This window comes from Cottoperca gobio, chromosome 2 (assembly GCF_900634415.1).
Source record: "Cottoperca gobio chromosome 2, fCotGob3.1, whole genome shotgun sequence".
In the NCBI taxonomy this organism is placed as follows: domain Eukaryota; kingdom Metazoa; phylum Chordata; class Actinopteri; order Perciformes; family Bovichtidae; genus Cottoperca; species Cottoperca gobio.
Genome location: NC_041356.1, coordinates 3,391,425 through 3,511,849, shown reverse-complemented (window position 1 = coordinate 3,511,849; position 120,425 = coordinate 3,391,425). Strand labels below are relative to the sequence as shown.

At 41.7% G+C, this 120,425-nt stretch overlaps 2 protein-coding genes across 2 annotated transcripts; one reads left to right on the top strand and one right to left on the bottom strand.

The window, feature by feature from the left end:
* The first annotated feature begins 55,644 nt into the window (after nucleotides 1-55,644).
* On the top strand, nucleotides 55,645-110,336 carry LOC115016587 (potassium voltage-gated channel subfamily H member 7-like). The gene is given in 18 exon segments (XM_029444437.1): nucleotides 55,645-56,448; nucleotides 57,051-57,281; nucleotides 76,584-76,739; nucleotides 81,105-81,584; nucleotides 82,381-82,401; nucleotides 83,872-84,086; nucleotides 88,000-88,425; nucleotides 93,315-93,546; nucleotides 93,941-94,108; nucleotides 94,508-94,707; nucleotides 96,479-96,691; nucleotides 96,693-96,732; nucleotides 98,904-99,103; nucleotides 99,817-99,901; nucleotides 102,402-102,665; nucleotides 104,447-104,606; nucleotides 106,543-106,732; nucleotides 107,319-110,336. Coding segments are annotated over 18 exon segments (3,630 nt in total). The 5' UTR covers nucleotides 55,645-56,372; the 3' UTR covers nucleotides 107,592-110,336.
* On the bottom strand, nucleotides 110,334-116,084 carry LOC115016591 (grancalcin-like). Its single transcript, XM_029444450.1, is given in 9 exon segments — nucleotides 110,334-111,267; nucleotides 111,648-111,706; nucleotides 111,838-111,951; nucleotides 112,513-112,561; nucleotides 112,563-112,661; nucleotides 112,845-112,888; nucleotides 113,268-113,337; nucleotides 114,461-114,706; nucleotides 115,919-116,084. Coding segments are annotated over 9 exon segments (732 nt in total). The 5' UTR covers nucleotides 115,943-116,084; the 3' UTR covers nucleotides 110,334-111,240.
* Nucleotides 116,085-120,425: the final 4,341 nt, after the last annotated feature.

Sequence of the window (120,425 nt, the reverse complement as noted above, 5' to 3'; positions counted from 1 at the left end):
CCGGTTTGTGGTCCACGCATGTGTACCCCGAGGTTATCCAGCACAACACCACTGTGTCCTCTTCACTTTAAAGGGTCCTCATTCCACAAGCTTTGCCTCACACCTCTGCTCACTCTTTGCACGACAATTAAAATATGCTAAGTGATCATTTTCCTTAAGTAGTCTTAAATGTGCAATCCATTCAAATATGAGAGGAAATTGCCCACAGCTCGCAGAAAAAACCAGAGGTGGTTGAACATGGGGGTAAAGCTGGAATAAATTATGCAAATAACACAAAGGACTTTACCACTTAAAAGCCTAATTTTCCTATAATCAGCACACTGTCGCCTAATATTTTTTTCCCACCTCTTATTAAAAGTGACTGTTCTTTTGCCGATCATCAGATGGCTCTATCTGTCACCGGTCTGTGAAATGACTGCAGCCTGCCAGACTAAATGCTAAAGCATTTTGCTGGAGCTTTTAGATGATGGTTACATTCCCACACAAGTAATTATGCGCCACAGAGTCCAGAAATAAGGTTTAATTATACAGTAATCGTCTGTGATGGACACTAGGAAGTGGTGAGTACCGCCAGACTGCAATCCATCAATGACAAACCTCTGGCCAGTTTTAATTCCTCCTCATTTGCATCCTAACCTCCACACCAAGTTGCGCAAACGCTGTTAAATGTTAATAGGACCTGTCTCGCCACTCAAAATGAATGTTTAAGCCATTTTTAAGTCACTTTTCTCTCCCTCCTCCTCCCTGTACCACCACTCACTCCCCATTCATCTCTTGTCCTCTCTTTATCTTTAACCCACTCCCTTTCTTTTATTCCTTTCCAAAGCCATCGTCTTCATGCCATTCTCTCCTTTCTTGTCATCCCTCCTCCAATCTTTCACTCTGTGCAGCCCCTCCTCCCTCCCTTCCTCCTCGCAGGCTTCGCCGTGGAGGAGGCACAGAGCGGTCACTGATGCACTAATTGGGAGCAACACTTACAGTTTTATCTCCCCCCACCACTAATAGCGGTCTGCGCTGAAGCAACTCACCTTAGGAAGAGGAATGGATGGATGAGTTGGAGGTAGGAGGTGGTGGTGGCGGTGGGGGGGCTGGTGGAGGCCTTGAATGAGAAATTCCTCCGTGCAGACCGCAGCGCAGACTCAGTTTGAGATTGGGCCCTCAAGCCATCACGGTTAATCCATATCCCGCAGGACCTCGGACTCAATTCCCTGCTTCATTAATTGAAAACGATGGCCTTTTCTTTTCTTTTTTGGTGTGAGTGAATAAAACAAGGAGCCATTTATGAAAAAAAAGCATTTTGTCTGGTTTTGTTCCTGAAGTAGCTGCAATCTCATTATGCCTCTGTGCTGCATTTCAAAATGTCCTATCATCTTTGTCTTGATTGTCTCCCAGCGTCGGGAGAGATAAATACACACGCCACTTTGCTGTGCTGACGCCAGGACTGTTTTTCAGTGAATCATTTGAAGTCTTATCAGCCTTTATGGAAATAAAGCCTTTGCCTAATAAACTGTTCCACAGGCTTTGGGAGAGTAGCACATAAACACCTTTTTTCTCCCGACAACGCCATCATTAGCGCATCTTGTTCAATGCTTTACACATAATTGGAATCAACATCTATTGTTCGTGTTCTTGACCTTCCACTTGTTTTCCAGCAGACACTCAGAAACATTGTATTACTGCTGAGAGGGAATCTTAACTAGGAGAACACATGCTAAGTGCCTTTGCTTTGTTTTATCAGGGGCACATTGCTTCACTTTGAATATAACTTGAAAACCCATACCTTTCTGATTTAATGATAAAAAATCCTATTGTGTATTCTAACATACAATTGAAATGAATCACATTGTCTATCACATGCTGCTGACATCTGTATGTGCAGGGCACTAGTATGGGAAACATAATGCCACACAATAACAGCCATAGTATAAATACTCTATTACAAGTAGAAATCCTGCGTGAAATGTACTTAAATCTGCAATATTTGTACACATCAACAATGAATAACATAACGACTTGTAGGTGAAAAGTGAAGAACCCACGGAGAACTAGAAGGACACTCGGAGAGCGTCGACCTTCACGAGGCCGTTTTCCTTCAGTGAAAAATAATGTGTGTATCTGCGCGTGATTCAGATCCAAACATTTAATGTGGGTTCTTCTTGGCCCACAGGTCTCCACGTGAATATAATGTCTGTAATCCTGCAGACAATCAGAGAAAACACATCAAACCGAACCGAAAACATCACCAACTCTGCAGTTCACTATAAGTCTATGAGCGTTTTTGAGTCTTTCAGCTCATTGTTTTGGTTTTCAGGCCTGCACCTTTAATGTTTCGGTTCACTCACTGCTCTCATCAGAAATCCATTATTCCATTCCAGAATGTTAATGATGTGGCTGTTTGAGGGGGTGCTAGTTTAACTACTTTATACACTGTTGGAGAGTTTAATCAATAATAAGCCATTGTTGATACTTTACATATGTTTTCATGTGAAATCTGAATCTGAAAACATTTACAAAAATGTTGTCAGATAAATTAATTGTGAAATGAAGTGAAGTAGAAGTCTAAACTGCTAAAGTCAATTATAGTCCCACTGGATCCATTGAATTAGAATAATGTGAGCTGAGATTTCACAAAGCTCGGCACAGGCTGAGGATGAAGATGTCGTAGAAACTAAATTGGCTTCACCTTTTTTTCTGATGCATGGAGATCCTGCGTGCTTCACGAGAACATCTCCCATGCAAATGGTGGTCTTGATTATGTTAATATATTATTATGTTAATGGTATTCATCTTTAATAATGCATGATGTTGGCATATTGATAATGCCTTGCATTTATTGTCATGCAAATTATATGTTAGACGGCTTATTAATTGACACTTATCAGAGATTCTTAATCACAGCCCGGAATAAGCTTTGATTTGGTAGAAAATAATAATTAATAACGTGATTCCTTCATTCTTATCTAAAAGGTGTCACTCACTTTTCAAGATTAGAGATGTTCTTTAGGTTTAAGAGCTGGCTGTTATAAATCCAGCTCTTCTCTTAAGAGGCTCCTGTGCAGCCATCATCAAGATTCAAAGGCGGCAAAAGTCTGATCCATTTGATGGTGCAGCCCCCTCGCTAACAGGGAGTCAGACGTGAGTCATCCTCTCTCCGATACCCACCTCCCTCGGCAGAAAAAAACTTAAAACGAGCCTTTCCGTCGTCACAGGAGGGTACCTTCAGAAACACTCTCTTTTTTTGTGTTGTCAGATCGGCGGCGCTTGTGGAGTGTTCACAGGCACTCGGGGATGGGCTGTCGTGTTAGCAGTGAGTGGCAGACCGACCGACTGACAGCCAGCGAGGTTGTCTCTGGAGGATTCCTACTGAGGAGGTGTCGCTGAGTGAACTATCAGGGACTGTGATGTGCATTAGGCTGTGCAAGAGACCTCTACAAAGACAAGTTTTTTTTAGAGTGGGTGGGTTTTTTATTATTATGAGAGATTCATTAGCTGTCTACCTTTTTGCAGATCATCACTCATCAAAGCCTTTCATCTTCCTAGACAATGATGGGCAGGTTGGAATAACTCGATTCCTGCCTCTGATTGATTTTATAACAGCACATACTGTACCAACACCATCATCTCATCATCATTCAATTGTTTTCATCTACTGCAAGGAAAGTCCCTCACTATTGAACTCCTTTTCATTTCTCCACACTGTATCGTGCTGGAGGTGCAATTTCCTAACTGATTTTCTCTGGGCTATAATTCCACATTATGTATAACTACCTATGGAGACATCCAGTTAGTAGCCAGTCAGGCTGTGTTAGCTTAGTTAAGAACACACACCTACACACGCGCATATCACACGTGTCGCACATGTACAAGCACGCACACCCACACACAGGCGAGGGATTGGATGCACACAGAAAATGCACACAACCACTTGCTGTTTCCACATGAGTACACTCAGTGGTGATGGGGGATGGGAGACCTGAGATGTGAGGGGAGAGCGGGGATTGTGGCGGCAGCGGTGGTGGTGGTGGTGGTGCGGTGGCAATCTCACCCAATCATGTGTGCTGGGAATGACTTCATTAGGAGGCCCTGTAGAAGTCCGGTGCCTGGGAATTGCGTTTGCGCCGGGGATTGGAGGCAGCAATGGAGCGCAGGGGGAAACAGGAATGAGTCCTGAATCCCTCTTTTATCTGGCGTGTGATGGAGAGATCCAAATCAACAGCTGTCAGTCAGGTGGGCCCCAGGGCGAAGGCCTCTGGTGGTGGGGGAGGATAGGGCTGAGGGTGGGATGGAAAGGGAAGATCTTGTGGAAGTCTGATGGGGGGGTGGGGTTGCCGAGGACAAGGCCTGACTGATGGGGTGAGTGTCAACTCTGCAGGTTCATAACATCCTCTCCTGGTTCACACAGGGTGTTTTAGGCATCAGAACTATTTGCAAAAATATGGTCCATATCAAACTGCTTAACGAAAGATAAAAGTTAAAATCATACACTTTTACTCCTATTTGCAAATTTAAGAATATTTTGAATGCATCATTTTGTTTTGGCATATATTTGTTTTGTAAATGATCATGTTTCAGGTTAGTTTTTTTACATAACTTAAGTCACGTAAGTAAGTTAAGTAGATTACATAAGTTAACTATAGTACCTAAGTTAAGTAAGTTAGGTATGTGATATAAGTAATGTAAACTATATAATAAAGCTGACACTAGAGGGGGACTTGGAGCGTCAGAGTTTAACGCGTAGGGCCGCTGACCAAGTGTTCGACGAGTTGGGAGTGAGAACGCGTTGATTAATCATGTGATCACTTTAAGAGCAGCTCTTAAAAGCAACCTTTACACTTTGCAGTAACAGTAAGCCTTTTGTTTCTAATGACTTATTCTTCACTTTTAGCCAACTTTTTTTATTTCTAAATTGTCTCTTTAAAACATTAAATAGTTGTGTAATTCGTTTCATAAATACAGACCCACTCAGCGGGAAACTGTGGAAAAACAAGCTGCATTCATGCAAATCACGAGTTTGTTTATGTATTAATTTAAAACGACAGATATATGCAAGAGATATGTTACTGTGTATTTCTAAGAGAGCCTTCTTTCTTAGGTTTGTTTTTTATTTTAGAGGATATCTAACAGCCTATATTCCTCATTACTGTATAAAAGCAGGCTATTATGTAAATTGTATATTTCTCATAGTCAAATCCCTGTAATAAACCAAACACCCCCTGCTATTGGCGACTAGTGCTCAGAGATGAGGGGGAGTAGAGTAGATGCAGAGAGAGAGGTGAATGTGTTTGAGCAGCGCGAAGGTCACTCCAGATTGAGAAGTTTGTCAAAATGTGATGACATCAGCAGTCTGTAAACTGTTATTGGCCCTTGCTGAGCGTCGGCCACGTCCAAACTGTCTGAAATTACAAAAAAAGAGAGAAAACACACACACACGCAAACTGACTGCCACCGCTCTGCCAGAAATGATTGCCTCCGAGGTGTCTTTTTTTCTTCTCCCATCTCCCCTTGTTCACCCATGACTTCCCTCCTCCTCCTCCCCTCCTCACCACCACCAACAACAACACAACTCATATCCCCATCCCCCTCTGTCTTTCTACCTCATATGCTTGTACTGTAGAAGGCAGGCTGCCAGATATGTGTAAGCTTCTAGGAAAGAAGGAATAGGCCGAGGAGGGGGAGAAGCCAGATCTGGATTTAATAACATTAAACATGCTTTTTATGCTCAATAAGAGGCCTATATTATGATTGATCCAAGACACTCAACACTTAATCTAGACACAAATGGAATCGTCTGTCACTGAGTCTATTGAGTCATCAATATCCGCTGTAGTTATTTCTCTTTTTTTCCCCTCCTGGATCGTTTACAGTGAGTAATCATCTGTCTGGTCGCATGCGTCTCGGGGGTTTGATCAGATAGCGCTTTTGAACACTGGCGGAAACCTGCCTGACAATCCAACAAGCCACTCACTGAAGATTGAGAGGGCCCCATTATGTCGGCTGCCTGTGGCCATATCAGAAGGCTTTTCTTCTCCCTCCTCTCGCCTCTACATAACACACAGCGGTAAATAAATCACAGCTCCGACTCTGTTTATCGATCGGCCCCGCTGCGAGCTCTTTTTCTTTTCCCCCCATGTCTGCTCGTTCTTCTCCGCAGGATGAATTGTTGCTTTGTGTATTGAGGAGGGCGAGATTGTCAAAACACAGAGAGGCTGTGTCAAAACAAAAAGGAGACAGAGAGAATGGGAATATGCTCCGACTGCATGACCCACTGTGTGATGCCGCATACTTAGCCTCGATTAGGCTCCATATTAATCGAAATCATTTCAATTAGTGGCAGCGTTTGCGTTTGCCTTCCTGGAGGGGAGGCCTGCGTCCTGCTGGGACTGCTCTATTGGTGCCATTGTTTCAGGCAAGATCAATTAGTTACAGAGAAGTAATTGAAGCCATTCGGAATACTTATTTAACCAAGACATGCATACAGCTCAATTAAGTAAAGCCAGGAAATTCAGGGTGATTTGCTGGTAAACTGGACATTCATTCCCAAAAGTGGCGACATCATTGATTGGGTGAAATGAGCTAATTGTGCTTTTAAAACTAAGTCAGTTAGATTTAATTAGACTGATAACCCTGAAGTAGATTGGATCCTTCTGCTGGAGCGACAACTGTGTGGAACAAGTGAATCGAAAAGTTTGATCCATACATTAAGATCGTCTCCATACAATGTTCTGCTCTCTCACTGCTGCTTCCATCACTATTCCATTCTCCACCTGCCCCAGTTACCTGACTCCATCCTCCACTTGCTCACCTGTTTACACTTTCGCTCTTTCCTGCCAGATCATCAACCATGTGCTTTTGGATCCTGTCCCCTCGTGCGATTACATTTTATTTTTATAGCCTGATGTCACAAATCAATCTGTAAAACATGTGTTAGAGCTGTTTTATGTTACTTGCTTTAAGGCAAAGTGTATTTTTGATGAGTCGTCGCTAGTGAAACAATTTCGCTAATACTTACCTTACTTAACTGAATTGTTCTGACTTGGTTCCCCCAGTATCTGGAGCAGCCTAGTGAAGTTAGAGTGTGAAAAAGTTTGCAAAAGTGTGAAGGCTACATCTGGTATACATATGTAATCAAACTTTCATTAGCACATTACAGATTTCAACTGAGTCTTATTTTTACCGTGTGCGGGCCCGCCGAAAAAAATAATTAGATTTTTGGAAAGCTTAGAATCTCGTCTATTTTAATATGGAGATGAAAATCACAACAGCGGTACAATCAGCTCCTCAAACTAACAAGTACACTCAAAATCAAAATCATAACTTTGAGCCCACTTACCTATAAAGCCTCATAAATATCCTCTTTTCAGCAATATTTTGAAAAAGACGATGATAAGCCATTGCCAGAGGTCCACACGTGATATCCACTGTGAACATCGTCACATCGATAAAAGTCCATGAACAGGTGTTGCAATCTGTGAAATCAGCTGATCGATTTTTACATTGTGTGATCATAAACAGTCATAACTTAATATCTCGTGCGCTCATCACGGTTCAGATACGTCCTGGTTTTAGCGCGGGCTCTCAGCATTAGATTGACACTTCATTTGAGCTTTGAGATTTCATCGGAGCTTCGATGGGTTTTTTACAGCCTTCATGAGCCAATGAGTGTCAACTTGATAAGAAAGTGCCCACCCACTTCTTTTGTTACAGACTGACCCTGGATCAGCTCAGCGTCCTGGTGGCGCGCGCATCGTATAGAAAACGAGTGCCTCGTTCGTTAGATGCGTCACTTCCCATGGTTTGTTTTTTCAAAATAATTTTTTTTTCCAAAATAATATTTATTATTTATTGTACAGAACAAAATACAAAAAAAAACATAAAAATATTAGGAAAAAATGTCTTTATACTTCACTTACTCTGTGTGATTACTACTAACAGGGAATATGGGTATATAATAGTTATTTATTAATAAATAAAAATAATATTTATTAATAAATATTATAATATGTACAGTACATATTGCACAGTTGGTGTACGCCTGGTGTTACTCTTAGAAGAACCTGTCTAATATATTAAGTTTTTATCCTTTTTATCTGAAATTTGGTGGTGAACTTGATAACACTTGGTTCTATGTTTCTATTGTGTATTTCAGCTCGGGACTACCAGCTATACCCATCTTCAGACATCTTTTTCAACAAAGAAATTCTGGACGGAGTGTATTTTCTTCAAATGCAGTATATTCAGACCACTATTACTCAGTGCCACTTGGAGTGATTCTTCACTGTTTTACAAGAACAATAAGAGAGGTATCTTTTGAATGAGACCAACATCATGCAGCTGGTGCAAATGGTTGAAGAGCAGCTTTCAATTTACTTTGGGTATGTTGTTTGTAGGTATTTTCGGGTAAATTCGCCCACCTTCTAAGAGGTTAAGTTACTTACAAATGCTGCAAGCTGAGCTATCATCCCCGTGTGCAGTTAGTAGTGTTCCCTTTATGAAGCGAAACGGAAACAAAGGTCGGATTAACATTTGACTTTGACCTTAACTAAGTGTTATAGTTGCCCTGATGCTAACCACATATATTATATTCTACAAGACGGTAACTGCAAAGTCATTGACACGGGACGTAAAAAAACAATGAGCACGTCCTCAACCGTAGATGACCGAACAGCTCGTCCTCAACCGTAGATAACCGAACAGCTCGTCCTCAACCGTAGATACCGAACAGCTCGTCCTCAACCGTAGATGACCGAACAGCTCGTCCTCAACCGTAGATGACCGAACAGCTCGTCCTCAACCGTAGATGACCGAACAGCTCGTCCTCAACCGTAGATGACCGAACAGCTCGTCCTCAACCGTAGATGACCGAACAGCTCGTTTCCCAGAAAGACAAGACCGTTCTATTTAATGTTGTTAAACTGTGGCACGGTCGCAGTTTTAGACACGTGGCTAACGTTGTGAAACCGAACTACTTGGTTATGTTCATGCAACAAAAAAATACTTGGTGAGGTTTAGGAAAAGATTGTAGGTTGGCGTTATAATTTAAAGTTAGGGTTAGGGTTAGTACGTGCCATGGTTAAGTATACTAACGCTGCGATTGTAGTTACATACGTAACTTGAAATTAATCGACATGTAGACTTTTAGTTTCACATGGGACACGAACCGCTCTCCTGAGCTTGTTTGAAGTAGATGTATATGCATTTAAAATGACTTCAATTTGGTAAGTGGACTCGATACCAGATTCATATTAAATACATTTGATCATATATTAGATAAAATCCTGCAAAAGCCCAACTGTATTACTGCCACAGTCCCTGTGCACCTGCGAAAGGGTTAAGTTAGGTGGGTTCCCGAGGCAGAAAACGTCCTATGACTAGCAATCAGCACTAATAAGATCCATCTTCTCTTAAGACTCAGTGAAAAGCCCTGAATCTATTCCGAACACAGTCAAAGGGGAGATAGGAGAAGGAGTCATGTGCTGTCATGTCCCTCTATCTCTCTTTTTCTCTCTCTCTGCCCGCTTCTATCTCTTTACTTCTCCCTCCACTTCATTATCATTACCAGGTTATCCTAGCAGCCAAGTGAATCTGGAGCACAAATGAATTCAGGAAGAATTAAGGAGCCTGTGCAAAGTGAAGCCTTTCCAAATCTCAGCACAGATGAAAGGTGGACTGCTCATACATACTCACACTCAAACACGTGCTCACCTGCGTCCACAACACTTATCCCCACTACCCATGTGTACTGTGTAGCAGGTACGCGTCTGTAGATTTGTGGATGTCAGCGGGTGTTTGTTGGGAGTGTTTGTCCTCACCTTGCTTCTGGGCCTCATGCCAAGCATAACTTCCTGCAGTCCTCGGCCAAGGCAGCACAATGGCGCTTAACGCAGCCCACCACCCTCCCAGCATATTATATCGGCTGGGGAAAAAAGTTTTTCAAAAAGAAGGAAAAAAAAGTACATAAAACATATTCAGGTACAGTGTGTACGTACACGTACACTATCAACCGATGGTGAATGTGTGAATTGAGCATAATATGTTAAAACAATCGCAACTGCTATAATCTATAAATGGAAAGTTCCGCTCCATGAGAAGTTTGACATTGAAATGGTTCAGTGGAACGTGAAAATGTGACTTTGCCTCCAATGACCTCAGTTTCATTCCCAGCTGATGCAAGTTTTCTACCACGAACAAAGGTTTTCTAACCTGAACCCAACATGGGGAAATTGTGCTGGTATGATTGTCTATTTCCAATCCGGTCCACCACATGCACAGGTAAGTGTCCAGGAAAACCAGGATTACAAGAATCCACATATTTACTTCTTCAGACCTGCATTTCTCCTGACAATTAAATAACTGTCTGTCACGTAACTTTTTTTTCACGATGGACGAATTCAATCCTCTTCACTCTCCAGATCTTCGGCTCAGTTTGTCTGTCGCGCCCCTCCCTTGCTATTTAATAGTTTCAACAGTAGAATACATGTGACGCCCAGTTGTCAAGAGACCCAGCCTGAGCAGCCACCTCTCTCACATCTCCCCCCTGAACAGTAGGAATCAAAGGCAGGGAGAACAAAAACAGGGATGAGGGAGGAAAGGGCTCTGCTGCGGCTTTTAAAGCTCCACTATTTGGAATCTAGAGAGCTGAGAAGTGTTTTTTTTTCCTCCTGCTTTTCCTCTTGCCTCTGCCTTGACATGCTGTAGTTTCTCTATGTTCCCGCACACAACACTGGTTACATTCAAAACCTGCAGCTCACCTTTGTTTTGATTTAATATAATCTGTGTTATTTCTCCGGTCGTTATCGTCTCGTTTCCTAATCATACAGTTGTCTCTGGAAGGTGTGGAAAAGCTGTTTCATTGATTCTGCAGGAATGCGGATTGATCCGGCTGAATTTGCATTTGGAATCCATTCCGCTTGAGTGGAGAGATCATAATCGATCAGATGGGATAAAGCCTGTATCTGCCTTCCAAAGGTTAAGGTGAAAATTAATTTGCTTGTTCGTTAGTTACATTTCAATCCTGTAATTAAGTCTTGCAAATGATTAAAATGTAAAACAATGGAGCAATGAATGTGACTTTGATTGTGTTCGATAACATGATCTGTCGGCTTGATGAGCGCGCTCACAGAATCCTAATGAAGGTGAGAGAGCTGCCGGCTCACACAAATACAACCTTTTGGTTATTTTGGTGTTACTTTTCTCAAAGTCAATATTGTTTTAATTTCTTAATGGCAGCAAATGTTGCAACAAAAGACGTTTTGGATGCAGGAGATGCTTTTGAATCAGAAAGTTCAGATCAATTAAATCCCCAAAAATGACACATTAATTGCCTGCAAACAATGAAAACTAATTTTAGTGCCTTAACTAAGTATTTTAGATTAAAAGACAGTGATAATGTTTAAAAAGCCCGCACACTGCAGCTTTACTGCAAATTAATTATATTTTCTAACGTAAACTACAGTTTGACATTAGCGTTACTTAGCATAAAGGCTGGAAGCAGCTAGCAAGAGTTAAAAAAGTTAAATCAAATATTATTAAAATTAATAAACTTGACCTATTAACCTGCTGTCTCATTTGTTCACTCCGTCAAACTGTGGAATATCTAGTGTACAGAAAGAGAGTAGTCTCAGAGACTCACGACTCTCCTTCAGACGTATATCTCCCCTGCGTCTCTTTGTCTTTTGAGATTATCACAGGGCTGCCAACTTTTCAATTTGGACAGAGATATTAAAATAACGTCACATTTTACATGGTCATCGGGGGGCATTTCTGAAAAGAATTCAATTGAATTTCTTTTCTAAAGGAAAATAAAAGAAATTGTCAACGTGTTCATAATGTTTAGAAAGAAAATCTCTGCACACCTGACCGTGTGACGGAGTAAGCAGCCGTCTTGATGAGCACTCGTGCCCACTGTCGTGCACACTGTCTGTCGTGCACACTGTCGTGCACACTGTCGTGCACACTGTCGTGCCCACTGTCGTGCACACTGTCGTGCTTACCGTTGAAATACTTGATTACGTTTCCGGTCCGTCCGACCTTCATCAGGTATATGGTAGAATGCGTTGTAATTAAACGTGACATTGTCATCCTGAACAAGATAGCATTGAGCAAACAAAAACCTCTGAAAGAAGGTTTATTTATTTAATTTATGAGGACATTTTTAATGTGTTGCAATATTATTTGAGCTGACTTTCCCTGTACGGTAAAGTGCAGTGAAACTACTAATGCTCATCGTCAGGGACAACCTATAGAAACTGTTTGATCAACTTAGGACGTCTTTACTGACGGTGCCATAAAATGTGAGAACTTTTTTGCTGAACTCTTTCCTTGTCCTGTTCCGCTCAGAGTATCGGTAACAATAGATGTGCGGCGTGTGAGCCTAACGGTCAATGCGCGAGAGTTGGCAACCCCGTAATCAGCTGTAGTTAATTAACATAAACTCAATAAATAACTTCACTGGAACATTTTTTCCAAGCAGGCGGGAATATTTCATCAGCTCGTTCTCAAATGCAGGGGGTGAAAGAGAGAGGCCGGGGAGCCGTTTGTGGTATCGACTGCTGGACAAACGCCACACGTATGCCAGGAAGTTCTCTACTTTTGTGGTGCATCTGTGCATGTCCGTGTATGTGTGTGTGCGCCGAGCTCGGAGCCTTCTGGACAGGGCCGAGGGTGAAGGGGAGTGCTAACACACTCTCCTTGTCAGCGGCAAGGGTAATTACTCCTGGCTGAAATTACTCAACATTTGTTTATAAGCTCCCCTGAGCACACTGTAAATAGATTGTCTGCTCAAGTCCAATGCCATTGAAGCCCTGCTGTCCCCAGCAAACGTATACACACACACACACACACACACACACACACACACACACACACACACACACACACACACACAAGCTTTACGTTCACTTCAATGCCAGCTTTACCGCATCGCAGTGAGCAGGAATCTTGTTACTGTATGCCTTTTACTTTTCTTCAGTGAACTACTTGTATAAGAGACCTTGGCTAAATGTTGCACTCGTGTCGTGTCGAGTGACTCTGTTCATCCTCTCACTGGAACGTTTCAGTCGCTCGAGCCCTTTTCTCTCCTAATATAACTTTTCATGTGGTCAAGTTGAATCTATTAATCCAGTATTGATCTCTGCTTCGCCGGCTTTTTAATGGCTACACTCTCCACTTCTCTCTCATCTCTCAATCCCTCTCTCTTTCTGCGCCAACAATACCCAATATCTTTTTAGCATGCATATGAAGAGGAGGGGGGGGGGGACGAAAGCACTTGAAGTCAAGGTCCATCCATGTAGTTATTGTATGAGATGGTTCCTGTCAAAGATGACAGTTTGAAACACTTGACCCACAAAAATGAATTCTTGGCCAGGGCCAAGTGACAGCCTAAAGTAATTCATTCCTTTGAAATGTTTAGGGAGATGGAGAGAGAAGTGAGGAGAAGGGCAGTGACATGGAGCGCGATAGAGCAAGACAGAGAGAAGGGAAGGAAATAAGACTAAAGAAACAAGAAGAGAAAGAATTAAATAAACGTTGCAGTTGCAGGAAAACATGGCAGGAGGGGTGAATGAGATAAAGAAGTTAAAATAAATCAAGTTTCACTGGTAGCATTAGCTAATGCTTGCTAGCTACAGCTGACAAGATCCACAACTGTCGAAGAATTCTGATGATTAATCTGCCACTACATTGTGACTGCATATTTGCTGTGTGACAAAGGAAAGCTTGACATTGAGAGTGAAAAAAGAAAGGCGAGGAAACGGAAAGCAACAGAAAGAAGAGAAACAGCAAGAGTTAAAGAAAGTGTGGGGGGAGGGAGGAAGTCACTAAATCACGTATGTAGACATCCTGTACATAGAACATGTTAGCTGGAACGCTAACTAGTGAGCTGAAGAGTTTTCAACAACTGAAAGAATTTTACCGTTAGCATTAGCTATTAGCTTACACTTGCTAGCTACAGCTAATAGATGCAGAAGGCCAGAAGCACCCAGCTTCAATATAATGATGTCAGGGAGACATTTTCATACCTGTCAACCCTCCCACATTTCCCGGGATTATCCCGTATTTTTCCTTCTGTCCCGATGTCCTCCCGTTTAAATATATTCACGTAATTATCCCGTATTTTAACCTTTCAAAAATAATAATAGGCCTAATTTAAAAAAGTGTACAGTGGTAAAGTGTCCTCTGGTAAAGCAGGTGGCAGTATTATGTTTAACTTTAGTTGAAAAACGTTATCTGCCAGTAAACACACAGAAGAAGAAAACAAGAACAATAACACAGAAGAAGAAGACGAAAGCATATGATGAGAGTCACAGTGAACGGGAGATAGATGGAGACGCAGTTGTACGTACGTTATATGTTAAAAGGTCAATAAAGAGGTTGATGCTGTAAACGTAAATACAAGGATCAATATAGAGTTTGACTAAGACGACCAGGAATGGGTAGCAAAGGATGTAAACCAGTTGAAGGGCCACAGGGCCCATTGTTGATCTCATGCTTTCAAAATATGGCCCTGATAGTTTAAAACATTTCCAAGAATGGTGTGATGAATGTGGTTTTCCGACAGGAGGGTCGTTAAGTACTGCACAAATAGGGAAACTATGCACAATACTCCAATGTTATTTTATACGATTTTAATTCTGATTTTAATTCTGCTATTTTATACTATTTTAATTCTGCTATTTTTCTAATGGTACTTCAGACTCATTTACATCTACACCTTGATTATTGTACTGTAAATGCTCTTATTCTGTCCTTGTACTAATTGTTATGTTTTTGCTGTGAAGCACTTTGGGCTGCAATTCTTGTATGAAATTATTATTATTATTATTATTATTATTATTATTATTATTATTATTATTATTATTACCTGCCAAAAAGTTACAATTTTATGCAAGTACATAGCCAAACGGGAGGAGACCTCAGACAAACCTCGGACAAACTCATGCTTTTTGTAAAGTGTGCCATTCAGATGTTAGCATCGCACACGACGGAATAAGCGATGTTCACCAGCATGAAAAATCGTCCAAGCACAAGCACGCCAAGAGGCACAACATATACACTGTCAATGACTTAATTTGTGACAAGAACTGTTTCGGAGGCAAACCAAGTGACCAAAGCTGAGGGAAAGATGTCAAAAATAATGTAGCCTTCAGCTTCTGCGATGATTTCAGTCGCAGTGTCGCGGACAAGTTTACCGAATCTGCCATCGCAAGGAAGTCCTCGTCGGGGAAACGAAATGATGATAATAACTAATAAATAAAATACATAATTCTTATAAACATGTCTGTACAAGTAATACATACTTTAAATAAACATGTATTCTCTAATGTATGTACCCGTCCCTTATGTGTTTACATTTACATTATATGGGCTGGGGGGCTGAGAGCTGTTAAGGTATGGACGGAGTCCGCCAGAAAATGTCCCTTATTTTGAAATTCCAATGTTGACAGGTATGGGCATTTTAGTTAGTATAACGAAGAAGGTTTGCGCGTGGCTAGCGTTGTAACACGTTGCTTAGTGATGTAGCGCTTCGGTTTACGTTGGAGTATCTTGAAAGCCTCTGTGCGTCTCATACAGACGCTAAAGGGTCCCACTGCCCAAGCGTCTGTGTTTGATGAACAGTGAGACCTTTTTTTAACTAAATCCAGAACTCTTACCAAAAATGACAAGTTGCATTTCTCTACCTCTGTCTTAAATCAAGGACCCATTGTTCAAAAATGACTAAGAAATTTGACGGTGAGGCTAATCAGCCACTAATATCATTGTAAACTGCACTTGGCTGTGTGAGGAAGAGCTTGACATTGAGAGTGATAGAGCGAGGCAGAGAGACGGGAACAAATAAAGAAGACACAAAGAGAGAAGAGAAACAAAGGGAGCAAAGAATAAAGGGAAAAAATTGATGAGGGAAAGTATGAGATAAAGAATTCAAAAGAAATCAAAGCATCTTATTAATGTAGTTCCAAGGTGGAAAACAGCTTCAGCCTTCGTCTCTAAACATTGCATCATGTATTCAGCATACTTAAGATTTAAAGTTCTGGTCAGCTAGAAACATTAAAAAGTCATCCAGAGAGTTTCTAAGTTTTTAAAACTTGGAGTTTTACTGTTAGCATTTCAAAGAATCAGCATTTGTCATTTTAGTAGACAAACTCGACAGCCGCAGACTAAACATTAGGAGCTGCCATTGTCTACTTATGTCTGGAATCAAGTACTCAGCGTTATAAAATGACTGAGAATTTTTATTTTGCGAGACGAATAAAGCTTGAGAGAGAGCAAAGCAGAGAGATGGAAAGAGATGGAAAGAGACTGAAAGAAGACGAGACAAGCACACAGAGTCAAGGTTAAAGACAGTGGAACAGTAAGGAAGTGATGAAAGGAGGACGGAATAAGAGAAATAAATTAAGAGAAATCAAAGCGTTTTATTAATCTACAAGAGCTCTAAAGGTGGAAAATGTGATTTCTGTTTACGATAAGTGATTTGCTAATGGTGATTCTGATCGTATTCTTCTGTACACAAACCTCCCAACATATGCTGTTGTTATTGCAAGCTGCCATCCGGGCTAATTTGTCTTAATTACACTGAGTGTGTTTGCTGCCTACTACCGGCGTCCACTGAGAGAGACAGACACGTTAGACAGAGTGGAGGGCGGGGAGCGCAACATCTGTCTGCTGAAGAGCCGAAGACACACGCACATTACATACTTTGCAAACACACCATTTGAGAAACACACGCTCGCATACACTACGAAAGGAACACACTCATATATTCACACGGGCATGTACAGTGAAATACAAACACGCACACTGTAATAAAACCTCAGTCCAGCCAGCCACCTCACCGCCATCCCTTAGCCCTTACCTCCCATGTCCTGCTAATGGCGGCCACCACAGAGGTGACTGTGTGCAAATAGGGCCGTAGCGCCGATGGCCATCCATCACAGGGCCCCAGAGCAACATTACACCACTCTAATGGCCCACTCTGGCCTTCCTTATGATATTAATCCACCGCCTCACAGCACTGATTTCATTTGTAAAGTGGTGGGGGGAGACAAACTGTTCGTTTTTATACACAGGGTGCTAACGAAACGTAGAAAACATGCAAGCTCGCGCACATGCTGTATACGTGTCCCGGCGCTTACCTTGCTCTCCAGCATGCACAAGAACACACATGTATGGAAAGCCATACACAGACACATAAAAAATAGATCAGCAGATGCACACTCTCGCTGACTTTGTCCACAGTCTTTTTTCTTCTTTCTGTAGACCTGTAGACCTAATTATATAAAGTAACTCCAACATGCTGCACACATATCAAACTATTTCAGCGAGGCAGCAAAAGAAATGTATCGGTATACGAGAGTTTCCTTTGCGGACTGAAAGAATCAAGAAAACAACAATTAAATTGCTCAGCGTACCGTAGAGACTGCAGGATGCATTAAACCTCAAACACATTTTTACTTTGAACATCTTAGAGATGTTTGCTGGTAGACTCATGCACGCAGTTGCTCGGAGGACACCGTAACCTGCACTTAACACTTTACAGTTGGGCTGCTTCTGTTCCTCTGCAGGGTAGACCATTGCAGCAAAAATATGAGAGCGTTTGACACAAGCTATCCTTTTCTGTCTGCCCATTTATCACCTGAGCAACAGAGTAGCAGACGCATTCTGAAACCCAGCAGCAAGAAGGTTTTTATGTTTGTCTGCAGGAGTCCTTTGATGACCCGAGTGCTGTTGTTTACTCACTTTACTATGAATTTTGATGGTAAATCCACCACAAATCTGGAATTTAGTGAATGTCCTATTAAGTCAGCCTGGTTTCCTACAAGTGACATTCCCAAAAAATAAACTGTTTTATCAATTACGTTTTGAGGCAAAAGTATTTTGTCTCCGATCAACGTTGACTTTTTTCTCATGTACTTAAGTGACATAACAAACACACTTATTTTAAACCAAACCAAGTAGTTTGGTTGTGTTTTTCTTTTGTTTTTCTTCCAATTGAAGACGTTAAAGCTGCGACTGTAATCCGAGAGAAAATATGTTTCCCTCGAATCGTAATTGAGAATGCAGTTTAGGGTCGATAATGTAACCTGGCTCCATGGAGATGCTTTGTGTGTCTTTTTATGTGTTTTGGTATCAAATGTCAAATGCCCGCTTCGAAGGTTAGTGTGAGGTGTTTACACATGTAGGAAATAGCCGGACAGCAGAATGTTCTGCACTGAGAGATGTGTGTTGAAATGGCTGTTGGGGGGAGTTGTAGCAGACAGAAAATCAGAGCTCAGTCTCTTAGCGCGTCACACATCAGTGCATATTGAAACCAGTTACTAAGCTCGCAGACAGCAGTGGAGGGGGGGGGGGCTGGAGACCTGGGGAGCAGATGGTGGGCTGAGAGGAAGGTCTGCTGGCTGGACGTCAGAGCTCAAGACGTTCTTTGTTGCTTCTTTTATTTTTTTTAACAGACCAGGGGACACAGGGAGTACACAGATACTAGTGTACAGTGCCACGCACACACACACACACACACACACACACACACACACACACACACACACACACATAGACCAAATGAATGTCAAAAGCTAAAAAGTGTCAACCTCAAAGGACATAGAGAAGCACGTTTTCCTCAAATACGATCGTACATCTTGCAAAGGGAACATTTTATGATTCGACCCGGACTCATGAACCCAGATATTGTCCCCCTCTCGTGTCTGCAAACACACACACACACACACACACACACACACACACACACACACACACACACACATTCAAGCTAAACCCTCCCGAAACCTGAAGGCTTTTAAAATCACCACGACAACCAATGCAGCACGTTTTTTTTTTTTTTTTTTTTATCAAACATTAAATACATCACTTCACTGTACCACCAGCGGATCCTGCTCTCCTCCATACGCTGTTAAATTATAGAAGAGGCAGTCTGTCCTATGTAAAAATTTCATCGCTCGCTGCGGATGAACAGAGCAGTTGCAGACAAGCGGAGGAGTGGAAATGAGGAGAGCAGAGGAGCGGTGATGTCTGGCACTGAACGTGTTGAGCCAGAGGTCAACCCAACTCCGGCGAAACCCAGAAACAATAACACACAAAGATGCACACACACACGCACACACACGCACACGCACACACACACACACACACACACACACACACACACACACACACACACACACGTGTTCACGTTGTGTGCTTGTAAATTCTTCTATTCACTTACTGAAAAACACAGGAATTTGAATAACCCCCGGTCATGAAAACAAACCTTGTGAATACTGAGAGATTTTGATGCCTTTATTAAGGATTGACTATGCTTTGAGTTCATCTCAATCGTCTTGTATGATGTCCATGAAACTTCTAATATGTTGTGAATACTAATGGCTCAGTGGGCAGTGTGTGATAAGTGATGAAACGTCTTTGAATGCTGCGCTGTCCTTGGCTGACTAGTGGGTGCTGTTTCATTATGGATATTCACTGTACTTTGAAAATTAGCAAAACCTGGCAGGTATCAACAGCGTCGAAAGCTGCGTCTTTAAGCACTCCTCTGTGTTCTTTACAGCCCTTGAACTTAAAACGGAGCGGCTTGAAGACGCATAAGAGACTGAAGTGATATTGGTGAGCAAAGAAAATTAATATAAAAGTAAAACACTTAAAATACAAAACTCTGTTGCCAGAAGTAAAATTGCTGTCAGGGATGGCCTTCTAGCCTAATGACAGGCTGGGCTCGTCATGAGAGAGACAAAGACAAACACAGGTGGGGACGCAATATTTCTATAGATATACTCTAATGAAGACATGAAAGAGGTCAAATAAATATGGGAACAAGGGAAGGAGTTGGCAAAGAAAGACATACAGCCATACGAAACACAGCATGCAGTGACAGGGGGATGAGAAAAAAAGAGATTAGGTGGAAATAGTGAAGGAAATTAAAAGTTAAGACTGAACTTTTGAAATCACAGAAACCCTCTGCAGAGAGGCCACGAGGGCAAACCAAATATTCCTTGACTTAACGTCTAATTCTGAATCTGAATATGAGCCAGCGAGGTTTTAAATGTAAATATGCCATTATGCTGTCATTACAGTGTTCACATCCGCAGGCCCAAGGGTCAGTCCAGCCACTGTTAATTTTGCAGGCAAAAGCTTTTTTTCTCGCTCCTCCCTGCGCTCTTGAAATGTTAATAACTTTCTATTAGTTAATGTAGCGTGACTAAAATTCCGATTAGATATAATTCATTTTAATATCTGTGACTGGCCGGCCTGATCATTTTCCGCCGCGTTCTCCCGGCCGCATTACACGATTCTAAATTGGACTCATTTACATTGGCTGGTTAAATCAAGGCCTTCTCTTGCAATTTAGCTGTCATCGAATCAATTTTGTAATTTTCTTTGCTCTTTGAGGTACGACTGTTTCCGAATTGAATAATACCAGCCATCACATTTAATTAGCCGTTATCGCATGTGTCAGAACAGGAGGGGATGCAGCAACATCTCAAATGCAACGAGACAGCGTCGGCAGCCACAACTCGGACACATTAGATACCAAATTGTGTGAGACAAGTGTTATTTTGCCTTCATTTAGGTTTAACCAGCAGACTCACGATTGGTGTTTTTTAAAAGCAAAGTCATTAGAATGAAGTGAAACGTCATGGACATTTGCAACCGTCTTTCTTTTTTCCATCTCGAAGTTAAAACTTGGGACGTCTCATCCTCTCCGGTTCCACGAAAGAACAACAGTGCAGAGTGGGCGTGCTGGGAGTCCACTGTGGGTTAGGCGGGCTCTGGAGTGGAGCTCCCAGGTGGCTTTGCTCAATGGTGACTGAACCATAAGAACAGAGGGACAGAGGGCTCTACACCACGGGGACTCTGGGATAGCTCAACCTTCTCTGGGAGGACCGCTGCCTTGGGTAAGTGGCGGTGTCGCTCCAGATCAGAGGACAGCAAGGCTCTTGAGGGAAGACGGAGCAGGGTGGGGTGGCAGGAGTTGGAGGGGAGGCAAGGGGGGAGATGAGGGTCGGCCGAGGCAGGGAGGACTGGGGATACGAGGGCAGATCACAGTGGGAATAGCAGTGAATAGGCTGGTTTTTCTTTGACTGGAGCCAGTATTGGAAGTGTGGGCTCAGGCTGGCTGATGATAGTTCAGTTAAGGATTGTTTTTGAGACTTTCACCATCATGAAGTATGAACTCAGGCTCCAATGAAAGACTCTAGCGAGTTGCATCATGGAACATGTAGGATTGGGTTTTTAGAGCTTCGAGACCAAAAGTCTGGATGTTTTGGCCTCTTCTGCTTCAATTTTGTCGAATGCAATCGAAGAACCCATCGGCTAACGGTCAACAATTTATCCTCAGGGGTGAATGGTCAATATATTTAATGTTCCGGTGCAGCCACCGGATATCTGGATAACAAACATCCAGGCTCAGACTTCTGATATAGTCCGATTAACTTGAGACACAAGAATAAAGTTGGAGTATAGAGACCGGATCCTTTCACAAGTAACAAGTTTACAAGCTAATAATAAGCTAAATCCTCGTCAGACTATAGCTGATGGCTTCAGATGGCCAATGCATTCAGCCTCTTTGCTCTCCACACGGACTTGTTCACCTACAGAACACCAGAACACTTTCACTTTCACTTTCACTTTCAGACCAGCAAACGAACAAATATGTTGCGTCCCAGCTGAATGAAGAAGAGCATTGACTGATAAATGCGATGTTTTTGTTATTAAACTCAGTATTCATTACTTGTAATGCAGCATGTTATCAATCACTGGCAACAATGTTGAAACACTGTGACACAGGTGTTAAACTCTGTCACCCATAACCCATAACATGAAACCATATACTGAGAATCCAGTCTTTGCATTACCTTCACCTATGTTTGGAATTATTAGCTCTGCGTATGCCTCAAATGTAAATGGTCACATCCATATGGGCCTTTAACTTGAGGAGTAAACATATCTTTGTAATTATGAATAATTAGTTGTCTTCAAAGCTCATCTATTTCAAGCAGTGTTCCCGTTGTTTCGACCGTCTCTGTCAGCTTTGTGAATGCTGTGCACCTTGGCTCAATGAAGCACTTGAGGGATTTGCTATCTAAATCTCCCTTCACTGAGATACATATCAAAGCCACAAATGTCAAAGGAGATAGCAACATTGCAGCTGTGGTAATCCACTGGCTATTGTATTCTTACGCAAGTGGGTCTGTGGGTTTGCGCTCTGTGAATATTTCCACGTCTCGCAAGTTTGAATGTGAACATAGAAAAATGAAGCAGATTCCAATTCCCTAATGTGTGTACAGTGTGTGTGTGGGGAATATTACGTACAATGAGGAATAAATGAAGCTCAACCCCCCTTTTGATAACTTCTTCCAGCTCATAAAATGATGTACAAACCCTTCTTTTAATCAGGAACATAGACAGCTGATAGAACTAAACTCTCAATCCCTTCATCTTTTTTTGTGATCTTTTTTTCCCCCTTCTCTCTCCTCCCGTCAGCGTTGCATAGCGAGCGGCTGATGTTTTAATCATGGCCGCAGGGCTCATTGTGATGTGCAGCCACCTCTGGGGTCTCTAATTGTCTCAGGCCAGGCTGGCTCTGCTGATCACCCTGCGTCTGGAATGGCTAATGACTCACAGCGAGGTGGAGAGACAGAGATGCTTCACATATAGAGCTCTGTCTGCTCAGTGTGTGTGCGCTGAGGTGTGTGTGTGTGTGACCACAATGATTCACCGTGTGCCTATGCATGTAAGCACATAATGGAACATAGAATTAACTGCACACAGAGCTTGATTACAGACGCTCTCAAATCAAGGCCAGCTCATCATCAGCCCTGATTTTCACCACCAAACTCTGTGCTGCCGCCGCCTCTAAAACACTAACTTATCTGACCCCGGTTGATTTTTATGATGACATGTGCTGTACAGTATGTACAAACCTATTACTGCACGATGTGAGAAAATACATATCCTCTTTGTCTGCTTTATTTAACCTGTTAAGATTACGTTAAAATGTATTAAAGGAAAGGAAAGAGCAAGAAGAACGTGAATCACTACATGAAACTCTAGAAATGTTTCATGGAGTCGCTTTTTTAATTAGATCATTTACAGATTTCTTTCCTGTAAAGTATTCTATGTTGACGTTACTGTAGATCCCAACCTGGGGCTCAACACCCTCATAAGGGCCACAAGATGAATCTAAGGGGTCGCAAGGAAATAAGAAAACACAGAAAATCCCACTTTTAAAGGGATAGTTCAAGAGTTACAAGAGATATTATCTATGAAGACAGAGGCTTGGCAACATAATCTCATAACAACACTTGAACTGTGATTCTAACTTTGGAAGAGAAGTTTGTGTTCAGGTTGGACTCCATTGCTGTTTGAGAAAATAGGTTTTCTGAGGCCTTTAAATTCAACAAATGCCATAATAATGACAACACAACATATCCCAGTCTGTGGCCCGTTGGTCATTTTTATCAATAAACAGAAAGAGTGCATTTGTTGGGGACTACTTTCATCTGTGTGTTGAGGAAGAAACAATCTTTGGCATTAACTTGTAAACTAGCACAATTCAAACTAATCAGCTGGAGTTAAACGGACTCTTTGAAGCAGTGTGAAAGTAAGAATCTATTTAGCTATTTGTTTGACTCTTTATTGAAAATCCTGTGAATTGTTTTGAAGCAAAACTTGAAATGGAATTAGTTTAAGCCGGAGGTTAAACGGTTAAGACGTGCTGTGGACATCAGACACCATTAGGAAATGTTGCTTTATGAATGATACATTTCCTGCTCCACGAGATCCACACCTTAATCTCCTTCTAAGCTTCGAGCGGCACCCTGGGTCTGCATGGCTGGCCCACGGATGATGTGGTCTTAGGGTAAAGGGCCTCTTGCTTATGTTGCTGATTGTACACCTGTGGATAAGGCTTTCAGGTGCTGTGGACACAGAGCCCTAAGCCCTTGGCGGCACACTCTCACAGAATACAGATCGGCCTCCTCTCCAGCTTCCTTTCAAATGCACACACTTTCCTGTTCATGTCTCCTCCATTCATCTGTAATTCTTCTTCTCCATCACATCTCCTGAAGCTCTTTTTTCTGACTCACAGTTCGGAGAGCACTCGTGACACACACAGCTAACCCTGAGGCATCTTGTATGCAACAATGAATCGCAATTGTCCTTCTAACCGAGTGAAATGAATTTGGCGACAAAAGTCTTTAAAGCAAAAAAAGTATATTTTCAGATTTCCATGGAGACTACCTTTAATCTCTTTGATCTTTTTTTTTTTTACAATCATCCTTTATGGACAATACTTACATACTGTATAACCAACATAATTTATAGCACCGCTCAAGTGTTGGGACCCTGAACATTAATAAGCAGCAGCAACTCAAGTGTTGCGTACACTTAATAACAAAGCATGTCTCTGACTCCCTTTCCCTCCATCCGCTGCCCTTATTAGCATACAATCTGAATGCTGAGAGCGCCAACAATGGTGAGGTCAGAGCCGCTGGATGGGGTCAATTCTGAGGACGGCTTGGCAACACGCTCTGTATGTGTCTTTGCATACTGTAGGAAATCTATTGCGGTGGGAAGTTAAGTGGCGCTGAATGCCAATAGTAGACCTTCCAGACTGCCTTCTTGAAAATACAAAGCATGGCCCTGCCAATGGCGTTCTGCTCCATTTTACCTTTTGAAGAGGCAATCCAAGAGTTTAACCCCCGGAATATTATCTCTCTCCCTTCTCCTGAGCAGAATAGCCAGCACTCATCACTCAAAAAAAAAATACAATTTTGTTCCGTCGGTCTGTTCCAGCCTGCGATAATCCGAATCCACTTTTAGAGTACTGATAAGACAACCTATTAAATGTAATTAGAAAATGGGTGGTACAAATTGTTAGTGCCGTAGCTATCTTCAAAATGTCTTAATGTCTTGAAATAGCCCTGGTGATTTAAATCATTTTAGCATTTCCTTTGCAATTAGCTTCCACATAATAATACTGAAGCTAATTTCTGCACCACGTTTGACATTATAAATGTAATTGGCTCCCGTTCACATCCCCACTGTGACACATCCATCAAGCCTCATGGCTGACATTTATGTGTGTTGTGTGCGTGTGTGCTAGCCAACACATGTGCTAACTCTTGCATATGAGCCGCTTTGCATCTCAGTCACCTTTTGTTTTACCCAAATCTATCACCCTACATGGGCATAACGACTTGGCATTGATTGCGCTCCCTCCTTTGAATTTAATGCTCTCAATAAAAATAAGAATCTACAATGCATTCTAATTACACTTCTTAGGTGACCTATGTAACAACTGTTTCCCAATGAAGGCTCATTAATTGGCCTGTCACAGTTCAGTTGGAGGCTCTTGTGGCACTGTCCTTTTCATAGGCGTGCCGGCATGACCAGCGTCACTGAATGCTCATATATAAGAGCTCCAATAACAGTTAAAATGCTATTAAAGTGGCTGAGGCATAGCTATGCTGCTGCTCCCTCTAATTTGAGACACTGACTGGAGGGGTGTGTGGAATACTCTCTGGGGAAAAGCATTCCTCACTGACTCTAGCATATGTTGGGAGTGCACACACACACACACACACACACACACACACACACACTTGTACACACAAGCAGACTTTCTAATTGCCACTGGAGTGTAAACTGCAGCTGATAATGTTATGGTAATAACAATCTCTCTCTTAAACAAATATTCCCATGTGCGCACTCATGCAAACACACATGTGGGAACACAGAGTGACTGTGGGATAAAACGTTTTCTTTTTTAAAACTCAGTCAACAGCAGATTCATATATTGTATGAATAAAGGACATATAGGAAGAGTTGATTAGACTAAGAGTGTATTCATATGCGGTGGCTCTTGATATGTCGTTCTTAATGGTTCAGGGACAGCACAAATTAAAGGCCTCTCATGAGTAAATAAATGGTTTTGCTCCACTGAAATGCATCTTTCAGAGATTTTATATGTTCTCGAGGTTTATTATCAAAAAATGAATGGTCAAATAATGCAAGAAAATTTGAATGGCAATTTGAACAAGGCAAGGTAGGCCTTTCATACACGGTAGAGCTCTCTAAAAAGCTCTTGATGGATTATTTGGTAATTTCAGACCATTTTGTTATGGAGGCTAGCCTTGCAAAGGATAACAAAGCACCGCTTTTGGCATATGAAAATTATTCAGTTTAAGGGCAATCTGTGACCAAGTTCTCAAATGAAATTTATAAGAGAATAGAAGGTTGTTTCTTTTGGAGAGATGCCAATTTTCAAGTAGCACTCCTTGCTTAGCAAAGCTCAATTCTAAAATACGGTCTTTTATTTCTAACATGAATGGAGCTCAAATGAGAGGACGGCGACCAATCGATTTTAACCATTAAAATAATAAATATTAAAGTCCAACCTTAGTTACACTCTGCTCTTTCTCTTAAGAAAAAACACACAGAACAAACTAATTATTTTTAATGTGTATATGCTTGGTCTCATTTCAGCATCATCTTTAATAACACAGATTTAATGGACTGCTATTTAGAAAAAGGCTACTCCATACATACTTAATACCATTACTGACCAAATTAACCTTGAGTAGATCTTAATTACATTTAGTTCCATTTGGTTGGTCATGCACTTCACACAGCTCGGGATATTACAAATGGACAGGGGGGTGATCTTTTGTTAACACAAAGTTTGCTTTCCAGTTATTGTGTAAGTTTTCCACTCCAAACGGACATTACAAAAACATGTCCTTTAAGGACAAGTCCGGTGATATTCTGTAGTTATCTACTTCAACAAATCCAATGAAAAGACTCAAACCAACAAGTAGTGTGTGTGTGTGTGTGTGTGTGTGTTTGTGTGTGTGTGTGTGTGTGTGTGTGTGTGTGTGTGTCTTCTTCTTCTGTGCCACAGAGCTCCATTCTTTTCCACAAACATCAATGAGCCACACTGTTGCACTGGGTGACATATTCCTTTATTACCATGAACACACACACACACACACACACACACACACACACACACACACACACACACACACACACACGCACACACGCACACACACACACACACACTTTAGTTTTTCTTTCACTCAATCCCACACAATACACCTTCCTGCTGCCCCAAATACTAGGGCACGAGCAATGTGTATTCATCCACTGTTGAAAATAGTCCCCAACAAACGCATTTGCAATATTTGTTAAAAGCCTCCAATCTCCAGCTGCTTTAGGAAATTACTGATCTTTTTAATCATTTTAAAAATGTATATATTTGGCTATATTTGTATATATTTCTTGCTGGGGCTAGTTGGGGAATTCATTATTTAGTAGTGGGGCTATGGAAAATGTAATAATTACAAAATAAGGAAGACTAGGCACAGATATGTGGTATTTGAAAGTCAATTTCAAGTACCGTATGCCTACGGCAAACACTTTGGATGGTTCAAAAAGTGGCTTATCCTTTAAATGTACGGAAGAGTAGAACATGTTAGTAATCCTCATTACAGTTTGGCAAACTCCTTCTAAAGATTATTACACAAAACAGGAACATGCAGTATCGGTGGTTTGAGACAGACACATCAATTTCTGCCTGACACTATTCCCACTTTGATTAAAATTCACTCCATGACAAGCTCTCAACTGCCACTCAGCCAGTCATCTGTCAGTGTGATTCAGTACTATACAATATTATTCAAACGCATACTTGAATCCTAATGAGAATCCCATTGACAACTTATTGCTCGACCCGCTGATGAGCATTGATTGAAAAGGGGGTCTGGTTTGGAGTGGAGCCCCCTCGATGTAATCTGGGCTGGAACACCAGTGGTGGTGGGGGGGATGGAGGGGGGGGGGGGGCCGCAGGGCAAAAAGAACAGCCATCGGTATGAAGAGTGCATCAAACTGGGCTCGATGGGATCAATGGTCGTCCACCTCGCAACATTCACAGCTCCAATACAGAGACTGTCCCATTCATTACCTTCCACTCTGGCTTGTTTTGCATGAAGGGGACACGTTCCTAATGCAAAACTAAAGTACCCTGATGCCAGTTTTACCCTTGATTTAGCCCTGATTTTCTATTCGCCGCCAGTTTTTGGAGAGAGAGAGAGAAAGAGAGCGAGAGGGGAAGAGAAAGTGGACACTAAATGTTTCTGAAAGTAATTAATCATTCAGATCCAGATTTCTCCAGTAAAAACATATTTTTGTTCTTCCGTGCCCGCACCCATGAATTTATATAAATGTGTTTTTTACCCGTAACGCAGGACTGCTGCTGACCGTGTCTCTCAAACCCTTCTCTCCTCCATATTTTTTTCCTTTTTTTCCTTGGGTTTTCGCTGCAAATCGGCACACAAACATCTCGTATCGCTGGTGTTTTGATGTAGTTTGGAGAGCAGACAGACTTCTCGGGGATTCTTCCCAGTGAAATGTCTTGTAAAGCGTGACCCCCAATCCCTCTGGCGTAATGTGCAAACAACTTGAAGATATTATGCGTAATGTGATCAGTACAGCAATCTTACGTCGCAGAGAGTCCTATATGAAGTGTGTAGGTGCCTTTTAATGGCAATGCATTCTTGTTTTGGTGTCTTTATACACACGTTTGTGCGTCTGTCTCAGTTCATATGTGTGTATTTGCTTACAGCTTGTTAATCTGCCCACCAGAACAGGGTGTGTTCTCATATTATGGCCCCTCCAAGTCCAAGGCTGGCATGCAATAACGAAGACAGCACTTTCAATAACCTTGACAGACAGATTAAAAAGAGGATTCAATAGCTACTCTTCCCCATGAGCACTCCATCACAGAGGCCGCTATCCTTCAGCGCCGCTCCTCTCTCCCTTTATCGTCAGCTCCTGTCAATCACACGGTGGCTTGGCAAAATGGCCTCTGCTGCTCCTGAGGAGCTACTACTGTGTTCTCGCTTATCCTTTGGTTGTGGGTTAGAGAGGAACAGCAACAGCAGGAAGAGCCTTATCGTTGAACTGAAGGGTTGGCGGTGGTGTTTTTCTGTCACGATATCACCCCACTTACGGCACACAGGGGGGTTTGGTGACGTTTCTATGAAGAGGTCTGCCGGCACAATCACACAGTGCACATCATGTCCTTCTCGTGTAACCGCTCTAGTCTGTCTCAGCAGACTGTCCTTCCCTCACATGGGTGGCCTTGTCAATCCCCAGTCCTACACCCGCATTTCCATGGTTTCTAAACAACTACAGCCTCCGCCCATCCACCATCCCTTTCAGACGCATTGCTCCCAAGCTCACAGGCTTAGATCCCCCTCTTCGAGTTTTCAACGCGGCTTTACTCGCAGCCTTTGAAAGTTCACAGCCTGTCTTGGAGGCACAGAGAGGGAAAATCAAACTGCTCAAGGCGGGCTCGGATCACAGGTGAAACCCTCTGAAAAAAAAAAGAGAAAAAAATAAATCTTGATGTGAATTCGAGAGACACGTTGCCTGAAGACGGAGCACAGAGTTGAAAGAGTTTCTCTCAATGCCAGGCATCGTCTCCGAGGCTCACTTACTTATTTGTTATTTTCTGCCATTATCATTTCTAAGTGTTACATCATCGTTGTCCAGCTTTTGGGTTATTTAAGGTGGAGGACTAAAACTGTGGGTGGTGATTATTAGCATGACTTCAGCCTAATAGGAATATGATGAGCAGGAAAAGTTGTCCAGAGGTTATTTCCAGTTTATAGTACACACTCTTTATCAACAATAGTGTAAGTGATGTATTGGCTAATTAATGGTGCCAACTGCTCCCTAATTGCTGTACCCCCTGACCTACTGTTACCTCGTAGAAGCTGGTGTCCGCCCCAAGGGTATCGGAGAAGCTTGTGCTCCCGCGGACACACACACACACGCACACACACACATACACACAGCGAGCTACCCCTGTGATCCCTGAATGTCAGGCTAAGGGCATCCAGAGGCCAGCAGTCCTCTCAGCCTAGCATTCCAGGAGTTGATAAAGAGCATGAAAACACACAGTGGGCAGTTTAGCCACTATAATCTTGGGGATTACAGGTCAAAACGATTTCAGACACAAGAAAAAACAGAGTTGAGACAGCCTTTGCTACAGAGAATGAATATAATGTGTGCTGCCAAATATTCCATCCCCATCAGCGGACACTTTTCACCAAAGCTCTTCATAATTAATTCGGACCTGAAAATAAATTAAAACAAAATGTGTGCCTTTGGTAATGCACTTAGCTTCTTCTTTTTTCTTCTTTAGCCGCACCAATCAATATTTCTATTTTAACAATGGATCAAATGATTATGTGTTGGCTTAGTGTGAAGAGTGTCACTCGTAGAGACGAATCCATAGAAGCGTCCTGCCTCTGGTCCCCCTCAGCTCTCCACAGGGCTTTAACGTCTTTAGCTACGCAGCTTTACTGTCTTGGTTTAGTCTCGCTGCCCTCATCGACATCGTTCCCATCCACAGCGGATCATTTCTTTCAGCAAAAAAATCCCACTGCACACTACCCAGCAAACAGGCTAGCTAGTGAAAATAATAACCATTTAGCCGCTAAAGATCCACATATATCTCTGAGGAGTTAAAGCAGAGCTAAAATGAGAATGTAGAGCCCTTTGGACTTATATTTGTTATATGACTCCTGACTGTGTAGTGTGGGCGGCTCAGTAAGAGTCCTGTGTTTAGTTTAGCCACCTATCCCTTTAGGAATCCCTACTAATTATAAATTATAAAGTATATTTCTTGCATAGAGGCCTACCAGTGCCATGCCACAGCTGAAATACAGAAAGACGTCTAATGTAATGTTTAGGACCAATTTAAAAAAGGCTCTTAGTTTGAAAATATAGACGTCTGTGTCTATTTTCAACCTCATTAGATATCACTGACTGATTATATTCTGCTGTTTATTAGAGCAATCATGGGATTGAATGCATTAAACCATCCCTTCAAAACTTAATCTATCGCTTAATTAAAGTTGTCCAATGTGAAAACAGAACCAGCCTACTAAGAATTAACTTCAACCCTCCATTGTCCCGCCATCTAAGCTGCAGACACTTGTGAACCAGTTAATGAAGACGTGTTAAGATACAGATTCAGGTCCATTTGCATGCAATTACAGCACATTGCTTAAACGCCAAAGCTGTCAGCATCCATGCGTCCACATATCCTGCATCTGCAGTTCTCCGGAGAATTACGAACAACCCCCCCCCTCTCCCTCCCTCCTCCCGTTTCACCAAAGTCATTGCTCTGCCTCTGCAGTTTTGTGGCAAATGGCTGTAGTCCATTCAAACGTGTGAAATTGTAATCATAGCTGTCTCTGGATGGGTGTAATTAATGTGCTCTATCACAGAGATTTTGATGGCCAGTGTGGAGTATGTGGGGAGCCAACCCAGCGAAGGACATCGGCTAAATGATGTGCTATTATATGGAGTGTTTGGTCATTTGTAATAGCATGCGGTGCGGAATGCATGATGAGCGAAGAGGAATGTCCTCCTGGTGCTATCATCATTGTGTTCATTAATTGCATTGTTGATGGTCGTTGGTAACACAGCAGGTTGGATGTGATGAGTGTTTATGCGACGGATATAGCTCGCAAATTTGGCTTCGCTAAAAATGGAGAGATTTGTAAAGAATGTCTGGTGGGAAATGTACCTGGCTGTGATGTTTGTGAGCAACTTTCCAGTTTAGTTGGAACACTTTTAATCCCCAACATCTCCCTGGGTGTCCGCGCTGCCTGCAGATTGATGGAGTTTTACAACACAGTCATTAGCTGAATAGATATTAGAGGATGTTGTGTTTAACTGATGGTGTCAGTAAACAAGAGGCCAACTCAAGAGATAAGAAACAGCGAGCGAGAGAGCCGGAGGAAGAGTGATAGGACGACATGCGTACAGCAGCGTATCCCATCAGTCTGTGTGTCGGACCCGTCTCCGCTCAGACAAATTAGGATTTAGGATGTGGGGTGTGCATCCTCAGACAGAATAAATACATCTTCTCTTTGTAATGGATTCATCACCCATGAGCCTACACATGACAAACAAGCATTAGTGTCATCATGAGAGCGAAAGGATGGAAGAGAGTAGCAGAGGGAGTGATGGAGGATGGTGTTCAGCTGCACTGTGCATGTTGGGAATTCCTGATATGCTACAATATGCTTCATATTTCGGTGGAGTAAGTGTGCCAACAAAGCACGGGGTTACAAAGTGGTTTCTGATGGGAGAGGGTTGACTGTTAGTTATTTCAGTATTCAATTAGATAGCTTTGTTAGTCCTTGCGTAAGCACCAAAGTGTGTTGATATTGCGCTATTTGTCTTGCAAACTATGTTTTTCACCCATTTCGAAAGCTGTCTGCCCAGTAAATGGCCATTATCAGTTATCACTACCATTCTAATCTTTGTGACAGGCCAAACTGCACCTACCTGCACGTTGTGCAAGTTTTAACCACGTGTTTAACGCTTTGAATTGAAACAAAACAACTTGTTGAGGTTCAGGCAATAAAACTACTTGGTTATGTTTAGGAAAGGGTTTAAATTTGAACAAAATATAATGTCAATATGTTGAGTTTTGGTTTCACATGGTGACACCAACAGCGGTGAAAGTCCCATTCCTCCACCTCCTTACGTTGACTTTCCCGCTCTTAATACCACACCACCTGACTTCCTCCTTTGATCATTGCTACGGCCACTTGGTGTCTTCTTCTATATAAATGACTCACCTTGTGTCACATTGTATTCTTGAAGAAAACTTGGTTTTAATACACTTTCGGAGACACTGTCTCACGCTTTCACAAGTACGCTACTTGTGTGAGAAGTTCATAAAATGATAAACTTTTAGCGAAAAGTGTTTGGGAAGAATTGACCACATGACTGGATAAATGAGACTTGGATATACTGTATATATATATGTATGGATATGTTTATATATATATTATACTGAGAGCTGTGTGAGTTTGGATGTTTTGATATAGTTTTGCTTTCTTCGTTCAACTTGGAGGCAGGCGGGAAAAACAAGTTTTCTTCAAAAATTCAAGGTAACACAGGTGGAGTAATTAATATGCAAATGATCATTTTATGGGTGAACTCTTCCTTTAACTGTACTTTAACATCAGTGGCGTTCGTAATTATTAAGAGCCGCAATGCATTTTGGGGCAGTTGAGTAGTATATCCAGTCTCCGGTCTCAGACTCTGATCTGTATAAATCTGAGCATTTCTCACATAGATCAAATCCACACACTACGCAGTTAGAACACATCACATACTCTGTTTGACATTGTACTTATTTATAAACAGTATGTTAGTATGTGGTTTCGCACAGACCTATGTTATTACCGCATTCAGCCGTGAGCTACACGCGGGTGCAGGGGGCAATAGTGTTAGTTATTAAGATTGCAGCAGAAGGGCAGGAGGTCCTCTAGTCCTGTAAAAGTGAGAGTCAAGCCCTCGACTCACAACATGTCTCAGGGCTTTGTTGCATGCTGCATCACTGGGGCTGCACTCTGTGGAAACATTTTATCTCTCAGATGTTTTTCTCGCTGTGTAATTGTTGAATGTTGATGCAAAAAATGATGATGATAGAGGCCATTAGTCTTTCATGCTGAAGGACTTACAACCAAACCTGACATTTACCGTTGATGTGAAGATGGAAGATGTTTTTTGTCCAAAGGCGTAGTGTTTTATTGCTTCTCAGAGAACACTGATACGTGCAGAACGTTTTGGACAGACATCTATCTGAAACACATGCGAGCTCTTAAAGTCCAGGGGTTTATAAATGAATTAAAATGAATGAATATCTCAGTGAGGTGAATAGGTGCCACATGCACATTTAAAGAGGTTACTTTCCCAAAGACACAAAAGAGGCGGGAAAAGTAAATCATGCATGTCGTCTCTGCAGGGATTACATTCAATGAGAAAAGTTGATCTAACGGAGAATAAATATTTGAAAGTAATACAGAATGCCTCAGAGCCTTACTGCATTATATTCCATTATATTTTTATATCTTGAATTGTGTTGAATTTTGTGTTTTTCTTCACATAAATGAAGATATTTACAACATAAATTGATGCATAAAAAATCACCAGAATGCAGGAAATTAAGTGTTTGACACACAATGTTGAAACCAAACTTTGTGACTGCTATATTATTATTGTTATTATTATTATTATTATTATTATTATTATTATTATTATTATTATTATTATTATTATTATTATTATTATTATTATTATCTGTGGCATTAGATTGTTCAAACTGATAAACTGAGGATTTTACTGATGATTACTTATTTACTCATTTAATCTACTATCTATACATTTAGCTAGTTTAGTCCTGTGTTTCTCAACCTAAGGGTCGGGCCCCTCCAAAGGGTCACCAGATTAATCTCAGGGGTCATGAGATATTTAATGTGAGAGGAAAGAAGAAAAAACAAAGTTCTGTAACACAAATATAAATGCAGTTTCTACACTTGCTGGAGCTTTTTAGATGGGAAACATCACAAAGGGAAAAAAGTTATTGTCTCATTTAAAGTAAATGACCAAACTACAAGTCATCGGCTTGTTGTTTCCCCTCAAACATGGGCCCAGTGTGCTGCCTGTGACCCCTCTGTAGAGCCGCCTGTGCAACACAACAGCAGTAGAAACCTTGTAGACAATGAATAATGTAAAATACAGATATTCATGTACACATTTAGTGCGATGCCGAACATCCAGCTTTCTTCACTTTTCCAGCTTTATATACTATTCCATACTTTACCTTCACAGCAGGCTGAAGAGCAGAGTTTGACCTCTGACCTCACCTGCGTGATTCGTTACACCTGTAACAACAGCCAGCAGTGATGTCACAGGGTCCTGGAGTACACACACAAACTATTTTACCAAGTACTTCCTTACACAATGATGCATCACAATCTAGCAATGTCATATGTCAATGTCAGAACCAATTCCTTTTCTTTTGATACCACGTGTACATTTAACTGTACATTTGAACATAATGGAGTATTTTGACATGGTTGTATTGGTACTTTCTCCTAAAGGTAATAAGGATGTGCTGGAGTTGTCAACACAGGATTTGGACCGCAGCAGAGAAATGTTACATTTCTGAGCGTAAAGAGAGGAAACAGAAGCAGAGATCTTCCCTTAACCGTGTTATCTCCGTCAGTAACAAGTGACACGTACTGCAGAGGCAATTAGGATACCTGATCTCAATTGTGCTAATAAAGACGGTCTGCAGAGGGTATTTAGACGTCAGTGGGATTAGGGAGATCTTTGTCATGTAGATCTCTGGAATGCCCCTTGGCGTCTGAGATAAAATGAAGACGAATCCTTAGTAGAGGAAGAAGAATAAAACAGAGGGAAGGGAGTGGAGGACACAGAGCTCTCAGCTAATGACAGGGCTACTCTGCATCACTGCACTGACTAATGAGCACTCCAACAAGGGTGAGCTTAAAGACCAGTGCACGTGTGCGTGTGGCCGGCGCGCACGCACACGTGTGGAAATGTATGTGCATAGAGGGAAAACTTGCAAAAGGGGAATGAAGGAAGAGAGGAAGAAAACAAAAGAAGGGAGGAGGGAGTGCATCTCCGAGCTTGAGATCCATGGTGCGTGACAACGGAGGAAGCTCTTAATAATTCACATGATATTGATTTAGTTACCTGACTTCCCACTTCACTCCCACGCCCCGGGAGAGAAAGCCCACCTGTAGGTTCCTGCTCCCCCCCCCCCCCCCCAACACTCAAATAATGAAGCGCAATCAGCTTGATGACCTCGGATCCTTCAAACGGCACCTGTCATTAAGGTGATGATAATTATGTACCATGGTAGTAATCCTTTAACATGTTGTACTCGTGGGATTTTAAAAAGCTTTTATGGTATCTTTTTTTGAAGATGAGATTTTAAATAAGTTGCAGTGTAATGACAAAGAAAAGCAGAATATTTACACGAATCTCAAACTCTCTCGCTTAAAAGATTCATCTGTTTTCGTCCTGTTTTATAATTCAAACGCAACCACGGTTGAATTAGTTGGCCTTTTCCTCCTCGTGGAAATATCTCCCTCGCACCCGGCTACAGTTTAAGGAGGAATTAAAAAGGTATCATTTGTATTAACAGCTCCTTATTTCATCCACTCATTACCCGCACAGGAAGGATTCTTTTTTCTTTTTTACTTCTGTTTCTCACATGTAGCAGAAAGGAAGCAGCTATATTCGTGCCGTGGTGTTGACTTTGTTTCCTGATCTTTACCGCCACCTTGAGGGCATTCTGGGTAAGACTCAGTAGAAAAGGCCTTTTATTTATTTTTCACACACACACACTAAAAGATCATTCCACATAGATACATGCAGCGTTACAGGGACCGTTTCTCAGAAGGTAACTCACATGCAAGGTTGGAACTGAACTCTAAAGGTGTTGTAAATGCAGACATGTTGGCGTGGCGTAGCTCTCTCGTGGTTTACTGGTAGACTTGAATAGAACGCAGCCGACGTTAATGGAAAGTGTTTTACTTGAGCTTCACCTGCTGTGACAAGTCAAGATGTCTGCTGTGAAAAAGGTCTGTTAGCTAGTGGAAATGATTGGTTATTAAAAAAGAATTTGGGAACTTTAGAGCTTTAATTTGCACTGAAGCTCTAAAAAAAAGCCAAATGTATAAAGAGGTGAACTCTGTTGATGCATGAAGGGCTTTCAATTTATTCCATAATCTCTTATTATTTTATTTTATGTTATTGTTGTTTTGTGTTGTGTTGTGTAATCTGGTGTCTTTAAATGTGTATGTATTTATAGCTGTAACATTTTTTAGGGGGCTTTAGTACGAGGTTAGCTCATTAATTTGGTTGTTTGCAATAAAAACATCTTCAGTTAAAATAATAACATTTATATTTCTTGGATAACTAGCAGAATATGTATTCAATTTGTTAGTGAAGCTAAAGATCATTTAAATTCAGTGTGTTTTTTAAATTAAATTCATCCTCATAAAGACGCTGCTCTTCAGAAATATATCCGCTTACCTCAGTTGCCAGCGGCAACGATATTTATGTCTCTGTAAATTATATTTAACATGTTCTTCTGCGCAGTGATCTTCTTTAGTTTTAATCTAATTCCAAAGCTTTGCCTTATCCCACATGTGTGTTCCTCGTGGATTATTAGTTGTTTTTGTTGCACCATATTTATATTTTACTGCAAATGATTCCATAAAAATATAATTTATTTAAAGCAAATGTTGTTTCTGAGCTGTTAAACATTTAAAATGAACATATGCATATTTGCAGGTTCCAGATTTTAAATGAAGAAGGAAGAAGTCATGTAAATTATTTGTTTAGTAGTGATTTATTAAACTTTAATTTGTGGGAAAAGAATCAGACAAATTATTATTCAAAGAATTTTGTATTTTTATATGTCTGAAAACATGTATTTAGGGAATCTTTAAATATGTATGTATGTATTGCTTTAAAATGTGTAGGAAACTGACACTTGATATAAAATGGTGTTGCATTGTATACGATGCTAAAATAAATAAAAAGCATAAAATATATATTTTTTAATTTGGTACAAATATTCAGCTTAAGAACAAATAAGATAAAAAGTGACTTGATGTTACAAGATGGCATCGTTTGTGTTACCATTTATTCAAAAGGAGTGCCATCTGCTGGTACTGAACGCAATGGACAGTTATGTTTCAAACATCATTTCATACATTATTACACTGCACTGCAAGGATTCATCTCAGACTCCATTTAGCTTATTTATTTATTTTATTTTAATAAATGTAATCCTATGCATGTTCTCTTCCACTGTATGCTGCACACTGTACTTGTAAATGGAAACTGTGTGACGCTGTAAGAGACATCGATCATCGTGTTGTGCTAATATTACACTGTGTTTTTAGCTTTTATCATCATAATGAATCATTTTTTGACGTATGACTCAACTGCACTAAAACCAGAGCTGTGGAAATGTCTGTTCTCTTCCGTGACATTCAGGCTGTAACAGTTTCCCTGGTTGACGTGACAGTCAGACGGCTGGTTAATGGAACTTTATAGTGATGAATCGTGTACAGTACTCGATGAATACGAGTGTTTTATTGATACAGTCAGACGGGCTGAAAGGAAACTCGGACCTTCTCTCAGTTTCCACTGTAGTGTACACATATGAATATTTAAAAAGAGTAGAAAGTGTCTCCGTGTTGCTAAAGAGCTTTTCCATTTAGTTCTTTACCTGCTTCATGCTACACACATTTACAACTATCATCCATAAAGCAGGTGTTAGATACCTTTACGACGAGGAACTGAAGCCATTATCTATCCTCTTTTCAAAGCCACCGCACAGATCGCCTGCATATTTTATTTAGTTTTGTTATTGTGTGACTCTGGTGAATCTGAACCCTGTAAAACACCAAAGTCACAAAGCGATCCAGGCAACTCCCAAAAATGACTTTTTTGTCAATGGAGTCTGGTCCTCAACAGCACACTGCTGGTACTCCTGTCCAACCTGGGGCCGCGCTGACACCTATCTACTGTATGCACTACACTGACGATGGATAAGCACCTCATGCAACCTCACTTAAAACAATCCAAACTGCCCTTTTAAGATGATGAAATATTAAACTGTCTACCCTGCAGTTTGAGCTCTTTGAGCTCTTTCTCATTAGGCCGAGTCTCATGCGGAAAATCCCAACGAAACCCAACAGCACAGCGTGACCAGTGGATCCGGTTGCTTTTCTTCTATGTCTCCAAACCTGCCACCTCAGATCAATGGAAAGAGATCGTCCATGTGAGGGTTTGATTGACAGGCGTGCTCTGGGTCTCTTTAAATCAAGCTCGGACTGAAAACAGAGATGTTACAAAGGGCAGTGCGGTAAGCATTCTTCTTGAAATCTTTAAGCCATGGCCACTTAGATATTATCCAGGCGTATAAGTGTCAGTAAACCTATAGCCCATATAAGGTTTTCCTACATGACAAGATAAGAGTTAAGTTCTGCAGCATGGAGCAGAGACTTTGTTCTTTTTCTAACAGAAACTGTAATGTTAGTAGAAGCCGCTTAAGTCAGTAAGTGTGTGTACTTCCCATATTTTACATACAGTAAAATGACTTGTGATAAAGTCACATAACATCTACACATATACTTTGCATGCTTTGCTTTGCTTATTAGCATGTAATCAAATGAGTAAGGGGAGCAGAATGGGAACTACAGCTCAGTTCTGCAGTTGTAACTTGCCTCAGTTTATTCACTTTGCTGCGTTTCTGTCATGTTTCACCAATAAATAAAATAAGAAATACTCACCGATCACTAAATGTGTATTAATCCGCAGCCGAAAATAGTCCCCCCAAACATTTGCTAAAATCTACAGTACCCAGATGTTTAATAACTTTATAATCATGTTGTAACCTGTTTTTAAAATGGGCCAACAGGCAATAGGTTACCACATTGTAACAATGACACTGTAAGATATTGCCGGCCTTGATATGGGAAGACAGCATGCTCATAAACGGTCCACTGAGTGACAGCGAAAAATAAAAAGCAAATACTTGCCATTAATAGCTTAACAAATGCCGCCTGTGTCTATAAACCTGGCGGTCACTGTAAGAGGAGGTTGATGGGCTGTAACAGGCGTTGATACCTGTAATGCTCCCCAGTGTGACAAATGCGTTTTTCTGAGCTCAGCTGCTTTTTGAGAGGAGAAAAAAAAGCTGCACAGCATCTCTTAAGAGGCTCTTGGGAGTCGAGCTTGAAGGGTTGGAGATAGAGTGAACTAACAGGGCACTTAGCCGCTATCTGTGGCTAAACAGGGCTACTCCAGGATCTTATTCTCAGCAGAATGCTGCGCTAGGATGTCTGGAAGGAGCTCAGACCACCGCTCATCCTCTAAACGCTTTAGATCTCTCTAGACATGACAAGGCCTCTCATCTCAACTGAGTCCTGGTCGCACACACTCACACACACACACATGTGATTCAGGCTGAGTAATGGAGAAAAGGAGGCAGACAGATGGAGATAAACTGGCAGGTGTATTACTCTCAGTTGGCAAACTTCACTCCTCCAATTTCATTGTGCGCCTGCTCTGTTTAGTTGTTATATAGTTAATGACGAGCGATACTCGGCTACACCGGCCGACACCAGGTTTAATTTGAAAAGGTGCCGTAAATGATTGATCGAGACACAAGTCATATCATGAAATCAAGCGCTCCCTGAGCTGTGACCTCACAGCCAAGGTCAACCGACCACTGTGATTGTGTATTTGTGCATGGCCTTTCAGACCCGGCGAAAGTCGTGGCTCCTCTTTCAGATTGTGTTCCCCGTTGAGAACAATACCTGTAAATGATCGCAATTAATCCAATTAGGCCGGAGGAGACGGCTCTTTAGAGCTTCTCACGGTGCGATCTGGCGTCTGCTGAGCTTTCCAGGTAAAGTTGAAAGACATCCAGCTGAGAAAAGTACAGTTTTAGAAGTCGGTCATCTCGTCTAACTAAGCGAAAAATTATTTCTTTGAGTACAATTTTGAGGTAATGATACTTTACCGTTTTATGCTACTTCTACGTTAATCTGACACTCATTGTTCATAGCTACTTTCAGGCTGTTTCCATTCACCATTTCTTACTTATACCTATGAAAAGTAATGCACTATAATTCGTATATAACTCACGTAATCAATTTATCTGCAACGTGATCGTGAGCCAGCACGTGCAGGGCTGCCTCTCAGGAAGTCAGGGAATGTAGTATAAAGAACAACAAAACCAAAGTCTTCGTTGACCTATTTTAACGTGTTTTTGTTACGTAACTTATGTGCTTAACTAACGGTACGTACGTAATTTCCCTAACAAACGTAGGCTTCTTATTTTACCCCAGACCACAATCTTTTTCTGAACCTAACCAAGTTCAACAGTTCAACTTTTGAAGGATGTTTTTTCACAGTCATCTGCTGAAGGGGAAGTTACTCTGAGCTCACCTTCAATCTGAGTTTAAGAAATGTGCGTAGCAGCCGGATTCATGACAACACAACTAGTTTAGAAGCCAATCACAGTCCAGTGTGAAACAACACAAGTGTGATGTGGAAACTTGAAACCTCCTGTGTGCAGCAGTTAAACTTTTGAAATTAAGAATATTTAGGTATTCATTACATTAGTTATTAAGCTGACACTCTTATATAAAGCGACTTTAAAATTCATGCTTTAAGTCTTTTTTTTTTTTTTATATTCTGGATTAAGTATTATTTATGAGTATTTGTATATTTTTCTAATTTCAAATAATGATTGCATGATCTGTTACACCAGACATATGATAGGTGTGTTTAAATAATATCGCCAACAGAGGGCGATATAAACTTATTGTTATGGGATCTGGGAAATAATATGAGCAACACACTTCTCTTATTACGCTGAAGAAAAGCTGTTCAATTCCTTGTTACAACTGAGAGGTGACACTTACATCCAGCTGTAACAATGACCTGCTTCTCCTAGCCCTCCTTCACAGTAACACACCTTTTCCTTTATACAACACACTACATTGCAGCTCACATCACTGCAAAACCATCATTCTTCTGAGAAAGCAAAGCCATAATAAAGTTGTGTAAAATGAACCAGGTGTCCCTCCTTACCGACATAACTCTGAAGCATCTAATGAGGTGCCCTGTAAGAGAAACTGAATCCTGCAGTCATTGTCTGAGTTTATAAGACGCTTCTATAGTTTCCCTGCCCTCCACAGTCCGGCGCAGGCTCCTGTTACACTGAGGCCGTGTGAGGTGCACTCATGGCGTCGCACCATGGGCCACCGACACCTCTAATTAATTGTGTTTAATTACATCATTATAGCTTGAGTAAACTAAGGGTCGGAGTGAATGTCTCTGGTTGTTTTTCACCCTTGTTTAACTGACACTAGTGTTTACACCAAAAACCAGGCAGTCAATTGTTGCAGAGGAAGTACAATGTAATAAAAAGCAGCCGATCAGCCTGCTGCAGTTACCAAACAGAAGAGTCTTTTGTGAAGACAGAGTGATGAGGTGTAAAATAGAAATCCTTCAGCAGCGTAGAATAGCATCGGCCTACTGTAGCATCTGCAACATATGACCGGCTCTACGCAACACAGCAGTTTGTCTAATGTAAAGGAAGAAGTTCCACATTTGACCTTCATACCTGCACTCAGTATTCATTACTTTGCCACTATCGGCCTCGCCATCGGATCTCAGTTGGATCTCAAGGTGGAAACCGGAGACACATATGAATACCAAGTGTAAATGTAATCGGGTGCAAACGATATATCTGGGTGCAAGATGCATTTTAATGCTAAGCGTAAAGGGTATTAGATGAGAAGATCGACACCACTCAGTCCACTAAATATGAAGTCAGAGCCAGGAGACAGTTAGCTTAGCTTAGCTAGAGGTAAACAACTCGCCTGACACGTCTAAAGTCAAAACAAAACCGCCTACCAGCACTTCTAAAGCAACCACATGTTGTATCTCAGTTGTTTAGTCCGTAAATGTAAAAACAAATTCTAGAGAGAGTTACGTGCTGTAGCCTAACTATTGTCGACACGGTGAATCACTTGTGCTACGCTAAGCTAATCTACCCCCGGCTCTAACTTCATAGTTAGACTATCAATCTTCTCATTAAACTCTCAGCAAAAAAAGAAAATAAGCCCAAAATGTCAAACTATTCGTTAATTAGTGTTAATTTTCTGTGATGACTTCTTGGGGTGTGTGAGCCGATTAACTCTGACGGATGTGGATTTATACCGGCTGAGTTGATATTTGCTCTCTCAGAATTGAACACTGACAAATAATAATTCCAGTCTTAGATCTGAAACAGAAACAGAGGCAGCCAGGAGCTTTTGAACTTAGCCACTGATTACATTTTAAAGAGACATTCAGGAGCAGTACCATAAATATCTCCGTAGATTAAAGCTACATTCTTTATATAGCCCTTTATACTGTCAATTAGCTGGCGCTAGCTCCACTTTCCTATTATATGATTCTCAGTAAGCGATCTGTCACTCGATACAACGTATCAATAAGCTAAATTTAGGAGCTTTTTGAGTCATCTCTCAATGTCATTAGCCACAAATCAATGGAGGAGATTGATCAGTGGGTAACTTCACCTTGTATGACATCTTTTAAATGGATCTTCCTGTCAAGATATTAGGCAGGGTCGATATGGTGTGTGTGTGTGTGTGTTTGTGTGTGTGTGTGTGTGTGTGTGTTGTGTGTGTGTGTTAGATTAGAATTTGGGATATTTAAACATTTTTCAGAGCCATGGATGTAACTAGATTCAGCACCGAGGCCCACCAGGTGACTTATTTTTCAGGAGCAACTACACACACATTTAGCTGTTTCACTTGGACTGTGGGGAGCAAAGTGTCGACTCCCGTGGCTTTGGATGGTGAATTGGTGTGACCGATGCCAGCGCACGTACACTTACGTACACTTGCAGTACTGTCGTGTCTAATCTAAAGTGATGTTGTGATCACAGTGGTTTTAATATACAGTGGAGGCCTGTCCCTCCTCTGGGAGTAGGGCGCTGCAGGAAATATATTCATCTGAAAAACAATAACATCACCTGGCAACTTCTCGCAACTCTTTAATCAGCCACGAGCTACTTTCTTGGAAACTTGGCAACAGTGGCCTGGAGGCAGTGAGAAGCCCAGCTTGTGGAGCAGCAGGTATCAAACTTAAACAGCAATTAAAGGACAGAGGTTAATGTGAAACTCTGTGTACACTGTTTTAGCAACGCTAGAGAGGCTCTATAGGGATGCAATGTTCAGATTTAAATGTGCAGGTCCAGACTGGAATCAACAACAATACAGACATTCATGGTCTTCATCATAAGGTCAAAGTTGTCCAAAACAGATCCAATACAGTTCAATACAGAGCTGCTACCATGACTGACAATCTAATTTGTGCTGGGTTGTAAATAATCTTCACTCAGCTGTATAAACCAATTAGATTAGATACAGTTACTATTCAGCAGTATGGTAGCTTGTACTTGGAAGAACAGCAAGGGGAAGTTGCTAATTATAAAAATTGCAGGTAGGAGCTTCATAAAATCTGCCCACTACTTGTTTTACCCTTCAGCAGGCCTCAAGTGCAGCTCTCCCTCCAAGAGATGTCTATAATTCGAGGGGGGGGGGGTATCTGCATGTAAAGCAGCATCGTTGTGAGTGTGTGCTTGTTCATGCATGCATCCCTGTGCTGTCCACACGCTGTATTTACCTGTCAGAGAGCAGCACAGGACAGGTATCAATCCTGGAACCTTCCCCTCTCTCTTTACAGCTCAGACAGCTGCATATCCAATTCCTTCTGTGGAGAATCAGATCCTTGCCTGCCATCGAACTTCAGACTAATGCCTAGCCAGTGGAAGAGGCATGATGGGAAATCCCACTGAGCCAGTGGTCTTCACTATTTGTTACGTGAGAGCCACATTGATAGGACAAAGTCAATAGGAGAGCCACTTTTACCGCAAAGTATGAAAAGCTACATCCAGTCATAAAAAGCACTCTGCTTATTAATCTGTCATTCCACCCAGAACATACAATATGCAATGCAGCCAACCAATGCATTCAATAAAAGCAGGATTAGTTTAATACTGGGATGATGTTGTTAAACTCTGCAAACAATATTTCTGCAACTTATTTTTAATAAGAAATCGATCCATTTTACGTCTGTAGAAAGACGCGCTAACTAGCATGACATGCTGAAACGAGTCGACCGGAGCCAAACTAACGCGAGTATGAAGTGCCAGGTTGGTCGTAGTATCCTCCAATTTAAATGCTTCAATTTAGCGATATAAATTATATTTTAGCAAATGTCCATATTCGTAAGCATGCTTATGTTAACATATTATTAATGAGCTTAAGTTTATTTATTTCTATACTAGACCACCATGTATCTACACGTCCAAGAGCACCTTCACCATTGTAGTGCTGATAGACCGCCAAAACTGACAACTCCGCAGTGAGTCAGTGTCGGCCGAGCAAGTTTAAATATCTTGTTTTTAGTCTATATTTGCATCTTTTATCAATTATTATCAAATATTTTTATTATTTGTAGGCTAATAGAGCAGACACAGTGTTTTAATGGGTTATATGTAATAGCCCTGCTTGTTTTTAGTGTTTATGAAATATCTGTATTGACTCCATAATCATATCCATCACCCCTTTATTTAGCCCACTGCCATGCGAGCCACCAATTAAAGCTTGGCGATCCGCAGGAGGCTCGCTAGCCGCGCAATGAGTAACACTGCACTGAGCCATGGCTGACCCTATTGTTCCACTTAAGCAAGCCATTGATAGAGGCCTAATTCATCTGACTTGCTGCCGCCTAAAACGTATGCCTTGGCTGACTCAGGGAAACATGTAGTGACATACGAAGAATAAAGATTGTTTTTTAGGAGGAAAATAGGAGGCAGAGTTGAAGAGGTTGGTGTGTGTGTGTGTGTGTGTGTGTGTGTGTGTGTGGGGAGGTGGAGGTGGCAGGGAACACAATCCAGGCATAGGGATAGGACAAGTTGCCACGGCAACCTTGGCTCCTGATCCCCCAGACCGGCTGGAGCTGGCACAGAATGAGAGCAAGCGAGTAAGAGAGAGACAGAGCGGAAGAGAAGGAGGGTGGGAGGCGAAATGGCTGGAGTGCTGCCAGAGATTTTGACAACAGTACAGTAGTGAACAGGAGGGATGGAGCCATCGCAGAGGAAGCAGAGTCTCCAAAGGGATGACCTCTTAATAGTTAGGCCATCTGAAATCATCAACACTTCATGATCTGACAAGACTCAACACACACACACACACACACACACACACACAGGTACGCACACACATTTACAGAGTATTCAGATTCCCAGTAGGCACATAACATACTGCTGCAAACATACAAACACAGATTGTTAAAACACAGAACGTGGATGCACACGCATGCATCCACACATGTGTACACATACATTTTGAAAATGGCTATTTTATGCTAAGCTAATGCTGGTTGTAGCTTCATATTTACTGTGCAGACATAGACATTGAAGTGGTATAAATCTTCACATCTATCTCTCAGCAGGAAAGCAGAAGTGTAATCCCTCAATACCATAATATTCCTTTAGGATTTTTTCTCTGTCTGGTTTATTTGGGTTTATTTTACGAGCCAAATTACTTGAATTTTCGCCTTCTCTCTCTTTATGTTTTCTGATTTTTTTCTTCTGGAATACTTGATACTTTAAATTCTTCTGGGCCTCAAAAGGTTCTTATGTGTGGTCGTAAGTAGACATTGCTTCATTGTAAGGGGTTACAAGACAAAAGGTCTTGAAACCACTCGTGGTCTAAGTGTCTCTAATCTAATAAGATTTGTAAGGAATGTCAAATGAAATCAACTAAGAATTAAGAATAAATGAGAGTATTTCATCAGTAAAGGATGAAACTGCAATACTAGGGTTTAGCCTATTTGTGAATATTCACTGTAACCACAAGAGCTATAAATATCAGACGGCTACATTTGGAAGTCATCAGAGATATCAAAGGTATTACTAGAAAGGAGAATAATTCAATAGGTAAACAGAATCTAAAAATACCCCAGTCCCTGTGTGCTCTGTCAACATTAATCGCAATCCATCATAACGTTGGCTTAATTGTGTATAGTTTGTACAGAGAGTATGAAGCAAAGTTATGTTCATTTGATTAAATGTTGTATACCTTAAATCTTGAATTCTGTGACTTATAATGCTTTGAAACAAGATCATTTATGGGGGAAATGCAATGACTACAAAGTGAAACCAGGTGTGGACACTGCATATATTCACATTCATGACTATATTCTTGTTTGATTTTGTAGACTGTAGGCTATATTTGAAATGTAATGTTGCCCAAAGTAGTTATTCTGCCAAGTGAGTGATATTTTTAAAAATACTTTATTCCAATAACATTCCTTAGATGCAAAACGCCGACTCACTATTATTGCCAGAAGATAATTCATGTGTCTTGTTTGTGATTCTGTAGCTGGGGAACATCCAGCTGCTCTCATAAATAGATGCAATTGTCACCATCTGTAATGGAAATCACTGCTTCATTAAATTACACAGGTTATTACAGGTGTATGATGACAAGTGCAAAATCTCAGGTGTTAACATGTGTTCACGGAACGAGCTGCGCGTGAGGAGACGACAGAGTGAGGAGCTCTGCAACGCTGGAGCTTGGCACCACAGCTGCAATTTCAAAAGTGACAAAAGAATTTCAGCAAGGTCTCTCGGCAGGAGTCATTGTAGGGCAAAGAAATGCTAAATGCAGACACAGGCCTAAGTGCTATACTCATGGGTTTGGTGGTTAGGAACTGGCACAAGAAGCTGATCTGAGAACTGGCTTGGGATTTGTGCTAATGATGGTCTGTAAAGCAACCCTCCACTTATAATCTCTCTGAAATGTTTGTTTACCTAAGCATACATCCTTTGGGAACTATGAATATACAACATTTTCTTCTGCCAATCTATCAATCTTTATTATATTTATTTTGTCCTCATGGTGAATTTTCAAATGACTATCAAACAATAAAAGTGGTAGTAGTTCACTATAAGAGGACTGGCGTACTTTTTATAGTGTGCTGCGTGCACGATTGGAACTTGGGCCCCTTGAACAGGCTACTTTTGCCCCCCCCCCCAATGTTCTCACAAGTACATACACAAACAGACACACACACACTACACTGAGTGACAGTCACTCCACTTTTGCACCTCGAGTGGACTAGCAAAGAGACGGGGACATGTGCAGGGTTATACATCTCTGGGATGACACATCTCCGTGGCGATGAGCTGTGCAGTCACGGGCGTTTAGCTGTGATGGCGACATTGACAGAAGACAAAGCCACGGGTTTACAGAGAGCTGCCGGCGGTATCTTAGAGTGACACGTGGGTTATCGTTGACACGCCAACACTGCGTCCCCGGCGCACATTTCCCATGAACTGCTGAGCTGAGCTGCTCCCAAAAGATAGCAAGACAGCAAGATGAGCAAAGGTGAGACATTTATCTGTGGAAGGGGCCAGCTGTGGAAAAAGTCTGGGACAAAGTTGGATGGGGGTCTGCAAGCAAAAGTCCAACCAGCAACATTGGATAACTTACTTGTCAATCTTTAGCATCTGTACCTACCTTTCTCATACTTCTCTGTATCAGACTTTTCTTTTCTTTTCTGCTTTACTTTATCTCTAATCATTCACCTGTTATCTTTCTGACGGTCTTGTCCTATTGTCTTTTCCTGGCTCACAGCCAGAGTTCAAAGGCCAACAAAAACAAGAATAGGCAGAAATAAACAGAGAGAATAGAGAGACAGACGGGGTCATTCCTGTGTGTAGGTAGCCATTTGTCCTGGAGTGATCCGTGGATTAGGGGCCAAGGCCTGGCTGCCCGATCTAAATTGCTCCACATACTGAACAGATTAAGTTAAAAATGAATGGACCACCGGGCTGATAGAGTCGGGCTTATGGGGAGATATTCTCCTTTTCAAAAACACTCCCAGCAGCAGTGGCAGCAGCAAAGGATTCAGAAGGGAAATGCCAGTTGGGAGATTAACAGAGGGGAATTGATTGTCTCAATGAGGAACGCACTGATAGGACTGGCATGGTGTACCCTCAGTGATGCTACTCATTTAGCATCATCATTATCACAACCATTATCACCATCAGCATGAATCATCATTGACAAGCTTGATGCCACTATCATCCTGACTATGCTTATCATAATTACTACTTTAGTCATCATGATAGCCAGTTTCACTTAATAACCACTACTACAGTATCGGCAGCACCATCATCTCCATCTTTTTAGCCATGGTAGCATTGTGGCTCTCAGAATGGCAATGCCAGTTGGTCCTTCGGTCCAGACTGAAATATCTCTAAAAGTATGGATTGATTGCCATTTTGTACAGACATTCATAGTCTCCAGAAGATGAGTGCTTTTGACTTTGGGGATCCACAGATTTGACTGTTGTGCCATCATGAGGTTCATATTTTTGGTTCTCATTGAAATGTCTCAACAACTATTCGATAAATGGCCATGAAGTTTTGGACAGATTTTCACAGTGCCCAGAGGATAGATTTGACTAACTTTGGTGATTTTTTTCAGTCAGTCAAGGTCCCAGAGGATGAATCCAAATGACTTTTCTGATCTCCTGACCTTTCCTTTTGTGCCACCATGAGGTTGACATTTTTGGTTTTGAGCAAATGTCTCAATAACTATTGGATAGATTGCCATCTGACGTTCATGTTCCCATCAGGATTAACTGTAATAACTCTGGTGATTCATTAAGCTTTCATTGAGTGAAACCAACGGATCAAAATCTGAGTTTGTCCGATGCTTTGGTTTATTGCCATGCTTAAACATTTAACTAAGATGGCACTACCAGGTAAACATTTACCATGTCAATATCAGCATGACATTGACACTCTGAACATGTTTGCATGCTGATGATAACATTTAGCTCAAAGTATCACTCGGCCTGAAACAGATTAGTCTCCGGCAAGTTTTCACACTGCCTCACTCTTCATATCCCAATCCCCAAAAATATTTCACCCAGCTATTAGGAAAATTGGGGTCTTCTTATAGTCTCCCAATCAAAATTAATCCCAGACACACATTTTTGTCATACACATCGACTGTTGGTTCCTCTCTGCAGTCATGAATGAGCTGCTGTTGACTGGATTAGGCCGCATGGAGTTTATTTAATGACTGCTGCACAGGCTACAGTACACTGAGCCTCTCTCATGGGCTGAGGTAAGAGAAAATGTTTCATAGTAATAGAGATCCTTTACAACCACCGGGGGAAATCACTGCTGCTTTTGTTGGCAGCCCATGTAATTAACCATGTTCGCTTTCTTACACTCTCCAAAATGTGGAGAATAAACCCCTTGTAGGTGCTAATCTTTAAATCTTGTGTGACATTAAGAGGACAGGGGCTATTTGACAGAGAGCAGCATCCCCAAATTCTGCACAACAAAGCCAATTCTTTATGATTTGGCGCTGACAGTGGATGGGAAAGTGCTGTGATTGAAAGAGGGAAGTTTTCATTTGGCTGAACATCTTAGAAGCAGGTGGGAAATCAGTCTCTGCTCTTGATCTAGGTCTAGGACAATTCTGCAGGATGGATGTTTGCTGTCAAGGGGTCTTGAACACAGGCTGGTTAAGAGCCTGCATACTCACCACTCACACCTTCTCTGTCACTGTATCACTCTACTGTATCAATATCAAAAACTGTATCAATACCGAATCTGGACGTTTCTTTGCCACAAGAGTGACGGCCTGTCAAGAGCTTGCAGTGTTGGACATGAGTCTATCTAATTAGAAAGGCCTGGGGCAAGGTTACAAACTACAGTAATAACCATTGTTTTCCTTCTCGGATACATCACAACGATGGTGATGATCCCATAAGGCGAAGTTGGAATCACTCACCTGCTGACTCAGCTCCAATTATAAAGTGGCTGTTTCAGCTCGATATTTCAACGTAGACATGTCCTACCAAAACCCAAAGAATGACATCCATCATTGCGCAAACAAAAGCATTGCTTCAGACAAACTCTATAGTTTTTGCTCGGTCACAAGACGCATTCAAAACTGCATTCTAACATAATTACTGCGATAAGTAATAATAATAATAATAATAATAATAATAATAATAATAATAATAATAATAATAATAATAATAATAATAATAATAATAATAATAATAATAAGCTTTATTTGTATAGCACCTTTCATACAAGAATTGCAGCCCAAAGTGCTTCACAGCAAAAACATAACAATTAGTACAAGGACAGAATAAGAGCATTTACAGTACAATAATCACAGTGTTGATGTAAATGAGTCTGAAGTACCATTATAAAAAATAGCAGAATTAAAATAGTATAAAATAACATTGGAATTCATGCCTAGTTTCCCTATCTGTGCCGTACTTAACGACCCTACTGCCAGGAAATCACATTCATTACACCATTCTTGTAAATGTTTTAAACTATCAGAGCCATATTTTGAAAGCATGAGATCAACAATGCGCCCTGTGGCCTTTCAACTGGTTTTCTCCCTTCGGTTAAAGCCAGTTTTTCTCCAATACACATTTATCAGAGAAACTTCCTCTTTTTCCCGTGGTAACAGTCTATTTGATCTCAGGTTTTTCAAAAATACACACTCTGAAATTTATCTTCAGAGTCTGATTTATCACTTATCACTCATTTATCTTAATGTTAAACCAGGTATAGCTAATATTAATGAAATCATTTAAATTAGTTTAAAGTGGCATAGAGTAGCAGCATTAAATAAATAATAATAATAATTCACCATTAAAAGGCTAGGATAAAAAGATATGAAATATCACCATTAAAAGGCTAAAGTAAAGAGATATAAAATATCACCATTAAAAGGCTAAAGTAAAGAGATATAAAATATCACCATTAAAAGGCTAAAGTAAATAGATATAAAATATCACCATTAAAAGGCTAAAGTAATGAGATATGTTTTTAGCTTACTTTTGAAGATATTGAGCTTGCCTCCCTAATCCCTGCAGACTGCATCCCCGATTTTCTTTTGGATGTTTCTGGGAACATTTAATAAACCAGTAGTGGATGATCGTAATGTTCTTGGGGGCACATAGTTGATTAGAGAGTTGGCAGTGTAACTTGGTGCGGTTCAGTTTAGGGCTTTGTATACAAGAAGGAGGACCTTAAAATCAATTCTAAAAGTTACTAGAAGCCAGTGTAGAGCGGCTAACACTGGACTGATGTGGTCTCTCCTCTTGGTTCTAGTCAGCAGCCTTGCTGCAGCGTTGTCGGATTTTAGCTATATTTCTAAGGTGGAAGAATGATGCTTTTGTCACCTTGTTTATGTGGGATTTAAAGTTTAGATCTGAGTCTATGATAACACCAAGACTTGTGACTTCAGGTTTAATCAAAGGAGTAAGTTTCCCCATGTTATTCAGCTTCATCTCTCTTTTTGTTACAGGACCTACTAGTAGGATTTCAGTTTTGTTCTCATTTAATTTTAAGAAATTATTGCTCATCCATTTATTTATTGCTGACAGACAGGTGGTGATGGAGTTAACAGCTGTAGTATCATTTGGTTCAGCAAAGATGTACAGTAAAGTAGACTAATATGATTATTCCCTACATACCTAAGCTTCTACTACAACATCTTTGAAGGCTTTATCCCTCTACTTACATTCAAGTGAGGCATTATTATTATAGTAGTATAATTAAATCACTACATACCATACAATTGTTGGAGAAAGTGACTCTCCTGACAGACGATATTTCCCACAAGACAAAAGGTCTTAATATTTCAGTCTGACAGAGATGATCTTCTTCTTAATGGAATACAGCGGGACTCTTAACCACTGCCCCAATGTCTTTTCTAAAACATCTTCAAACCCTCTAGCTTTACTTCAGAATTTCCTCGTGTATTAAGACCCACATCTCTCTTGTATTGTTTAATTTCCACTTAATTATTCATTACACCCTTAACTGAATCATAGGGATAAAACTTAATTTCCTTCTCTTACCGTGACTCATTAACCTGGTGGGGAGGATGCAGTCTCATAAAGGGCATAAACAGATAAGTGATGTTCCAGATAAATGGAAAGTAAATAAAGTTTTATCTATTTATAGCTATCAGTTCCCATAAAGCACTGAGCCTCTGTGCCAATAGCATCTGGTAAGAGATGTTCATGGATCACATGGAAACAAGAAGATGTGGACATCCTGGTATTTTTGTCACTTCTCCCAAAATATCTACACATTTTGAGTTCTTAACTCAAACCGATCGAGTCATCAGAACCTTTTCCTGACACTGACTCATAGCCTGTTAATATTGGGGCTTTCCAAGGTAATCACATATTATAATCTCCCAAACAACTATTGTTCTGTTGAACAAAAACAGAGATCCAGCAGGCTGCGGGATACACTGTTTAAAGTAGCTATATTGCCTAAACAGTTTCTGCACAGATGGCAAAAATAACAAAATAAGTTTTCGTAAGAAATCATACAAACCATTGTTTGAGGCTACGCTTTCTCCTAGATCTACAAAGATTTAACTTCATAATACATGACTTGTAGTTCTTTGATTTGGCCATTAGCTATTTTCTATTTTAATTATTCATCTTTAAAAATATTTTGTTATATTTTATAGTAGCACTAGAGGACAGGTTAGGGGATCACCAAAGTAATCATCTGGGAACCATGAACATCTTTAATCCATTTGGTAGATGTTGAGATATTTCACTGGATGAGTGAGTGAGTACCTGCGGGTGGAAAAGCCAAAGGAACACCAAAGTCATTATGATTCATCTTCTAGGGAGCATGAATGTCTGTACTAAATTTCATTTCAATGCCATTCAATCCAATGGTTGTTGATATATTCTCATCTGGACCTAAGTGGTGGACTGACAGCTTGGCTATGCCTATCCGTATGGGACATTTCAAGGGATAAGCCCTGGGAGCTTTCCACAGTGCTGAAATGGACCTTTAGATTTGTAGTTTTCTATAGCTTCAGTGTGGCTTTTGTCCTGGACCCGAGGCAATAATGTCTCTGTTTCCCCATTTCCAACAGCCTTAGTGTTGTAACTAATGAAATAATAAAAATTGTGGCCTGGGTAGAATGAGCTTTTAGTGCTAACATATGTCATCGAGACAGCTTTTAAAATTGTCTGAGTGAAGATTTTGTTTGTCTTGTGGAAGAGGAGATTTCAACACACCGGTCTTGCATTAAAGACATTTGTATCAGGCTTTTTCCTAACCTGGTAGATGCTCTTTGATACCGTGTCCTTATAAGTCTGCAATATCCCAAATAGGAATTCTGTGTGCTGAAACTACAGCAATAAAGGAACTGATATATGTGTGCAGGAGCTAATTATCCCTCAAGGATTATGTTGTTCTCTCTATTAAAATGGTGTTTGTCACCACCAGCTGTCCTTTCAGTGAGAATATCATGAGCTAAAATACAATTCATTAATGTTGTCACTCCCTTTAATGCGAATATGACTCAAGGGCAGGCCTACCCTTTACTGTTTCACCGCTGTGAGTCAGTAAGTCGTGCTCGCTGTGTGACAGAGACAGAGAGGGGGAAATGAAAGAGAAAGAAAGATTTGTGTGGATTGATTTGATGGATTCATTACAGTATTAAATGTGATGTGGGTAACACAAATGCAGATTAGTACTGCTAAACGCTACAACGGCCAATAGAATCTGTATAATAGGCAGGCTACACATGGCAGGGTAAAAATAACACATGCAGTATCCAAAGAAAGCTGTCTGTGTACGACAAGGAGGAAGGTGTTGAACAAAGGCTGCCTTCACATGGAATCTAGTCAGTGTTAAAACAAAAGGTTGTAAAAGCAGCATATGCCACCTACTCTCCAAACCCCCCGTGTCTGTGGGTATTGAGTCGTTTTCTCAATGGACCAGATGGAGGGAGAGCCAGTGTAAGACTAGGACAGATGTTTCACTAGACTCTGGGTGTTTGTTTGCATGTGCAAGTCTTTGTGGGAGACAAAAGACACAGGGAGGCCCATAAATTATTTCTGAAAGGAAAGTGGAAAGGGAAGAATAAATTAAGAGGAAGGGAGAGATTTTAAAACCTTGTTCAGATCACCTGTTATTATTTCAACACGGTAACAGGACCTCTCCTTATACAAAATTACAAGAACATTTTTGAGGTATGTGTACCTACTGTTTCCCTTTGATGCAACTTTATACTTCTACTCTATTTAAAAATAGATTGCACTACATTTATCACACAGCTATAGTTACATATATGTAATATATATATATATATATATATATATATATATATATATATATATATATATATATATATATGTAATATATATATATATATATATATATATATGTAATATATATATATGTAATATATATATATATATATATATAATATAATTATGAATAACGCCTGAAAGGGTAGAATCTGGAGAATGAGTACTTTTACTTTCGATACTTTCAGTATATTCCGATGATAGGTGTAATACTTCAGTATTGTTACAGATAATTAGCCTGCTACCGTCAGTGACAAAAACAATGACACTAAGAGTCAGTTAAATATCATAATAATCATGTATTTTATTTCAAAGATTCACACTTTGATTCCTGGTAATGCTGATTTTTTTTTAACTAACTGAAGAATCCCATGTTCTGAATGAGTTGGTGGTGTAAAGGTGTGGTCACAGGAGCAGAGGGAGACTATCCCGTGTCCTGCTGAAGTGTCGTTGAGCAAAGAGCTGCTGAGCCCTTCCCCTGACTCCTCACTTTGTATAAGTCGCTTACACAATGTCTCCGCTGCACTGATACCACCAGTGGGAGGACAAATGAAAGGCCTCGGCAGCACCATGGTCAGCGCCTGCTCGTGTGCAGCGGGTCTCCTTCACTCCCAGACAGTGACAGTGGAGCATTTTATGCAAACACCGCGTGGAAAGAACCTCAAGGCTAGAGAGGACATTTAAAAACATGACCGCGGCCATGGGCTCTCCGTTTAAAGACACGAGGCGACACACCTCTGACCTGACGTCACTGCTGGCCTCGTGACTCAGAGAAAAGTCACAGGTGCTCCAAAAGCAATCAGTCATTAGTGTCAAAAGTGATGTTTCATAACTTGGCGTCGTGATTTGTAGCCTTTTTTATTCAAATATGCTGCAGCTGTGCATCGTAAAAGTAAGTAAGTCTTAGCAGGTAAAGTTAAGCTAGCTTGCACTCATTAAGCTAACTACCTTAATTTAATTTCATTACCTTAAAGTGACATAACAGCGGGATACGGTCGGAAATAAATGGAGGGAAGAAGTAATAATTCGACTTAAAAATAATACCTTAAACTAAAAGGTAATTACAAAGTGTTTATGCTGCTAATAGGTCTGCGCGTGATACAACACGGGGAGGCTCCATGGCTGTAACGCGTTACAGTAATCCGTTACGAGCCAGCCCTGCCTCTACTATCACCCGGCTGCTGCTTTGTCTACGCGTCCATGTGTGTTTTTCCCTTCGCAGTGTCGGTGCTGTGCCTCCGGTCTGTCAGCCTCTCTGCCATTGGCTTCAGAGACCTCCGGTCCTCCCTTCATAACACAGTAGACCCCCACGCGCTCACACGCACATCCACTCACGCGCACAGTGCTTTCGAGGAGCGACGGTGAAATGTTGTTTAAACTGCGGTTTACCGACTCCTTTCTTTTCAGCTTCACATCGGCGAGGAGCGCAGGGAAGCTTCTGCGATGCGCTCAACCGGGGTCTCGTCGGAGTTGAAATAAGGGAAACACGGGGGGTCGGGAAAGCGAGAGAGAGGGAGATATTGTTACGAGGATGACTGATTGGTGACAAAGAAAACGGGGAGCCCCTCTGGCTTCGGTTGTCACCCGCTAGAACTTGACGGAAGGCGTTTCGGGGGACCGGCTTGGATAGCCAAAGATTTTTTTATCATTATTATTTTTGGAGGGGAACCATGCCTGTCCGGAGGGGTCATGTTGCTCCTCAAAACACGTTTTTGGGAGTAATAATTCGGAAATTCGAAGGACAAAGTGAGTACCTCTCCCTGGTGTCCAACGGTGTGTGGGTGCTTTGTGTTGTGCTGCCTTTTGTGTCTGTCCTGCTGCATCCTAACAACAATCATTGGCTCGTTATGAAATCGCCTAATAGGCCTTCTTTATAACAACAAGCATATGATGCAGATGGACTATATTTTCCAGTGATTTTTTTTCATTTTCATGAAAAGTATTATTAAGTGTAATTATCTTGCTACCTTATCTTGTTCTACAGCTCTGTAGTGTTTGAGTGCCTCTTCTTCTCTCCTGCTCCTCCAGATCCAACTCCTGCTCCTCCAGTTCTGTGTAGTTTTCATAGATTATGTGCAGTGTTGTGTTGCTGCACACCGTGCTGGAGGCCTATTGAATAAACCGTCATCCCTTGTGACATAAATCTGTTTTATAAGCTGAAAACGTGTCGCTTTCCTCACATTCTAAATGAAATGTCAAATAAAAAGTGTAATAATCAATAAAAAAATGTAATGTTAATGTATCTATTGTTTTAATGTGTATACACACGTTTAATGAGTGAATCACTACAGGAAATTGTTCTTGTTTATACGTTATTGTTACAAATTAATATTCTTCCTCCCTTTCAGATAAGAAATTTGTCATAGCCAATGCCCGGGTACAGAACTGTGCTATCATCTACTGTAATGATGGCTTCTGCGAGATGACGGGCTTCTCCAGGCCGGACGTCATGCAGAAGCCGTGCACTTGTGACTTCCTGCACGGCCAGTTCACCACCCGGCACTCGGTGGCTCAGGTGGCCCAGGCGCTGCTGGGCTCAGAGGAGCGCAAGGTGGAGATCACCTACCACCGCAAGGATGGTGAGTGCTGCGGGCCGTCTGTGTGGGCTCAGGGGACATGTATGGCACATGACGCTGTTGCGATAGTCTCACTGTGAAAATGTTAACCGTTAATGCAAGATACGCAGATGTGGGATAGACGTGTGAAAGGTGTCTTTTACAATGTCTCACACTCTGGGTACACAGTGGGTCATTTTTAGTTCTGACTCTGCTCTATGTGGAACATTTTGCAGCAGCAAATCACTGAGTGCACCCATTTAAAATCCTGAGGGGGGAGAGCAGCTGCGAAGGTTTCCTTTGCTGTGAAGTCCAGTTTTGAAGTGATGCAAAGCAGCGCTGGGTGGCTGGGAGACGTGTTCATTAGCCTGCGCAGGAGAGGGCACCCTAGGAAGGATGTAGCTCACTTCCCTAAAGACTCATTTGAAGATAGTTAGGCGCGTGGTTTCTCTGTTTCTCTTCTTATCATCACCAACAAAATAGTACAGACTTCTGCACTCATTCAGCTACATTCTTAACATTTTGTTTAAAAATGTAACATCCTGTTAGTACTCACAGACATGAGTTTTATGTGACTGACTGTATCTAAATAAGTTCTCCATAGTTTACATAATCTACTGGCGTGCATATGCTGCAAATGAATACTGCATGCGGATCATGACTTGGCATGACAGCTGCTATTGTTTTGATGAGTTACAAGGCGAGCTCCACAGTCAAAGTTTGAAGCAGTTCAGGGAGAGTTCATGTGGTGACCTCCAACAATGACATGTATGTTCAGATGATTAAGCCTTCTTGCATAACGCTGAAGGGGAAGTTTCAGGATTAATTGTTGGTTGTATGTTGCCATTAGGCTTTGTTGTCCTTATCCTCAATGCTTGTTAATACTGCTGTGTGCGAGTTATTTTTAATCAAATCAAAAGAATTGCAGGACAATAAAACATGCAAACAATATCAAAAATACTGGAAACCCTTCCACCTAACATCCCAAATATGTTTTTGTTTAGCCAAATTAACCATTTTCGCAAACTCCACTTAAACCACTAAACCCACTTCAGGCCTGTTTGCTTTAAACATAGAAATAAAACCCATATAGTACATTTTCAAATCTTTTCTTGTAAAAATGTTGGGTGTAATCAGTGACATCGGTTTTGTCCTGAGTTTATACCGTTGGGAAATTGTCCCCTCCCTTGGCATCCCTGTGTCCCACTGAGCATCCACGAGTGGGACCACAGTGCACGACTGGTAACTCCTGAGTACTGGAGGAGAAACAGAAGGGTTAAAATGTATCTCTGCTTACCAACAGAGCAATGTTCTCATGGATAATGAAACGAGATGCTATCAGGGTTTTTGTTTTGACATTTGAAGTGAGCTAAGAGCTCTGGATCAGTGATGGATGATGTGCTCTTTAAAGATTGATTACGTGTGTGTGTGTGTGTGTGTGTGTGTGTGTGTGTGTGTGTAATTCATTCTCAGGCAGGTTTAAGAAAACCCAGAGAGACCGAGAGGTGACGTGGATTAGGTCGAGTGCGGTTTACGGAATAGTGACAAATGATAGTCTCCTTGGATACATAGATGTGTGGCGTCAAAGGTAGATAGAGTGAGATGGATTCACTGAAACATGCTAGAAGGGAATAGGCCGAGTACAGATGTCCGCTTAGTTTGTGAGTGGAGTGATTGGAGTGCAACCCAAAGCCTTGTTTCATATCGTCTTTACTGTGTCATAAAAACGACAATTTCCCTGTGCTTTCCAGCGCTGGAGAGGAGATCCTGCCATTGTGATTGGAGTTGCAGTCTTATTTTATGTTTTTCACACCAAGGGAAGAATTACAAGTACAACGTTCTATCTCGTACGACTTCATAGTTGTACACTGCCAGATGGAAACGTTGTACTTTTTAGTGTCTCTGGTTACCAGTGGCTGCCCGACTCTGCTTCAAGACTCTGGTGCTGGCTTAGGCATCCAGGCCCTGATTAAACCAAACAGCCCAGCTCGCTCACTTCGCACTGCATCGGATCGCTGCTCCCTCTCTGCGAGTGGGAATCCCTTAAATAAAACGGGTTTTATTCCCTATCCTGGCTCCATAATGGTGGAACGAGCTCCACTTTGATGTCAGGTCAGCAGGAAGTCTTCACATCTTCCGTCACAGACTGAAACACACCCGTTTTCGACAGCAAAAAAAATATAAATTCTTATTTCTATATGTAGCACTGACATCGGTTTGGCTCATTAGAAGCTGTTGTGCGGCACTTAAAATGATTACACCCATTTGAAGCTAATGCACTTGTAAGATTCTCGCTGTTCGGAGATTCTCATGGTTGTTTGCACTTATTGTAAATCGCTTTGGAAAAAAGCGTTGGCTAAATGAACTGTGAAGTAATGTAAAAGCTATCTGACGCTGTAGTTACCACGCAGATTATGATTCTATTAAATACATTTGAGTTTTTTCCGTGGATAACATTCTTACATATACATCTTTCTGTTCCTTTTAACGTACGTAGAACTTTCTTGTGTGATACAACGTGTGGTTCCTACCAGCACCTTCAAGGATCATCCTCTAGATGTTCTGTGGAGGGTTTTTTTTAACAATGAGCTCACAGGAACCATTAGTGAGAAGTATTGCATTACCACAAGATGATGTTATGTAAAAACCTTCTGTGTTAACCAAACAAAGACCAAACATCCGCCTCAGAGGGACCAAGCTTCCAGGATGAGTAGTGTACTTTGGTAAAGTTTTGAATGATGGACATTGACTCGTAATGCACCACTTTTATATGGGGCTATTGGCGAGGTAAAGGATTTAAGTACTTTAAAGATGACCATAACAGGTCTGATACCTCTCTAGGCAGCCGTATTGTCAGCCAAGCCAAGCTGCATCGATCCGCTGAGCAAACCGCATTAATGAGGACACAAATACCTTCATGTTGCATTGATCTTCAAAACCGGTGCATGGGAGAGGGGAAATCAATGACGGCCGAACGCCCTCCCTCCGCTGGCCCACAGGAGACTGTGTTAAAAAGAACTGGAAGACTTCTGACAGTCGAACCCTGCAACGAGGGGGGAGGGGGGGGGGTTGAAGGCCTCATTAGGATTCTGTATGCTGCGCCTCTAATTACCTCAGTGTTTTCCTCTCACCTGACTCCCAGCTTCTCCAGGGAAGGTCGTACACCTGTTTCCACAAACCCTCCTCCATTACTCTGCTTTTTATAAAAGAGTTTGGATGTAATTAATCACACTGGGATCAGGATTTGTTGAAATCCAGGGATAATTAGAATTACGTTCTAAACTACGCTGACTGTATATCAAACACTTCTAGTACGTTTAACCATTTATAATCTTTGACTGCATGAGAGTTACAATGGGGGGGGGGGGGGGAAGTAGACACATTGTAATGGTACATCTTTGACAATATAAATAGGGCAAAGTAGAAAAGAATGGAACACGTTAAGACTTTCAGATTGCAGCCATTTAAGAACTAGTCTGATCTTAGATGTAACTACTTCCCCTATTCTCCACACAGCTCTCCGTCTCTATTGTCTCCTGTATTGGAATTCCAGTGGAACTGTCATTGCGGGCTGATTGCTCTCCTTGCGGTGGACCGTTGGGGTTTCTGTGAGGCAATCTTCTTCTTTTTAATCCCGTGACCCAGGGTCCGCATTATAAACGCATCGCCCGCTGTCCTTTACAGTCCGTGAAGGAGATTCTCCTCGTCAGCACAATTTCCGGCACGGTGTTAATGCTTTGTGATTTGTGCCCTCGCAGAACCACCGGCCCCCTTTTGCCTTCCAGTGCTCCTATCTCCATGACCCCTGTAGGAGAAGTAGATGTCATGGCCAAAGTTTATTCTAAACCCCCTTTGCTTGACATTTACATGCTCAGCTGTTTACTGCACTTTGGGAAAAGGCCAGCTATTCTCAAATTTGACTTTTTGTGTAATTTAGAGTTTTGTTAACCCAGATAGGCTCCAGTTTCTGAGCAGCTTCTCAACTCAATCAGCACACGGAGAGACAGTGAGTGACGCACTGGTGCTATTTTGATTTGCTCTTTGCTGTCAATGTCCCGTAATGCATGTACTTTATGTTCCTTTTCCTCTGCCGGGGCTTTGTTAAAGATAGCCACAAGGTCTATTTAAATGCTTATGCACAGTAAAGTAGTGGGGAATTAGATTTGCAAGATGACATGATGAAGCAATAACTGGCCATTAAACACATCATTCTTAAAGACCACCTGTGTCTTACATTGAACACTCTGCAGTCAGTAGCTACGACGAACGCTACAGTCGCTGCTTCTTCGTCTGAGGTCTAATGAATGTCTTCAGCGCTGCAACAAATGGCCCAAGTTAGAGATTAAGCTTTAAACCTCTTTGTCTTAATGAGGACTTCAAAAATCACGGAGCAAAAATAAACTGTTGTGAGCAAAGCGGCACGTATTTACTCAGCAACAGTTGCTTATCTGCTTCTCCATTCAGCGATTCAAATAGAATAATCACAGTGTCTTGCTTTCTCTACTAAAGAGCCTCTCAGGGGCCTTGGTGTATCAAGAAATCCATAAGCTCAGTACATGCTAAAAGCTTTCACTCGCAAACAGCAAATGAGACTGAAAATGTCACGCTATAAATAGATTAAAGTTGCTTGTGCTGCGGTGATGCTCTCTGATGTTGGAACTTTTTTCCAGCGCCTTTTTAAAAATGTCTCATGTCAATGTTGAAACTTCCATATATTATTTATATAATAGAAAATACAATGTTTACCACAATTGTCCATCTAGAGTACCGAAACCCAAAGGTCTTCAGTGTACAATCATATACTGTATATATCATACATATATCGACTAATCTTCATATTCTCATGCACTGTTCGTACTTATACCAACAAACAGTAAGGCACGATAACTCGTAAATAACCTTCGTACTTTAGTAACGACACTTCCGTACATATTTGAACCCAAACCCTGATCTTTTCCTAAACCCTCCCAAGTAGTTTTTGTTTTTAGTTATTTATTCCACACACCTTGTGAGAAACTGGCGCCTACATTACCCACGCTGCAACTCAATCGCAGACCGTTCGGTCAGAGGTTCGGCTGTGTTACGCTCGTGGCAGCTAATGTGGCCTGGAGCCTTAATCAGACTTCATGCATCTCCCTGTGGAGACAATAAAGGCTTTACACATGCAGGAGAACTCCCCAACACCTGTAAACACACTCTGATTACCGTTAAGTTACCTCTGCTGCCACCAGCTGAATTATCCCCAACATTTGAATTTGAGATATTAGTCATAGCATTTACAAACACATGATGGTGTTTTGACATTTCTAAGCTGCTTTAAGGTGTCTTCTAAGATGGAAATGTCACATTCTTGCAGTGTAGATGCTGCTGATGCAACGTCTCCACTGCTCTTAAGAACAACAAGTACGCAGTCAATGAGGCTCTGTGGACGCCGGGCATGATGAGTGATGATGATGTGACTCGGGTTCTTTCGCTTGAAGTCGTTTGATGGTGTGACTGTGAAACAGAAACCATTCTCTGTAAAAACCAATTCTTGTTGATCCAAACAAGATAAGCCTTCATTCTGTCGTCTCGCCTGCAGTCTCTTCCACATTCTGAGGTTAAGCTGTGTTTGAGAGCACACAGTGGGCAGCTTGTGTCTGTGAAAGACATATGAATGAAGGGAGATAGAAGGGGGAGAGAGGGGGCAACACAAAGACGAAATTAGACACATAAATGAGACCGTGTGGGGTTTTAGGAAGGAGCGTTCATCCTCAACTACGTGCGACGTAGTGTGTGAGGGATTGTGAGCAGGCAGGAGAGAATAAATGAAGGTGTCAGAGAGCGAGATCTGCTGCAGCTTCTTCCATTGCAGGAACACCTTCTTTAATCCAGCTCAGCTGCTTGAATAATGCATGGCCCCAGTTCTGACTGCAGCACCCTCTGTATATCTCTCTGCAAGGGTTCTGGTAGTGCCCAACATGGACTAAACCCATAAAGGAGCATATCAATAAAGGAGTTGCTTGGTAAATGGTGTGTGACTCTGCTCTCATGAGTTCCCATGAGCCTGAGAGAAGGAGTGTAATGAGCAAGCCCCCCCCACTCTCAATCTAAAGTGACACGGACAGATTCTTGTTGTAGCAAAGGCTTCGATTTCCTCTATGTTCTCGCCTCACAGTGGAACTCGTTTATAATGAGTTTCTTCAATGGCTACCCGGGGCTGCCTGCAACAAGAATTACATATTGGTCTTTTAAGAAGATTTGTAGTTACTCTGCTTGGTTGTCGCCATTGTAAACCTGAGGGCTTTAAAGCAGTCAAAGTGGAGCGATGTAAAATAGTATCCTCATACTCCTGTTTAAACGTACCTCACTGTCAACACGTACACGTTTTAACTATTGGGATGAATGTCCTCCTGTCTGTCACACCCTCACTTTGCTATAAATAAGAAAAGTCTATGTGCATTACAGCATAGTGTTGTCCTGGCAACTGTTGAAAGAGCCATGATATATCATTGCAACTCACAAATTCATCCTGGCATGTCTGCCGATGGAGCTCGAGGCTGGAGAGCAGAACAACTGGGACCCACAAATTTGAAACTGCAATCAGAAGCAGAATCTGAGAAAGTGCAACTAATTCAAGATTCAACTTCTGTATTATCATGTGCGCAATTACAGAGAAGCAGCCACTGGCAATGAACATCTCGGGGAGATCTCAGGCTCCTTCCAAAAAAGCTCATTAAAAATGTATATGAAAAAAAAGGAGGAATCTAAGACGTAAAATAGTGCACGTCAAAATATAGGTCTTTGGTGATGCAGAGACATACTGGTTCATAGAAGCACCAAAAGCAGCACCAGGATCTCATACGAGCAGAATGAGGAGGAATGCTCTGAGAAGTGACAACAATCATCATTGACGATATTGACAAATCGGCTCCTCTCCATGTAGCAGTCCGCTCTCCATACTTGGTCCGTTCTGGGACTAGAATCTGCGACCCTCCGCTCCTCAAACCAAAACTGAGCTACTGCTCAGACGATGCTGACATGCTGATGTTACATAATTGTTTACCGTGGTAACCATCTTAGCGTGTCAGCATGCTAACATTTAATAATTGGCACATTTAGAGCTGAGGATGATGGGAGTTTTGTTAGTTTTGCTGTTAATGTATTCAGTCATAAATCAAAATCTTGACCTGATGATGCTCGAGATGAAAAGTCAGAGGATCACTAAAGCCATTAGGATTCAATAGCTGTTGAGATATTTCAGTGTGGATCAATACAACACTTTTGGCTGAATGAAGTTGTGATTGATGTCTCTGACTTTACATGCCATGCTGCATGTAGACGGAGATTGGAGTTTTAATGTGTACTTTAAAGTCCAGTTTCATTGATATGTATCTTCAGTAGTCATCTTTTTCTAAGGAGTTTTATGCTTTCAGGCTTCCTCATGTAGGGGCATCGCTAAAGCATTTATACACACACAAATTGGCAAAGAAGATGAAAGAATGTATTGCTAAGCTGTGTACATCATATCAGCTGTGTGAGCCGTGTAATATAAGATATGTTATGATTGCCAATATCCACCATGTGTACCATTTTAACCTCAGCTTGTACTTATGGAATCAATTTCACAGTCACGCTTTGCAGGCACCAATGAATAAATATGGATCATTCTGAAGTTGGATCTATGGATTTAGCCCACATACGCTGACATGTTGTGACGCTATTACCACAAACAGACTAGGGAACGGTCTGACAGCCCCCTCCCCCGACCTGCTCAGGCTCAAACACTTTGCTTTGCAGGTCCCCCTCCCCCTGGTCTCCTCTCATTCTTGAGGGGGCTCATCCCCTCCACAGCTGTACACGAGACATCTCCCTGCATGAGAGATAGCATTCATCCAGTCAGAGTGATAAATAAAGAGCTGGATGTGAGCGAGGAATTTTTTTTTCTCCAGATAGTAAAGATTTTTTTTTTAATGTGAAGAAATCCCTCAAGCGTCTCAAGCGAGTGCAGTTAAAAGGTTTATCGGGAAACGTGTTGATCCCTCCTCCCCCAACTCATATTTGTGATTTCAGCCCATGATCCCTGCATTCACAAATTGGATATGAGCACATCTGTGAATGAATGGCCATTCATATCCCCCCCCCCCCCCCCCCCCCCCCATCTTTCATTCATCAGATCACATGCTGATCTGATTGTCTTCATTGATGTTGTTGATGTTAAACATTTGGTCAATTTCTACATGTATTTGTGGACTGAAAGTATTAATAAATGTAAAAAAGTAGCGCAGGTTCTGCTCCCATTGCAATAAAGAAGCTCGTAAAGGTATGTTTATAGAATGGAAATTTAGACAACAGCACTGCACACACACACATAGAACCCATCCTAGTATTAGCCTTTCCTAAGGGCACCCCGGTACTGCCCAAGAGGCAAATTGGCACCTCGTAGCAGTCCACACTTCGTACTTGGTCTGTTCGGGGACTTTAAGCCAACACTGAGCTTCTGCCGCCTGTGTGATGTGAGCCATTACACCAGTGGATAGTTGTGTGTCCTTGACTTATAAACTGGGATGTGCTACCCTTTCACTTTCCTTTTTATTATGCTCACTGGACTTCAGGGTTAGCACATAATACATATATTATTTTATCCGATTCTTTCTCTCCAGGATATGTCACTTGGAGTTCTTCAATCCTGCTGTTAGGCATCCAGTCTGCCACTATGCCTATCAAGCATTTACATGTTAAGGTTACTACAGTGGGACCAAGCTGTCAGTGTTTGACCCTTTTGAATCCGATGACTCGAACATTATTATCCGCTGAATTACGCAAAAGTACATTCATGACTTTATAAGCCCACCACTAAATGCCAGGTAGGGATCAGCACTCTGCGGCTCCACTTTGACGGAGATTGAATCAACAAGGCCTTAGAGTCCGAGGGGACAGCCTACGTTTCATCACCGCTCGCCGTTCTCTCAACAGAACCTGACAGCCACACATCATCAAGGCATCGGACCACAGCGGTCCCGCTCTGTGACTGAGGCTTTTGTCTTCGTCCATTTGAGTCCTCCCCATGCAGACGCAGGGCTTTTGTACGTTTCCTTTTCTGTGGGAAGACGGATACAAAAGTAATTTGGTATCTCAGTGCTGTGATAAGAGAAGCATGATGGGAACTGGCGCCTGTCAGGCTTTTACAGTGTTGTTTAATCGAGTTTGCTTCAGTATCTACAGGAGCACTTCCAGGACGTCCCAGTGACGTTGTTATTGCTTTTGCTTGCAGATATGACATGTCCCCTCGTGAGCCTATGTTCAGTCAGTTCAAGTCAAGTGAGATAAGCTTTGTGTTGTTTGCGTCGAGTCTACAGTGTGTTTGAGAAACGATGCATGTTATGGGCGTCGGAGCATTCACAGCTTCATTTTCACTTTCTTCCCTCAAGCATCATTGCAACGTGTGACGAGTCTTATCTGAAGCTCCCCGCCAAGACGTCTGGTGCTGGTTTCACACACATACCGGGACGTTAGGGCTGAACCAGTTATAAAACATATCTAATTGCCGTTATTTTTTTGTGATATTGCAATTGCGATATGATGATATTAAAAGGATCTTTTTGTTGCATCGTTATTTTCATTGAGAAATATATGAAAATGATCATAAACTATAGACATCTCTGCAGCACCACTATACTTGATTCACCAAATGTTTGCCTTTAACAAATATTTTGTATATTGCACTGGTCCATATTGCGATTTCAAAATATGTCCTAACCTTAATCAATAAGCAAAGGTGTATGTTTACACTTTATACACATGTATACATCAGGATCAGCAGTTTACTGTAATGTTACTATATGTTGTTTAACATCGTGGCACCTTCAATATAATCCTAATAATCAACAAATCAGATTAAATATAAACAAATAGATTATTACACAGATACGCAGAGCAAACACAGAGAAGTCTGTTGCACTAATAAGATAAATGCAATCACACACAATACTGACATACAGCAATATTTGAATAGGACAAACTCATAATGGATCAGTTGACAATTTCAATCTTTAAAACAATCAAACTGTGATTTCTTCTGTATTTCTGTCCTGGTGTCACTGAGCGTGGGAAGCACAAAAACCAAAACTCGATCAAACCTAATAATCATTAGAAGGAGTAATTGACACTTCACAGATATCAGTTTTCTAAACATAAGCATACATTCGATTTGCTTTTTATTTAATTTACATGATTTCAGTTTTCTATGCCTGTTGCAGTTTTCTGCTGTCCATGATTGGCCAGGGAAACAATACAAATGTTACATATGTAAAGCATACTGTGTCTTCCAACACGTCCAATCCCCCCCCCCCCCCCCCTCCACATTCATAATAATAAACTGTGCATTTCTGGCACCTGTCACAGCTTGCTGAGTCCGCAGAGGCCTCCATCACCCACCATGATCTCCCAGATAACCTTTTGCAGTGACGCCGCGTGGCGCCCAAAGCTTCAGACAGATTATTCCTGTTAATGCTGCTCTGCAAGGCTTTCTTGTATTCCATGCATTGCTTAAGACTCGCTTCGTGACCTTTTGATTATCTCCTCTCGCACACAATCGGACGTACCAAGTCGACTAAAAGTGGAAGTACATTTCACTTTACAGGCATAACGGGATTTCAACAAAACGTTCTATTAACGGAACACAATGACTCGTGCAATAAACAGCAGCGCAGTGTATTGAATCCAGCGACTGTAAGACAGAGTGAAGCATGAATGAAGGTTCAAATCCATAACACTAAAGATGACTTAATGATTTGTTTTGTGCTCTCCATTGTGTTAGTAAAGCACAGACTAAGCTTTAGTTTGCATTTATGTGTCAGTGTATGAGATATCCGTATACTCGAATATATTGCAGCTGGAACAGAATACAGTGACCTTGAGGTTTGTGTGATTCAAATATTCGATCTTCTATTCAAAGGACTGTCTCTTTAAATAATCGACTCTCTTGGCAAAGAGATCAAGTCCTGTTTAAAGTCATTACGTCCTGACAACATCCGGCCACAATGTGCAGAGAGGTGAATGCCTGCAGTTTTCGTCGTCATGTTCCCTCCACATTGATTTTGTCTAGTTTTCTAGTGCAGGCGATATCGGCTGCCTCCACACCCTCACAAAGCTGCAGTGTATCGCACCCACAGGTCCCATCAGTTTAGGCGAGGGAATAACACAACGGCACATGGGATTAGATGGATTTTTGACTCATCACAGATTTTCTATAATTCATTAGAACAATGCAACAGCCATTATATTTAATTTTCTAAATATGCGCGTTAGGCGAGAGAGAGAGAGAGAGAGAGAGAGAGAGAGAGAGAGAGAGAGAGAGAGAGAGAGAGAGAGAGAGAGAGAGAGAGAGAGAGAGAGAGAGAGAGAGAGAGAGAGAGAGAGAGAGAGCTTTGTTTCCTAAAGTATCATGTCGGTAACATATGGAGCACTGAAGTTACAAAACATTAAATTGCCTTGCCTCCTTCTAGAGCTCTGGAGTTATATGGACGTATGTGTTTTACGTTGCTTCACTACAGTGATGGACCAAACGGGGGCTTGATGTATAGCTTGTGGACCTTCTCATTGATATGCCCGATGACGGACAAACGTCTGTGATGCAATGATTTGTCATGTGACCTTTGGGTTATAGGACAGCCTCTCATAACTAGTCCACTGATGATGTTGTAACCCCGAGGATAAAGTAGCTCCTGGATTAGAGAGCCGGCAGCAGAGTTAAATAGCTCTTAGTACAACTAAATGTTCCTGGGGGAGAAGGGGAAGGGATCACATTCCCCTAATGGAAGGCAAAAGAATAAGCCGTCCTCCCTCTAGAACAAGGTCAATTCTTATATTTATTTATTCCCCCCGCCCGAATAATCCAGCCCTAACAGTGGCAAGTTAATTAAGGGAATTCCAGTATGTTTCTTTTTTTTATCCCTGAAATAAGATGTAAACACCCCGTGCTACTGTGTCATTCACAAAATGATGTCGTTCACCTTCTGATTGAAAGTCAAAGAGGAGGCGATGATTGACTCAGCCACATGTGAACACGGGGTCAGAGGGCGACCCGGATCATTTGATTCGATGACAATTAGCCGTGAAGACGCTCCCTGCTGAGATTTTGACAGAGCGGGAGAGAGAGGAAGAGGCAGGGGAATGAGGAGGGAGATGTCACTGTAACCCCTCGAGCTGTGTAGCAGCAACCAACAGCTCCCTGCTGCTGGAGGCTCAGCTCACATCAGTGTCACTCACCAGCACACACACACCTACATGTACACACATACACACACCGTGTCTATTAGGCCAGGGCAAAAAGCACAGGCTGCAATTTAAAATGATTTTGACTGTGATACTCTTGGCAGCGGTTTCTCCAAATGAGGGCTATCAAGATTCCCATATGCCCCTATCCCACAATCACTGTCAGACACAATCAGTGTGTGTGTGAGAGAGAGAGAGAGAGAGAGAGAGAGAGAGAGAGAGAGAGAGAGAGAGAGAGAGAGAGAGAGAGAGAGAGAGAGAGAGAGAGAGAGAGCACGTTGAGCTGTATTGTCTTAATTATTGATAGTGGAAATAGAATCTAATGAAATTTCCAGCATCTTGAAACTAGAACTCCTCTCACTGCGCCACCTATGAACTCTCACACTCAACAATTCCCATTTGTTTAATAATTTAAATTAATTCAGAGTCGTTGTAAAAGGAAATATGGCTTTGCTGTGATGAAATTATGGAGCATGGATTTAAAGGGATAGTAAGTAAGAAAAAAGCACCTTTTTGAAGTTACAGTGCTTCACAGGGCGAAACATGCATCCACGGTTATAAACAGAGGACGCAGATAAAGGACGGCCCCCACACAGGGAAGGCAGGGCTCTTTGTTTACTGCTTAGTGCTGCTCTCTGTGAGGTCACCATGTACTGATGACCAAGAGGTAACCTTTCCTGCTACAGGAGAGCTACTGAAGTTCTGAAAACATATTCTCTTATATTTTGCTGCACAAGTTGGTAACTTATAAAAAATATATATTAACACTCTAACGAGGGGCTATTTTGTACGAGTATAATAACTTTTGATATGTAAAGTTAAGGTCGCAACAATTATTTTTATTATATATTAATCTGGTGACTTTCCACATTTAATTATTCTATTATTAAACATCACCATGAAAAAGACCCTTCACATTATCCTATAGCACAGGGGTGGGGAATCTCCGGCCTCCGGGCCGTATACGGCCCGCTAGACCAGTTGATCCGGCCCGCGAGGTAATTCATAAATACACGCAAATAAATCCACAAAAAAAAAATAAAATAAATCTAGTCAGCAATAGAATAAAACTGCCAACTGTTTTTCCTTGGCCAAGGTTAGGGTCCTTGAACACAACACAAGCGGAACGTGTCATCACATGGTCATGTCATGTCAAAAGACTTCAATATTAAACGAGACTGTCGTTGACATCAGTAAACGCAGCATGGCGAGCTGGATGCGGAATGTCACACTTTCCAGGAGAAATGGACGAACGATTATTTATTTCTGGAAGTAAAAGGCCAGTGTGTCTAGTTTGTGCGGTGATGAAAAATAATCTTGAGCGTCATTACAGCACAAAACATGCCGAACTGTACGTGCTGAAAAGGACGAGTGCAGTTTGGATAAAGTTAACGCTCTTCGGCGGAGTTTGGCCCAACAAGCAGCTCTCTGCAGAGCGGAACATATAAACATGGAGAGATAGAGAGGTAGACCCCCCACACCAAGAACAGACTGTTCCACCACTGCTGTGCAATTATCACTGCCATGTGCAATACTCACTTTATTTTTTATCAACCTCTTGGTACTTATATTATTTTTTATTCTATTTAATTATTGTGTACTACCTTTTTACTTCATATGTTCTTTTGCTGTGACAAGATACATTTCCCCGTTGTGGGACTAATACAGGCTAATGGGCTGCGTCTTAACATTTTTTGCAGAGGTTATGAGTTCAATAATTAGTATGGCCCTCGAAGGATGTTCTAAAAAATAAAATGGCCCTTGATAGGAAAAAGGTTCCCCACCCCTACTGTAGCACAATGTGACATCATCAAATATGTTGTAAAGAAGTTCAACATCAAGTTTGGCATTTTTGCTTTAAAAAAAAAAAAACTTCATCTATTGTGTACATTTTCTTTTAAATAATCAAATATTCTACGTTGAAACTCTTCTTTAAGTACATTTAGCTGGTAATACTTGCTTATTGTGCAGAGTGATGTATTAACACTAGAAGGCTGTTTCCTCCTGCATCTGCTAAGTTTATGCACCTTGAATTTACAAGTGAAAACCTAACCTCCATAAAAAAAATACACAAACACTAAAACAAATCACTGCTTAACTATGAATTGAGTTGAATTAAATGAAAGTGAGAGAAATAAATGTGCATCACCTTTACTACAGAGGAGTAGGGAGCCTGAACTGACATAACCGTGTGTGTGTGTGTGTGTGTGTGTTGTACCTGTGCAACATAAGACCGTGTCCTCACCTGACCTTGAAGTCCAACAGTGATGCTGCTTTCAGTCCAAACCTCAAGGTAAAAAAGAAAAGCCCAAATAAATCTTGCGCACAGAAAGTCACCTTCATCGCGTGTGTTTCTCCAGTGCATCTTGGAGGACATTAGTCTGCTGCACATATAGTTATATTCATTCATCCATGACTAATGTCATCCAAGTAGTTTACTGGAGAGACGGTTCAACACTGGACTTTTTCTAATCTTTTATTTTATCAGAGGCAGAACTGAATCCCCCTCAGTACCAGAGCGGTGACACTAAACAATGCAGCTTTTGGTCTGAAAACATTAAAGAGCTCCTCAGCATCCTGCGATGCATATTGGCATCGTCTGTGTTTGCACTTGGTACCACACTGTGCCGTCATCCTGCCGAGCCATCTGCGTAGCAACAGATTACCAGGTAGCCCTATTAATCCAGGTAGGCCGCGCCGCGTCAGGGAGGAAATGAAGTCTAGTGGAAAACGGTTAAATCAATAATACCCACATTTCCCCTCAGGCTTAAGGCTTGTGGCTTGACTTTGACACCTCAGGCAAGTGCAACAATGCACAAGCAATGCAGCAGGCTTATCAGGCTATATTTATATATATATATATATATATATATATATATATATATATATAAATATATATACACACTGTATATATAGGACTGACTCTGGATTTTGTGATGTTTATGTGGATGATTGGCAGTTCTGTGTTATCAGCTCACTTTCCCCCTTCGCCAAAGTTTGAGATTATTTGCCTCCCTCACAAAACTGCAAGTCAGCACTTTGTCCTGTCCCCCCCCCGTCCTCGGCAGATTAGAGACCAGCAAAGAACAGACTTTTGTTTCCGTTCCTGGAGATTTGAGTTTGTGACGGAGGATGCTGAGTCATGCTGTTTTCCGAAAGACAGAGGCGGTTATCTTGGCGTGTTGAAGAAGATGGCACCTGAGGCGCCGCATTAGAGTGCTTTAACTGTTTTGCTTTGCATCTGCCTAAAATATTCAGGTCAGAGATGCTCCGACTAAATCTGTTTTAGTTCCTTTCAAAGGTGCGTTCTCTCATTACACTGCACCATGTAAACCAGCTCCATCGCCTGCTTATTAGATTTAGTTGGACAGAGAACATTCTGCTAATTAAAGCTGCCGGCAGGCTGTGTGTGCGAGCGACTGTGTGTGAGCGACTGTGTGTGTGTGTGTGAGCCCGTCTCTCTGTGCGGCACTGAGATCTGTGAACCTCATTAGTGTTTTGTGTGTGCCTGCTTGTGTGTATGGTTGTCTGTCTCTACTGAGAAATGTAAATGTTATTTCTGTTTGTGCGTGTGTGTGTGCATGTGTGTTTGTCTTTGACCCTCCGCTAAGGCAGGATATGCAGACAGACAGGCAGAAATTTGCATCTGCAGCACCAGGGATCCGTTTGATATGTCCACTTATAACACGTCAGATGGCCTTCCTGCAGAGAACCTGCGCAGCTATCTAATTTCTCAGAGAGAGAGAGAGAGAGAGAGAGAGAGAGAGAGAGAGAGAGAGAGAGAGAGAGAGAGAGAGAGAGAGGAGAGAGAGAGAGAGAGGAGAGAGCGAGAACAAAGAAAGAGGTGGAGGGGAGAGATAGAGAGAGAGAGAGGACAAAGAACGAGTGGAGGGGAGAGATAGAGAGGAGAGAGAGGACAAAGAAAGAGTGGAGGGAGAGATAGAGAGAGAGAGGAGGACAAAGAAAGAGTGGAGGGGGAGGATAGAGAGAGAGAGAGAGGACAAAAGAAAGAGTGGAGGGGAGAGAAGAGGAGAGGCCAAAGAAAGAGTGGAGGGGAGAGATAGAGAGAGAGAGAGGACAAAGAAAGAGTGGAGGGAGAGGGAGGATAGAGAAGAGTGAGGAGAGGACAAAGAAAGAGGGAGGGGAGAGATAGAGAGAGAGAGAGAGAACAAAGGACAAGAGGTGGAGGGGAGAGATAGAGAGAGAGAGAGAGAGGAACAAAGAAAGAGTGGAGGGGAGAGATAGAGAGAGAGAGAGGACAAAGAAAGAGTGGAGGGGAGAGAGAGGGAAATCATCACACACAGTACGCATGTCTTTGAGAGTAATGGAAAAAAGGCACAAGTAGATTTGTTTTCTCATTTTTACATTTTACTAGATTTAAAGTACAAACAAACAGACATGCAAGTCAAAGTGGAGATAAATACAGACCACTTGGTCTCACATACAGTACAGTACTGTACACGGGTAGCCCTCTGCACACACACACACACACACACACCTGCGCATGATGTGAACACACACACATGTGGTTGACCACATGCACTTCCTCTCTCTTTCAAATTCAAATTGTTCCAAATCAGTGTGACATCAAAAAAAAGCTGCACATGCATGAAGGAAACATTGATAAACCTTATGATGGACGAAAAATATCTAATGGAAAATATGATACATTTATCAACACGCTTACTCTTCACAACCTAATAATAAAGTAGATTTTAGGTCGTTTTCCAATTTCTCATACAGTATGTATCTACCCATCCCCGTCTCTCACTCACCTTCACACACACACACACACACACACGCAAACACACACGCAAACCCATCGAGCCTCCTCTCATTCTTGTATTGCCTAAACAAGTCCAACCATTGTGCTTTCTAGAACATAATACTTAGCTCCTATGAATTATAAATGCCGATGGATTCCAAGCGGCTTATTTTTAGAGCATGGCCCCACGCGCACACACACACACACACACACACACACACACACACACACACACACACACACACACACACACACACACACACACACACACACACACAGATTGCTTTACAAAGCTGGGGTTACGTCCCCCACTGAGGCATGCCGAGGTTACACTAAGCACTGCGCTGTGTATGAATTGATGTGTCGGACCCATGTTTGTGCCCTGCGTGCACAAGTCATGATGACTTCTCTCAGAATTTGATTGCATGTGTGTGTGTGTGTGTGTGTGTGTGTGAGAATGTGCAGAGGGTGTGAGTTTGGCCATTACATTCAACCACAGGGGAGACATTGAAACTTTATGAATTGATCCTCTTTGGTTAAAGCTTTTCTCTGTTTCTGTTCTGGCGTTGCTACAGTACAGTACAGGGAAATGTCTGAGCTGCTGTACGATGGTGCACACACTGCAACAACAACAAAAGGTCCATCTATATTTGTTGCTTCATCTTGTATTGAATGTTAAATAATAAATTAATGATATTAAATAAACTTTGCTCAGTTGAAATGTGAGTTTGTTAAATATCTTTTTCAGAATGATGATCTCATGTCCTTTGAGACACATCTTGAAGTTTCTTTGTGCTGGAGACAATTGAAGCTAATATCCAACTTGGCACATGGAGTTTGCTTTTCTCTCCAGCGCTCACTTGTTTCCATGGAGACAGACTCGATCATTTTATTTTTAATTTACAAACAAAGTGAATTGTCAGAGTAAAAAAACTGCTACTTGTTGTTAAGGAGATAAAACAACAAAGGACATGTCTTAGTTCTTAGAAGAAGTCTGTTTTAGTGAAATACAACAATTCTAAATTGTTCGTCATTTGTTAATATTAGAGTATATATTAGTATAATATTCCACATCTCCTCAATTTTTTTATTTTTTTCTTAACGTGTATCTCTTTGTCACAGAATCTCTTCTTTAGTTAGCCTGCTCCTGAAAGACAGACACCTTTACTCCCAGGAGTTCTGCTGCATATTATCACTGAAGACAGGGAAGGCGTTATACTGCTTGCCCCCCCCCCCCCCCCTCACTCCCTCTGACTGAAATTAATGGCTCCTTCTACTCACGGTGACACTGATGTACTATTAGGGGCAGGTTACTGCGTAGCCCAGCAGAATCAGGGATCCCCAATACATAAATCAAGCTCCACTCTAGTGAAGCAATTGCTTTGTAATATTGCTGCACAATAGGATTTTACAGCCTGACAATACAATGCTAGAGAAAGACCCGAAGACTGTGTAGGTCCGTGTGTGGTAGTGTGTGCGCGCCGAGGCATTCGTATTTGCCAGTACACACACACACGTTTGTGAGTAGAGTCGGGATTGCAGTCGAGTGCGCTTGTGCAACAGTGTGTCTGTGTTCCCCCAGAAAGAAATGCTGTAGGATGGGTGCCTGCTGGGTGAGCTATTAATAGCATCCTGGTGACAGCAGGACTTATGTGAGGGAGAGCATCTTCCAGAGATGTACACGTTCATTATTTATACCTTCATATACGTTTCAATTTCTACACCAATAATCCTGATCATAGCGTCTGTACATCCAATATAGCCAGGGCTTTAACCCTACTATTAAAGTCAGACATGTACAATATCTTAAGAACTTTTTCAGACGGTTTGGTATAAAGAGTGCAGCATGTCTGCTTCATCTCTGTACCCCTCTTTACTGCTGTTTTGATAAATGAGGAGCATTTAGACATGAGTCATTAGCAGCCAAGCAGGGTCGCATTAAATGTACCTCCCATTGCGAAGCCACCGGCAACTCTAATAATTGGGGTTTAAGAACTGAGAGCAATTATTTTTTTCTCCCAGAGAGAGATAGAAAGGGAGAGACATTTCTGATTGCTGTGTTTTCGGGAATTGACTGATGACTTTCGAGGTCATCCAGGGTTAAACGGTACGGAAGTATTTGGATGAGGCATTAATGTTAGCTCGGGGGGAATGGATGTGTTCTGCCATGTCTGGTTATATGAAAACATTTGGCTCCAGAAGCTTCCCTCTCTTTGGACCTCTTGACTGTACTGTATCTGGAGAGCTATTCTGTATCAAGTCCATCAAGTCCGTTTCTAACCTTCTTTTCATATCCCGTTGGTTAGGTTCAAACTTCCTGTGCGTCACCCATGTCATCCCGGTGAAGAACGAGGAAGGCGTGGTCATGATGTTCATCCTCAACTTCGATTACATCCTGGAGGAAGACAGCAGTGACTCACTGGAGAAGCTCAACCACACCTCGCCATCCAAAGCTGACCAACGTGAGTAAAGACAGTAACGTGCTGGAGAGATGCCACAACATGTGGAGGACGCCTTGTTGGGACCATGCTGTAAATATAGAGTTACAACGTTTGCACCTAAAACTGTGGAATATCTCTGTTGGTCACACGGGGAGATTGGAAGAGCAGGGAGGAAGAAGAGGGATGATAATAATGTAGCAGCCACTCGTGACCTTTTACTTGTAACCTTTTCCCACATCCACATCAATTTGTGCCTTTCTTTTGTTTGCCATGACCCTAATGTATATGTTGCACACCCTGCTAGATGCTATGAAGGATAAATTTGTGTATCATCTTCCCTATTTAGCTTAATGCTAAAACGTAGCGACCTCCACCTGGTGCGTTTAGTTCTGCTTACAGCAGCGCACCGCTCGAACTCCCTGCTTGACGGCTCCTTTGGCATGTTGACACCAGCATTTAGCAGACACTGATGTGTTAGCCTGCCATCATCTCAAATGTCTTGCCCAATTATAGCTCATAGCCTGCCAGGATGGCCTGATGAACTAGTGGAGCAGTCCTGGAGAGCACTCTTCCCAGAACTGTCGCTGTAATAGTGTATAATGCCATTCCCCCGCAGTGCTCTCCAACATCTCCTTGATGCCTCCTCTCTCTTCTGTGTCTCTCTTTCTCCACTTTCTATCTGTGACATAAGAAACAGCAGCATGGCGGACCGGAGGTCACCTCTAAATGACTGTAATTGGATAAGATCCCGAACAGGCCTCGTGGGGCGTGTGGGTAGAAGATGCGTGTTGTCGCCGTGATGCGATTTTGTGTACTCTCAGACTCCTGCAAGGCCGTGTGTGAACGTATAAGCTTTTCAATTTGTGAGTGTGCAGGCGTGTAAGTGTCCCTGATAAAGGCCTTTCACTTTTCTATGGGAACTAATTGCTCAGCCTGAGCACAAGGGCAGTCCCTGATGGAGCAGGCCTCTCTGAATTGAAGTCTATTCGTCTGAATATCTAAGTCTGGTGGTGAGGTCTAGATATGTTTACAAGTCGGAGTCTCAGTGCCGGACATCGTCTCTCCCTCTCTCTATCCACATGTAACCTCTACGGTCGCAGGGATTACCGGAGAGAGTTGCTCTTCTTCGGCCTCATTTCATCGCAGCCCTCCCCCAGTTAACTCTAGAGACCTAGTATTGCATTTCTTTTAACCAGCAGATGTCCAGAGGTCACAGACTATGAATAACTGCATAATTTAAGAGCATCACTGATGAACAAACTGCAACAGATGTAAATTGAACTCCATGTGAAACCCATGGTGTTACTATTCCTTGAAGAGCGCTGCAGTATGTGTAGGAGCAGCTGCCTTCAGATTGTGCGAGGTGATGATCCATGTGTTGCATTATCTCGACTCCCTCTGGGGAATGAGCAGCCATGCATTCGCTGCTGCTTATCGATTGCCTTCACCGTTCAGGGACGATCCATCCATTCTGCCACCATCTTGGATTCTCCCACTATGTGGCTGAGCACTTCCACATATCAATTAATTACACACACATGCACAAAAGACTGGTGGAATCAATCACTTTCTGACCCCTCACCTCTTTGGATTTAAATTGGGGTTTTTTTTATATTTTAACCTATATGAGAGATTAAAGGTAAATGGACTGCATTCATAAAGCCACAATTTAAAGTGCTTCACAACACACACACACACACACACACACACACACACACACACACACACACACACACACACACACACACGACCCACCTAAAGACACTTCTTCTAAAAGAAACATAACAGTATGATTTTTCTGACAAACATGGTGACTTTTTGTCATTAAAACTTAAATTGCAAAAATTGTGCCTGCTGTCGGTTGATCAACAGTCCAACACATGAAATCTTAATGATTTTCTGTTTCCCCTCAAATATTTCTTCTAGTGAGAAATAAAGAGAAACAAAAATAGTCTTCGGCTTAAATTTGTTAAATTGGACTCGGACAGACGTGATCACTAAAAGCGGTTTCAACTGTATTTTGATAATGAAATAATTTTTTTAAGCAAAAATGGCAGAACATATGTAGCTGTAGCTTAATATCTATGGCTTTTGGACTGACAAAACAGTTTTCTATTAATATAACTATTTGCACTATTTTCTGACATTTTATACACCAAACAAATAATGCTCAGCCCGACTATCTATAAATGTGTGTGGGGCAAAGTGGGGACACAGCAGAATTAACCGTGTTGTTCTCTTGAGCTGGGAAGTAATCGTAAGACTGGCAGCCCAGGTAAACACTCCTTAAGGTAAAAGAGCACACTTCAGTTAGTAATCGCATTAACTGTACCGTTGCTTTCTATTCATCCGAAATCCCAACAACAAGAGACGGAAACAAAAGGACACAAAGCCGTCTTTGTCACGCTTTTACCAAAGGATGAAGGTTTATTGTTCTCTTTCTAATTCTCCCTGACATCTGAATCATGCTCACATTACAGGAAGACATTTCACTCCCCAGCACGGGGATCTAAGGGCCCAATTAATATTCAATGCAAATATTACTATCTGGTATCATAGCAACAAGGGCCACTGTACGTCCATTGGTTGTGTAAAGCCGCCGGTGAGTTTTTGCAGGGAAAGAATGAGTGTTAGAGAGTGGGTGAGAGTGAACACACACACACACACACATGTACTGTACGCACACACACACACACACACACACACACAAATACCCAGTAACAGCACTCAAAGGGCAGCATATTCCTGCAAGGTTCAGCCCTTTCAATATCACAATTAAATATACCTACACACAATTTTGTCAGCACACAGCATGAATGCGTGACTGAATTTATGAGCTAATTAAAAGATTTGCGGCGTACATGTTTATCCTCGAGGCGCAGTAATTAGAAACGCTCATGAGCTACCATTTCATTATTTTAGTTGGGTGTCATTTTAACAGTCCAGGCTAGTGTTTAAATTAAACTGTCGGAAATGTAAAATGCCAGAGTTGTGAAAAATGTCAATGTTGTGATGTTGCCGTGTTGTGATTGCAAGTCAGAAGTGTTTGAGACAGCCTCTCTATACAGGGGTTTCGCTGTATTGTGCAGAATATAAATTGGGTATGCTGGTTTGGGTTTAGCTTCAGGCTGATGAATCAGATGATAGTTTTGATCAGCAGTCGTATCTGCCTCACAGCAAGAGCTCAGATGAAACACAACTTTGTTCACGATTCCTGAGCAGAAACAAGAAGACCAATTCAGCCTTATTTCATCTTTCTTTAAGATGAATGACTTGTTTAGTCACACGGCGCTGCACATCTAAGCACTAGCTTCAGAATCAGCTCTGAACACCAATTAGATGCAAATTGTAATTTTCAGCATCACCATCGTCTGGCTAGAGACTAAAATTAAACACTGCACCGACCCAAGAAAACTCGAGTGTTCTGTCTAAAATGACTTTCTGTCTCCTCATTCTCACCCCAATAGACGGAGGATGCTTTTATGAAGGGACTAGGTCTTCCCTGCACATCATGGCAGTAAGACTTGTTTTCTAAGACTGAGATAGCGCTCTGATATGTATGGCATATGTTCAGGCAACTAAATGATTCACAACATGCAGGCCACGCTTTCCAGTCCATATGTGAAATCCTGTGAGCGTGACTGTCCTCATGACATGTTTGCAGATATAGTTAGTTGCAACTAAATGTGACTGGTGCGTGAGTGAGCACTGTGTGTAGCATAGCCTTAATTTAAAGAGACTTTGCCTAACTTTGTATATTCTGAAGTTTCTTCACTTTTTCCTGCAGAACGTTCCTTTAGAACTACCTACTGTAACCTTAAATATAACTTTGTGTTATACTCTCCTCCATCTCCTCAGGAGCTATCAATCATTCATTAAAATCCTGGACGTAATCCTTTATGGGGCTGACTCCTCAACGCACTATTGTCATTATAATATTTCACCAAATGTACTCCTCCATGAATAATTGAAGGATATTGAAGATTGAACTAGTGCCTGAGGCAGAACAGGCATTTGTTTTGATCTGCCAGGGTCTTTTTAAGATAGCTACATTGGCAGGCTTCTCAGTGCTATTGGCAAACAAGTACGAGACATCAGCAAGGATATTGAAGACTGCAAGCACGTTCTGCTGCAAACACACGGTGGAAACACAACACAAGGTCAGAAGGGGGTTATGTCAATCCCACTGGCTCATTAAAAAGCCCCACACACTCTCAAAGCAGTCAAATAACATCTCGATAACTGAGCGATCCAATGCCTTGGATTTATGTTTATATGTGATACCAATTGCCCTTAGGCTCTCTATACTTCATGTTATTGGTCACCGTTAGCGGTTGGAATAATATGGCAGTAATCTCATTCCTATTTCTCTCTCTTCACTCTCAGGAAAAGGGAGATTCTTTCGCTTCCGTTTCCCGGCCTTACCTCTCCTGGGCATCAACAAGCAGTCCCTGCCCCAAGAAGACCCAGACGCCGTCATGGTGGACTCCCCTCGCCACAGCGATGGCTCGGTGGCTACGCGTGACTACCAACTTCCCACCACCCGCGAGAGCTGCAGTCCCTCTTACGCCAACGACACCCGTGCCCTCATCGGCCCCAGCCATTGCTCCACCCCCGTGTCCGGGCCTTTGGACCACTCGTCGCCCAAGGGCCCCTGGGATCGGACATACCCTGACAGGTCCATCACCCAGATCAAACACCAGATCAAGGAGGACACGCTCGTCGCTGCTCCGTCAATCCCTGGCCTCACGCCAACCGCCTCCAGAGAGAGTGTGTGCAGCATTCGCAGAGCCTCCTCCGTACATGACATGGAAGGCTTTGGGTCCAACTCCAAGATGCCGTTCAGGGACAGACACGCCAGTGAAGGTAGGAATCTGCTCGAGTCGTTCTATCTGCTGTATTTCCCACTCTATGGTTGAAGTCGTGTTCTGTCATTCTTATGTCACATTCATCTGCTGAGGAGGGACATTTTCTCTGAGCTCGCCTCAAATCTCTCAGAATAGTTTGAAAGCCAGTTGTGGTCCACTACTCATCTTACTAAGTGTGATGTGGAAACCTGAAGTCTCTCATGCACATACCCTGAGAATGGATTTCTCAGTGAAGTCGTTAAAGGGACGGAGGGGATGGAAGGCCCTGACTCTGCGTGGCTGGTGACCACTGCTCTAACAAATGGTTGATACCCAAATGACTTATGAAAGAATGTATTACTTGTTGCAAACATTGGCTATAACTTTGCTATATAAATTACAGTGCCAAACTCTCTGTTGTCCCAAAATAGGATATTGGAGTTGTGGCGTACCAGTCTGTTCATCAGTATTAGAGTGAGTCACCATCTACACTGTGAGCTATTGATCTTCCCTTGAGTCTGAATCACTCATTAGCCTTTTGGCCCTCATTTGGACGACAGTACGGGGCCCCAGACCGGCCGTCTCCTCCAGGCCAATCACTCTACCCCCATCCTCTTATCTACAATCTTCATTCAAATAGCTCCCAGTGACACAGTAATATCTCTACTTCACAGTTATGAATTGTTCATGGGGACAGTAGCGGGGGTTTGATGCCAGCCCCCATTTGTCATCATGGAGGCACTAGAAATTCTTCTCACACCTCCCCTCCCTCCCCTTTGTCTTTCTTCTCCAACGCTGTGTTGCTGCCATCACAGACAATGGTCGCAATATTAAAGGTAACAAACGGCAGCCTGTTAAATTTGAGCATGTCTAATGGATAACGTATACTGCACAAAGCCTGCTTGTTGCATGAGTTTCCCTACATGACTGAGGTTCATGTTGAATGCAAATGCCTTGGTTGATGACTGACTGTGTTTGTAAGTTCTTGAACCGGAAGCATTGAAACTCTGGCACAGCACTAAGTGACTCAGTCTCAGCACACATGACCTGCTGATCCCCAGCCAGTCGCTCAGGGGAAGAAAAACACTGACCTCTGCACGCGCTTGCATGAAGCAACACATTACATCTCTCTGCTGCTTCCGTTCATTGAAGAAAATCAATGAAGCTTTACAAGATGATACCTCCCACTGTCTGTAACCTCTGTTTTCTTCTATGCAACCTCTGGATGCCATGTCTTAGTGAAGAAACCCGACTGTGTTTCCTTTGGAATTCTATATTTTCATCCTTTTCACGGAATAATTTAGACCGCAAAGGACCCGTAGCAGTGCTGATGCTGCATGCATTTCACAACATTATGACAGATGCATTCATGTTTAGTTGTGTTTAGGGTCAAATGAGGAGTTGTAATTTTGCTCCATTTCATAAATGCTATAATGTCATATTTGAAGTAATGTTTGTACTTGTGACTACTGACCCTGCAATCCAACCACCCCTCCATGTTCCCACTTTCCCCCCTATTTCTTCTCTCTCCTGGTTTGCTAGTATCTCGCTCTTGGATGGCTGGGGGTATGGCCTCAGCTTTTCCTTTTTTGAAGTTATTTTTCATGACTGCAGTGACGTTTCCTTACTGTGGCATGTATTGAAGCTGTGCATGCAAACCCTCATCCTCAACTGTCTGTTTCTCTGTCCTTGACTCTCAATCACTGTACTGTACTTTGTGAAAAGGGGGGAAACATAGTGGAACCTTCCTCCGCTGGCTCACCGCAGTCAGCAATTCTCTCTTTTTCACTTTTCGTCACTCTCATTGGGTCACATGTCAGTGTGTGTGGTGCTGTCACATATTGTCGCATTGTCGAATGGTTTCACAAGAAGGCGGGGGGTTAATTTCTGAGAGTCGCTGTGTAGTACGATGAGGGGACATTTTGTTAATCCAACACAAACATCCGACAGATAGTTGGTTTGACTAACTGTGTGAAGTTGCATTGAATCATTATTTTTCTTTCACCAACAGTGTTCTTCATTATCTTTTAATGAGAAACTTTGAAAGGCCTGTTCACCCTAGACAGGTCACTCAGAGGGTGTAGAGTTTATATTTCACTATCTGTTGTATTCTCCGTGTTGTGTTGTGGTTGAACTCACTCCCAAAGTAAGGGCCACCCCATGCTCACTACCCATGTCACAACAATCACTAGAGAACTAGGCCGTTCTCTGATGTACTTGATTCAGAACGCCTAGATCAACAACAGATGTGCAGGATCCGGCAGCTTTCAATGACGCGCCCTCCCCCCTGTCGCTTTCTCTTTCAGGGCCGCTCAGCCAGCTCAAATCCAGCCTGCTCGGCTCCACCTCCGACTCCAACCTCAACAGGTACAGCACCATCAACAAGATTCCCCTCATCACACTCAACTTCTCTGAGGCCAACAATGAGAAGAAGTGCCCCTCTCCTCCATCCTCTGAGCAAACCATCATCGCCCCGAAGGTCAAAGACCGCGCACACAATGTCACCGACAAGGTCACGCAGGTAAGCAGCTAACCAAGCGAGGCTCGTCATAAAAAAGGTTTTGAGCAATGACACCCGATTTGACACTAGGTGTATGTGTTCGAGAATATGCCTGGCTGCAAGGTAGCAGTGAAAACATGGAATTGTATTGATTTGAGTTTTCTCTCAATAACACAGACACTGACACAGCGCTCTGAAAAGAGGAGGATTTATTTACACAGGTAGAAAATACTACATTTTAAGTGTGACTAAATAACCCAGAAGTCTTTTCTTACAAACTGGGGATGTGAAGTTTGAAAGACATGGGCATTTTCAAGGCAGGGAAGGTCTAGGAAAAGATGCTATCGAGTTGCATTATGGGAACTGTAGTATTTGGATTTAGTCATAATATCTCAGCCCCTGCACAGGTACCCCCAACTTTGTGAAAGTGCAATACTTAATCACTGAAGCAGTTTAAGGTGCAAAGATGGTCTTGTAAAGAAAATAACAAAAGAATCCACAAATTCTCCACTTAACAGCATGTCTGCATAAATTCCCATATAGATGAGGTTAGAATGCAAAAGCAGCAGAAGAATCTTAAACATGCCTTGTGGTTCAAACATATATGATAAATTCAGTCAAACGTAAATACAGTTCAATCTAAGCCATAGTGCATTAGCATGTCCCTGCCTTTACACTGATGTGTGTGCTGGTATGTGGAATTGCATTAGGACATATGACTGAAGATCGGGTCAAGTAAAGGTCGTGTTTGTTGCAATGTGAGTAATCTGCATGTGAGAGTTGAACTTCAGCAGCATGACTGTACATACTGTACAATCCTAGTGCACTTCCACATTATCTCCTAACTAAAAGAAAACCTTGCATAAGCAGATTACTAGGAGCATGAATTTCCCACTCCCGAAATAAATCATTCATGCGTTAAGTGAAGGATGGAAAAAAAAGCTTCTTGTCAAATCATTTGAAATTCAAAAATAATGTATTTCATATAATCGATGCAGGAGCTGCGTTCGAGCTCCAGACAGTTCCAAACTACAATTCTACGGCAATACTACCTGACAACAGTTGTATTTCTTTCTCTAGTGTCCGTCCCATAACGTCACAACATTATTCTTTTATTGTCCCTGATCAATTTAAGTTAAGTTAGAGCTCTGGCCATTGTTTCCTAACAGTAAGAAAATCCAAAGATTACATCTGCTGGTACGGGAACACATTCATCGTGTTCATTGGTGCGACAAAAATATATTGGAAGTTGTTCATATCTCAGCATTTGAGCAGAAAATAAGACTCAGTGTGAAGAAAACATCAGATATAATCCAATCCATCTGGAAGTTGCCATCATTATCTCTGTTTTGGTAGTTACTGTATATACCTGAATAGCTTTTCACATCAATATTACAGCAGCGTCACGGCCCATTTGGAATAAGAGTCTCAATGACTTGGAGGTATTTATAGGCAGACGATACTTCTGTTCATCTAAGTGTCTGACACTTCAATAGCCAGGAATTTTCAGGGCCATGGCTCTTTCACTGCCGATAACTGTAGCTCTGAGGAGGAATGCAAAGAGAGAAAGGAAGGTAAAGTACCTGAGCTGGACGGGCAGACGGACAATTACTGTGCAGCAGAGAGCGAGAGACTCCATGTCCCTTTATCTCTGTCCTGGTCAGCCTCACAAGCCCTGTGATTGAGAGGTAGAGGACTGAGGGACAGAGGGGTGATGTATGGCAGACAAAAAGGATCAAGTGTTTATAATTGAGTTGGTTATCAGAAACTGCTGACCCCAAAGGGTCAGGGTTAAACACTTTTAGCCTGTGATATGGGATAACCTTTGAAATCAATCAGAAACCAAAGGACAGCAAAGGGAACGTGATTCATTATTCAGGCTGCCTCTTCATTAAAAGACAGTGTTCCCGACGCTTGTTTCATTACGCTCACAACTGTGTAATTGCGGTTGACTTTCAAATTCATGTGAATGTCTTCTTTAATTGATTTCTGTTGGAAATGGCCAAGAAAGAGGCACAAAGGAACATAATAGAAAAGCTTGCAGATACCTATGACTCTCTTGGCACTAACACTGTTCTGCTATCACACAGTTTAATATCAAAAGTGATGATAAGTGGTAACTTTGCACTACACCACCTTGGATACATTACCCCTCGCACTGCAAGCAAGCCTGGGAGGAGTCTGCTGGTTGGCACAATAACAGTTCTGGATTAACGTGTTGTAGCCAATCTGTTTCTAAATAAAAGATCCCATCTTAATTATTTAACCTACCTACTGTAGCTATGTGCACTTTGCGCAAATTAACTCTCTCTTGTGGGCTCGTTGTGAGTTTGGCTTTGCTTCAAACGATATGCAAATGGTCATTAGCTTCCTCCGCTTCTTTTTGGTCTGCACTTTCAGTGCTGGGCCATTATTCATAAGAGTGGAGTGTTGTTTCATGTTTCGATGGTTAAATCACGTGGCTTCCGTCATTAAAAATGACTCGTATGCAACATGCACCTTCAGGTTACCCTGTGAAGTTTTAAAATGAGACATTAATGGTTTAGTTGTGGGCACGAGCTGTATGCGCTGAGACGTTCAAAATGTAGGAAACCGCGTGTGAGCTGCGAGTCTCTTTCTTTATTAGTTGCACAGCTTCCTGGGTGAAGCTCTCCATCTGCCCGTGGTCGCTGCGTGGCAGCCAATGCCTGGAGAGAGCGTGTCTGCTCAAAGGCCTTGATCGTGGCTTCAGATCAACTCAGAGGAGTCCAGAGTTGGTTTCAAGACATCTTCTGTTGCTTTGTGCTCCTCACAGTCAGGTGTCCTGGAAGATGCCTTCAATCCCTCCGTGGCTTACTCATCTATTTGTTACCATGATAATTATCATCATGATTACAAAGTAGAGATGACACACCATATCATAGAAGGAGCATGAGAGGGACAGATACTGGTGTAGCTACCAGTGCTAGTAATGTGCTACTATACGCAGCACGAGTCACAGGTTTTCAGATGCTCAGAAATTTCATTAAAACCACATTAAGAATCCTGCCCTCTCTGCTGCTTAATAACTTTGACTTTAATGCTGGATGGAGAGGTCGGTGCGGTGCACTGTGGTCTGCTCTGTCTCCAAGGCCTTCAGCTGACGTTGAGTGCGAACAGGGGTCAATTTATGTGCCCTCTATCCATTACACCATTAATGGGCAAAATGCAAAACTGAGACCTAATCAGAGGTGGGTGGGCAGCCTGGGGCCACCCCGGAGAAAACATTAACTTCCAGTCCTCGTCTCTCAGCCGTGGCAGGGAAGGTGAGAAAGACCTCTAACTCTGTAACTCCAGAAGTATAGCCTGAGCTCTGGACACTGTCTGGCAGCTGTAAGAGTATCCCTGATTATCTGATGGTTTATGCATCAAACCCCTCAAGTTTTAGTGAGTCATCCTGAAGGGTGCTGACTTTATCGGCTGCTCAATCTGTGCGTGTGATTTGCGATGATAGCAAACAATATTATGATGAGTCCAATGAGTCCATTATTATTGAAGTCCAATGTCTCTCCACTCCAGTCTGCAGGGAGTCAACAACAAGGATTTCTGGTTTGAATAATAAATAAATGCAGACTTTACGTGTCCACTACTGTAATGAATTGTTTTCCAAACAAGAATTTACTAACAGATGGTTGGATAATGAGTTGTGGGAAAGATCTTTTAAAGACAGAGGGAGGGATTGATGTTCTGATATTCCACACACATTATATTAAAAAAGGGGAAAACTCTATTTACTATATATATATGTGTAAATGTATGTTCACTAAAATGATACATTTTAAATCCTTTTATAAATGATTAGTTTAGACCCCCTGACTTTTACCATTTCAAAACTCAGTGCATCACCGATCCACTCCACTTTGATCTAATTTCATGTGAGCAAGTTGATGAACTCTCTGTTCTCCCCCCTCCTCAGGTTCTGTCTCTGGGTGCAGACGTGCTGCCTGAGTATAAACTCCAAACACCCCGTATGGACAAGTGGACCATCCTACACTACAGTCCCTTCAAAGCAGTGTGGGACTGGCTCATCCTGCTGCTGGTCATTTACACGGCCATTTTCACGCCCTACTCTGCTGCCTTCCTCCTCAACGACATCGAGGAGCAGAGGAGGCGGGAGTGTGGCTACTCCTGCTCGCCCCTCAACGTCGTGGATCTGATAGTGGATATTATGTTCATCGTGGACATCCTTATAAACTTCAGGACCACGTACGTCAACGCCAACGAGGAAGTGGTCAGCCACCCGGCCAAGATTGCCATCCACTACTTTAAAGGCTGGTTCCTCATAGACATGGTGGCCGCCATCCCGTTCGACCTGCTCATCTTTGGCTCAGGATCAGATGAGGTAAGAGGGGGCCACACTGATCGCTTCCTGTAGAGAGTCTTCCTCAAAGCTTATTGTGCTTGTACAGTCAGCATGTTGTGTTTTCTTTAATCGTTCTCTATCGCATCATGACTGTGATCTCGTCCACACGTCCACCTATATTAAAAAGTGGAGCCCCAGGCAACACTTTGGCCAGACTGGTGTGAAAGACGATGACGTGCGCAGCCGTTGATCCCCCAATGTTTTGATGTCGACGCCGCAGGAGGAGTAGCAAAGACAGACGCTCCTGAGGGGGTTATTAGTTTTAATTTAGCTATGGTTTTTCATGAGACTGTGTGAACTTTTTTTTGCGTTAGTCTCCCACACGCCTCCTAATATGCTGCAGAATAATAAACCATAACTGACCAGTGTGAAGTGCACAGAGGCAGGATACTTCTATTATCTTGCCACAACATGTAACAACAATATCGCTCTCGTTAGAGACCACAAATAGAACGGATACCTTCAGATGGCTGTAAAGAGTAAAGTAAAGGCCTTTATTACTAACTGTCCTGGATTACAGAGCTGGAAAGGAAATCTAATGTGTCTTTATTGTGTCTGGCTGCCATTCATTCATTCATTTATAGTGAAAAGTTAAAGAAATGAAATGAGAATTAATTGTGTAGTTTTTAAGGAATGTTTCTTTGATGTGCTTTCACAATATTATATATAATATTAAATATTATAAATATGACCTGCTCACTTGATAATATTCATTGGGAGTAAAGAACTCGTTGATGCAGAAGCAGCATTTGTTTGGAGGATGCATCTGGAACTACTTTTTGGAAACTTTTTCACCTTGCAAATCTGAGTCTCTCCTCGGCAACTCCAGTGTCATGGCGTGAGGCCGCAGCTTCACAGTCATGTTTCGGAGCTGTTTTGACTACTAAAGCAATCTGACGCTCTGCTGTCACATCTGCTTCCCTCAGCGATCTCTTCATCAGAGCCACTCTGGAGCGCCCCGGGCAATCCTAATCAGAGAGGTCTCAGCCTCCCTAACTACTCTGCCTGTGAGAAACTCTTTTACTCATGTGTGTCTGAGCAAGTTATCTAATGCTCAGAGTGAGACTTATCGTTTGTATTTACAACCTCTTGAGTATTAATAAGTTAAGTGACGTGTCTGACATCCAGCCTCTTGCTGTAGTTTTACATAACAGAATAACCGAAGCATGCAGAGTGGCAGGATGCGTGATGTACAGTAACACCCACTGAAAACATCCCGGACTGATGTGTGTGTTGTCAGTTTCGTCGGTTTGCATAGTCATTATTTACCATTAGGCGTGTGTTCCTGTGAGGAGTGCATGGCTCGAGGCTGGCAGTGAGTGGCAGGTGGAGGAAAAAGAGCAGACAGCTGAGCGACACCGCGGCACGACGTACGTCCTCATCATGCGGCTCGATGACTGGTGCGGGGACAGAATGTGTGTTCCTGTTACAGCTTGTGTCAAAAGGACACGGTGACAGGATGAGTCGAGTGGCAAAATGTTGTATTTTTAGCTCGTCCAATCATTAGCAGAAAGTGAAAATAACACATCCATGTACAGTTTTAGCTCCTGTCTTTTACTTGTGTTATTTTAGCTCTTTGTGCAGAGAACCGGGCTATTTTTAGACGTAATCTCGTGCACCTTTTGTTGCCTGGAAACCATCTCCGACGATATGGTAAGATTTTGTTTTGCTGATTCCTTTAGAAACATGGCAGGTTGAAATCTCCCGTGAGAGATTTCAGCTCTGCAGGCCGGCAAATCAGTAGAAATGGTCCTGTGCTGAATTTACGTACAGGAGTCATTCGAGCTCCTCCATCATTTTCATACCTGCACCTGTCCTGTTGGCGAAAGATGACACTATTTGCCTATTATGTTCACGTGTAAATTTGATAGTTTGATCTAAACCAGAATTAAAATATTATTCCTGGCAGGGTTGAGTCGATGCACATTATCAACTAAACTCAGAAAAGTTAGGCTTTTATTTGTTGTCAATGAAGCCGTTCAGAAGGCTGACCGTGTGAGGGATTGTCATTGATTAGATCTTGTCCTTAGGCGAGAGCTATTTATGCTCACACATCTAAAACTTTTCGAGCTCAAAGTGAACCACATGCACAAATGTTTTCATGCAAATTAAAACAAGCTTTATTCAAATCTTTGGTTTGTGCCATTAGAAAATGTGCATCTTGCCTTTTGGTGAAAGCAGACGGTACAGAAAAGCACTCCAACTCTATTATACTGCAAAAACCTGCAGCAACGGCCGTGCTAAAGAGAGAAGAGGAGGCAGGTTCATTGTAACAAGCAGCCCCCTCAATCTCACTTTTCACAGTCAGAATAGACGCAGACTTGCTGCTTGACTGCTTACTCAGAAAATAATGTCGCTGCACACTTTGTTTTCTTATTAGATTAGATGAATAATGCTTGTTGACTTGTTCTGTGGCCTGTGTATAGAGGGCATACGGCCACTTGTGACATTTTGACAGAAAATAGGGTCAGGTTATCAATATTTATATATATTTATAGAGCTGAAAAGACATATTAGGCATATAGATATTTGTCTTGGGACTTAAATGCAAACACAACCAAAGTAAATGTCCCTGTGGCTCCTGGATGTGTGAAGTTTGTTATATGATATTAACAAATGATAATATGTCAACGTTGTGTTGACATCTTCTGTTGTTATTTGTTATAATACATTTAGGCAGCTGAAAGGTTTTGTTTTCTTGAGTCACAAACACAGGTAGTAGGAGTTACAGTGACTCAGCTTTATCAGTGTCGATACAATTCATGTTCAAGCTGATCTACGTCACGTTCTACGCTTATATTTAACCCCAAACTGCTATCATTTCCCAAACATAACCAAACAACTACTGTAGTTCTGTTTCACAACTTGTTTTCAATCGGGAGAGACTTTCCTCTTTCAGAGAGAGAAATGTGTTGACATCTGGACGAGCGCCGCGACGATATCTCCTGAAATGACAGCTGACAGCAGCAGAGAGGAGGACGGATTTAAAGTTTAACAGCAGGGCTGTGGCTGTCGGAGATCGTGGCTAAATCTAGTTGGTTAACTAAAAGAGTGGACTCCACCATAACGAGCTGATTAGAAGCAGCTGGAGGAGAGAGAGGGAGAGAGAGAGAGAGAGAGAGAGAAAATGAAGCATGAAAGTTGTCTTCATGATTTAACTGAGCTTCATTAAAACTGCCACCGTTTCACAACGTTAAATAAAACGGTCATAAATGACGTCATTGGCAAACAACATATTGTGTTGTTTAGGTAGGAGGTGTTTGGTGTATTACTTTCCAACATTTTATATGAGAACCCCTTATATACATACACATATTAGATAGCTTGTTGCGTCCACATACACAGAGGGAAAAGGTTGCGTCTTAACTTTGGTTGACTCTTGGTGTTTTAAAGTGGCCGGGCGAGCCTGGAAAGCCGCAGTGGCAGATGGCCAGAGGGATATTCGGCAGATATTTTTTATACAGCTGGTTGCTAATGGGAGCTTTAGCTTGGCTCCTCAGTCCCAAACGCCTCTGACTTACTGTAAGCCCAGATTTTAATCAACATTACACTGTGTGGGCCACATCATGCAGCGTGTGCTGTGTCATCTGGGCAGGTCACTCAGAGTCGGCAGCACTACACCTAAGGCAGTGCATGCTCAGTGATGATGGATCATTTAGGGCTCATCTGTTCCTATGTATGATTCATTCACTGCTCGCTCAGTTGTCAGCGAAAAGGGGCCGCTGGCCGGATGCACAGCAGTGAATGATGGCGGTGATTTAGGGGTGAGATTGGGAGGACGGAGACTCATTAATGGACCCATCAGAAGCAGATACTGCACTCTCCCTCACCATGATGGAGACACACTCTCGCTCATGAATCATCTTCTTAAAAAACTAAACCTCCACTGGCCCCCCTTCCTGCTTTAAATACTTTGAATAAGCCTAAACTCTACATTCACAAATTGCACAACACCAATAGATCGAGACTTGCCCCCCTCCCCTCCCAAAGTCTGTACATTAATTTAGTCAGGCGAGAAAATTGAAACGGGAGGATTAAAGTGCTTTAAATGAAACGGAACAGAAGGCAGTGTGTGGACATTGTAATGTCCACATTGTAATGTATGTTTGTGTGTGCTGCTGTTTTCTTGCCACTGATGAGTTTCATGGATTTGACAGAGGTTCCTATCTGCTGATATTGGTTTTAAATACTCCCCACTTTCTCTCTTATTTGCCAGTCTGTTCCACTAAAGCCACTTCCATACTGACAGCCATGTCTTAGGCAGTGGAGTTGTGTTGATACTGAGGGACACTGAGACCTTGAAAGATCTGTCCACAGCAGCAGGAATGATCCACTGTCTAGTCTATGTGTCAACTATGTGCGCTGCGTGAATAAGATTAAGCATTCCTAAACTACGCGTGTTTCGGAATCTCTAAGCTTTGCTGATCGTCCTCATGACCTTGACCCCAACCCCTGACGCTGAAAGAAGACAAACAACTTGTTCACTTTGAGTGCTGGGAAAGGTTGTTATCAGCGTCTAGTGACATAACTTGCTGTCCCCTACATGTTGAAATCACATCAGATCTCATTAATGTAATCCAACCATGATATAATGTACAAAAGAGGTACTGTATGGACCAATCCTGAAGAAAAAGCTCACAACGCAAATAGTCTGTGTGTAGGCAGGGAGCGGGAAGTGTCTGTGATTGGCTGCAGGTCACCTGATCACCAGCCAATAGCTGGAGGGAAGGGGCAAGAGGAGCGCAACAGCCTGAGGGGCAACCCAGCACATATTAACATTTACACATGAACCTCTGAGAGGATTTTATTTGACACATACCTTCAAGTGATTAACTAAATCCTGTATATCTGTTTGTTTCTCACCCCAGACCACCACTCTGATCGGCCTGCTAAAGACGGCTCGTCTCCTACGGCTGGTACGAGTGGCCCGGAAGCTGGACCGGTATTCAGAGTATGGTGCCGCTGTGCTCATGCTGCTCATGTGCATCTTTGCCCTTATTGCCCATTGGTTGGCCTGCATCTGGTACGCCATTGGTAACGTGGAGAAGCCTTACCTGGAGCATAAGATTGGCTGGCTGGACAACCTGGGGGTCTCGATAGGTGATCTTCCTTGTTTTGTTCACATTTCAAATGAAGAGGCGCCCCATTTCCGCTTAGCTTTGTGATGAAAAAAAAGTTCCTGTAAGTTATTATAATGAGAAACTTTCTCACATTAATGACTAAGTATCTCCAAATAATGACTTAGGAACGCAAAATAATGAGAAGCTTTCCCAAAATAATTAGTTATGAAAGTCTCTCATTATTTCACGAGTCATCATTTTGAGATACTAAGTCATTATTTGGAGATACTTAGTCATTAATGTGAGAAAGTTTCTCATTATAATGACTTGCAGTATAATTTGTTCCCATCACATTGGTAGGAATGGGCTTCCATTGGGTCACAACACAAATGTTGTCAATTTTGTATGTACTGTATTATTGTTCTTCATTGTAGGAAAGAAATACAACTACAGTGACCCCAGCTCGGGCCCCTCCATCAAAGACAAGTACGTCACGGCTCTGTACTTCACCTTCAGCAGTCTGACCAGTGTGGGCTTTGGGAACGTCTCCCCCAACACCAACTCTGAGAAGATCTTTTCCATCTGCGTCATGCTCATCGGATGTGAGTGACAGCCGAGTCACAGCACAGATCGTATTTTAAAATATTATATATATATTTAAAATTGTATGACACAGTATTTCATGTAGCTATTGAAACTATATAACCAGACTTTCACGGCACACACGCTGATACACGCCAGTAAATATTTCTCAAGAATAGATCCACTGTATTTCAAATGTACTATCCCCACCCCCTGATTTAACACAAGTGTGATTTAAACCATTCCCAGTGCATTATCAGGTCGGTCTTTCCTTGAGAAAAATGCTGACACACAGGAAGTCATGTGGCAGCAGCAGCAGTGGTTTGTTTGATGTAAAGAGAAGAAGAAGAAGTAGGTATTGTGTATGTGCATCCTTAGCCGCCATGGCTCAACGGTCACCTGTGTGGCTTCTCTCCCAGCTCTAATGTACGCCAGCATCTTTGGGAACGTGTCCGCCATCATCCAGAGGTTGTATTCAGGTACAGCCAGGTATCACCTCCAGATGCTACGCGTCAAAGAATTCATCCGCTTCCACCAGATCCCAAACCCCCTGAGGCAGAGGCTGGAGGAATACTTCCAACACGCCTGGACGTACACCAACGGCATCGACATGAATATGGTACGGGAGGAGTGTGTTTGTCTTTTATTTAGGTGTGTGTGTGGGGGGGGGGGATTCTTGCCTCCAGCTTGTGTATTTTTTCACAATGGTAACAAAATATAATGTTAAGTTGCTTTGTTCTCTATTTCCAATGTGATTTGTGTGAGTTTGAACTATCCCGTCGAACGACGCTCTGACCACGTCGCTATGTCTCTGACACAGTCTGATGTTTTCATCAGGAGTACACTGTTCAGTCATAGCCCCAAGTGAAACGGAAGCTCATGAACACAGTAACTCCGGCTTTTCTCATCATGATGCTGTTCATGGTACTTATATAAGTTTGTCTTTTCCATGTCTGCCCCATGTCAAATGGAATGACCCCACCACTCTGGTAAGAGCAGGAGGTACAACTAATGTGTATATGAGTGTCCCTCAGTAGTAGAGCTTCATCTAGCTGTGTTTGATACTAGTAGTGGAGTGATTTACATTGTTAGCATTTTAGCACCTTTGTGTACCCTAAATAATACCCTTGATAGCATGCATTAGTCGCAATAAGCAATTGTTTATTGATTGTTCCAAACATGCATGTTATTGTTCCCTCAGTGTGTTGTCTGTTACATTAACACATACTGTAAACAGTTGCTGTGATGCCACATCATAGATGGATTTACAGTATCTACCTATGCATGCCAGTTACAGCAGAGGACAGACAAAAACAATGAAAGTTTCTTGCAGGCCACGTTCATCGTCTCTTACTGGTAGACTTGCACGAGGCTTGCCTCGAGGTCCCCTTTGCATGAAATCTGTGTATTCAAACACAACTCCATGATATTCATCTGGTACCAGAGACAGTGAATCACGCCTGTGAGAGTGGGCACAGCCTCGCCGGGCGCTGCCAGGTTTCCCTCCCACTGTGGGAGGCTTGGCGGCACGCACCGCGGTGGCACCTGCACTTGCCAAATGTTGTTCAGTCTTTCCTTTCCAAATCTACTGATCTGTTCTGAGCACACAGAAGCCTGTCAGAGCCCAGAAAACCAGTTGAGGCTACATTTCTTTTTGCTGTGCTCCTGTCATTAGCACATAGTATTTTATGTGTAAATGACAAAGATAAGAAATGTGTTTTGTTATTTATACTGTCCCTTATGTGTCCTCAAAGCCCTTACATACCCTCCCAGTGTCTGTTATGCTGTTAAAGTTTGTAAAGAACATGTGGTCCTTTCAGTTCACGTTGTCCGGGGATCATTAGCTGTTTTGTCAGTGGTCACTGTATCCTTGTCTTTAAAGGGTAAGTGTATTATAAGTCTATTTTTATATCAGAAAGTCCTCACATTACATACATTTAGTAAAAGAAATTCAATTGAATTGAAGTATTTTTTGTTCATTTGTCCTATCTTGGTTTAGTTTGACCAATCACGCTCAGGTTCAACATTTGCAAAACTTATTTCAAACTACATAGCAGATCATTGTTCATCATCAGAGTATTGAGGAATGTTTCAATAGATATTAATAGACAAGATTGAATTTGGTCTTGCAATTTCCACACTGTGTAAAGACGTGCAGGCTGTTTCTACTGCAGGGTGTGATAGGTTTTGAGAAGAAGGAAAGAACATAAGTGGCAATTATATCAAAAACTCTGGAAAGATTTGACCTGCAACTTCACTCAAAACCAAAATTCAACACATATTACAAGTCTCTGCACATCAAAGCTCTGACAGCTTTTAAAGATGCTCTTTCAATATGCTTCTTCCACGTGACGTAATCCTGTCTGCTTCGACCCGTGTTTCCCCCACAGGTCCTGAAGGGTTTCCCAGAGTGCCTGCAGGCCGATATCTGCCTCCACCTCAACAAGAACCTCCTCGAGGGCTGTAAGGCGTTTCACGGAGCCACTAAGGGCTGCCTCCGGGCCCTGGCCATGAGGTTCAAGACCACCCATGCGCCCCCTGGAGACACCCTGGTCCACGGCGGAGACGTGCTCACTGCGCTCTACTTTGTCTCCCGTGGCTCCTATCGAAATCCTTAAAGATGACGTTGTCGTGGCCATACTGGGTGGGTCTACTGTGCGCCTCAAACACATTTCCCTGTGATTCGCCCTGAGAGGCATTTGAGAAAGAAATATTCTGGAGGGTCCTTTTTCTAAGTCTTCTAGGCCTATTTGTTTTCTTGCGAAGAGTTAGATAAGAGGATAAATATTCATATTAAGCTAGAGCCCGTAGACGGTTAGCTTAGCTGGAAAGCAATCAGCCTACCAGCACCTCTAAAGCTCACTAATTAATATCTTGTTTGTTTACTCTCTGCAAAAACTGAAATAAGTAAATAACGAGTAAAGTTATTTAACTACAGGTTATTTGCTGGACTCCTGGGTGTACATTGTCAGACAAGCAGCTAGCTTTCAGTGTTTACGCTAAGCTAAGCTAAGTGCCTGCTGGCTGTAACTTCATATACGTACATGTTGTATTGATCTTCTCATCTACCTCTCAGCAAGAAAGGGAATAAGAACAGTTTGAACTATTTCTTTAATAGTTAATTGACTTTATTGAAAACAGTGGATTGCATTGAAACATTCACATTTATACATGATAAAGATGTTTACTACATAATGTTTTTGGATGTCTGTAGGATATCAGGTCTGAGGATGGAAGGACAGTTAATGACATTCATTCAGCGTTCCTGTACACAGAAACACGTCTAATTATCCCAGTTAAGGCTGTTCAAAGACAAATAACAACCAAAGAAGTCCTGCCATTAGCCTGGTTAGCTTCACCTCCTTTAGTGTAGACGGGGGTGGGGCAGCAGAATGAAGATGGCTCCGTTGTGCTGTGATATGGCTGAGTTGGATGCTGTGATCCCTCGTGGGTATGTTGTAATAACTTACTTCAAAGAACATTGTGATTGCTGCCGCCTCACAGTCGTGCCAGAGATGAAAGAGACAGAAAAGAGTGGGGGAGGACACACGGTGGGACGAGGGTAACAGAGCATCTGTTTGCATGAAAAAAAAAGAGAGCTCGATTGCTTTCAAATAGAGATGGATGATGATAGAAGCAGGCAGGGATGGAGAGCTGAACCAGTGGGCAGGGGAGAAGGAGAAGACGAGCGATGTGAGAGAAAGAAGACAACTTGAGGAATTCAGGAGAGAAGTGAAGGGACAGAGAGATTTGTTTTCTTTTAATGACTGTTGTCATGCAGCCAATAAGGTTTGACACATCAGAGTCATGATGAGCGAGTTGTAGGTTGAAGTTGTAGGTTACACCTGACTCACCTTTTCTCTGCTACAGCAAACTGCTGATTCCTCCATTCTCACACTATCGCGCCTATAAACCATTTTCATATGGTACTACAGCACCACACATGGAAATGTTGTGGCTTGTAGTATGATCACAAAGTGTTAAGTAGATGAAAATAAGTCATTATTAAATAGCTCAATGTGTGAACAAGCTGCTGACACAACTATCTAAATACACGGCAGTGTTTGAAGCTTTCAGAATTGATATGACATGATAATGTTTCATAAAGTGGTCAGTATTATATGAATATAAAACACATGAGATACGTCTAGATAATCTGATTAATACATTTGTAAATGAACCAGCAATTTGTTAAATAGTTGAATAAATTATTCAAATTCAACTCATTATTCTGAAATGTTGTTTTCATATTAGAGTTTATTGGATAGAATTTGTATTTCATTACTTTTATTTTGAAATGCTCTTTTTTAGAAGTCTGTTTTTATGTCAATTTCACTTTTTCTTTTATATATTTGACACATTTTTTCCAGTGATTGTTTATTTCATGATTATTTATTTACCTATGTGATATTGAACCCTCTGGGGCTCCATAACCGGTGACTTCAGACACATACTTCACTAAAGCGAGTCCAGTAAACCCTGCAGCCATTCAATGTAGGTCATCCCACACTAAACAGGGGCAGGAATGTTTGGCCTGTGTGACTTTGTTGCGGGCGGACCGGCATTGTGTAAATCCTTTTTTAGACGACTGCGAAGCCCTTCAGCCTCTTTAACATTCTCACGCTCCTCTGCCAGGTGGCCCGTCTCTTTATAGGTCATCACATACTGTTCCACATACTGTCCAACGACATGTTCTCCCAGCAACTGTGGAAGTTGTTCCTTAAGAAGCCAAGAATAGATGAGGAGAAGAGCTTATGCTATATGACTATCTAACAGTAGTGGGTGACTTATATCTGATTGCTTACCCCCCTCAAGGTAAGAACGACATTTTTGGCGAGATGATCCACCTGTACTCCAAGTCGGGGAAATCCTGTGCAGACGTGCGGGCGCTGAGCTACTGTGACCTCCACACCATCCAGAGGGAGGAGATCCTGGAGGTTCTGGACATGTATCCAGAGTTCGCCGACCACTTCCTCACAAACCTGGAGCTGACCTTTGACCTCCGTGATGAAAAGGTAATCAGCATGGAGGATCTGGTCTCTGATTATAACAATCAGTGAAATGGATTTTTAAGTAAAATCAATCTTTGTCCTTAGCAGATTGTTTAAGTCCTAGTAGACTTAAACAATCTTTTCCATGTACCATATCTCTGCCATGTCCATTTCTATTAGATGAATGGCTTTCTTATTCATTCTCTTTAGTGCTTCATATTATCCATGGCGGTGGGAATAAAAGCATGAGAGCCAATTTAGACATTTTCATTAATCTGCCATTGGCTGGAAGACTAGAGATAGTATTAGTATAGAGAGAGTATTAGGCTGCAGTGGACACCACGCACGCTGTAATTATGATGAATTGGGTGAAGTGGAAAGATGTGTGAGGCCTGTGGCTCGAACAAGAACACACATTTCAGTCAGTTGTTTTCATTATCTTTTAAACGGAGCGGGAAGTGAACTTTGTGTTGGCCTTTTGTTACTTATTCAGAGAAGTGGAAAGACGAGAGGGTTCTGGTAGGATTACATCACAAACAGGAGATACCTGGTGCTCCAACAAGACCGGGAGGAGTTAATGTTCCTTAGTTAAAGTCTGGCACGCTTCACTTTAATACCTTTCAGACCATCAGAGGGGACTGTGGCGAGGCAGCAGCACTAACTACATTATGCTTCATGTCCATATTCATGTGTTGTTATATTTGACATGCTTCTGATCAGACATTATCCCTTTACAGGCGACATGCTCACAAGCAGCTGACTCTAACACGGAGGACATCGAGTGTCGAAGACGAGGGTCCTACAAAAGGAAAACTTCCACAGGTCAGCTTGAGACACAACACTTTATAATAACCACTAATAAATGGTAATTCAACTTATTCTACTTTTAACAGTCAATCATTCTAATGATTACATTGTATATATACTATATTAAGTTTTTTGTTAATGATTATCTAATGAATAAATAGTTTGTAGAACCTCTTTAAACGTGGATGGACATCCTGTAAAAATCATTGGATGGCTTTATGAAGTTGCAACGGATGATTATAATACTTTGTTAAATGGTTAATAAATACTTTGTAAAGCATCTATAAACATTATTTCTTAAAGGTTTACAAATCATTAACAAATACTTAATATATGAAATGTTATAAACTGTTAATAAATAGTTAATAAATGTACTTATCGTCTGCTATCAGCTATGATACAATATATCATTTATATACAAATGATTTCATATTACACCACGTAGCATTAATTATAGCATTACTAATAAATAAATAAACATAATGAAATATTATGTAACTAAAGTTTAATGAACTATTAATTAACCATGTATTAATGATGGGTTTATAAACTCTTTGTCTCAGTAGCGTGAACCATCTGTCAAATATCATTTATTATATCAGTATTAAGACAGAAATTAAACACATTTTAGCAAATATTTTGCTCTTGAGCATAAAAACACCTCTGAGGTCAAACGTTATGAAGTGAAATGTATCTCGAGTGTATTCCCTTTATTCAGACTCACATTAATGTTCTCTGAATGCTCTTCAAGAATCAAACATGAACGGTTGAGTCTATTTTTAAAGTTTAAGGCTGAACAATAATCTCCCCCAGGACTGGCAGGATGCTGAGGTACAGTTGTAGTGTGTGGTTACGCTGTGGCAGCCTGGTGTCATTTGCACCTGATTTAATGAAGGTAAACACGGTGGACAGCTGTGCATAATGGCACTGTGCTGCGGTGCGGCACTTCTCCAGTCAGGCTGCAGATTTGTCAACACATGTGTCCTGCTGCCTTCAGATGGCTGCAGGGATTCAATGTCCTGAAGGAGTATGAAGCAGCTGTGGGCAACACATACTGTAGGAACTCATGCAGACTGGTCTGTCCACGCTCCTGACTCCACCACGTTTGCTTCAAATAGTTTATGTTTAACAATTATTATGTTATTGCGGCTATTTGACTTTATTAAGTTAATGCTGGAACTCGGCCGAACTTAAACGGATCGTTTGTTGTGGTTGTATGAGGCACTTATAGTCAGTGCATTACAGTTAATAGCGGTCAGTAAGTAAAATGATTCCAAACATAGCATACTTTAAACTGATAGTGATTTTAGTTCACTGCTTAGTGTCGTGCTTCCACTCGCGTGCAGACCAAAATCTACTGCAGGTAATATCCTGACTGTGGATGAAGAACTTCATACAACCCCACTTGAAAACACCCGTACTGTCCCTTTAATAGGCGAAGTGATGGTGACATCAGAGGGAGGTTTCATGATTAAACCAGCCTTCCTTCACTAAATCAGGCTTATCTTTTAACACAAGTCTCGCTGAGTACATGTCACATTTATCAACTTTAATGTATTTCTTTTGTTTTGTATATATAAATGTATTTAATCCAGACTTCACAATAAAGCCTGGTTTTCTCCTTTATGAGTTCCACTGTGGATAAACAGACAGCTGTTAAGATGACAGCGTACTGTATAGTAGTGTGTATACGTAGTGTGTTTGAGAGTAGTTTGACTTGGGACTTGGAGACAGAGCCTCCACACAGCAGTACTCCATTCAGGCAAATGCCAATCGGTCACCATGGTTACAGGCTGTCTAGAATACAGTATCACCATCTCTCAGTAAAACACAAGTGAGGATGGAGAATGTAGCCGGTCCAGTCCAGTCCAGCAGCCGGCATATCCTGCCTCCATCCATCAGCTAAGAAGATGTTGAACAGCAGCGTTACTCAGTTACTGTCGACTTGTAAACACATGTAGACACATCCTGAGAAGCTCAGTAGACAAAAGCTGTATGACGAAAAACATGAAAAACGTCATAGCATGTCTAAATTATTTTTATAAAAAGTATGTTATAAGTATTATAAGAATATGATGAAAAACACGATGAAAAGCCTTTGTACAGTATGTTGAAATAAAGTCATAGTATAGCATGTAAAACAATATCACTAAAAGATTCATCTTATAGCATTTTTCGCCACACTATATTTAGCAGACGCTCTTATCCTGAGCGACTTACAGTGAACTAACTCACAGACAATGGGGCACAATGGTGGCAGCCCTGGTACTGAACTAACAACCATCTGGTGTTGTGTTTGGAAGCAGTACCACTACATCACCACCTTAGTGATATTTTTCGACATACTACACTAAGACTTTTTATTGCTTTAAGAGCATTTGTCCTTAGTTCAACCCTGAAGCAAAACAAAAGCTACCTGTTGTAAAAGATAATGAGAGAACCGTGACAGCCGCAGAGGAAGTCTCAGCAGAGTCGGTGTTCCCCCAGCACACTTCCTGATCATTTCTCCCCGTAGGCTCGCACAACAAGGAGCCAGCAGCCACCTACTGCGACACCAAGCAACGGAGGCAGATCTACGCCCCCTCAGCAGCTGAGGAGAGGAGAGAGTCCGCTGAGGAGGGAGAGGATGAGGAGGAGGAAGGCAGGGAGGAGGAAGAGGAGCAGAGGCCCTTGTGTTCTGGTGTGCTGGGCTACCCGGTGGTTAGGGACCACACCGTGGGCCTCGGGCTGAGCGCAGACGCACAGGCTGCAGACAGCACGCAGGGCCAGACATTTAAAGGTGACGACAGAAACATCCACTTCTCATTCTCACTCTTTTATTTAGTAACAAGGGATTTATTTTGGGCTCAAGTAAAAATAAGCAGCTTCAAAAGCCGTTCAAATACATGTTTATATCAAGCATTAAAACAAAAAGCAGAGACAGTTTGATTCCATCTATTTGATTTTATTAAGGTAGAAAAGATTAAAGGTGACAATGAATGTGTCACATCTGACATTTAAAACCAGGTACCTGCACCGCAGCACATAAAACACTCACATTACCAAACCAGATAGAAACGGAAACAATCAACAGAAACAAGACCAACTCCAAAGTGCACTCAGTAGAGTTTAGATCTCTGCCACGTGTGTCCTAAATCACCACTAATGTTCCATTCAATGAATACAAAGCACAATCATCTCCTTGGCGTGCAAATCAAATCAAAAGATTCCCAACAAGCAGTTGTTGATCACTTGCGGCCCCTACTGGCCGGTGAGGAGGAGTCAGCGGGCAGTGACGTGTAAAACAGAATATAATATGTAATGTAATAATAATGAGTATGAGAAGTCATTGCTCTGATATAATATGGACATTCCAGATGTTCGTGTGTGTGTGTGGAAGGGTTATCACATGATAGTTACTGTAGTGGAATAACTGCGTTCCTGACTTGTGTGTTGGAAGTGTCGCCGTAAGTGTCGCAGCGTTCTTGTTTTGGATCTGAATGCGATGGCGAGATCATTGGTGTCGTCCTCCGAAGTCAGAGCGTTAGACTATGGAAGTGCAGTGCAGTGGGGAGTCCAGGGAGAAAATCACTGTCTTGTTTAAACGCACTTGAAATGTCCTGCATGCTTGTCCTCTAAAGATTTTACAGTAATTGGCTCGGAAGTTCATTTAGAAAAAAAACGGGAATAGAAATCCCTAAACCCCAGCGGAGGAATGTCACACCTATTAAACATCCAAACAGGGATTATGTGTCATTATGATGAAACCTAAAACCCTCTCAGTAATAAAACCTAAGAGGATTATATGCAGCATGCGGCCCAGGGTCACCCCCTTTTGATCGTAGGTCACGACCAAATAATCGATTTACAGGAAGAATTTGTTAAAATCACTGAATCTGCTGAGTTTGGTCACATTTACATCATTTTTAGGAAAATCTGAGAGATAAGTAATTGTAATGGTTAATTACACGGTGACAATGAAAACAGCGCTGTGACACAGCACAGACAGACAAAACAAGTATGAAATCCTCCTGTGGATGCCAGTGCAGTATAGACAGCAGGCTTCACTGAGCAGAACACAAAGAGCTGCATCTGGGAGGGAGACTTTCACCGCCTGCCTGCTGCAACATGTCGGGAAGACACACCAGTGTGTGTTTCTGCGGCCTGATCTCACACGACCTCGTGTCGTCAGAAGCCACTGCTCAAACCCCCATAAAATCCTCCAGCGTGAACAAGAGGAGTGATATTGATTCCTATAAACAGCCCGGCGAGAACAACACACAGGAAATGTCAATTTCATCCACAGCCATTACTTGCAGAAACACAAAAGGTGGTGAACGAAAATCCCACTGAGGGTGCGATTGTCCGCCGGGGTCAGATGTGTGTTTTCCTCTGTAGGATGGATGTTAGGATTCAGGAGGCGCTAAGCTGATCAGAGCTTAGTAAAGCTAATGATGAGAGGACACAACACAGGAAGATGCTCCCCCTGAGGCACTGTTCTAATAACACACATCATTTACCGTGTGAGTGTGTGTGCGCGCGTGTGTGTGTGTCTGTTTGCAAACACGTCCCTCCCTCCAGAGCTCCATGCAGACGAGTGGGTACGTCAGCGTCCTGTCGAGGGTGTGGTGGAGTCAGCACAGTTTCGGGAGACGGCAGCGGGGGAGGATGACAGCGACACAGACCTCACCTACGGGGAGGTGGAGCAACGGCTGGACCTGCTGCAGCAGCACCTCAACAGGTGGGGAGAGGAAACCGCATGCTGGTCGTAAAACACTGAATGACACAACACTTTGACTTCCTGAGTTAAAACACACAGTATAAGGACGACATGATGCCCTCTGACTGAGAGGATGAGCTGATGATCTGTGTTCTCATTTTTATAATCCTTCTCTGACCGCTTTATCTTAAATCCCATCATATCATTGTTTCAAAATCATGTGGCTTTTCAATATGACGTTCACACCTTTTAAAGGGGAACTCCACCAATTTTACACATCAAAAGCATGTTGAGGAGTGCTGCATGTGTGTGAAGTGTGATGAATGTCCTCACGTGATGTCACCTGAGTCAGCGTTGGTGTGAGGACTACAAGAACATCTGGGCGTGTGGAGTTAGAAAGAAGTGAACTGTAGCTCCTTTTATCTGATTGAGGCTGCAGGCTACATTAACCACTACTAGCATTTCACACCAGTATCTCTTTCTGAGCGGCTAAGTTGCATTGTGGGTAATGTAAGCGGCAGGTTTTAACAAGAAGAATGATGTATTAGAACAAATGTATATCTCTGGTTCTGCTGCATCGACTTTTTTAGACTTTTAATTAGAATTAGGGGCGGGGCTGTTGACCTTTAGACATCTAAAGACGTCTTCGGCTTCAGTTTTCCATCGTTGCCTTTTCTTGCTTTTTTTTTTTCTTCAACTTAATTTCTACAAAGTCAACTTTCAGAGCTCAGGAGTACAAACCCCCGTTATTCTGCCTGTAATTGGCAGAAATTCTGCACGGAGACATTTTAAGCCAGACACCCGCTACAGGCGTGTTAATGCGGAGCGCACTGTGCGAGCAGCTCGTGTGATTCTCGGCTGGTGCACTGGTACAGATGAGGGGGAGGCAGACAGTCAGCGGCTGTCTATTTATAGTGCGCAGCCACGAGATGCAGACACATTTCAAAGACTGTCGTCGTCACCGTGTGAGGTTGGGGTGGTGGAGTTGAGGAGTTTGGGTGCAACTATGGAGGAAATGGTGTTTACACTGAGATATGATGATGAAGGAACACAGTGGGAACATGGGCCTGTGAGTGTCCCCATCATTCATCCTGCTGCTTCGGGACTGTATTTGTCCGAGGCGACGGCACACTTAAGCACCGTGCTGCCACTCTACAGCCAAAGTGTTTATTTGCACTTATTGTCCTCTGAAGAGCAAACTGCTGGCAGGCATTCCCCTCTTCGCTGGGAAGTCTCGGTGTCTCCTTTGTTTTCTGCTGATGGACTGAAAAAAAAGAGCGTGTGGAGAAAAGGTGATTCACCATCTCAGAGCCTCCACGCCATGATGTAACTCGCTGCATTCGGTGATGACACACGGTGCAGATGTTCAGCTACCTGCTAAACAGAAAGTCTTCTCCTCTTGGCACGGTGTCCTAAAGAACTTATTTTGTAAAATGAAAGGATACCTATTATGCTTTTACATTTGATACATAAGTTCATTTTGCTCATAATACTCCTGTTGGAATTGAGTATTTTTACTGGAGTAAGGGATGTGAAGACTCCCAGAGAAGCACTGGGCTGCTGTATTACTCCAGATGAACCACGTAAGGCTGAGCCTCCCCCTAGTGGTTGGTATTAGTACTAACCGCCCCTCCACCATCCCATAATGATAAACCTTCCCCGGTTTCCCATGCAGGCTTACTGTTTTGTTTTCCTTCCTGAGAAAAGTAGGGTGAAAGGTAATATCTGTCCTCATATTAATTATGGGGCTGACAGCCGAGGCACGGTGATGATGAGCAGAGAGGAGAAACGAGTGCACATTAAAACAGGAGCACAGCTGAAGGTGTGTGACGCTGTAGGGGTGTGACATCACAGGAAGAGCTGTTAAAGTATGTTTAGCATCTGGCTGGGAATACTTAACGTGTCATATCAAACCAACTTCTACCTTTTTCAATGTTCTTCTCTGTCTGTCCCTCAGACTGGAGTCCCAGATGACTTCAGACATCCAGGCCATCCTGCAGCTCCTCCAGAGGCAGACCACGTCGGGGCCCCCCGCCTACAGCACCGTCACCCCCAGCCCCGAGTACCAGAGGCCAGCCATCAGGGTGCAGCCGGTGTCTGCCATCCAGACAGAGTTCAGCCTGGCTCCTGCTCCGCCCCGGCCACAGGTACAGCAGAGTGTCTGCTCCAACACCCTGACCTTTGTACACCAAGAATCAGATTAGTGACATATAAAAACAATCTTCACTTGCAGCCTTAGTATGTTTATTGAATTATCTGAAGTTGAAGTTCTATACTACATGATGAACGTCACTGTTTGTGCTCTGTATCAAACTTCTATGTAGCTTCAGCAGTCTGAGTCAAAGCTAAAGTGTTTGAGTACATCGTTTCCTCTTTGTGCTGCTACAGGGAAGCAAGGAAACTGTCCAGGGAAGCACTCTGACTCTGGAAGATGGCCACATTGAAGTTAAAATACTTTTGTAAAAGTGTGTTGCATTGATCCGTAGGCTTAGTGTTCAAATGTATGTAAACTGAGGCTTTTTGCATGAGCAGTTTTGCACATGGAAAACTGAGCCAAAGTAAAATAGTGTAAATGTTTATATCATGTAAGAGTCTGCAGTAATATGTACTGGGTCAGATGGTTTTTAAACAGACGTTTGTATGGTAGCTGTGTGTCGTCTACTTCCTTTGATATTTATTTTTAGTCTCTCTGCCAAATGGCTCATGACGCCCACTGTGCTGCTTCTTCTCCAGAGCCCAGAAAAGGACCCGAACAAATCCAAAGAATCCTCCCCGGTCCTCCTCCGCACAGAGACTCTTCCAGACGGGAACTTTTCTGGACTGCTGGAGAGCGACAGGGACTCAGAGCAGAGACACACACTGAACAGCGCGGACTGTGTAGAGCGCCACCAACAGGCAGCGAGGTTCCCATCAGGCCGACAGGCCTCACTACCTGAAGTCCCCAGCAGCTCAGGAATGTTGGCACTGCACAGGCCAGTTTCTGACCCGGGGCTTCCAGGACAGTAGGCCTCCCCGAGCCCTCCGACGTCGACCGAAGGTCTTCTCTCAAGCTTGACTCAGGGTCTAAGAAAGAGACTGTTTATGCAAAGGAAACAAACTGTAGACTTTCTTCCACTACTTTTCGGAAAATCTCCCAGCCCCCACCCTTTCCAACTCTGATTTAGATGTATAAAGTCCATTTATACAGAGGTATTTATACACTATATTATTACCACATGTAAAGTCATCTACCATGTACATACATAGAACACTGCCAGCACCACGAGGCACTTAATGTGCTTTTTCTAAGAGATATGCATGTTTTCCTTTCTCATGGTTTCTTTTCTTTTCTGTCGCATGTTCCTCACACACGCTGACTCACCAGGAGTCAGGTGTGATCTTGGCATGCATACAGACTACTGTAGCTATCAAGTCTCATTTTCTACCACTCTTCCCTCTTCACAGGGACAAAGCTACTTGAAACTCCTTCCGAGGCATTTCTGTATTCCACGCCGCAGCTTTGAAAGCTCTGATCTTTTATCAGCAGCCCCAAACGACCGACGCAGTTACACACTCGCAGAGATCTGTGTGTGTGTGTTTAGCGTGCCTACTGTACACAACATTGCCACTTCTTATTCAGCTCAAAAATACAGAACACAGTGTGATAATAATGTGTGAAGAGGCTGCATGGACTTCCCATAGCACAACACTTTTGTCAGCAATAATGATGAAGCCGTACAGGAAATGAACAGATGATTTTCTCCAACCGGAACAAAGAAAAAAAAGCGTCTTTCAACAGCGTTTATGTTGCGAGTTCATTGGCTGCTCGACCTTCACACGCAGAACGTTTCTGTGGCTCAAGACAACAAAACGAATGCTTCAAGTTGTGGATTTTAAAAAACACATATTTACCATATAACCACCTGCATCCTATCAATATAACGAACGCATGGTTGTGGGGTATTTGCAGTCCAGACATAACTTGTGAGGGACATTTATGTCCGGGCAGTTTGGGGATTCTATGATTGCTAAATATACTTTGTCACAAAACGTTTCTAACCATCTGGACCAACTCTCAGCAGACTGTTCCAGCCTTACAGTCTTACAGTTTGAATTGCCACCAATATTTCTAAGATACAGTTCTTTAAGTAGTTGCATGTATATTTTTGACCTATTTGATTTCCATACGACTCCATTTCTTTTAGGTAGATAGGTTCAAAATAAATGTAAAAAACACGGAGCTGGAGGAGGGGGGGGTGATATAATAAAGCTGTGTGTGATGAGGTTGATCCAGCCTCGCAAAGTGGGGGTTCTGTGAAGTTATGACTTTAATGTCAGAGAATGTTGGAGTGTTTCTCACAAATGTATTACTTAAGATCAGAGAATTCAGTGTTTTCTTGTAAATTAGGTTTTTACTTTAAACTCAGAACAGCCGAGATTCTTACTCAATTGGAGTCTTTTCTCTGCCCTAACTCTGGAATATTATTTTAATTTCTTACCTAAAATGACCCTTATTTGCCGTTGTACATTTCTCCATCTCCTCGTCATAGAAATAGAAACTGCTGTAGAATAGAAATCCCCAAACTGCCTGGACATGATGTCCCCGACACGTGTATGGAAAACCTTTGACTGCAGGACGGGAAGCAACGTCCTGAATCTTCTTCACAGCTTGAGGGAACGATCCCACGCGATAGTTTTTGGTTGCATGCTTTAGGTCTTCCATTGTCTTCTTAAAAAGTACAATTTCTTAAATAAATTTTAAAAAAATCACCAGAAAACTGAAAAGAAAAAGAAAAAAGGAATTTTTGTTCATGTTTGGGGCCGAGGACACAGCTCAGCCTTCACTAGCCTTAGCTTTATAAGCCTGCCTTTACAAATGACGTGACTCCAATGCAACAAGAACCTGCTTCTCCACCGTCAGATGTAAATGTACTCAACCGTTTTAGGGTGCATGAAGAAAAATGAATTAGTCATTTTAGTTTCCTAACTACACAAATTCCCACACAAGCTCATGTATTGCATGGAGACTGCACTTGACTAAATTATAAAAAAAAAAGGTCTCAATCAACTGTTTGTGACATGTATTGATTTGTAAGGTACAGAGAGACTTAGAAATAACGCTTCAACCTATTTTTCTAAAACAAAAGTTTAATTTGCCATTATTTTTCTATGTACCTTATTGTTTTTAACCCCCCTGATGTTGGTTAGGAGTGCTGATGGGACGAGGATGGATGCATAGCCTCTCAATGTAGCAAGCCAGAGTTCAGTGACGGGCTTTAGGCCGGGTGCTGCGTGAAATAGTTTGTCTTGATTTATTGTTGCACATTGATTTTCTGATCATTTCTGCAGAGTTTTGACATATTGAACTTATTCACTTAATTCTGAGTCAGATACTGGAGAAATATTAGTTAAGGGAAGAGAAGAGAAGCCGTCACAGGAGCACAGATGTAAAACAAAAGTTGCTAAAGCCTGACTCGACACGTCCGACGCCTGAAGAGTCGACTGAATTTGGGATTTGCAAACTTTTGCACAGATTAGAAAACTTGCTGTACTGGATATAAATGTCCCTTTTTAAATCTAGTGCTGTTCACAAATTGTTTTTATGCATTTTTTTAAATGTTTGCCACTGTATTTTATACAATACAACACTTAACAGCTAATTTGAATGTTTCTGTTCTTAACTATATTTAAAGAAATGAAATATATCGTGTACATAGACTGGGGGAAAAGAAATGCGCAATTGTATAAATTAATAAACAGAATGCATACTGATTAGAAAGTGTTTATTGTGAGTAACAAAATATGATCTTTACTACAACATTGGGAGTGCGCAGAGGTCACTGCAATCTTTACAAATGAAAACCCGGCTGTACTGAAACATGCAAAACAAAAAGGTTTCAGGCATATGAACGTATGACAATATCTCACTATCATTAATAACAGGTATCAGTGTGGATTTATATCGGCTCACAGTCACTTTGGCTCGTTATCAAGTTAAACATCAAGCTAATAGAATCTAAAGTTTTATAAAACAGAAATATTACAAAAGATAATGAGAAGACGCACTAGCTTTAACAAAATTCATAACCTTATGAAGTTCAGTGTAAAAGCAAATCAACGTCAGGTTCTCTGTAAATGCTGCCAACATTAAATCATTACTCATGATGACAAAGTTCTATATAAATGGGTTAAATATATTAGACCATACATTCGGATTATATTGGCACAATATGGTCAGAACATCTTTACAGTATCAGTTCACTTTGAGACCCGAAGCAGAAGATTCAAATATCTGGTTTATTAATCCCTACAATTTCCACTAAAGCTCTAAAACTCTTCTTTAAAGTGTTTATCCTACATAGGGCTTCAAAGACACCGACATGTATTATATTCCCCTCTAATATGGATGCATACTGTGTATGTATATGTATATATATATATATATATATGTGTGTGTGTGTGTACACCTGATACATCTTCAGCACGTCCCGTTGTGACATACAAGACTAAAGCATTACAGCAAGCGTTACAAGCAATGGGTACTTTCCTGTTGCGTCTCATGGCAACTCAGTCATATATACTGGCCTCCCTTTGCATTCCCATGAGGCAGTGGTCCAGAATCCACATCTGATTGGTTGATTAGGCGCTTGGACCTCGTGGTGTGGGACAGACTGCCTCAGATGGACATCACGCACAGGATGAACTGTTGACAAAGACACAACGTTTCTTCACATTGGGCCTCAAGCCAGAACTCACACAAACTCACATATTAGTTCTTACGCTTTGAGACACTCGGTGGCATCCACCAGAGAGGTCCAGACCTATCATACAAGTCGTGTGCAAAGGTACAGGTAGTTGTGTCGCAGCCACAAAGGCTTTTAAATGTGAAAGAAGGTTCTATTAAAAGGTTGTTTCATTTGTATGATTGCATTTGTGCTCATTCAAAGCTGAAGGACTTTAAAACAGTTCAATATTAAAGATCTTTGTTTCCCTGCCACAGAAGGGGGATAAATACCAAAAACATCAGCTATCGGCCCAGAGTTTCACAATCAAACTTATAGAGGCGAGAAAATCTGGACTCACGTCATCGTACTGGAAGGTGACAGATCCCTGATGCATGGTATCTCTCCGTCTGAAGTTCTCTGTAACAGGAAGAGTAAACCGTCACAGCACTGAAGGCTCGACATTTCAATAAAGATTATTTGCATCTACACACGAGTGTATTCACTGAGCCTGTCCGCTCATTTCCATCACACACGCCGGTGTTTCCCACCTGTGAGCGCTCGCAGTTTGACGCAGCAGGCCACGTAGTCATCAAAGAAGATTCTTCCTCCTTTGTTGTAGCGCTTGATGATTGTGTTTAGAGCCTGAGGACTGACGCGGTAGCCTGATGAAGAGGGAGAGAAAATGTCAGACTCTGTGACGGACAAGTTTCCTGTCAAACTATGGATGAAAACAGCAACGTGAGACTGAAGCGCTAACATTAAACATGTTCTGACATCATCAGAGCAGCACACTGGATACATTATTTATCTCCTATCCTTTTCTTGTCACTCAAACGTCAACACATTATCCACAAACATCCACATGAACACTACCGATTAAAGCGGCTATAAATGATATTTTACAATAACAATGTGAGTTTCAGACTTTTTTCGTTTTAAAAACTATTAAAATACTTTTTGAGAAACATAATAGTTTATAAAGTAAATGTGCACAAAATGTAATATATGACGATTGACGCCAGGTAGTAATTAAAACATGCAATGGAAACAAATAAGTACACATGTTTTTATAAACTGTCGATTTGAATATATGGAATATTACAATATGTAGTAATGAGTTTAAAGCAAGTGTCCCCTTGTTGCTCTACTGTGATCCCACCAATCAGCTTAAGTGCCTTCTTAATGAAGTGTTGTTAAACATCCCCGTCATGGTGAAGACTCACCCATAGCGTTGACGGCCTGAGTCATCTCGTGAGGCTCCACAGTTCCACTTCCTGTCCTGGTCGAACATCATGAAGTTCTGCTTCCAGCCGCTCAGAGCTGTGAACAGATCCTTGAACTCATTGAAGCCCATCTTGCCCGTGAAGTCCCTCTGGTGACAGCCGGGTTAAGGTTTAAAAATAAAAAACTGCTGACCCACATGGATAATAACAGCGAGGTGTGATCGGAATGAAAACAACCCGGTTGAACACCACACCTACATATTTCAATAATGAGTATGAATGGACAGGGTATGGCCACATTCATTTCCTTCCTGGTACTATAGAAAGGATACATCGAGCATTGCAATCATGATCCTGCACGTCTCCAGGCTGAACGCTGTCAAGGTAATAAAAAGTGTTAGGAATGAGTCAAGTTAGGTGGAACCGCCCACGATGTCACAGTCGCTTCGAAAGGTTAAGTCATTTAAAGGTGCCATCACGCCGGATGTGTTTGGTTCAGGTGATGCAGTACATCTGGAAAGAATATCGGTGTCAACATGAAGATGGAGTTTGATAATCTACGTACAGGTATCATTTTACTTCATGAAATCTGGGACATACTTTAAGATGTTTGATGAACTAAACCTGTCCCTCTAACTTTGATCCTCTGTGAGCACCGCCCGAGCTGAGAATTTGTTAAATGCATGTTATAAATGATCAAACATATAATTAAGCATTTATAAAACAACTAATGGGAGGCATCCGAGGAAACTTACGTGTGTAACTGCCAGTGAAACCAGACTGGGTGAGACACCTCTGGAGCTCCTCCGCGTCGATCTCTCCGTCCTGTACGGAGCAGGCAGTGATGTGCAGTCATGTGAATAAACAACATTCAGAGGAGACCGGCGTGAAGTCATGAGAGAACACATTAAAAAGGTTGCCCATGTCCCTGTGCATGCTAAAACATAAGTGCTGTATAAACTATGCAACAAGAGAGAAAAGGGGAAACGTAAATGGTCTCTGTTAAAGGACTAGTTCACCCAACAACAATATAAATTGTATATATTAGTACTCACCTCCCTCTCTATAGTCCCAGAAAAAAAGATTTTTATTGAATGGCATTAAGTGTGTACGTAAGTAAGCATATCAGTGCAGACTTGGACTGAGACATAAGAGAAAATAAAGTTAAAAAAACAAAGAAAATTCTGGAAATTCCTGTGCAGCTTTATCAAAGTGTCAAACGGAAGTCCAAACACAACTAACTTCACTAAACTTTTGCTAAACAAAAGAAGTTCCAGATTGTCCTCCCGTAAGGGAACATGTGCACAACAAACACTTTGTCTAGCAACAGCTTTTTAACGCTATTCGATAGAACACGTTTTACTGGGACTATAGAGGCTGGACGCGAGTACTGTATACAGTTAGTAGTGTTTCTGAGTGAAACGCTCCTTTAAGTCATTTTAATTTCATTTTAATGCGCCATGGTAGATTCATGTACCATGAATAACATTGAATTCAGTTACAAAAAGCTAAATAACTTCCCTATTTCATTAATTATATCACAGTAAATACATTTTTTTTAAAAAGGAAATAAATCCAGTTATGTGTATTGTATTATTTAGGCATTCTAAATCTTTCAAAGTTTTGTAAAAAATTTGAAAAAATGACAGAAAACAAAATGAATCCACTGTACCAAAGATTACTTTCACTGTAAAAACCAATCATGTGACTCTTGTGACAGCTGAAGCAGAATCCAGTTCAACAGCGCTCCACTAGCTCTCACACAGCTACTGAACTGATTCATGAAACTAGAAATATCTGCAAAGAATGTCCTCTTCTTGTCGAAACTTGAAATACGAAAGTGAAAACAAGCCTGTGGTGAAAGCTGTGGTCTTTATAAAGGCTGCATGTATCGTGTGTGATCTAATCATGGAGGAGAAGTCAGAAGCTGCAGTTTATCCACACTCACCTGGCCTGCTATGGCTGTAAAGTAGCTCCACATTGGATCATTGGCAGCCGGGGGTGGGGCGCCATATGTGCCTGGATAGCCTCCTCCATAGGGGGCATATCCTCCCTGGGGTGGTGCACCTCCCATTTGCCCACCCATGTGCCCACCCATTTGCCCACCCATTTGCCCAGGCATGGGGCCTCCCATGGGCCCGCCTGGCATCCCTGGCATTCCCTGAGCTGGCATTCCTGGCATTGGACCCCCATACTGGAGGCAGAGACCAGAGAGGAGAGAGGGATTATTAATGCCACTCAGAGTAAGATTTTGTTTTGCGTATCAAAATGCTCAGAATTACATGATTTTAGTCTAAGTGCATGAATGCATCTTGGTCTGAACACTAAAATTATTTCAAGCAGTTAGAAGTGAGCAGCATTATAAAAGTGTTAATAAGTAATGTATCGCCAGTAAACTTTTATGAAAAGGTTTCATTTGTTCAGAACAGATAGTTAATGATGTACCTGTGGACCACCACTGATGTTTCTCACTTTGAATGGTTACTGTATTATTATTTTACTCATTCATGAAGACTATCCCAAATATCATTTATTACTACAACATAACTGAAAATATCTTGCTCTCTTCTCGTGTGTTTCGATATATAAAGCAAGCAAGCGGCGGATCCAGTGACTGCTTAGTATGAAGCTGATGCAGCCCTCACCCTGTCACCTCTGGAGGCGTGCTATTGGCTGATTCAATGCTTCAAGCAATGTGGGCTGCAGTCCTTATTCTCCAACACTGAGGAGTCACTGCATTCCACACTTAAGATTCACACTTAAACCTTGCACATAGTTATTTTTAGCCTCTTTATTCAGATTACAAAGCCTACATTTTACTAAGATGTGTCTGAGACCTCTCTTTTTGTTTTATTGACAACATTCAGGCCCAAAAGAAACTGCCCAGACAACAGGATACAAATAGAATAGGGTGCTTCCTGTAATCAATTAAGGATTTCAGTGCATTCACCCAAAACATGCAACTACACAAGGAAACTATGAATAAGCATTATATTACACTATTTCTACTACATTTATAGGGTATATAGGCTGTTAAGAGTTTGATAAGCATATCCCGCTGTAGGTATAGCCTCCTCACACATGTAGTAGGCTAAAGATATTTGCTACTTCTGCTTAGTCCTCGAGAATGTTGAGGAATGTACATCCCTGAAGACATTTTTCAGAGTTAATAAATTGGAGACTAATATGGCTCCTTACTCCCAAATTAAACTAAAAAAGCGGAGCTGTTGCGGTTAAATTATACATGGTTATCTATCACCTTTCTACAGGAAGACAAGGAAACCTGTAACAGAACATCTTGTGACAAATTATCGGGAAATTCACTGAAACAAGCTTGCTAGCTTTCCTGCTAACCAATGTAGCTCGTGTATGACTGTAGAATCACGGTTACGTGTAATTTACTCACCCCGCCGTATCCTGGATAAGCCATTTGGTGAAATAGGTCAAACTGTCACAAGTTTAATATCTTTATAGTGGATTTACGCTGTACAAGGGTTTCTCTGGTACACGGTTGTAACTTCCGATACGTCTGAACAGTTGCTACATCACATCCGCGCTGCCGAAAACTGTCAGAAGTGAGTTGACTGATGGTGCAGATAACCAATGGGTGAAGAGCACTGGAAAATGACCCGCCCATCATTTGTATACTTGTTTAAAGTGCTGCATTTAAGTACTCCTCGTAAATTTTCCCTACCCTAAAACGATGGTCAAAATGGTTGGGAACCTAAAAGATTTGAAAGTAAGAACAAGTATAAAATAAGCGATACAATAAAACATACATTCATCAAAACTGTCGAATAACCAATGTAATGTCTCCTGAATATTATATTTAGGTAACTTGAGTAATAAACCTATTTGCCATAAAAGTTAAGAGTCTCCACTTTCCCAGTATGCTTCAACTTCTCATCAAAGAATTGTTCTTCCTGGAAATATTTGTTTGTCCTGCATGACTTCCTGTCCCCACTAGATGCCGCTTTTGAGACGTTTGGTATATAAAAGCATTATATTTCTATAACCTGAGGCAAGGCAAGGAGAGTAAATGTGTATAGCAACAGCTTTCAATAGAAGCAGATACAACTCAAAGTACTTTAAATAAAACCAAATGAGAATATCCTACTGTCTCTTCATCTATCAGGTGTCTGCTTTATTAACCTTGAAGAAAAGGGCTTGACAAAAACATGAAATTCTCACAGAGCATGTATGATGTCAAAGACAGTCAACTGTGAAATCAATGCATCAGATGTTACAAGGTGAGTAGGTGAGTAGAGGACATCTGCACTGAATTTCACCCTTCAGTAAAACGCGGATGAAATGCTCTGAATTGCACAGTGAAGCAGTGCATTGGGTTTTATGGCGAGCAGGTAGAGAACAGTGTGGGTGGTGAAAGCTGCAGAGGATGCCAGCAACTTCCTGATGAGCTCTGTGGTGTCTCATGGCTCTAATTTAACCGAACATCTGCGGTGGGAAGTGACATGTCGACACGACAACCGAAACCTGGCTGTAAAAGTCGGATTAGTGTGAATGGTGCCTGATAGTGCTACACTGGCAGCTATGACAGTAAATCTGCAATTTTAGAGTATCAGATAAAACTGTCTATGCAGCTTCTTGCTCACAATTTCAGGCCTGATCAATTACATGCTGTATTTTCTATTTGCTGCAGCAATGTCTGATCCGTAATCAGAGACCTCTACATATACTAGGGCTGCAACTAACGATTATTTTCATCAACCATTAATCTGCCATTTATTTTCTTTATCAATTGTTTGGTCTATAAAATTGTCAAAATTGTCTCAGTTTCCCCAAAATCCAAGGTGATGTCTTTAATGTCTTGTTTTGTCAGTCCAAAAACAAAAGATATTCCATTTAATATGATATAATACAGAGGAAAGCATGAAATCTCCATATTTGAGAGGCTGAAAACATGTTTGCATGAAAATATTAATCAAAATAGTTAGTGATTATTTATCTGATGATCAACTCCGTTTAGACCAGGGGTGTCAAACATGCAGGATGACTTTGCAAAGTGTAAAAATGAGTTGTTTTGATCATAAAGTAAAATACTGTTCCAGATACCTGTGACGAAATGTTTTGTGCCTTTGTAGATACACTGTTATCTATTATAAGTTGTAAAGCACATGTGTAAATGATAAACTTGAGGCACAATATTGTTGAAATCGCACCTTTTTTTCTTACGAAATGTCAGGTTGTTCATAATGTTTTGTAAAAAGATAGTTCATTAAATGTGAACATTTTCAGAATATAAATTTGGAGTTGACGTTATTTATAGATTATTATGCTGTGATGTTACTGGTCCGGCCCACTTGAGATCACATTGTGCTGCATGTGGCCCCTGAACTAAAATGAGTTTGACACCCCTGGTTTAGACGCTTCTTGTCTGCTGCTAGGTCTGCATAAATATGTAATTTACTTTTTCTTATTAGCACTCTTCTATTCATACATGTTAATGATTCCTTGTGACACCTGTGCATCTTTGAAAAAAAACAAAAAAATGTTAAGGTGAGGTTAAAGAAAACTACTTAAGCATCAAATCAAACTTTCTTCTGTGAATCCCAAATAGTTTTTAAAGGGATTATAAGAATACAAACTATTACAACCAACAGTTCAAAGTTCAGACAGCAGTGGAAAGTAACTAAATACCTGTACTAAAGTACAAATCTGAGGTACAAGTACTTTACTTGAGTATATCAATTCTATATACTTTACACTTCAAACTCAAATATTGTACTTTTTACACCACTTCATTTCGCAGTAGTTGCTTTACAGATTAAGATTGTACATATAAACATATGATAAGCATATATAACACAGAACACTTCAGTATTTTTCCATTGCTGTTTTCAAGTAAAGGATTCAGTAATGAATCCATCTTCCACCACTTATGAATACTTCAAAAGCAGGAATTTAGAGTACTATAACAAGCATAGTTTCTGAGTACAAACAGACACACACACACACACACACACACACACACACACACACACACACACACACACACACTGTGCTACAAAGATGTTAATACATCGTCACTGACCTATTTCTAACAGCAGTTCTCTCAAACTTCAAAGCTATTCAACCTCAAGCCAAGAATGCAATTATAGTCCTGACACTTACACCGTCTGTTGAAATCAAAACCAGCATCTCTGTTTATCCTGTGAATAAACACTGGTTAAGATTTTCAAGTGAAAATGCCCAGAATCCTTTGCAGGATATAAACAGTATCATGTGCTGCAGCTATGACAAATGATCGTATGTCCAGTACTATTAAGTTTGAGCAAAGTTTAACTCAGTGCGGGTCTGTGCTGCACACAGAAACATCTGGAGTAAATATTTTTGCACATTGTTCAAAAGAGAACAGAAATAATTCGTCAAACAATTTTCCAAATTGATCAATTGTCATTTAATTCTGTTATATAAATATCTTTGAGGTTTGAAATGTTGGCCGGACAAAACAAGACATTTGAAGTCACTCTAAGCTTTCAGAAATTGTGATTCTTTGATAAATTAAAAAAGTAATCAGCAGGTTAATAGATAATTATATGATAGCTGCAGGCCTTTTTCTTATTGTCGCTATCTTTTGGTAGGCTATTTTTAACATTGAATTATTTTAAATGTATATCTTTTTTTAACATATTTCTTTATTTAATTAACTATTAATAATAGAAATATTGATATAACCTTACATTTATAATTGTATATACATGAAATAACCCACTAAGAAACAATGGTACGGACATTAAAATTACTATTCAATCTCTTCCTCATTCATTCTCCCTCTGTGTGTCCACAGACCAACACTGTATCTGTCCAATATAACCAAATGTGTTCAAAGTGACACCTATAAACGCTTTCAGTTGAGCTTAGTGTCAGGTAAATGGAGGCTTCTATGAAGAAATGCTCTTCAAACAAGCGGCGCTGCATTAGGGAACAAATCCACTGTCTGTTTGCTGAGGATGTCCGGTGTGAGGGGAACAGGTGCACAATATGATGTCTATTCCCCATAAAGGCATAGCTTTATATTTGTTAAGCTTTTAACAGCCTTTTAGCATGGACTGTGACTGGACAGCACTTAAACTATGTACAAAGAAGAAGTAACAATATACACTAAAATTGACTTTATTTTTAGTCGCCCTGCTCTGAAGTGTGCTTGACTGTCACGTGAAAATATCATATTAGGCTACTCTTGTAACAATGCTGTTTTTTGAGTTTTCACCCTTGTGCCCTACTGTCAGTTACATAGTTCTCACGCTGCCTTCAGGAACTAGAGCAAAGCCGGAAGGATATTAATGATTATGTACATACAGTGGCCTTTATGACAGTCATTTATTAGCCTGTAAAGCTGGTATCTATCACCCAACTGTCATGTAAAGTCATCTGAGGCAGCGGACTGATCATACCCCGATGTTATTCACCACCTCTGAGTGACAGATATGACTTCCCATGATAATATATGACAGGAGCTGAATATCTGCAGTTATAAGAGAGCAATAACAAGACTATTCTACAGCCATGCTAGCTGCTCTCTGCTAACATCAGCATGCTAACATGCGCTAACATGCTGATGTTTAGCAGGTATACTGTTTACCACATCTCAGTTTAGCATGTTAGCATGCTAACATTCGCTAATTAGCAGTAAACACAGGTTTGTTGGTCAGACAACACATCTGAAGTCCCTTTAAGCTTTCACAAATTGTGATAGTCTTTCTTTGATGAATCAAAGTAATAGATAATAAAGTAATAGATAATTAATTGATAGTTGCAGGCCTTTTGCTTGTTGTCAGTATTTATTTTCTATTTTTAACATTGAATTATTTTGCTGTCTAGACCTATATTTTGAACATGTTTCCTTATTTAATTAATTATTAATAATACAAATATTGATATAACCTTACAGT